This window comes from Vicia villosa, unplaced genomic scaffold (assembly GCF_029867415.1).
Source record: "Vicia villosa cultivar HV-30 ecotype Madison, WI unplaced genomic scaffold, Vvil1.0 ctg.002532F_1_1, whole genome shotgun sequence".
In the NCBI taxonomy this organism is placed as follows: Eukaryota; Viridiplantae; Streptophyta; class Magnoliopsida; order Fabales; family Fabaceae; genus Vicia; species Vicia villosa.
Genome location: NW_026705960.1, coordinates 148,041 through 292,219, shown reverse-complemented (window position 1 = coordinate 292,219; position 144,179 = coordinate 148,041). Strand labels below are relative to the sequence as shown.

Sequence of the window (144,179 nt, the reverse complement as noted above, 5' to 3'; positions counted from 1 at the left end):
GATGACCCTTTTGAAAATCTCTTTCATTTGTAAGTTCATCTTGCACTTCATCTATTAGAGTTTGATTGGGGTCTTCACCCATCAAATAATTATGTAAAATGCAACAAGCAATGATGATTTTATTTTGAGTTTTAATACCAAATTTAGGCTCTACTGAAGTTTGTAAAATTGGAAATCTTTTCTTCAACACTCCAAATGTACAGTCAATCGACATTCGTAATGAGGAATGTCGATGGTTAAATAACTCACGAGGGTTTCGAGGTGGATTTCTTGAATATTCTTGTAAGTGGTAACACTCTCCCCTATACGGTGTGATGAGACATGCTTTTAAAGGAAATCCCGCATCACCCAAATAATATTTTCCTAAACAAATATGAGTTTATTAGTTTAACTAATCTAAATGCTTATACAAATATTTTATATTAATTTTTTTATTACCTTATGGAACTTTAAGAGGGTGTCTACGTGTTAACACACTTTTAATTATTCTCGAGTCAGATGTTGTTCCTTCCCATCCAACAAAGACATATGTAAATTTCAAGTCAAATGAGCATACAACCAACATATTCTGTGTTGGATAATCTTTTCTATCATGATATATAGGTGCGAGTTCTATTGGAACTTTAACACGCACATGTGTACAATCAATTGCTCCAATACAGTCATGACACTCATTTTATATATTAAAAGTGTGTAACAAAACTAATTAATATTAGTATAAGACATAATTTTTGTTTACCTTAAAATACGAGTAGAATCTATCACTATTAAGTATATGCGGAGGCATTTGTGTTCCATTAGGTTGTTTAAAAAAAATTCCTCCACCTCTATCAAAGCATCTAAAACTCTATGAAAATGACGGCTAACAATTTCACCAAAGCGTCTAAAAAAGAAGGACATCACACGGTTTCTAACATTATGTCCTACAATGTGAAGAAATTTTGCTACTTGTTCCTCGATAGTCACTCTTCGTGTCTATGTTAGTCCACCTTGATCTTGCAATAAAGTGCAGAGATTTAAGAAAGCTTAGGGACCCATACGAATGATATCATAACATCTTTCACTTCCTACCATATGTTTCATCAACTCATTTCTAACTTTCTCTCTTTGCTCAGTAATTCTAGAAGCTATTTGAGATCTTCTACCCTTATTTTTTAACGAACATATTAGAACAATGATGATAGATAATTGAATAATCATTATTTGAACTAATTTCATATACTTGATTTGTATGTCTTCATTAGTCATCTATAACAAATTAAATAATAAAATTAACTTTAATTATCATACATAATAATAAAGCAAAATGAGTTTTTGAGCAATTTTGACAAGTGTCATGCTCATATCAATTCTCATGTTTTACAAAATTTCTAAAAAAGGAAATCTTTTATTTAAAAAACAATTATTGTTTTATTAATTATTTACATTAAATTTTTTATTTATTTATTAATTGAAGGATATGAATGGATTCTTGTGACCACACGGTTTTCATTGCAATTAGTTTTGATCTATGCCAAAATTTTAAATTATGGAAATATAACATTGAGAAATGGAAAGTTATTTGTATTTTTCATGTGAACCATTCATTTCTCTCTTGATACAATGCATTGAACTCAAGAGGCAAGAGACATACTCCTTAAATCACCAATTTCTTAAATTCCCATCTCCCCTCTTTGCTTCCTCTCTCACCATTAAAACCAAACAACCCACACAATCCACCCGCAACTGCAATAAACCTTCTTCTTTGCTCACCATCCGTATGAAAAACCTTGATACCACCTTGGATCCATAACCTTTTCACGATCTAATCCCTCCATATTCTTTCTTCCTACCACTCTATCTCACACCAACAAATGGCAAAAAACCTAACACACCCATCACAAACCGCATAAAAACACCTTAACACTACCTCCAAAAAAATCGTAAACTCACTGCAATATAAACCTCATCCTACAACCACGTACTCCCTCCGATGTTCACTCTCCACAACTTCAACAAGCGGAGCCAACACCTGCCACCATCACGTTCCGACGCAAAAGGCTAATCTCTCGCTGCATCGGACAAATCTCCATGGAAAGCCACTCAATAGCAACCAAAGTAAACCCAATCCACCATCACCCGTTTCGCCGTCGGTAACTTATTTAATCTATTTTCTGATGGAATGTTTTACAAATGCAGAACACCTCCACCCTTGGATCTTTCAATGAGGAGGTTAGATATAAAAGCTTGACTCTCTTCTTTCCCCTCTACTGAATCGATTCAAGGTTACAAAAGATGATTTCATCTCAGTAGCTTAAAAGGGTTAGTATTTTGTGTTGCAATTTGTTTGGCTATCTGTTAAATTAGTTAAAGGTTGTGTGTTTTGGACTGCAATATTTTTGTAATATTTTCCTGTTAAAAATAATAATTGATAATTGATGAGTGGTTATTTTTTATAATGATGCAGATTTTATGTCCGTTCATCTCCATTCTACACCCAACCTCAATATTTTCCTCTCTCTAGGATGCTTGATGTTGATATCACTAACAATGTTACTGGTCAAGGATGTGTAATTAAGTCAAGCATTTTTCAGAACATTCATATTTTTTCTAATGCAATTTTTTTATCAAAGTTATATGAAACTTAAAATAAAGTTGCAGGCAGAGAACTATTTTTCGTGTAACATCGCATGTATCTTTATACTTATTATCTTTATACTTTTAATATATTTATTTATGATATGGTAGAAGTTTTTTTTTTTTTTTTTGCAAAATATAAATTTATTGGAATTGGGTTTTTTTATAGTGGTCATGGTCAATTGGCTAGACAGGTGACATTGTTGATGGTGTTTTGCGATTATATAGGGAACTGCATAAATGGCATGTAATTGTGTATTCATGTTTATGTTCATTGAAATCTAAATTTGTTTCAGTTTAATCCTTTGTTTAGTTATATGTTGTGTTTGATTTTTGTGGACTCAAGGTGTTTGTTGTTTTGTCAAATGGTGTGTAGGATGCGATTTCAGCGCCGAGACCTACTAACTTCTACAAAAGATTGAATTCTATTCCTGGTCTGATTGAATTTTATTCAATATTTATTTTATTATCGTAAATTTGTGAATAATTTGTATTTCTGATTCGCTTGATAAAAAAATTGCCTGAAAGTCTTATTAAAACTTAACACATATCACCTCATCTCACATCATAAGTACTATAAATATATATTTTTACTATAATTTATATCATGTTATAATGTAGCAATTAATTAACAAGTTTAAATAAAAAATCAGAAAAATCAATTTAAAAATAGTTGAATATTGAATAAAAATCAATTTTAAATAATTGAACATCGAATGAAAATACAAAATAAGTAAAAAAATTTAAAAGAAACAAAAAGTATTTAGTGTCATTTAAAACATAGAATCATTATTACAATATTCATAAAATATATTATTCTTTATGACATTAATTATTTTTTTAATACCATTTATTATTTATAATTTAATCACATTCATTTCATTCTCTCCAATAAATAATTTAATTATTGTTGTATTAAAATCAAAGATTGATAATTATAAAAAAAAATTGTTTGTCTAAAAAATATTTATAAATAAATGGAAAAAATATATATTTCAATAACTTACAAATTTTATATAAAATATATCGACTTTTATATAAAATATATTGGATATATTTCACTTTTTATTTTTAAAATTATGACACATATTACTTATATTGATATTAAAACATAATTAATGAAATTTAAATTTAAATTTATAATAAGTTTAAGAAGTTATTTCATACTTTTTATTTATTTATAGTAGTTTGAATTAAATTATTATCTCATTATAGCTTTTAAAAAATTTAATTTGTTTACTTATGACCACTATTACAATTTATTTTTAATAAAAACAAAAATTTTATGATAATAATTGAAAATTATTGTTCATATTTACTTAAAACAATATATAAATCAAAGAGGGGAAATAAAGTACTTTATTTTTTTAATTATGTATGTTACAAATAATTAGTTTTAAAATTACAACTAAATTAATAATAAATAATTATTAAATGGTTTTTGATTTAAAAACTATTAAATTAGTAAATTATTTTTATTAAAAAAACAATTTTCTACCATTAACAACTAAAAAACAAACGTTTTATAATATATAAAATATATTTCATTGATTTATTTTTAACATTGTGACATATATTAGTTATATTGATATTAAAACATAATTAACCAAATTTAAATTTAAATTTATAATAAATTTAAGAATTTATTTCGTACTTTTTATTTATTTATTGTAGTTTTAATTAATTTATCATCTCATTTATTACTTTTGAAAATTTTAATTTGTTTACTTATGATCACAATTACAATTTATTTTTAATAAAAAGAAAAACTTTATTATATATTTATGATTTGAGAGAATTTCTATTAATCTGTCTATTTTTCATTTGTAAAACACTATTTGTTTGTTTTTTTACTCAATTTGATTTTAAATTTTGGTAGTTTGTCAAATTTTTTTAGTGATCTTTTCTCACATTCCACTAAAAAGTCTATGGTTTTATTAGACATGCTGTTATTCATCCCACTACTACAATTTCATAAGATTAGAAACCAATGTTATGACAAAGACTAACTTGATACAGATTAGAAAAATCCCTGCACCTCTGAATACTAAAATAATCTATTTTCCAATCAAATTCTACTATAAAGAACTTCCCTTTATCTTTCTCAATTAATTTTAAACAAACCCTAAATAATATACTATACTTTAATTATCACTAATATGCTAATAATATAATAATAATTGCCACTTAAATAAACATAACTGCTATAAAATTAAATTAAGAAGGAGAAAATTGAAGAGGACCATTAATTAAAAAATAACCAAGTTTATAACTTACTTTAAACTTCGTTAAATTTGTGAGTTTCAACCATGTAATTTTTATTAAAAAAATATAAAAACATATTTACGCCTAATTTTAAGAGTGAGAATATGTTGAATTTCAAAAATATCTCTAAGAAGTTATTATAAAAATTAATTTAATTTTTAATTATTATCATTATATTTTATTATCAATCATACTAAATACTAAATTTTATATAAATTAAAAATTATTATTATTATTTACATTTTTTAAAAATTTGTAATATTTTTATTTAAAATTATTCAATAAAATATCAAAAAAATTATTTTTTTTAAAATTTATTAAATTTTGTAGAGTTAAACTTATATTATGAAATCCTCCTAAAAAAATAGAGAAAATATTCATTTAGAACTGAAATTTCAAAATACAACTGTAAATATTCATTTAGAACTGAAATTTGATGGGGAGCTGTTTAGGTTTGTTAAAATTGTAAATATGATATAATACAAGGATTTAAAACTTATATTTTTAATAATGTTGATTATGATTTTGTCTAAATATTTTTATATACTAAAAATTGTATTTATGATCCAAACGACGCGCGACCCGTCGTCCTCCAATATGTGTAATAATGTTTCGTGATCCACCTTTTTCCAAATAGATTTGATGTTTCTTTATCTTTTGATTTGCTTCTTAGGCAACTTTCTGAATACATATTTATTAAACCTTTTTATGTAATTTAAAGACTTATACTATAGTTATAATTATTATTTAATTGATAATACTCATATTTAATTTTATGGAAGACATTTAAAATTTTAATTGATTAATTCAATTATATGAACTGAAATATGTTACAAATATTTTTATAAATATGAAAAAGTTTACTATTGATACAATTAATATTATAAACTGTAATAAGTTATAAATATTTTTATAAACGGGAAAAAAATTAATTGTTGATGCAATTATTCTTATAAACGGGAATAAGTTACAAATATTTTTATAAACGGAAAAAAGTCAATTGTTGATACAATTATTTAACGAGTTATTTTTTTATAAAAAACTTACACAAAATATTAAAAAATTAGAAATGCTCAAATTATTTTATAATTTACAAATAAATTTAGTTAAATAAATTTTTTATGTATATTATTAATAACGATGACATTTTATCTGTACAATAGAAATCTATAAGTAGAATTTGTAAATTATAAATATTTTTAAAATAAAATTTTTTCTTAGAAAATATTTACCCGTGCCTCGCACGGGTTTAAGTACTAGTATATTCATATACAAATAAATCATTTTTTTATAACAAATCAAACACATTATACCAGAATCGAAACAAATCAATTAAGAATTTGTATAGAAAATCAAACACATAATTTCAAATCCAAACCAATTAAAATTCTGTATAGTAAATCAATCACATAATTTCAAATCCAAATCAATAAAGAATTTTTTTATAGAAAATTAACAATTTACATTACTATTAATTTACATACCACAAATGGATTATAAGAAACACAATTTTCCAACTAATAGCTCCTAGAATATTGTGAATATTAATACTAATGATAGTGAAGATTAAGAAGAAAATAACGATATTTTTATTCGAATAAATTTCATTCCATTTGTATAATAGCTCCTAGAACACTGTGAATATATACTAATACTAATGGTAGTGAAGATCAAGAAGAAAATAACAATATTTTTATTCGAATAAATTTCATTCCATTGGGTATAATTCTATACAATTATAATAAGATTAATTTTAATTAATAGAAATTAGAATTACTCATAAGATTAGTTTTAAATATTTCATTCAACAAGAATAATTTGTATACATACACAATTCAAGCCACTGAAACTATGTCTCACACAAAGCCTAAGCAACCAAATCAAGTACCTACTATGTCTCATTCAAATAGGTAACAGTATATACATAAAGTAGTTGATTTTTGTTTCGAAAAAAATTAAATTTAACATAAAACAACATTATACCTAATTTATAAAAATTGAAAGAATATAATATGTCATGAACATGAAAATAAAACAACACGCGTAAAAAGAAGATAAGATATATGATGTACCTTGTTAGGGTAGAAGACAAATAGACACTTTGCAAGAAGAAAATCTCTGTTGAAGGAGAAGGGCTACAGTGGGAGAATAGAAAAATATCACGTGAATTGAAATAGGGAATAGAAATGGTTAATAAGAATGAAAAAATAGAGGATAAAATTATAATTGTATTTTTAATTAATTTCATTCCATTGAATACACTCCAATTTATGAGAAATGAAAAATTGACTGAAAGAGTGATATTAGATGGAATGAGTTCCATCGCACTCCCTTCCATTCTATTCATTTTTTATAAAACCAAACAATGGAACATGACTCCACTTTCCATTCTATTCATTTTTTATAAAACCAAACAATGGACCATGACTCCACTCTATTCCATTCCTTCTCTTCCCATCAATCCAAACATACTCATAGACAGAGACGGAACGGAAAAGTGTGTGTGTGTGTGTGTGTGAGAGAGAGAGAGAGAGAGAGAGAGAGAGAGAGAGGGAAAAAAGAGGAAATGAAAAAACTAAAGAATTTATATGAACGCTTACCAGGTACCCGTTGGATAGATGGTCCGATTCTTTGTTCTAAATACGGATTAAAATTATATCCATTACTAGACCAACATATGTTTCAGCCAATGATCCGGTTTCAATGGACCGGTTCCTGGGTGAATTTCGGTTCTTCAGCTCCAATAGCGGTCCTAGCATACCAATCAATATTGTATTGAATCGTAAAGTGAACTTAACTCAATAAAAAATAATATTTATGTTTTTTTCGGTTGAACAGGTGGCCAGCAACGGTAGACTTGATCTTCGGTGATGGTTGAGAGAAAAAATGGGTTGTACTGCAAGGCACTCTGATGCCAAAGTAAGTGAAGGAACAAGGAGGTACAACTGAAAGTATAAGATTTTGGGTGAGAGAAATGAATTAACCTGCCCTCTAGAGATAGAGGGCTATTTATAATGGTCTCTTAGGAATGGATCCCCTATTTTCGTAGGCTTGGACGCTATTCGCGGCCCAAAATGTAAGAGATCGTTAGATTAGGTCTTGGAAAGTCTGCCTAGAGGAACTAGCCGTTGCCGAGCACAGGATACTCGTATGCTCGGTTGGTAGTCAATTTTGCCCGATAGAGAAGGGGAGTGCCCTTGCCTGTGGGCAGCACGCGTTGGGCCAATGTCTATTGGACCAATTAGAACAAATGGGCCGGTCCAGAACAATTTATATAAAAAAAATATTATCGTGTGTTCTAGAAATACTCTTTAAAGACTTAAAAAATTTAATATACGAGTATTTAATATATTAATAATTAAGATATTTTATTTTTAAAAAAAATATTTTGAATCCTTATAAGATATATAAACGATCAATTTTATCATCTTTATCTTCTATCATCCACTTTTTATTTCAATTAATTTTTCAAAATAAACAATCAATTTTATTAATATTTAAACGTTTTTTTTAATATTTATGTTTCACATCTTCCATTATCTTCGTTTTCATCATTTTGATCTTCTATCATTTTTTCATCTTTATCATCTTCATCAACCAAAGATGAAGGTAATTTTTTTAACAAGACTGAGCTAGTGAATTTCCAAAATTATTTTTATGTTTAAACTTAAAAATAATTCTACTTTACATCAATTAGTTTGGACATCGTGCTCGTGTTGCATGAAAAGAAACTACTAGCACCGTATTGAGGGTATTGATTTAGGGCCAGTTTGTTTTTTCTTTTTTTTAATGATTTTTATATTATTATATAATTTTGTGTAAAAAACATTTATGAAGAAATATTTCATAAAAGTTTCAAATAAAAATTTGATTTGAATAGATATTTTTAAAATATAATTTTAGGTATTTAATCTTTTTATTTAAACTTTTGGAATATCAAAATTTTAAAAAAAATCACTTAATTTTTAAGTTATTTTAAATAAGTTTTTATAAAAATCATTTTTAAAATATAACTTTTTGAAAAAAAAAATTGACTAAATTTTGGTCTTCAATAATGTATGTTTATGTTATTGGAAGTCAAAATTAGTGTTTTCTTTTAGAAAAAAAATATAAAAAACTTATAATATTTTAAAAAATAGTTTTGTAAAATCTATTTTCAAAAGTAAAAATCTATTTTTTTATGGTGAAACAAACAGGCCCTTAGTGGGTTGGGTTAAATTGTTGTTGAGTGAAATATGAGAAATTAATCAAATTGTTGATTCAACCATTTTAAATGAGTGTCTAGATACCAATGTAATGAAAAATGTTGCAAATGTGCTTATGGTGGCTTTGAATCTGTTGAGAATGATCCACACAAGAGGCCTAAAATGAGAGATGTTACTAAGCAATTATCATATTCTAATCCACAGAAAATAAGAAAATAAGTAAGAAGGGCTAGTTTTTTTTATAAATAAGTTGTATCTGGAACAACAAAAAACAAAGTTGGTGGTAATAATTCAGGTCATTCTAGAAGCACAAAATATGTGATAACAACAGCATTCAAATTCTAGTTTGTATTTGATGTCCACCTTCAACATACGTATTTTTAGGAGGATCCCAGGGGCGGCCCAATTCATTTAGAGGCCTAGAGCAAAATTTAAAGTGAGGTCTTTAAAATATATTTTAAAATATTAATTTTGTCGGTTGTTAAGGGTCTGCTTGGAATGAATGAAATATAGACGAGAGAAATAGCTGAGAGAGAAAGCAAAGAAAGTCTAAAGTTCATTTGTTTGGCACTGCAAAGAAATTAAGAAGAGAGACTAAATTTATGTAGAGTGCACATAATTTCTCTTCTCTCCAATAATGCGAAGAAAGAGGAGAGAATGCCTCAAAAAATTTCTCTTTCCTACTTTGTCCTTGCATCACTTGTTATTCACTTAATTGAGATATATATTTGTAGCATTGCTCTTTTGTAATAATAAAATTAATAATATTATATATTAATTGAATAATTTATTTGTACTTGTTTAAAAAATTATAAAGTTAAAATTAATGTATTTATTAAATTAAACTAACTTAATTAATTATTGATGTGAATAAATTTTATATATAATAGTATCTTTTTTTATCTAAGGATATTTGTGTCTTTTCAAAAATTATATACATCTCTTTCTCTTCTATTTCTCTTTTCTTTCTTTTATACCAAACAATACATCAAATCTACTCTATTTCTCTCCTTTTTCTCTCTTTTCACATTCTTTCTCACATATTTCTCTCTTTTCAACTTCTTCTCTCTACCAAACACACCCTAAGAGTTAAACTCAAGACCGAAAAGAAAAAGACCTATATTTTACCAACTCAACTACAATAATATATGTAACTCAAATGTTATTATATATTTTTATAACTAAATAAAAAAAATTGAGGCATTTTTTAAGTCCAAACTTTTGGGGCCTAAAATCATAGTTTGGATAGCTTGGCCCTTGGGCCGGCCTGAAGATCTTGGGCCGGCCTGAAGATCTGCACCACTTTATTTTCAATCTTGAGATGTGATGTATCATCAACATATAAAAAACAATTACAGTGAAAATTGAAAGTGGAATTTGTTTTCTTTCTCAAACAAATTATCAACTTCAAAAATTGGGAAATTTCTTTAGGTACTGTTAAATTACTAAGATAAATATTTTATATTTTATGCATGATCAACGTGGGGCTTTGACCCTTGCCATTCACAAGATAAAATTATATGACCAACGTCACGCTTGGATAATGAAAATTTATCTTCTTATTTTATACATGCTACCCTTCAACTAGACATTTTTATAAAATTATTTTTTTAAATTTTTATAATTGAAAATTTCATATAAATATTAAAAAAAATTGGATTTACTAATTTACCGTGCCTGATGTTACATATCAAAAATTTAAAATTTCCGATATTTTAAATTTTCGTTATGTAGCAACAGTTAAAATTAATACCGGAAATTTAAAATATCTGGTATATGAAAAAATACCGGATATTTCAAATTTGTGATGTGACTTCAGTTCATAAAAATGTCTGTTCAACACCGCAAAGATATAAAACTTCATCTGCTATACTGGAAATTTCAGGTTTTAAAAAAAATTCCGGTACACTGCGGGAATTTGGAATTTCAGGTATTGATTTTCTACCGGAAGTTCTTGAAATTTCCGGGACGGGATAATGAATTTTGTAAAATTACCGGAATTTTTAAGATTACCGGAAAATCCCACCGGAAATTTTGAAATTTCCGGTAAATGGATATCATAATTTTACATAAAACAAAGAATTTCCAGTATCGGCCAAAAAGACGTACCGAAAATTTTACAAAAACGGTACTGGAAATTTATTTTTTTTATGATTTTGGCAACAGTAAGTTTTTTTATTCATAAAAAATAAAAGTTTTGAATAAATAGTGTCAAAAATATTTTAGGAATAATGTAAAATAAGGGTGTTATGTATAACTTGGAGTCTTGAAAAACTAAATTCTCTTGGACAGTGATACTGAACAATACATTTTCCTTACGGGCCCTGAGTCATGGGCATGAAATTTTGTAGTCTAACACACTTTTGACAAGTAGTATTAAAATGAATGAGTTAGAAGTATTTGAATTTTAATCAATAGATTAACTTAATCTATTAATTTATTTTAAAAATCAAATTCTTGTAATCTGTTAAAAAAATTACAATAATTGACTTCTTTTTTTTTTAAATTTAACCAAAAAATTATTTTAAAAAAATCTATCTCTAAAAATATTACTAGTAATATATCTTAAAATGAGAAAAGTTTTTTTTTTTTTTTTTTTAAACAAAAGGGCAAAGCCCCCACTGATTCAATTAACCAAAAAGAAGGAGATACAAGGAAGAAGAAGGGGGGGACCAAACCAAAACCCCTTAAAGATTAACTCTATAGTTTGGTAAACCTATAAAATTCCTAGCAAAATCCATGAGGATCTCCCTATGAACCAAATCCCACCAAATAAAATCATTAACCGACAAACCAATATTAGCGAGTTTATCCGCACAAGTGTTTCCTTCCCTAAATATATGAGTAACCAAAAAATTAATCGATTTTGTGTGGTGAAGCACATTCTCCCACCTATTACGGAGTTCCCAAGGAACAATGCGAGGATTGGAGAAAGCAAGAACCACAAACGTAGAATCCGACTCTAGCCAAATATTGGTCCAATTGTGATACTTAGCAAGTTCAACCGCATAAATTGCTCCATACAGCTCTGCCACCAAAGAATTTCCAGCCCCAATGAACTTAGAGAAGCTTCCCATATGGTTTCCAACATGATCTCGGAAAATGCCACCGCAAGCCGCACGCAAAGGACTACCCGAAGCCGCACCATCCGTATTGCATTTGATCCAATGGAGAATAGGAGGGTGCCACAAAAATTCTTTAACTCTAAACTCTTTAGGCGGGTGAACTTTAATGTTGAAAAAATTAAGAAGATTGAAGTCCAGAATCGCGTTCGACCCAACCTTAGAGGTGATATTTCCAGCTACAGCAACTTCAGACTTGAGCTCATTAAACAGGGAAGAAAAAATGGAATTCTTGTCATCAAACCTTCTAACGTTTCTCGCCTTCCAAATCTTGTTGATAATGCAAATGCAAGCAGCCAGCAGAACCACTTTACCTTGAGCCGAATATAACCTATTGTAAGCCAGCCAAACGTCATCGACCGAGTGGAAATTATGCGACATAGCTACCGAAAGGGAACGCCAGAATTTGGTCGCAAAAGCGCAATCGAAAAAGAGATGAGCAGTAGATTCTTCATGAGAGCCACAAAGAGAGCATTGAGAAGGAAGATACAAACCCCTGCTAGCTAAAGTGATATCTGTCGGAATCTTGTTATGAAGCAGCCTCCAAAATAGAGTCGAGTAGGAGGCGGGAACATGCACTTTCCAAATAATCTTACCCCAATCTAGATCATTGTGCTTTTGATAGAGAAACTCATAAGCAGCTTTAAGAGAAAGCATGCCATCCATAGCAGGGGACCAGGCCAGAAAGTCTTCCTTATCTTCTACGGACAAGTAAGTTTGAGACAAAATGTTAGCAAGACAAGGAAACAAAACCTGTACATCCATGGGCAGCCTCCAATTCCGATGCAAAATGTATGCAGCCACTTTATCCTTGCTGTACGAAAAAGAAGAGGCAGAAGCATTGCAAGAAGCAAGCTTCTCCGAGCCAAACCAATTATCGGTCCAGAAATTAACTCTCTCACCATCACCAATAATCCAGCAGGTGTTACTAATGACGACCTCAAAAGATAACTTCATGCTGCTCCAAAGAGAGGAAAAAATATGGTACGATATTTTCCGATTATTGCGTAAAACTCTGGCTCTAAGCAAATCAGCCCACTGCTCCTTAGAATTGAACAGATCCCAACATTGTTTTAAGTTTGCAGCCTCGTTTAGAGTCACCAAGGATCTCATTCCGAGCCCTCCCTGTGCGTAAGGCCTACAGCAAGTGTCCCACGCCACTGTAACACATTTTCTCTTGTCAATGTCTCCGCTCCAGATGAAATTTCGAGCCCATCTCTGAATGCTTTTCAAAACCGAAGCCGGCCAAGAGTAAACCAAGAGAGTATGAATCAGCATGCTTTGAATAACAGACTTGACAAGGACAATCCTGCCCGCAACAGAGAGAAGACTAGCTTTCCAAGTCGCAAGTTTGGTGCGGATGTGATCAGCAATACTATGGAAATGGATGGGTTTGGGCTTTCCACGGAAAATAGGCGCTCCTAAATAAGAGAACGGGACCTGACCCGTATTGAATCCCAGACGAGAAGCAATGGAAGAGAGCCTTCGATTGGAAATAGAACCAGCATAGATAGTGGACTTCGAGAGATTTACCTTCTGACCTGAAGCTTCCGCGTATCTGCGAAACAACCTAGACAAGGCTCTGATGGATTTATCATCCCCTTTACAGAAAATCATTATATCGTCGGCGTATAAAGCATGAGAGGGAACAAAGACATTACGAGAGGCTTTTATAGGTTTCACCAAACCTTTCTCAACAAGAGAAGCGACCCCTCGGCTAAGCACTTCCTCGGCCAAGCAAAAAAGGAGGGGCGAAAGGGGGTCTCCCTGACGCACACCATTCTTGCATTTGAAAAACCCCTCTTGCGAACCATTAAGCGATACCGAGAGCACAGCAGAGTTGAGAATTAAGCTTATCCACTTGCAGAATTTACTACTAAATCCAAAAGCCTGAAGAACTTTAAGCAAGAACTCCCAATTAAGAGTGTCGAATGCCTTTGAAATGTCCACTTTGATGGCGAGGTTTCCGTGCTTACTACGGGTAGGGAGCAGGTTTATTGCCTCTGAGGTGACGCTAATGCAGTCCTTAATACTTCTACCTTTAATGAAGGCCCTTTGTTCCTTAGAAATCAGAGCCGGCATGTACAAAGAGAGCCTATCCGCGAGGATTTTTGTAATGATTTTGTATTTGAAATTTGCAAGGGCAATCGGTCTGAATTGGTCGATGGAATCAGCATTTGGGACTTTGGGAATAAGCACAAGCGTGTTGGAGTTGAAATTGGGCAGAATCCAATCATCTCTGAAAAATTGCTGAACAGCACCGAAAACATCTTCCTTAATGATATTCCAGAACTGTTGGTAGAAGAAACCATTGAACCCGTCAGGACCCGGGGCACTGTCTTTATCCAAACTCTTGACCGCGAAATGAACCTCCTCCATGTCAGGCAGCCTAGAAAGCTCAAGATTATAAGCATCAGTCATGAGTTTAGGAATAACCTCATTGATGATGCTCTCATCCTGCAAAACAGAAGAACAGTTAAAAATGTTAGTGTAAAAAGACACCACATGCCCAGCCATTAGATTCCTATCAGTGACCATGTTTCCATTCACTTTAAGGCAAGAGATCCTCTTTGTAGCTTGTTTAATGGTAGCCAGTCTATGGAAGTAGCGGGTGTTCCTATCACCATCCGCTTGCCACTTGACACGCGCCTTTTCTTTCCAAAAAGTTTCCTCTCTTTGGAGAGCTATATTAAGATGCATCTGAGCCTGTTTTTCAGAAGTATCCAAGTGATCCGAATGTCCCTCCTGGACAATCTTCTCTTGAATATACAACAGACTTTCTTCCGCAGACTTGACATTATCTTGCACGTTCCCAAAAGTAACTTTATTCCAATCTTTGAGCCTTACTTTAAGAATTTGAAGTTTCCTATGCAGAATGTACATTGGGCACCCTGCAACACTGGTATTCCAAGTTTCAGCAATAATGTCCTCACAACTCTCGTGGGAAGCCCAAGTCTGTAAAAATTTGAAACTAGAAGCAGTTTTGAAATCCTTTGGAAGGAACTCAAACAGAATAGGATAGTGGTCAGAATTGTTTCGAGCAAGCGTTCTACAAGAGTTATTAACCCAGAGGTCAAACCAATCTTGGTTGCAAATCGTTCTATCTAGACGCCTCTCAATGTGGAGCGAGCCCGATCTACCGTTTTTCCAAGTGAAGAAAGCACCAGCCGTGGGCAAGTGCACAAGAGAGTTGTTGTTCGTCCAATTGTTAAAATCTTCTATAGGGGGCCTAGCAGGAGTTCTTGATCCGAGGTGTTCATGAGCTCCCAAAATGCAATTAAAGTCTCCAATGTATGCCCAAGGGAGGTTCCACTGAGACTGAATATGAGAAAGGCTAAGCCAAAGGGATCTCCTGGCCGTAAGATTGGTAGAAGCATACACAGCAGATATTCCAAAAGTTTTATCCTGCGTCTGAAGAAGAAAAGAAACCTGTTGATTATCAACGGCAATCACTTGAGGGTCCAGGTGACTGAGGCAACAACACCAAAGATTAGGATCTAAGCCGTCCCTATCGTTCACAGCAAACAGCTTAAGACCTAATCTATGCAGCCATCTAAAAGGAAATTTCCTAACATCCATCCAAGGTTCAGAAATAAAAACAAGATCCGGTTTATTAACAATAATGAATCTTTTGAGAGCTAATTTTGTAGGAGAATTAGCCAGACCTCTCGCATTCCAATATAAACACTTCATGGGACAGATCGAGCAGGTCCTGCTTGAGACCTAGAGGCACCCTTCGCCTTGTTTCGAGCTGCTTGTTTCTTCTTTATTATTGATACTGCATTAGTAAAAGCCCCCTCCGTATCCCCTGGAACTTCCTCCAAGTCTGCAAGATCCGCCCAGGAGTTGTGAAGATCAACTTGAGTCTCCAACACTTGAGAAGCATCTACAAACTCAGTGACAGGCGATTCAGATTCTGGTTGAGAAATGAAATTCAAGGGGTTGGGAATGATGATAGGGTCAGCATTAGCATTGATTTCCGATATAGGTTGAATCACTTCTTCCAAAACAGTGGTAGGCGCCTCCACAGTGTCAATATTTCTTGTGTTATTTTTCTGGACGTAGATGGGTTTTGTTCGCTGGGCAGAGGTGTTCATGTGTTTCATCATGGCTTTACAGTCCTGTCTAAGATGTCCAAGCTTCTTGCAGTGCTCGCAGAAAGAAGGGATGTTTTCGTACTCTATGTCTGCAAAGAACGCGAAACCTTTTCTTTCAACCAGGACGTTATGATTCAGATCCTTAGTTAGGTCCATGTCCACTAGGACTCTCACATATTGACCGAAGGTACGATCAATTCTTGACTTGGAAGATGCAGCATCTATGCAAATCGGCGTTCCCACACAACTGGCAATCGCAAACACAATTCTAGGTCTCCAATATTCCTGAGACAGCCCAAACAGACGAATCCATACCTGCGCCGAAGTGTTACTTTGGAGAGCAGGATTGAAGTCCTTTGTCCACGCAAAAAGTTTCAAAGATCCTGGGTTTAGGTTGATAGTACCAAAAGCTCTTACTCTTCTCATATCATCTGGGCTTGCGAAGTTAAATTCATAGTATCCCTTACCTAAAGACAGCATTCCCCAGTTCCTGACCTCAGACCAAGAAATTGCCAACTTTTCTTTTAGCGCAGCTACCGTGAGTGGTGTTGATCCCTTTTGCCATAAAACTCTACCGTGTAGATTGTTTTTGCATTCTGCAATGCCTGCTTCATATTCTTCTTCAGGTATGGTGATGGAGGGTTTATCCCCTTTGATGACTGGATTTGGAAGCTGTGATAAAGGGATATCGCAAACCCCTGTGAGGACTTGTGCAAACGATTTTGTACTCTGTGAGGTTGTCGGCTTTTTGGGAGGAGTGGGTTGGTTTGCTTGTTCTGGATTGCTGGGTGATTTGGAGGTTTCATCTCTAGTTTCTGGAAATAGGTCGTGGATCTCCATGGAGCACAACAGAGGGGGGCGAACCGCGGCGGCGCAGGGCGGTGCTGGAGAAATTAGGTCATGTCCCATTCATATCAAAAGCTTGAACAGAAGGAGCTGAAGGGTTTGCATAGTTCACATTGAATATGAGTTGATAAGTTATTTTTTTCAATTGTTGCCGATAGTGATGATGAACTCTAGTACGATGGTCTTCGAATGTGTCCAATGGTAGGACGTGTACTTATAAATATTTCGATATTTCGACAATCAAGTCAGTAACGATGGTATTTATGAAGTTTAAGATTTTAAAATAGTATATACACGAGTCTTAGTCATTTGTTTAGACTTGATAATATGATTTAGGGTTTAGAGATCCTAGGTTTTTTTTTGGGATAGTTGTCTCAAGAGAACGAATGACTTGAAATCCTATGAACTTTTTTATCCAACGGATAATAGAAGGCCACCCAAGTAGGATACTCTAAGGCATATGTCCATCTCTTGGTCCACCTTAACTCCTGAAACTTGAGTGACCCAAACTTCTATGTATTAGATCATGGTCGTGAAAGGAGCGGTGTACCCAAGTATATGTTGGCAGAGTCATTACTAAATAAATGCAATTTAGTGAAGGAAATTAGTGACGGAAGTAAATCCCTCACTAATTCCGAGGGATTTTGTGAGGGAAAGTGGTACACATAGGTGAAACCCTGTGAACAAAAATAAGCGAAAATATTTGTGATAAATTTATTCCGTCATAAAAAATTCCTCATAAATTCCCTCACAAAATCGGTAAGAGTAAATTTAGGGAGGGATTTTGAGATGAATTTTATTCTTCTCTAATTATTCCGTCACAAATTCCCTCATAAATATGTAACATGTTATTAGTGACAAATTTTGTGAGGGAATTATTTTAAATTTGGTTATTGTTATATTAAATATTAAATTCATTATGATAACTCTTAAGGTGTTTTTTAAAATAAGTAAATAATTATTTTTTATTAAAAATAATTTGGTATCTATATTTCAAATTTAAATATTAAATAAATAAAATAAATATTGATTAAGTTATAGTTATATTTATAAAATATTTCTTATTTAATAAACATATAGATATTAATTTAAATAAAATATTTAATAGATATAAATATGAGTTTATTCAATAATAAAAATATTGATAATAATACATATAGTTTTATTATTTTATATATATATATATATATATATATATATATATATATATATATATATATATATATATATATATATATATATAAATAGTTAAAAAAGAAAGATAAAAAATTGATAGATCAAAATTTTATATAATTAAAATAAGAATTAACCAAAAATGACAACAAACTTCAATGATATGAAATATAAATCTAAAATGATTATTTTGTTTACATATTCACTCAGTTAGAAATATATTTCATTTGAGGAAAGAAAAAGTTAATTTTATTTGTTTTTCAATTTCCCTCTAAACTAAGTTTCATTTCCCTCTAAACTAAGTTTCATTTCCCTCTCATATCTCTCTTTCATTTATAGACTAATTTTAATTTTAATTTATTAATATTTTAAAATACCAAAACTCAAAAATGTTAAACCCTATTTCACTTAGAAGCGAGTAAGCAAAACGGCAGAGCAACAAGTAGATAACTAATCCCCAATCGAGAAACGCAAAAGCCCTAATCGAAAAACGCAAAAGCCCTAATCGAAAAATGGCAGAGCAACAACAAGTAGATATCTCTCTTTCATGGTTTCTCTCTCAAGCTATCAACAAAGAAGGTTTGTTAGGGAAAGAAGTCAAAAGCAAAAAACCCAGAAACTCTAAAGATTCACCTTTTCAAGGTATGCGATCCAATCTCATTTTTTCTCATTTTTATAGACCGTGAAAGTGGAAGAAATTAATGTTGTGTGTGTTGAATTTGGTTGAAATGAGGTTTATTAGTTTTGGTTTTGGTTTAGTTTTTGTTTTTCTTTATTTGATAGGTATTGGTGTTGTTCTACTCTAGTATTTTTTTTTCATTCTTTATTTGATAGAGGTGTTGGTGTTGTTTCACTCTGGATCCATGTCTTGCTTGTTTGTAGTGCTTGACTGCATCTTTTCATGTGATTCTGTATTGTTATTTTTCTTTCTGTCCCAGAATGAAATTTGTCTTTTTTTTAATAATGATTAAATTTAAAGCAAAGCAATAATTAGTGTGTTTGATAAGAGCATATATTGTTAATGGAATTTCATTAAGTTTATGTATGTGTTTTGAGGTTAATTTATTGATAGTCCATATTATGATAAGGATACTTAGTCACTTTCTTCTTGTCTTAGATTCAATTCTGAGATTGAGGTTATCGGGAGTGGTAGTTCCACATTTGGTGGTCCTTTATGCTTCTGACAGAGTTATTTAGTCGGATGCAGGATTTTTAACTTTGAATGAGCTATAGTGTGTTAAATATTATGTTTGGGTAGAAGCAGTGGCTAGCTTTTAGCTTTGTGGTGGTAAGAGAAGTTAAGTGAGAAAAGAGAGAGAGGTGTTAACATGAATGAAGAGAGAGAGAGAGAGAGAAATATAAGAAAAATTAATCAAGTCTACTTATTTGATCTATTATTCACTCCTCTTGTCTCTTCACAAAGTAAATATTTTTATCAGTATCATTCTTAACAGGAACCATGTTTCAATTAACTTAATTTATAATCATATTCATAAGAATATTGGTTACACAACCTTTCTCCAATATTGAGACATGGAACCATGTTCCAATTAACTTATAGAAGCTTCTCAATTAAGATAAAATAACATTTTCAATCAATATCCAATTTAATTTGACTATTTTTTTAAACTTATTTCTCTGTAAGGATTCATGTTTTTGCAACATTTTGATTCTATTATTTGAGTATTTTTTATAGAAGTTTATCTAAATGTCATTTCTAGGAAGTGAGTTTCCTTGCATAGCATTGAGATGAAGAAATTACAGCATTTTATTTCCAAGTTAAGAGTGATAGTGGATGCTAATCTGATCCTTAATATTTCTGGTGTTTGTATAGCCTCTTCATATTTAAAAGTGGATGATGATCATGTATATTCTTGTAATTTTTGAAATTGATATGTAAGAAACTGTTGTAGTAATTTGATATGCCTCTCATGTCTCTTGATAATATGGCTCACATTTCATTATTCACACGTGAATTAATGTGAATGGCAGGGGAAACTATTAATATATATTCATTTGCCTGGTATAATAGCTAAAAGTATTTCCTTAAACTATAGTGAAGCAATTATGCATACACAGGGCCGGCCCAAACAATTGAGAGGCCCTGTTCTAAATTTTTATCCAAAAAAAATAGACATAAATAATAAAAATAAATATAAATAAATTTACAAATTTGTAAATAACAAAATATTTTTTTAATTAAATGGTAAAAACTTGTACTAGCTTAATAACATATTGCTTTTCATTTATAAGATAACTTTTCAATTTTAAAAAAATCATCATTCACTTTAATAATTTTTTATTTTGACATATAGATATATAGCATGCTATTTTAATTATTATTCTCTTATGTATTTTATTTAAAATAACTAAATATCTAAAGACAAATACATTAATATTGGGTATGAGTTAAACCATTTTAATACAAAAAGTACATAAAATGAGAAAAAAAATTATGGTAACTAAAATTTGAAAAAAATAGTTTCAATACTCACTACAAAACAATATTTATTAAAATTCAAGCATGTTTCTTATAAATTTCTAGATTCATTAGCAAGTAATTTATTCAGCCTTATGAAGTATAGTTGCTGCATTTGAGAAAGAACTAGTTTGTTTATTAGTAACATAACCCAAATTATTATTATTATTATTATTATTATTATTATTATTATTATTATTATTATTATTATTATTATTATTATTATTATTACCAGAAATTGAGTGAAGATTTTGTTGATGATTATGCAAATATTGCATTTGTTATTATCTTTAAGTGCAGTCAAACCTTAATATTGCTGTATCATAACTTCTTTATAGAGTGTTAAAATTTTATTAGAGATATTTGAAGTATCACATCAGGATGTTGTTGTTAAACTGATATAAATGTAAAGACCATTTGTAGTGGTGGGCCCAGTAACAAATATTTTTATATTAAATTAAATAAACATACAACTACAAGTAGTGTGTTACTCTATGCGTGATGTATCAATTCCAATTACAATTTTGAGGCCCTTTACTTCTTTGAGGCCCTGTGCTGTTGCACAGTTTGCACAGGCACAGGGCCGGCCTTGTGCATACAAACAGCTCGTGAAATGAGATGGCATCGTGAGCATCCAAGGGATAATAGTTCTTTGTCTCATCCGTCAGATGCAGAAGCTTGGAAACACTTTGATGAAACATGGCCCGACTTTGCTCGAGATCCTCGAAACATTAGATTAGGATTATGTTCTGATGGCTTTGCTCCATTTGAAAAAATAGGCAAGCTTTATTCTTGTTGGCCTGTAATTATTACTCCATATAATTTGCCACCATGGATGTGCATGAGAAGGGAGTTTATGTTCTTGACTAGTATAATCCCTGGCCCATCAAACCCAAAAAGGAACATTGACGTGTATTTGCGCCCCTTGATTGATGAATTGAAAATGTTATGGGATGATGGAGTTATGACTTATGATGTTTCCTTGAAGCAAAACTTTTTGATGAAGGTCGCAGTAATGTGGACTATTAACGACTTTCCAGCCTATGGGATGTTAAGTGGTTGGATGACAATGGGAAAACTAGCTTGCCCAATTTGCATGGATAAATGTAAGGCATTCACCCTCCCATCTAGTAAAAAAACCTCATGGTTTGATTGTCATCGAAAATTCTTACCACAAAATCACCCATATAGAAGGAATAAGACTGCATTTACAAAAGGTAGAGTTGAGACGTCAATTCCTCCGCCAAGGTTGAGTGGTCAAGAGATGTGGGAAAAAGTTAGAAACTTACCTAGTGCGGAAGAATCCAAAGAATGTAAACCACCAGGTTATGGGGTAGATCATCATTGGACAAAACGAAGTATATTTTGGGAACTTCCATATTGGAAAACTCATCTACTCCCACACAATCTTGATGTAATGCACATTGAGAGAAATGTGTTTCTTAATATTTTATTCACAGTAATGGACACCAAAGGTAAGACAAAAGATACTTTCAAATCTAGGATGGACTTGGAAACAGTTTGCAAGCGTAGGGGACTTGAGCTTCAACCTGGTAGGAATGGTAACTTTGTTAAACCAAAGGCACAATATACTTTAACCAAACAACAACGAGTAGTTGTATGTGAATGGGTTAAAAACCTTAAGCTTCCAGATGGTTATGTTTCTAATTTAAGTAGGTGTGTTGACTTGAAGGAAGCAAAGTTGTTTGGCATAAAGAGTCATGATTGTCATGTATTCATGCAACGTTTGCTACCATTAGCCTTCAAAGCCTTACCCAAACCTATTTTGAGTACACTAACTGAATTCAGCCAATTCTTTAGAGAAATTACGTCATCTTTGTTGAGAGAGGATAAATTGCGTAATTTGGAGGAAAACATTCCAATTATAATGTGCAAATTGGAACAAATATTTCCTCCAAGCTTTTTTGACTCAATGGAACATCTTCCTATTCATTTGGCTTATGAAGCAAGGGTTGGCGGTCTTGTGTAATATAGATGGATGTATCCATTTGAAAGGTTAATTATTCAACATTTTTATAATTTCTTGGTTAATTTCCTTATTTTTCTTCAGTTCTCTAAGTATAATCTTGATTTGGTGCATAGGTTCATCCGAACCTTAAAACAAAAGGTAACAAATCAGGCTCATGTGGAAGGTTCGATTTGTAAAGCATATTTATTAGAGGAGATGTCCACATTTGCTTCCTATTATTATCCACCTGATGTTCCATCAAGGAGAACAAGAGTGCCACAAAATGATGATGGGGGAGAGGATTTTCCAATGAGTCCTCCATTGTCAATCTTTAATTACCCAGGTCGTCCTTTTGGAAAATGCATCACGTCTACCTTGGATGATAGGGAAATGAAAGCTGCACACTTGTATATTCTTTTAAATTGTCCTGAAGTGGTACCTTACCTAAAGTAAGTATCTCCAAGTATAAAGTTTCACAAATGTATTTTTATGAAGTCAAGTTTAACGGGTATCATATTTGTGTAGTATGCATTCTGATTTGTTACGAGAGTTAGATCCTGAGTTGAATGAACCAGATTTGGACAAGCAAGTTTCTGCATCATTTCCATCATGGTTCAAAAAATATGTACGTGAACATTTATAGTTTAAGATTAGAGTATCCAATTTTCTGGGTTGAATTTAAAATATTTTGTCTACTGTAGGTGCTTGAATCAAGTAACAAGGTAGATGACATACTTTTAAGGAGTTTGGCATGGGGCCCTATTAGAGATGTTGTTAAGTGGTCTAGTTATGTTATTAATGGCTACAAGTTTGTGAAGAAATCTCGAAATGAAGGGATGAGTACAACTAATCACAATATATGCGTTCGAGGAGGGCAATTTGATTCATTGGAAAATGATTATTATGGAGTTTTGATTGACATTATCGAATTAGAGTACACCGGTCATCCGACAAAGAAGGTGGTTTTATTTCAATGTGATTGGTTTGATCCTAGCTCTCAAGGGACAAAGATGGATAACTATGGAAATGTTGAGATAAAAAAATCTAGGAGATATCAAAACTATGATCCTTTTATATTGGCCCAACAAGCTGACCAAGTTTACTTTACACCCTTTCCCGAAGGGCAACAAGGTTGGCTAGGTGTAATAAGAACCAAGGCACGAAGTACCATTCAATCTATGGAAACAAATAAACATGAAACAACTTATGCATATCAAGATGATAATGTACATCAAATACCTATTGTTGTTTCAAATGATGATTTTCACGAGTGCCATGTTGATATTAATGGTATAGGAGAAGAAGTGCCAATCTCTTTATTGAAACAATTAGAAAGGAAGGATGAGGATACGGAAGAGGAAGAGGAAGAGGAAGAGGAGGAGGAGGAGGAGGAGGAGGAGGAGGAGGAGAAGGAGGAGGAAGAGGATGAGGAAGAGGAGGTGGATGAGGAGGAGGATGAAAATTTTGATTATGATGGTATTATGTGTTATTTATTCATGGAAAATATTGTTTTTTTTGTCTTGTTTAAGAATAAATTTAATATTTGTTATTCTTATGCATATTTATGGAAAGTATTATTTGTTTGCTTGCATGTTTTTTAAATTTTTTTTTATGTACATTAATCAATTTGATGTTTTTATATTTGTTTATAGATGGAGGACAATGATAAAACTAAGGGTGGAGGAAGAGGTATTGGTAGAGGTATCAACAGAGGTAAGAGATCTAGGACTATTGCTAATTTGTCACAATCTATTATTGGGGAATCTAGAAATCCTCCTGCATCTCATATAGCTACAAATACTCAAATTCCAAATTCCACTCTTACCCCCCATATTTTACCTGAGAGAGTTAGAGGTACCACTACTTTGTCACAAACTACTATTAAGCAACCTACAAATCATTCCACATCTCATAAAATTATAAATACCCAAATTCTCACCTCTAATCCTATCCCTCATGTTTCATCTGGAAGAGGTAGGGGTACCACTACTTTGTCACCATCTACTATTGGCCAGCCTACAAATTCCTCCACATCTCATAGAGCCACGCCTTCCCAATTTCATCAATCCACTCCTAGCCCTCATGTTTCATCTGACAGAGGTAGGGGTACCACTACTTTTTCACCATCTAATATTGGTCAGCCTGCAAATTCTTTCATATCTCATAGAGCCACACATTCTCAATTTCAACACTCCATTCCTAGCCCTCATATTTCCCCATCGGTTAGTCCACATATTTCTTCTACGCCTAGCTTGTCACATGACCCATCAACTGCTGCATCTGGTGATGATCCACATGTATCATCATCCCATGTCGATTCACCTCCACAAATTGGAAGTAAGGACCCCACTGATGGAAGAATTTGGATTCGTCCAGGTCCACAAAAAACGTAAGTTTTAATAATTTCCTTTAACTTATAAATCAATCATGATTTTATCTTACAATTTCTTTAATAAATTTGTAGATTTGACCCGGCAATTCAGCCTACGCGTTAGATTGCAAAAATTATCAAACGTAAGTTTGTAGTGTCTTGGGCAAACTATGGAGAGATGAAGGGCAAGGAAGAATATAATGATGTGATCCGATTGTGGTTTGGAGAATTTGAGGTATCAAAGGATATAGATGAGTTATTAATTTCATTTTCATTAATTATTTTGTAAGATTTTGATTTTCTTTATATATGTGAATTTCTTACCACTTTGTCTATGCTAAATTGCATAAGTGAAATGATGTTTTTGTATGGTTTTGGATACTTTCAAGAAAATATGTCACACATTCTGTGTAAATATTATTTATCATATCTTAACTTACAGCTTGTGTGTTTGGAAATCATAAATTGTTTTAGTTTAGTTAGCATAAGATATTTACTGTAAGTATTATCTTAAATTGCATAAGATATTTACACCTTGTGTGTTTGGAAAGCATAAGATATTTACAGCTCGTACGTGTTTTTGTATCATAGTTACTGTAACTTGTTCTATGGTATTCAATTACTATAGTTACTAATAAATATGTATTAACTCTAAATTGCATCATAGTTACTTTAACTTATTTGAGTTTTAATTTGTAGAATTACTCCAAGGGATGATTTGTAAGAACTTAATTAGTTATTGAATATAGAATCATCTGGATTATGGTATTCAAATTTTTTTTTCTACTAACTTATATTGTCTATATTGTAGAGAAAGTACAAGTGGCTACCTGAACATGAGGAAGAAATTAAGAAGATATTTGATCATAAAGCCTCTGATGCATACTCAAACGCAATGTATAGAGTGAGAAAGAAGACTGATTCAGGTGATTGGATTCTTATTGAGATGAGAAAGATATTAGAAGAAAAATGGAATGATGATAAGTGGAAAAGAAAGTCAGAAATTAACACTCACAATAGAAGATCTTCAGATGACCCACTACACACTAGAGGATCAATTCCGACAACTGAGCACTATAAGAGTTTAGTAAGAAATTTAATTACTTTTGTTATAACAATATTATAGATCGTAGCTAATAGAATAAATTTTACAAAATTGTATGCCCATGCTGAATATGAAAGTAGACAATAACATATGACAAAAACATGGACAAAAAGATTATGAAAATTGGGTATTTTAAAAAGAATAAAATATAGAAGGTTTGTATTAAGTGTAATTAGGGATGAGAGGTGAGATTTAGTAAGTTTATAAGAAACCTATATATTATTGATCTTTTATGCTGCCACTCTCTACCAATCCTTATTCTTTTTTTGGCAATTGAATCAATTAGTTACATTTTATTATTCTATCAGTTGCATTAGTCTTCATGATATCCTTCATTCACTTATAAATTGCATTTTTTTAGTAGTGATGTTAAATATTTTAATTCTAATTAACATTGATTTTTTTTCTTTTTAGAAAAAATCCTCAGATACGAGTCCAACTTGTTGGGATTTATTTCAAAAGACACATAGAGTTAAAGGTAACCCAGAAAAGTGGGTTTCTTCAAAATCAGAGATGGTTGCTGTAAGTGTCAATTTCATGAACTCGCTGAACATGTTATATTAATGTTTGTATGAATGATATACTATTTCTTTTATCTAAAATGCATGTACTATATGTGATTGTTCTGTGTTGTACACATGTATGAATTAATGTTCGTATCGATGATGTTCTAATGATATATTAATATCTTATATGCTAAAATGTTTGTACTAGAATGGGTTATACTATGTTGTATCAATGCATGAAGTAGTGTTTGTAATAATGATGTTATAATGGTGCGTTAATGCTTTTATCTACTAAATTTATTGGACTAGATGTAGTTGTATTAATGATGTGCTAATGCATCAACTTATGTTTGTATTGATGTTGTTTTAATGTTTTTATCTACTAAAATGCATGTACTATATATGGATGCGTTAATGCATGTGCTATGCATGGTTCTTATGAACTAGTGCAAATTCAGGAATGTGCAAGTTCTTATGAATTATTAATATTATGTTATTTTGTGTTTTGGCTGATTATATTCTGCTTCTTTACTAAATTATTATTTCAGAATGAGTATGAAAAAAGGATTATTGAGAGGGATTCACAAGAGGCACCCAGAGATGATGTTTCTAGTCATCAATCTGACAACCTCATCTTCTTAGATGTTGTTGGAGGTGTGGATAAGAAGGGTCGTATATATGGTTTGGGACCAGAAGCAGCAAAGTACAAGCCGTCTAAATCTTTCACATCTGACGGTATCTCTTCATCTGAGTATGAACAAATGAGGACTGTTATTTCTGATTTGTCTGTTGAAAACAAAACTCTTAAAGATAAACTTAAGACTCATGAGGATTTGATTCGTGCATCACAGGAAGACTCACGTTTGCTTAGAGAACAATTATTCCGATTTATGGAAACTTTTTCTGCAGGTCATCTACCTCCACGTCCGGATCAAACTCCATCTTCACCCACTTCTTGAAAAACATTACTAAATTGTAGTGAATACATTTTTGTTTGTCATCTCCTAATTTTCAAGGACAATGATAGTAGTATTTTTGTTGTAATTTCTTAATTTTAAGAGCTTTGCTTGGACTATTTTAGTTGTAATATCTACTGTCAACAAGAAAAAAACTATGGTTTTAATATTTAGTTTTGCGAACAAGTTTTTAGCACTATTAGTTTTTATTTGGAGAGTATTTATGATATTCACAAAAACAGCTTCTAGTGTTTTATATTATGACTGATTTATTTTAATTATGATGATAAAGTAAATTTTCAGTTACAATATTAATTAAATTTGTCAGGAAATTTAGATTTTCAGCATCATCATGCAGGTCACTAAATAATGTTTATCTAATTTAGTGATGAAATATAAATGTCACTAAATTTATTTATTTAATTTAGTGACGGAAAATATTCCTCATAAAACGAATATCCATTCATTAATCTTCAGTATTTAGTGACGGATTAGAAACATCACTACCATAATTACTGAGGTATTTAATAATCCCTCACTAATTATTGACGAATTTTCTTTTAATTTTCAGTGACGGAAGTTTAATTTAGTGACGGATTGTTCCGTATCTATTTGTGAGGGAATTTGAATTCCCTCACAAACAATTTGCGACATTGAAATTCAGTACGGATATTCGCTCGTCACTAAATCCGTCATTAAAAGTGTTTGTGACGGAATTTTCGTGCATTAGTGATGGAATATTACCCTCTCTAAATTTAATTTTTTTAGTAGTGAGTCAAAGCATGCCTTTGTCTTAGAACGTCTTCAAAAAAGGATGAATTTCGTGGATGATGGTCACAATTATGGCCTTCAATGGGATCCGACAAAGTGATTCTAATAAAGGGGCCTGGAGTACGCACCCTAGACATCGCGTGTTCATATTTGAGCCTTTTTTGCGAACTCTTAGCGTCCGATTAAGATCTCTAGTTATTGTTGACCCATACCATTTTCAATACACGATGAGACATGTTCTAATCTTTGGCATCCTTTTCTATTGCCTTGTGGACCCTAGTTTTAGGGGATGATAGTTTAGGTTGACACGTGATTTAATTAATTATATGAGAACCATAACTAAAATGACAATTCTTATAAAGAATGAGACCTTCCCAATTAATGTGGTGTTTATGCATTATACTAGTCTGTTTGTGGCCTTATGGATCCTTTTCGCCAGCCATTTGATTTACAAACTTTTCATTTTATTAGATCATTTGAGTGCATATTTAAGGGGGTGGAACTGTTTTTATACTCTTATCACTTCTCATTCCTTAGATCATGGTTCCTTCCTTGCTTGTTATCTCCCATTATTCCTCTCGAACTGAGGCGCCATTCTAACTATTATTCATCTCGAACTGAGAAGCCATTCTCACTGCTTCTTTAAATTCTATCTCATACTAGTTTCTTATCTTAATCCATTGGCCAATTTTAGCTTCATTTATGTATTTTGCTACAATTTATTGTTTTACGAACATATTTGTGTTTGTGTGCATACCTCTTCCTTTAGTGGAGACGCCTCCTTCATACACGAGAATATCCCAAGTGTTGCCTTAATTTTTTCCATACCCAATGCATTCTTAAATTGCTTCCATGAATTGTGGTTTTTAAATTACCCCTCGAATTGATCATCTAGCATGAAAAATAGGGGGAATGTTGTGTTGTTCAACCCTTTCACATAGAGTGAGTGGGTGGGTAGACATGGTCTTTTCCTCAGACCCGTTGTTTACCTTTGAGCGGACAACAAATGATGGTCCAAATTAGGGCTGGACAAAAAAAAAACCGACCCTACCCATCCGATCCATGCTAACTGAATGCCGTCAGTCGGGTCAAGTTCGGGTTGTCGGGTGGTTAATTTGGTTATTGTTGGATGCAGTCGGTTCGGTTTATTTAATTCAATACAAAGAAAACCGTAACCGACCGAATCTATTACATACACCTACTTTATTTTGAATACTATGGTGGGTCAATCCAAACTCAACCCTAAAGAAGTCCTCCCAATCTCTTATATAAGGAAAAGAAACCCTAATCCTTTGTCTCACTCACATTTCTCTTCTCTTCTGCGCCGCTCACTTGCTCAAACAATACATGCCCTTCTTCAACATTCTCACACTACAACCCTCACCATCAATCAACCACCATCTTCTTCAAACCTCACCACAAACCACCACAACAAACCATTCCCTCTCTTCGAACTTCACCACAGACCACCACCACCACCACCACCTCTTTGTGTATATTTGTTCTCCCAATCCACCACCATGATTTATTTTTCTTCAACTTTTAGCCGAAAATGTTCATCATTGTAAAGTTTATGATTTTATGGATTTCTAATAAAACATTTTTCTTTTATTTTTGTTTAATAGGTTTTATTTTGGACTTCTGTTGCTTAGTGTTGTTTAGGGGGTTTAGACTTCTATTTTCAAATTTTTTATGTCTATATTTTTTCCCTAACTGGTGTTTCTAAATTTTTTGATGTTCTAAGTTTTTAAAATATTTTGGCAGGTTCAACCTATGAGCCAAATGAAAGAGGCAGCAGTAAAAATCAGATACAGGTTCAACTCTATAGAAAACAGAAGGTTGTATCAACATTATAAAAAAAACAGTGACTATCTTGTAAAGGACTTGATGTTAATAACTTGTTGGACTTGAACTTGTATGATTGTAACTGTGTTTTTTTGGTTGATTTATAAATTATTCAACCTTAACTTAATTTTCAAGAGATTAAATGTGTTGAAATAACTCAATTTTAACAAATAAGAAATATATCATCATCAAGTAAAAGTGGATCAATTGATTAATTAATAAATAAAAGAGTTGAAAACAACTCAAATTTTTTGAAATAAAAATAATCACATGATTTTTGGAAGGCCCAGTGGTCTATTTTGTAAAAAAATTGGTATATAAAATAAAATTCTATTCCATTTTTAATTTGGCCCATTTATAAAAAAACCGAAAAAAATCGATGCTTAAACCCGAAACCGAAAAAAACCGAATCCGAATGAACCGATGGTCAAACCAGTCGGAAGTGGGCCATGATTTCTCATCCGACGGTTCGGCAGGTTTTGGGTTTTGGGCCCGAACCGATGTCCACCCCTAGTCCAAATGATCAAGTACCCTCTTGACGATATGATCATGGATACTTAGGCGACTATCTAACATAATTATGTGAACTTGGAATATATTGGGATAACTTCCATTTAATTTGAGTCGTTTGATTCAACCTTTGTACATTTTATTCACTAGTATGGGGACTCTTTGAGATTGGGCATGAGAGACCTCATCCACCTCTGACAATATTCGGAGCACATACTTGGAATACTCCTCCCCTATGTATGACATAATATTCAAGGAGATGGGAGTATCCCTTCACTTCAAATTGTTTGAGAAGTCTTTAATATTTTCTCCATAGTTTAGGAGGTCTTTAATGCTAGCGACCCTCAAGGGCTTATATAATTCAAATAATCCTCAAGAGTTTTTTTTAGGTATTCACTAATTCTCTTAAAAAATTCAATTTCACATATGTCATAATTCGATACCTGGTCAATGAGGTCCATAGAGGGGTTTGTGGTCGTGTTTCTAAGGAGAATCATGACAGAATCGTATATTCATGCCAACAATGATTTCCGCGATTTTGGTCCCAATATCATTTTCGGATAATCCAAAAGCAAATGGTGTGAGATAATCTAGCCAAGGATGGACCGAGAAGGCATGTGTGACTTGGATATGGGGATTTTTTTTGTAGCTGCGATAGAACCACTTATCTGGATAAGAAAACCGATGAAGTTGAGACAAAGTATCACTATATTTATATTTGGGCCTTGGTTTTGGCCTTTAATTTTGATGAAGTGGACAACATTCTTGGTTTGTCCCATGTCTTTAGGGGTGTTCACGGTGCGGTTTGGGCGGTTTTAACGAAAAAATCATCTGAACCGCAAGAGAAAAAATAGTACGGTTTGGTTTGATTCGGTTGGCTTTTAAAAAAATCCGAGTCAAACCAAACCAAACTAATGCGGTTTGGTTTGGTTCGGTTGGTTCGGTTTTTTACAAATATTTTATCGAGCCATACATACACATATAGATGACAACATAATTTTGTATTTAGACATTCATACACTATCAAATAACAACAAAACTCGTCATATTTTGACAACAATTTTCCATTTAATATGTAAAAATTAAATTAGACAAAATTGGAATATTAAACATAAAATAATATAAAAATTATTATAATGAAACAAAAAATAAAAGAGACGAAAGACTAGTGAAGGTGAAAAAAAATGTTGAGAGATTAGAGAAGAAGATGTGTGATAAAAACGAAACTGAAATACGGAACATTTACAAAAAAATGAGAAGGTGAAAAAGAAAGAATATAATAGAGTAGAGATTATAGAAGAAGAGGGAAGATGTATGTGGCAAAGAAGGTAAAATAATGTTATTAGAGATTTGAGAAGATCGGGACTTAAATTATATGTGTAAGGATGAGAAAATTGTTCGTAATTATAAGGCTAATGTATAGTAGGTTTAAGTTTGAGTTGAATGTGAGATAAGTAAAATTTAGGTTGTTACATAATGCAGTTTGATTCGGTTTGGTTCGGTTTACAAAATACAAACCGCAAACCGAACCGAACCATGCGGTTTTGTTAAAAAATGACCCAAACTAATCCGAACCAAATGCGTTTTTTTGCGGTTTCAGTTTGGTTTGGTTTGCGATTTTCTATTGGGTTGGTTTTGAACACCCCTACATGTCTTTACCCTTTTGTTTTGAATTCAATTCCTTTACTAATGTTTTTATTTAATGCTCAAACCATATTCCTATATAAAATGTGTACATGAAGTTCAAAAAAGGGAGGTAAACGCCTTTATGGGTGTTTCTTCCAACAAATCTGTTCCTCAAGATCTCCATGTAAATGTTGATGTTAGACTCATTCCACCCCTTATTTTTTGCTTTCTCAACATGTTTTCTCTTCCAATTATTGATCTCTCTATTGGTCAACCCCCAAGGAGAAAATGTTGCTCTTCTTAACTCCTCCAAGAATTGTTTCATGAAGTTGACATAGTCAACATCATCTAATTGTCAAAAGATTATGGCAGAATGCCTTATCGACTTGGTATGGGTCATCTCTTTGAGTTATTCTATCTTCATGGAATATGGAGAATTTTCAACAGAATAAAAGAGGATGAGGTCAAATCATGTATGGTCGGAATAAGTTTAGTTCATTGATATTATGGTAGAACCTTGAAGGAATGAGAGTGTCTTGATAGTAGAAAGTCCACAAGCTAGGATCATTTTTTTTCCTTTAGGACGTATTCATCTCCTAATTTGTCTCAACTCCTGATATATGGATGATCTGATTTCTTATGGATTGGGTCTTGATCCATATAGGAACATAACATATTGGTATATAAAGAGTGTTTTTTACTCCAACACAAAATAATTTAATAACGATTATATACAAAATGTACACATTAATTACACTATCATTTATATAAAAAAGTTAAATATGAAATAGGTGCATTTAAAAAGTGTTGTAGGAAGAATTTTTTACTGGTCAAAAAGTACATGTGTGCGTGTTTCCCCTAAAATACAGAAAGACTTATAGGCCTTAGTAGGTGTATAACACGTTTTGGTGATGAGGGATTGCCCACGACGACAAGAAGCTTTGCACTATGGTATTTTGTGATAGTTTGAAGGACCAACTCATTTGAGGTGAGAGGCCCTGTTAATGGCCGGTGATACTTGGTGGCAGGCGGGCCATTGTGTCAGCTGTGTGTTCATACTATGATGAGCGCGATGCTCTTTAGGTTGTGGAAAATGTGTATAACTTAGAGTCAGTCATTCCCCCTTAAGAATAAAGATATTTATAAAGGACCTTTGGGGCTAAGATTTTCTTGGAAAGGGTCACTGCCCACCCATTCAATGGTGGATCACTGAGCGCCTATTTCCAAATGAGATGTAGGTCAGTAATGATATTGATTTCCCTCTATTCGAGAAATGCTTATCATACATTTTACATGACGGGGTGATAGCGTCATGCCCCAAATTTTCCCGTTTGTTTCATATTGATTTCAAAGCTCATTGCATTGTCCATAATCAAAAGTTTCTCTGATGCATGCCAAGTCATTTGGCCCCTAAAAGTCAAAGGGACTCGTTTTGACTTTTTTTTTCTTAAATTAGGTTTTTATATAGTGATAATATAAAAAAATTGTTATACTAAATAGCAAATTTATCTATTATCATTATTATTATTATTATTATTATTATTATTATTATTATTATTATTGCTTAATATCTTCACTTTTCATGTAAGTTAATTCTCTTCTGAAAACATAAGGAGTAAACACCATAAGAGGTGTTCAAAATACCAATACAACCAAAATCCTCATTCTTAAAAAGGATGGCCAAAATGAGTTTAGGTGACAAAAAAATGCCACCAAAGCACGACCCAAACTAACATAATTATACATCAAATAAAAGAACTAACAAGTCATAAGTGAACATAAGAAAAAAACACCGGACTACTAAACATAACCAACTATCAATCATCATCCTGCTCCTAATCAGCATTATCTTGCTCTACATCATTATCACCGTCTTGATCCATCGGAGCTGCCCCCTCCCTAAAAATTGGTTTGTCCTCAGACCAGTTGCAATAGGCATCATACTCTTGACGGTTCGGAAAAGTAGGGACCTCCTTTAGATTACACTGATGGCGGTAAAGCATATGCAAAGAATCATGGATAAAATATTGGGATCTCCGATTAGCATCGAAGTATGCCTAGTTATACATGCACGCCATTTGCTCATTATATAGAAGGATTAGTCGGAGGAGCCATGGCCTCATGTTGAGGCACTCTTGCACCCGCAAGCCTCGGAGCATAATACCTACCCATATACTCATCATCAACTTTGCTCTTAATGGTCAAGTGAATCATATGAGGGATCTCTACACCAGCTCTATGACAAAGGCTCATGATCAATCCCGAATAAATCAATTGGGTTGGGGATTTGGTACCAAGAGCATGGCCACTAGAGGCAACTAATTTTATCTCTTGGGAGGTAATTTGTGCAATATCCACTTGCCCCTTTGTCATGATAAAATAAAGCAAACATGCCGTCTCCACAGGAAGGGAAGAGGTGAGACTTCTAGACTTAAGGTTGTACAGCAAAAAGGTCAAGATAAGTTGTGCCTCGATATTCATATTGTGTCTTTCCATTTTAGTTTGAAAACCGGCAGGGTTAAGCTTAAAACCTTTGTTTTGAAAAGAAAAAATGATTCCTACCTCTTATAAATTCCAATCCTTCCTTCGCATCTTCTTAGGAAAATCACATTTCTCATCCGGGCGAAGGTCAAGTGGGTTTCCAAGATAGTTGTTAATGGAGTCCCGAGAGAATGAAACTACTTCCCCTCTCACAAAGGTGGAAAAAGAATACCTCAACTCCTCCACTGACAAAGCATTGGCGTGGAATTCACGCACAATGTCAAGGTTGATATGAGGTTGAGGTTCTAACAATCTTCCCCAACCACGATTGTCCATCATCTCAACAAAATCCCTATACGATCCTTGAGGTTTCAGCCTGAAGATCTTCTCCCCGACAACAACGCCATTTTGTTGAAAACACTTTATAGGACAGGTATTTGCTTTATCGTTTCCACATTGATGTGATATTACCGTTGTTCTATAGTTAAAGTGTCTTGAGTAAGGGTTTTGGAAAAGTAAGTAACGAGAAGTTTCAATTGCATGAAATTAAAGTAAGGACGGTAAAATATATTTTTGAATGACTTGAGAAAATGTATCAATATTAGGCTTCGTTAACTTGCTTCATATATATTTGATTAATCAAGCGTATGAACTTGTTAATGATTAATATAATCACATATCCTCTCGATACCGTTTATCTCTAAAGTGGTATCATCAGTATCATCGTATTAATCACTAGATGATCTCTCTACCTAACAATCAACATGATAATCTTTAAAGTTTGATACAAGTGATTATCAACTTACAAATGTATCTCTAGAATTTGCTTATTGATAAATGACTATCTTTTAGGTCAAGGTTTGAAACATATTTCTCAAGAATGGTTCAAATCAACAAATAAAACATAAACAACAAGATAATCATCATATATTAATCATCAGCCAAGTTCATACACAATGGATCAAAATAAAAACATACTATAAAAGTTAACTACCTCTAATCTTGACACAAGAGAGGTTTAGCTATTCATAGCCATGGTAGCTTCAACAATAAGCAACAAAAGAAGATTCACTAGCATCAATGATCAAAGATGAAGATGGATGATGCTTGAAAATATTGACGAAAAACTCTAAAGATATTTTTATCTACTTTTTATTTTTGCTCTAGAAAAACTTATGATGAAAGTTGGTGGAAAATATCAACATAAGATCACAAAAAATATCTCCAAGTGCCTAAACTCAAGCGCCAAAAAGTGATTTCTCGCTTAGCCAGCTAGGATCGCTAAGCGAGCTTGCGAAAATATCTTGGTCTTCAAAAAGGACCTCACTAAGCGAGGTGGCCGCACTAAGTGAACCCAAAAACACGACTCCTATTTGTTTCTCCCTCTCTAAGCGCGTTGTAGTTGTGCTAACGAGCTTGAAGAAATTTTCTTTGTTGTTTTAGACTTCTCGACTCTTCTAAGCATTCCTCTTACAATCTTGAAGTCCCAAAACTTGTTATCTTATAAAAAACCTACAAAATGCAAAGGAAAAGTAAATAAACCAACATATATACAAACATAAACTTTATTTATTTACATGAATTGAAAACTTAAACACTAGAAAACCGTACTATAACTTGCAAAAGACCTCAAGAGTATGAACAAATATATCAACAAACTGGCCTCTAACAAGAATAGACAAAAGATGAAGTTGATCTATGAGTTTCCCATGGATCAAGGGTTGCTTCTTTAGTCGTATGAACTTATGTATTGACTTTATTTAGTGGTTTAGTAATTAATTATGTTTGAAAATTGTTATTATGTACATACCTTCAATTAGCATGAAGATGATTTGCAATTTCTTGTTTGGATAAATTTGTTTTTTCATTACGAATAACAACGAATTTTTATATTAGTTATTTGAGTATTCTATGCTACTGCGCAAATGAAATATTGACTATATGTCCTTGATATTGAAATGAATATTTATAACATTAATACTAAAATAATGAATTCTAATGGGTTAAATCCAACTTATACTTAAGTAATGCCACTTAGGCTATATCAATGAGAAATGCATATCCAAACTCTATAAAGATGAACTCTTTGACTCTTTTGATTATGAATCATGTGAGACATGCATATCTTATTTACTTGAAAAGATGAAAAAGTCTCAATACACAAGAAAAGGTGAAAGGACAAGTGATCATTTCTTCCTCATACATACTCATGTATGTGGACCATTGAACACATCAGCCATAAGAGGTTTCTAGTACTTCATCAAATTTACTGATGATTACGGTAAATATAGTTGTGTGTATTTGATGAAACATAAATCATAATTTTTAAAAAAATTTAAGAAGTTCAAAAATGAAGTACAAAATCAACTAAGCAAGAATATTAAAACCCTTCGATCAGATCAAGGTGGTGAATATTTAAATTTAGAGTTTGAAGACCATCTAAAAGAGTGTGAGATTTTATCCCAAATAACTCCTCCTGGAACACCATAATTGAATGGTCTATTCGAGAGAAGACATTGAACCTCGTTAGACATGGTTCGATCTATGATGAGTCACACTGATCTTCCAAACTCCTGTTTTTGACATCCTCTATTGACACCAACTTACACACCTAACCATGTTTCATCCAAAATAACTGATAAGGCACCATATGAGATATGGAGTGTTAAGAGACCACATATATCTTAAATGAAGATTTGGGGTTACAAAGTTTTTGTTAAACAAAAAATTTCGACTAAGCTTGAGCCCAAATTTAAAAAATGTTATTTGTGGGGTATCCTAAAGAAATAATAGGGTATTAATTTTTCAGTCCATTTGAGGGAAAAGTGTTTGTAGCTTGAACTAGAGTATTCTTAGAAAAGGACTTTATTTCCAAAGGAATTAATAAGGGGAAGGTATAGCTAGAAGATATTCAAGAATCGTAAAGCATTGATACACCTATGGTGGAACTAGAACAAGAAACACGAGTAGTTATGGAAGAGCAACTGACTCAAGTAGAATAAGACCAAGATAGGTCTAGCAGGATACGTCACCAATCTGAGAGATATGTTCATCTTATAACTAATCAAGGTGATGTATAACTCATGGATCAAGATGAGCCTGTGACCTACCAAGAGGCGATTAATTATCCTAATCTTTAGAACTAGATAGAAGCCATGTGTCATACCCCAAAATTTTCCCATACTATTTCTCTTGTTCAAATTCAAATCAAGGTACAAAGCTCAAAGACACCCTCTCCTAAACAAGGCTCAAAGAATTAGGGTTTTGTTGTTATGAGGAAAAGTCAATGAACCAAAGGCTCCAAAGCATCCCAAATGGTCTATGATACCCCACACTACTTCCTTGACAAATTTCAGGTCTCAATTCAAAAGATTGATCACTCAATTGCCCAGAAAGTCAACAATCGACTGAGTTGACCTAAAAGTCAACTATGGTCAAAGTACAGTTAAAACTCCTGATTTTTTGTCAACATCCTCATATTGAAGTATCATCCACCATTTGATCAAGAATTGATCATGGTTCATCAAGGAAAGATCAGAAATCAACAATTCCAAAAGTTTCTAAATTAGGGTTTTCATTGGAGAAAGTCAACTGAACTTTGACCAGCCATAACTCCTACATAGAACATCAGAAATTTTCCATCCAAAGCTCATTTTGAAGTAAATTTGATTCTCTACAATATTGTCTCTCACATGCCAAGACTAAAAATGCTTCATTTGAGAGATATGGACCAAAACATTATAGGTCCTTTTCAAAAGTCAACCAAAAGTCATTTTTTTCAAAAGAACACACAAGGAGCATGGAACATTATTTTGATGTGAGACAAAAAACACTGGTTAGAGGACTCTTCAAGGCTTCTAAAAAGTCCTAGAACTCCTCCATACCTTAAAAATTGAGAGAGATAGGCCTTGTCAAAGTTGGACTATTTTGGAAGGAAAAATGTGAAAGAATTGGATTATTTTTGCAAGTAGGCCCAAGTGCTTTTAATCCAATCTTGATCCTCAAGTATCCAAGAGTCCAAAGTCTCTTTGCCACGAAAATATATAATTTATTTGATTTATTTTGATTTTTATTTCAATTAAAAAAAGAATTAAATCATGTAAATTAAAAGAAAATCAAATAGTTAGTAAAAGATGTGATTTGGATCCAATGCAATCATCAATAATGTCTCAATATCATTTAAATTTCGTGCATAGGTGATTGGAAGGAGATTGAATCATTTAAGGCCAAAATTAGAAAGAACATGAATCAAATTTCAATCAAATTTTCTCTAATGGCAATCAAAGATTCAATTGGATTTTGCTCAGATATATTGACCTAATCTCTTCTCTATAAGTACATGAACAAAGCCAGATGCTAGGGTTACAAAATCTGCAATGCAAGAATCCTAAAACCGAGTCCAAGAAAACCAAGAAAATTTCAAAATCGAATTTGAGATACAGGCCAATTCAAGGTGTGTGATTGCTTCCAACACGTTCCCTGAAGATCACTGAGAGATTCCCCATTGATCTCCAAAGCCAGAGCACTCAGATTCATCACCAACAAGCCTCGGTTTGTATCAAAACAAATTTCCTCGATCCCATTCATTCATGCATCCTTAGTATAGTTTGACATTGGATTTGTGTTCATGATAATATTCTAATGATTTCTGGATTGTTTGCTTTAAGTTTTGATGTGTATACGGCATTATACCATTGTTAGGGTTTTGTGTTCGAATTAGGGGTTTTGGCTACAGGTAAAATTAAGGCTTAAGATTGCCATGGTTGGATTCGTGAGGTCTGGACGATCTTAACCATGACCTCGCGAAAAGTTTCTGTGCGTTCTAGCATGCATTCGCTATTTGCAGGGTCAAAAGGCTACGAGCCAGAATCGTAGCTAAATCGAAGCAAAAAGTTGCAGAGTTTTGGAGAAGACGACTGCGTGTCGTTTGCTTATTGGTCCATTCAAAACGCTTTTGGCGTGCGCGCGTTTAGCTACCCCTGAGATCCGGTGCTTTATGACGCACCATCATATCATGCGCCCTCGCTCCTACAGCTGCCAGATCCTTTTCTCATTAAATTCAACGCACAACAACCTGCCAGTCCACCATACTCTCGCGCGCGTGCCATACTGGATCTCAGCTAAATTTTTTTTCAATTTTTTTTCAATTTAATTACATAATTTCTTTTATATATTTATATATTTATATATATATGTTTTTATTATTTGTTTTTTCCTTTTACTTATAAAAATTATATTTATTTTCTAAAAACCTTTTTATATAATAATAACATTTTATTTTATTTCATTTCATTCTTTAATATTTATTTATTTATAATAATTAATATATTTATATTATTTAAATTATTTTATTTTCTTAATATTATATATTTATTTATTTTAATTAGATATTTTATTTATATATCCTTGTAAAATTCATATTTACTTGATTTTAATTCCTAAAAAATCATAAAAAATGTTTTTGTGCTTGATTTTATTTTCTGTCTTCGATTTAATTAATTAGGTTGCGAAACCAATAATTAATTAAATCGATTGCGTCACTTTATTCAATTTACGCCCGAATCAAGGTTTACGAGAATTAGCCCTACACTAAAAAATGTTATTTTTCTGTGTCCTTTTCAGGGTTGACTTTTCCGATGCCTTCCGATTACGCGCCACGCCTTTCACGAAGCTAAGTCCCGATTAAACTTCCTTTATTAGTTCCTTTTCTTTTCTTTTATATTTAATATAATATTATCATTTATTTTGCCTTCCCAATTTAAAAGAATTTCCATACACTCACGCTTTTTTCTGTCTGCCTTGGTTTTGCCCATTTTTCAGGGTTAACCCCGAGGCCACCTCCGACTGCCAACCATATCAGATCAAATCAAAAGCTAAGTGTTATTTTTATCTTAAATATTTGTTTTATTTTATTTTATTTGTCAAATTAGGGTTAACCTTAATTGTCGTTTGAATTGATAATGCACTCACTGCCCTTTGGTTTCTATTTTTTCCACCTTTTCAGGATTTGCCAATCGCCAAAGCTCAGATAGTCGATAACCCTAAAACTCTAAACTCTTCTATATTTCTTATTATTATTACTTATGTCAAACCCGCTGGTTTCATCTTCCCTTTCCCCCGCTGGTTTCCTTTTCCCCTTTCCCGTATTGTTTTAATTATGTTGTTTATACTATTGCGTGGTTAGTAATCTTAGGGAGTGCAAGCCTTGAATCAATTTAGAATAACTAATTATAAGATAATATTTTGAATTAATCACGTGATTGTTGCACCCACGCACACTTTTTGGTAACCCTTCTTGTTGCCTTGTTGCCTTGTTGCCTGTTGCCTGTTGCCTTGTGTTTTTTGCAGAATAGCCATGTCCCTCGAATACGAGGATACCTCAACCATGTTGCCTCGATTATGCAAAGGTCATAAGTCCCTAATGATGCTGCCTTCGATTCGCCAAATATGACCTCGTCCCTCGGAAGCTGCCTACGAAAGGGCTGAGGTATCCTCTGGTTGCCTACGAAAGATTATTCTGATCCTTCCCTTAGACTACCCGCCTCTCTATGGCATGGGACAGTCTTATGGAGAACGATATTGCGACGACCCTTCAATCTCCAAATGAAAGGCTTCCTGCCCTCTTATGGCATGGATAGACCCTTCACCTTGAAAGGCTAAAAGAACTATTTTCTACATTATTAAGGTAATTGCTCTTAATTGCCTTGCTCTGGCTAAAATCCTTTTCTTATTCTTTCTCATAAACCTTCAAAATGGCTACGCTCATTTACGAGCTATTCACTTCTTCTACATTTCTGAACGAAAAAGAGCAAAGCAATTAAGAGCCCATGGAAAACCATGGATGCAAAGGGTGCCTTACACCTTCCCTTTGCATAATTACCCCCCGAACTCAGTTTTTATTTAAAAGGTCTTCCTGATTATTTGGATAAAATAAAAGTCGGTGGCGACTCTTGCTTACCGCGACATTTCGATTAAAAAGTCAGTTCACCGTATTACACCATGAAATCTAAAATTGATTCCATGTACACAAACCAGGTTTAGACCTCGGTATAGCCTCCTGTAGGAATTAATATTACCATATGCAAGTGGGTTAAAAACTGACATGGATGGTAAGGTACACCTATAAGGCAAGACTTGTTGCTAAGGGCTATAAGCAAATTCATGGTGTAGACTAAGATGAAATCTTTTCACCAGTTACAATGCTAAAATCTGTTCGAATTTTACTTGTTATTGTTGTATAATATGATTATGAAATTTGGCAGATATATGTCAAAATTGTTTTCCTTACTGGGAATCTTCTCGAGGATGTGTACATGGCATAACCTGTACGACATGGCATACCAAAATAAGCCCAAAAGATATGCAAGTTATAGCGGCCATGTCACACCCTAAAATTTTGCCCAAACTTTTTATCTTACATCGAGGTTTGGTAATATCATCATCGTATAACAACTCTCTAATTTTAGATGTTTGATTTGAGGATTTATTTCTTCGAGGGCCCAATTCCTTTGAAACTGGATTATGTAGGGTTGAATTTAGCATGACATAAATTTCATTTTAACTTAAGTTCGTTGTTGATTCATTTGGTAACCATCCATTACTCGTGACATTGTTTCAACTAATTTCGACGTGACAAACGAATCATTTTCACTTGAATCTTGTTTGTGCATTATTTTAATTAGGGTTTTAGCCTAGTGGAAACTTTATTGAGTTCAGTTTGTAGTGAGTCAATTTATTCAAATGTACGTAGGTAAAAGGTGGGGATATTTTAAGGAAATCATAAGGCTTTCCCTTCTAATATTTGGATTAGGATACTTTTGGGGAAATTTGATCTTTAGCAGTAAGCCAACATACAAAATTTTATCTAGCACTAAAGCCATAATTTCAAATGAACTCAAGTTGTGACATGAACATTTCATGGTCATAAATTAAAGACTAATAAAAAGAGTTCCTAAGATCCTATTTGAATTTACAAGCTGAATTAAAATGGTAGCAGGATCGGATCCCTATCCCATTTGAGAAGCCTGTTTGCCTCGGTATTTCGTCCTCCCCTGCCACCTCTTTATTGTGATGTTCAATTTCCTTAAAGACCTACACAAAACCTCATGTACCAGTCATCATCATATATGTTCAATGAAGAAAAAGCCATTGGAAATAATACATACATCGAACATAAAAGGAGTGAATTTGGATGTTCATCACAAACTCATTAAATCCTTTTGCTACATAAGCTTCAAAACATGGAGTTCTTGTTACCATATGAACTCAACTTACATCATTTACCATTAGAAAATTCTAATTAAAAGTGCCACGGCTTGGAGTGCTATTGTGGCCTGCATACCTCATTCACTCAACACACCTACTCTGGCTATTGGATTTAGATTTTTTTTTGGGCTTCATTAGCCAAGCCCAACTCCTATGAGTCCTTTCATTTGTTACGGTTTGTTTTTAGTTTCCTTATTTTATTTTAACTAGAAAAATCAAGGGTAGCATTAGTAGTCTTAAGGAAAAATAATATTGATTGATTCTCTTCACAAAGAAAAATAAAAAACAAAAAGTTTATAATTGTTATTTTCATAAATAAAAAGTACGATATTGATTGTTAAGCAAGATAAAAAAACGAATGTGCCGTAAAAAAAATCGATATTACAAGATAAGTTTCAAAAACAAACTCGATCCAATATCGAGCCATCTTTAAACCCTCGTAAGTTAATTGCTTTTAGCATCACCATCAACCACACATAACTTACTCTCAGGATTTCTTACAATGAGTCTCTTTGTCACACACACTCAGATAGCTTACCCTCGGGCTTTCTTGCAATGAAACATTTCATTCCATTGGTTATGTGTTCGAATATTTGGCTAATGGTTGATTATTTGAATGTGTGTGCGATTTGCTTTATCTTTCCGCATCAAACAAAATGTATCCCCCACTTTAGACGTGGAATAACTCTATAGCTTTCTTTAACTTATTTTTGTGGTAGCTTGTCACTATTACACATTTAATTGAAATGAAATCGAAACCCTAACGCATTCTTGGTCCATATACCAAGTCATACCCCAACTTGTAAATCGATCGCTCTTGTGTCGCCATCAACCTTGTCTCATTAAAACACTTTCATAATCAATTCTCAAACCTCGATCGAATGTCGAGTGGTATTTTCAAAAGTGTTTTTATAATAAACTTGGATGATGGTTGTTTAGACCAATTGTTTAAGGATACAACCCCGAGTATTTAGATAGTTGGTTGTCTAGAGACTTGTCCTCATGCATAAGAAACCCTAATAAGTGGGTGAACCCTATTTCAGCTCACCATTTTCATAAGAAAGCTTTTAGGATGAAAACGATTGGTTTAGCACACTTTGTTCCTCCGATTTCTAAGCGTGTGCTGCTTGTGATTTAAGTTATTGTTCTTGGAGGAAGCTTGTAAGCAACTCAAAGTATGTGTTGGTTAAATGAGTCTTAATCGTGTATCGTTTGTAATTGACAATTATGGTCAAGGGCCGTCAACATCAATAACGTGGGTCGTTAGCGTGAGAAATCATTACGGTGATTGGAAGTGAGAGGGTTCTATTATCTAGGAGGTTCTTAGGTAGAAGTTGCACTAGATAGTGATTAAGTGAGAAGCTATAAATTGATATGTTTAGCTTTGAATTGATACTACTACTAATAATGGATTTCCTTCGTGGTTTGGTAGCCGCCAAATTAGGTGTTGTTGTACACTGAATTGGGTTAACAATTCTGTGTGTTCAATTACGTTCCAACATTGTTTGATTGATGAATACCTGTCTGTTAAATGTTGTGTCAGATCAGATATCCCAACAAAACATATGACATCTTGAGTCTGTAGGCCATAATTTCATTCTCTATAAAGGAAACCATTGGAAGAATTTGAAATCAACGATTCAGCTCTACAAAACTACACCAAAGCGCTGCACAAACTTTGTTAGAGAAATATTTATATAATTTTGTATTTTTAGCAAGGAGCTTTTGTTCGTATCGTGCTTAGAAACACTTTCATGTTGTTGTACTTAAACATTATGTAATTTGCTTACTAGAAACATATTTGTAATACACAGTTGTAATCAACTTGGTTGATTGTTTCCTTGTGGGACTAGGTGCTAGTTTGAAGCCCTGAGAAGACTGTGGTTGCAGTCATAGTGGTTTCACGATAAGGATCAACTGAACTTGTTGGGGGTTGTCAGCAAGGTTGATCATAAGCTTATTGTGGTTGTTTCCCTGAGAGATCAGGTGCTAGCCAGGAGTCTCAAGAAGACATTCATTGCAGTCAATGTGGTTATCTGTAATCAGTTTGGTTATAGTGAATTAAGTCCTTATTGAGAAGGCGAAATCGGTGGACTGAATTAACTTCATTACTAGTGAACCAGGATAAAAATAATTTTGTTAATCTTTTTTATTCACGTGTTAACCTTGTCTTTTGAGCTGAAAAAAGATTATATTTAGTGCAACCCAATTCAAACCCCTTTCTTGTGTTTCTCGCACCTTCAAGATCTTTTGTGAGTGAGGTGTCGTTGTAATTTTGTATGGATAGCATTGTATAAGTTCTTCAAGAATATTGCTTATGCATCTTGGATGAACACAATACATTTAGGGATAAAAATAAGGAGTTTGAAGCTAAACTCGTTAAAATATTTGGTTGGGGATTGTGTGATCAGTTCCTGATATTTAGTTAGGTTGAAGACCGTTAATATTGTTGAACTTCCCTTAAGGTTATTATAAAGCCTTGTTCATTTGAAGAATGAAGTTCTTCAATATTGATGAACTTACCATCAGGTTCATGGTTAGCCCATTTAAAACCATAGGTTAGAAGATCAACCTGTTAAAATTTCAAGAGTTATTGATTTTCCTCTTAAACCAAATAAAGCTAAAATATTTTATGGAGAGAGGTCTTACAGCTTCAATATATAGTTGGGAAGGAAGCTTGACCACTTCACTCCCAACGTTTAAATGGAGAAGACACAAACAATCATATCTTCCATCTTGTATTATCATGGTTGTATGACAACCACCATATTCTTGTATAAGTGGGTTCACGAGGTTCACCTACTAAAAGCTCTCAAGTATTTAATGGAAACTCTCAAGATCAGTTTTTAGGGAGAGAAATGTTAGAACAAGATTTGTTCTGATCAATTATCTTAGTTTTGATGATAACAATAATATGAATTTTGCTTAAGATAATATGGTACTCTAATCCAATGCAATTTCCTTTTCAGGAAATATATAAAGAGTATGCATAATTCAGCGCTCAGAAGCTTTGTCTCAAAGGGTTCAGCATGCAACATCAGAACATGGTCTGGCAAGACATCAGAAGATGGTCGAAGCAGAATCAGAACATGGGTCTATGGAAGCATCAGAAGAACATGAGATCAGAAGCACTGAAGTTCTGATGGTATCACGCTCAGAAGCACTTCAAGGTCAGAAGATCAGAAGATGCTTTGCACCAAGCTGTTTGACTCTGATGATATTCAAACGTTGTATTCACAAACATCAGATCAGAAGGAAGTACAAGTGGCAAGCTACGCTGACTGACAAAAGGAACGTTAAAAGCTACTAAAGGCAACGTCAGTAGACACAGCGTGAACAAGGCTCGAGGTAGTTGACAAAAGCGTATAACATTAAATGCGATGTTGTACGGAACACGCAAAGCATTAAATGCACTCAACGGTCATCTTCTCCAACGCCTATAAATATGAAGTTCTGATGAGAAGCAAGGTTAACGATCCTGAACAAAACAACTCACATTAACTTGCTGAAACTCTGTTCTACTCAAAGCTCAGAATCTTCATCTTCATCAAAGCTCACTACATTGCTGTTGTAATATATTAGTGAGATTAAGCTCAAACGTTAAGAGAAATATCACAGTTTGTGATTATAGCTTTTAAGAAGCAATTGTAATACTCTTAGAATTGATTACATTAAGTTGTAAGGAACTAGAGTGATCGTGTGGATCAGAATACTCTAGGAAGTCTTAGAGGTTATCTAAGCAGGTTGTAACTAGAGTGATCGTGTGGATCAGAATACTCTAGAAAGTCTTAGAGGGTATCTAAGCAGTTGTTCCTGGAGTGATCAGTGTGTGATCAGAAGACTCTGGAAGACTTAGTTGCTGACTAAGTGGAGAACCATTGTAATCCATGCGATTAGTGGATTAAATCCTCAGTTGAGGTAAATCATCTCTGCGGGGGTGGACTGGAGTAGTTTAGTTAACAACGAACCAGGATAAAAATAACTGTGCAATTTATTTTTATCTGTCAAGTTTTTAAAGCTACACTTATTCAAACCCCCCCCCCCTTTCTAAGTGTTTTTCTATCCTTCAATTGGCATCAGAGCGCCGGTTCTAAGGTGCAAGCACTTAACCGTGTTTAGAAAAGATTCAGGAAGAGAAAAACGCTTCAGTAAAAGATGGCTGATGAAACTGCAAAGTTTACACCTGCATCTACATCTGGCTCTGCTGAGCAACACAACGGTAACAATGGTTATACTAGACCGCCGGTATTTGATGGTGAAAACTTTGAATACTGGAAAGATAAACTGGAAAGTTACTTTCTTGGTCTAGATGGTGATCTATGGGATCTTCTGATGGATGGTTACAAACATCCAGTAAATGCCAGTGGCGTAAAGCTGACAAGGCAAGAAATGAACGATGATCACAAGAAGCTTTTCAGGAATCATCATAAATGCAGAACTGTTTTGCTGAATGCTATCTCTCATGCTGAGTATGAGAAGATATCTAACAGGGAAACGGCCTATGACATATATGAGTCTTTGAAAATGACTCATGAAGGAAATGCTCAAGTCAAGGAGACTAAAGCTCTCGCTTTAATCCAGAAGTATGAAGCCTTCAAGATGGAGGATGATGAAGACATTGAAAAGATGTTTTCAAGATTTCAAACTCTTACTGCTGGATTGAGAGTTCTTGACAAGGGATACACCAAGGCTGATCACGTAAAGAAGACCATCAGAAGCTTACCCAGAAGATGGGGTCCTATGGTGACTGCATTCAAGATTGCAAAGAATCTGAATGAAGTTTCTCTGGAAGAGCTTATCAGTGCCTTGAGGAGTCATGAAATAGAGCTGGACGCAAATGAGCCTCAAAAGAAAGGTAAGTCTATTGCATTAAAATCCAATATCAAGAAATGCACTAACGCTTTTCAGGCTAGAGAAGAAGATCCTGAAGAATCAGAATCTGAAGAAGAAGATGAACTGTCCTTGATCTCCAGAAGGCTGAATCAACTCTGGAAGAACAAGCAAAGGAAGTTCAGAGGCGTCAGAAGTTCAAAGAAATTTGAACGTGGAGAATCTTCTGATGACAGAAGATTTGACAAGAAGAAGGTCATGTGCTATGAATGCAATGAGCCTGGACACTTCAAGAATGAATGTCCAAAACTTCAGAAGGAAAATCCCAAGAAGAAGTTTCATAAGAAGAAAGGTCTTATGGCAACCTGGGATGAGTCAGAAGATGATTCAGACTCTGAAGATGAGCAGGCTAACTGTGCGCTGATGGCGACAGAAGATGACGGATCAGAATCTACATCAGAATCAGATTCTGAAGAGGTATTTTCTGAACTTACTAGAGATGAGTTAGTTTCCGGTCTAACTGAACTTCTGGAATTCAAGTCTCAGATTAGTCTCAAATACAAAGAGCTGAAAAAGCTATTTGAATTTGAAACAAAGAAGCTTGAGTTGGAAAATTCTGAATTAAAAGAAAAACTTTTAAAATTATCCAATAATGTTGGACCTCCTTCTGATTCAGAAAAATCCACTCCTAGTCTAAACCATATTCTGAAAGAATATGATTTAAGTTTCAGGAAGTTCTTATCTAGAAGTATTGGCAGAAGTCAGCTAGCTTCTATGATATATGCTGTGTCTGGAAACAAAAGAGTCGGCATTGGTTTTGAGGGTGAAACCCCATACAAACTTGAACCTGTTGATGAAATGAAATTCACATAAAAGCCATTGTATGATCAGTTCAAGTATGGCCACTCCCATGATATTAGGCACACTTCACATGCTCAAAGTTTTCACATAACACACACCAAAAAGCATGTGACACAACCTAGGAAATATCATGAAACTCACATTAAAAATTATCATGCTGTTCCTCCTATTGCTTACAATGTTAAACCCAAGTTCAATCAGAACTTGAGAAAATCTAACAAGAAAGGACCCAAGAAGATGTGGGTACCAAAGAAAAAGACTATTTCTTTTGCAGATTCTCTTGGCGACATAGAAGATAAAAGTCAACATGTCATGTCACCTGGACTCAAGTTGGTCTCAACACTTGAAGGGAAGAAGGACTGTCTTCCAAGTTCTGGTACTTAAATATGTTGAAGAAACTATGTTCGTAGGAGATCAGAAAAGAAAGTTTATTAGTCTTGGAACCATCTGTTTTGTTTGTTCTAAAGCAATAATGTTTCGTTCTTAATTATTCTGAATGCTCTAAATGCTACAGAATATACAATATTGAAACATTGATTGTGGACGAATCAATAAATATCTGGTTTGATGATAAACTTGTTTCTGATGAAACAAAGCAGCTTAAGAATTTCTGCAGATACAGTTTTGTCTTATCAGAAGCTGCAGAACAAAGAAGTGAATCCCCAAAAGCTGTGTATATCAGAAGTAATGGATCAGAAGATCATTCAGAATTATATCAGCACACTTCAGAAGGAGTGTTTCCAGAAGAGAAACTTGATCAATTCAGAAGCAGTGATCGGAATCAGAAGGCGTAAAGCCTATTGAATATTTTACAGCTGTCATCCATTATCTGATAGTGAACACGTGTCTCTACGGTCAGTACGAAGCGTGCAGTTGAAAAGACGCCGACCTAGGTAACTGTTTTAAATCATTTCTTTTACCACGATCTCTCTCCTCACGTCACTCGTCATTTAATGAAAATGATTTCTTTTGATTCTGAAACTATTCATTTTGTTTATTTATTCTGTTTCATTTTCTATTTTATATTCGTCTCCTTATATTCTTTTCAAATCATATCATACATCTTTTTCGCTCCCCTGTCTCTCTTTCTTCTTGCATTCTCTCGTTTGAAAAGTTCTTAGCCGTTTTCTAAAACCCTAATCAAAAACCCAGTTCTCTTCTCCTGTTCGTTTTTGTTCATTCTGCATCCATGGCTGCCTTCTCATCCCAAAATGTTGGTACATCTGCTCCTCACCATCTCCAAGAAGAAATTTTGCAACTTACTCCTGTTGTTGCATGCTCTATTCCCAAGGACAAATTAGAAGTTATATGTGAACTTATTGTTGATTTTGACAACCTTGAAGAACATGGATTTCATCTTAAAGAAGACATCATCTTTCAAGGATGGACCTCGTTGTTCGCTGAGTTCGTTGGCCCAGTTTATCCGGATCTTGTCAAGGAATTCTGGGCACATGCTGTGGTTGCTCCAAAATCAATACTTTCTTTCGTCCATGGAAAGTTTGTTGTTATTACTGAAAACATCCTAAGAGTGATGTTTGATCTGAAAAACCCTGAAGGGGCTTTTGAGATTGATCAAAGGGCAGTTTGGGAAGATGTTCTATCCACTCTCTATCCAAATGTCAAGAAAACAAAACACGTCAAGGATTTGAGAGATATCTCCAAAATCTGGACAAGGATCATTCTTGGGTGTTTCTACCATAGGAAAGGAACACATGCCTCGGATTTCATCAGTAATGAGCAAAAGTATATTCTTTATTGCATTGCCACTAGGAAGAAGGTTGATGCGATCTACATCATCTTCAACCACTTGTGGAAAGCAGTAAAGGATTCCAGAAACGCTTTCTGAGAAAAAGGTGGAACAATCATTCCTTTTGGAAGGATTATTTCAAATCTTTTGGTGCATTCAAAGATTGTTGAAAGCTTGGAATCTGAAGGTATTGTGAAAGACCTTGCTGTCACATCTGGGGCTTGTCTGAATGCATTCACTTTGAAGAAGATGAAAGTAATTAAGACTATCAGTAAGACTCCTCAACCTCTTACTGATACAAGAATCAGAAGAGCACCTGTTCTTGCTGAGTTTGAAACTTTCTTCAACTGTGAGGTACCTGTAGTCAAAACTAGGTATCTGTTATCACAAGAAGAAAATAAATATCTCAAAAATCAAGAGAAGGGTGCTCCAATGAAAATAAATAAGAAGAAGGAAGAAAGGACTAAAAGAAAGCACGATTATCCTTCTGCTGTCTCTAAGAAACAAGATGTTTCTAAAGAGGTCATTGCAAAGGTTGCTAAGTCTGTCTCTGATGAGTTTGAGAAGAAAGGGAAAGAAGCTGTTGAGAAGAAGAAAACAAGAAAAAGGAAGATGATTCTTCAAGAGTCTGATGAAGAAAATGTCTCTCAAGAGGCTGAGAATCAACCAGAAGTTCTGGCATATGTCAGAAGGAAAGAAATCGCTAGCGGCAAAGCAAAGATTATTGAAGAGCCGAAGAGTAAGAAGCAGAAAAAGACTAAGGATGTGGCCAAAGCTTTTCTGAGAGGTTCCAAAGGTATATGCATTTCTGAACCTGATTCTGTTCCTGCTGTTCGTTCGGAAGTTGCACCAATAGAGGTTGTCCCTACACCTGAACCAGAAAAAGCCACATCAGAATCACCTGTCTTTGTCCATGTTCTTACACCTCCATCTTCTCCTATACCCATTCCTTCCTCTCCACCTACCATAAATCCTGTTCTGGATATACCACCCCTTCAAACTCTCTTTCCATCTCAACCTTCTCTCAATGCCACCCTTGAATATACTCCCTCCACCTCTCAAAACAATCTTTGTGATTCTCCTCTTCCAACCTCTGCATCACATGAGCAGCTGCTCCGTGATTGCAACTACACTCCCAAGCCTCGTCCTGAAGCTGAAGTGGTAGTGTTAGATTCTGATACTGAAGCAGAATCTTCTTATAGGTTGGATAGAGAACCTCATCCGTACTTCACTTCCAACCCTGCCTTTTCAAAAACCCAAATAAAATTCCGCCCTGTATATCCTATTGGTGTAGTTTTTGAAAACATAAAGAGGAATCTCAGAAGTACCTTTGATACTCTCAGAATTGCTGAAAGTTCTGGATTGAATGATGTTGCTATGCGGAACTTCTGGAGGATCTTTCGCAGAGAATCAGATGCTCTGTTTTTAGAACTTCAGGAAGCCTGTGTAGCTGCTGCCCCACGGCCTCGTGGAATTCTGAGGAATTATGAAGACTTCTGGTTTGCTAGTCTCAAAGGAAGACATCTGTAGGAAGAGAAGGCCTTCTTGGATGAGATGGAACAATTAAGACTGGCTGCTGAAATGGAAGCAAATCCATGCAGGGATATCGTTATCTTTATTCCTGATTATCCTGTTCTGCTCGGAGACTTCAAGACTCTCTTTGACTATCTGAGGGAAAACCCTTCTGAGAAAGATCCAAGCTTGGTCATTCCAGAAGTTGTTGACCCACCAGAAGTTGAAGGTCCTTCTGCTCCCAGGAATCTAGCTGCCATTCTTCAGGCACTTGAGAATGGAGACTCGGAAATTCCTGCTGCAGAATATGGAGATGCTTGCATGCAAGAAGCAGATGCTGAAGATCATGTTGCTGAATCAGATCCTGTTGAGGAAATCCCTGCAAATGATCTCTCCATGGAAGCTATAGATCAAGTTGCTATTCCTGTGGTTGAAAGCGTTGAAGCTTCTTCTGATGAATCTTCTCGTCTTGCAAGGACTCTGGAAGAAATTTAGAGGAGACAGGATGAGCAAAGCTCACTCAATGCTGAGTATAGAGCTTTCATGGTGAGGCAAGATGGACACAACAATGAGGTTCAAGAGATGCTGGCCAAGATCTTGTCAAGGCTAGGGCCATCTTAGATTGAGTCTGTGTTGTTTCTTTCTTTTCGTTGCATCTGTCTTTGTGCATCTGATCTTACTTATCTTCATGTACTTCTGTACCTGCTGTTTGAACTTCAATGAAATCATCTTCTTCCTCCGTGTGTTTCGTTTTGTTTGTCTCTGAATCTTTTTTGTTTTTTGATGATATGACAAAAAGGGGGAGAAATATGAGATAAATGATTTGATTTAATCAGTTGTTTTTACTAACAAGAACTGCAAGTTCTATATGGTTTAATAGTTTTGCAGGTATAAAGAAGTGAAGAGAATCTTCAAAGCAAACACAAGAAGCAAAACCATAAGAAGTGTTATTCTGTAAAAAGAATAAGCTCATGGAAACTGAAGCAAGCTGAGTGCTGTCAAGCTTCAGAAATCAGAAGCAAGAAAGAAGAATGAATCAGAAGCGCTGATAATAGAATTTGATCCATATTTGTCTATTTGCTCTGACAAAATTCTATTTGCTCTGATACATTATTTTAGCCTATATGGCTCTGATACATATCATGTGTTCTAATATACATTCTATGTTCTGACTCGTTCATGCTGACTTTTGTCGTTTAGTTTTTGTTCTGTAACATTTCAGGATGTAGAGATGCTCTGATGATGCTCTGGTACATTCAACAATGTTCTGATACAAATCTAGCATGAAGTGATGTTGGTAGAAATTCAAAGCTCTGAAGCTATCCGAGGGAAGCAGAAATCAGAAGCTGTGAATGTTCTAAAGATCCAGAAAACTCAAGTTCTGAAGCTGTCCTAAATGGAAGCAGAAATCAGAAGCTGTGAATGTTCAGAAGATCAAAGAAATTCAAGTTCTGAAGCTGTCCTAGATGGAAGCAGAAGTCAGAAGCTGTGAATGTTCAGAAGATCAAAGAAATTCAAGTTCTGAAGCTGTCCTAGATGGAAGCAGGAATCAGAAGCTGTGAGTGTTCTAGGGATCTAAAGAAATTCTAGTTCTGAAGCTGTCCAATGGAAGCAGAAGTCAGAAGCTATGAATTCTCTAAAGACAGAAGCTTATGTGATCGTCTCTACCGAAATAATCAGGGAAGTCTTTTATTAAAGTTCTTCGAGTATTTATTTCAGGGGGAGATTATTTATCTCAGGGGGAGATTGTTAATCTCAGGGGGAGACATATTCATATGCTTATGCTATAGCTGTGTAATTTGTCTTTTGCCGTCTGCTCTTTCTGATCGCAAATTCATATCATTTATATATGTTTTTGTCATCATCAAAAAGGGGGAGATTGTTAGAACAAGATTTGTTCTGATCAATTATCTTAGTTTTGATGATAACAATAATATGAATTTTGCTTAAGATAATATGGTACTCTAATCCAATGCAATTTCCTTTTCAGGAAATATATAAAGAGTATGCATAATTCAGCGCTCAGAAACTTTGTCTCAAAGGGTTCAGCATGCAACATCAGAACATGGTCTGGCAAGACATCAGAAGATGGTCGAAGCAGAATCAGAACATGGGTCTATGGAAGCATCAGAAGAACATGAGATCAGAAGCACTGAAGTTCTGATGGTATCACGCTCAGAAGCACTTCAAGGTCAGAAGATCAGAAGATGCTTTGCACCAAGCTGTTTGACTCTGATGATATTCAAACGTTGTATTCACAAACATCAGATCAGAAGGAAGTACAAGTGGCAAGCTACGCTGACTGACAAAAGGAACGTTAAAAGCTACTAAAGGCAACGTCAGTAGACACAGCGTGAACAAGGCTCGAGGTAGTTGACAAAAGCGTATAACATTAAATGCGATGCTGTACGGAACACGCAAAGCATTAAATGCACTCAACGGTCATCTTCTCCAACGCCTATAAATATGAAGTTCTGATGAGAAGCAAGGTTAACGATCCTGAACAAAACAACTCACATTAACTTGCTGAAACTCTGTTCTACTCAAAGCTCAGAATCTTCATCTTCATCAAAGCTCACTACATTGCTGTTGTAATATATTAGTGAGATTAAGCTCAAACGTTAAGAGAAATATCACAGTTTGTGATTATAGCTTTTAAGAAGCAATTGTAATACTCTTAGAATTGATTACATTAAGTTGTAAGGAACTAGAGTGATCGTGTGGATCAGAATACTCTAGGAAGTCTTAGAGGTTATCTAAGCAGGTTGTAACTAGAGTGATCGTGTGGATCAGAATACTCTAGAAAGTCTTAGAGGGTATCTAAGCAGTTGTTCCTGGAGTGATCAGTGTGTGATCAGAAGACTCTGGAAGACTTAGTTGCTGACTAAGTGGAGAACCATTGTAATCCGTGCGATTAGTGGATTAAATCCTCAGTTGAGGTAAATCATCTCTGCGGGGGTGGACTGGAGTAGTTTAGTTAACAACGAACCAGAATAAAAATAACTGTGCAATTTATTTTTATCTGTCAAGTTTTTAAAGCTACACTTATTCAAACCCCCCCTTTCTAAGTGTTTTTCTATCCTTCAAGAAATAGGTCCTTTTTTATGTGACAGAACCTCTATAATTCTCAGTGTTTTTATTTTTTCCTTAAAATCTTTAAATTCTAAATTTTATTTCAATATTTATTTTTTGCTGCTTAGATATAAATTTTTTTCAAACTCTAATTTTAATCTCGAAAAGTTTTCAAACTTTTCAAAACCATGTTTTTTCAAACCACACAATTCACCATTCTCCTGTGTGTGAAATCTCAAGTCCAAGATCTAGTTATGCCTATACTTATGTATTGACAATATAGAAAGAAAGGTGTCTTGTCGACAATCACGTTTCTAGCATGTAACACTCAAGTGTTTTAGTTCCCAAGAATGATTATAATTACGCCTCTAAATAGACGTTTGACGTTCCAGACATCAAAAGCATGAAGAAGGGTGGTCGGCAGCCGGAGATGAAATTCTCCAAACCCCCTCACCTTGATATTCAAGTGCGAGAGCTTGGGGGACAACTGTTTTGGGTCGATCATACCTCCCCCTATCCGACCAGCCTGAGATGAATTACTCCGGCCCAAAAACATATTAACTGTCAACTCAATCGCACTTCTTAAATCTTCTACTGACTACTAGAGTATCACGTGCCTCGTCGCAAGAGATTTGTGTCTCAAGTACATATAACGGTCATCCACATCCCACACCTGAAAGATAGCTAGGCCGTTATTCCTCTTTCATATATATAGAGAATGACGTCATTTCAGCTAACAAGTTTCAAACTCAATTTGAATATTTTTTACTCTTTCACATACTGACTAGAGCGTCGGAGTGATAATCTTATAGGTACACCCCTCGCCACCGCATCAGAAGCTCTATTTCGTCGCAGCTTCCACATCTCACTCTATTTCTAATTCTCGAATAGAATAATTTCCAATTTTTTTAACTTATATTTTAATTTATATAAAAATATTGAATAAAAAATTAATTGTTTTAATAAAAGTTAATAGTAATAATCTTATAATCAGGTTAAAACACAACATCCTCAAAGATTGTTCAAATTAAATATTTACGGATCGTGTTAATAATTATAGTATCTTTAAGTGAACAATTATTATTATTATTATTATTATTATTATTATTATTATTATTATTATTTATAATTATTTTATTTATGAATGTCTGGTTTACAAATAAGAGTTTACATTTGAGAAGATTGTGATTGAATGCAACCAAGAACATGAGCTCGAGTGGTAAACGAGCTCATGTTAAGGACGAATGTTTGGAGAATACCGAGTTTGATTTCTGGTGGGAACAATAATTGGCTAGTGCCATGACTTATAATAAAAAACGAAGGGAATATATTATTAATAATTAGAAATAAGAATTTTAAGTATAAAACTCAAGTCACCATTCTTCCATCCTGATCACCCAATATTCAAATGAATAAATCAATGATAAAAATGCAATTCAACAGATTAATAATTTGTCTAGACTGACTAAATGCTAGGTTGTTCAAAAGAACCATCAACTGAATCAAATTACCAAATTGGATTTAAAATAATTGAACTGTTATGTCTGATTGACGAACCAAATCATACTGCACAAATAATTTTAGAATTAAATCGAAATTGAAATCGAGTTAAACTGAAACAATAACCGTATCCAACTAAAATTGAAAATGAAAAATACTAAAAATAAATTTTAAAAATAGTTTAACGTTTCGGTTTTATAATAAATGATTCAATTTAAGAAAAAGTAATTTTTAATAGTGTGTTTGGTTTAAGGATTTGAAAGAGATTTCCAGGAATAAGTTATCCAAAAATAAAAATAAAGAAGTTTGATTCCCAAATATTTTTAAGAAAATGTGTTTGACATATTATTTGATATTCCTAAAAAAATTAATAGTTATTTTTTTTAATAAAAAACTCATGTGGGGAATGAACATTTCCACATTCTTATATGAGAATACAATTATTGAAATTTATTTTATTCCTTGAAACCTTTATACTTATAAATAATTTTTCTTCAAATTCTTAACAAACACGAGTATAACCCTTCTCTAAAGATTATTATTGAGAACTTAATTCTTAAACTTGAAAGAAACATCTCTTAAAAATTCGATACAATTCAAAATTTTGAAACAATATACTATCCTAATAATTATGATTCAATTTAAATTTAAATAAATTAAAACTGTTCGGTTAAATTCCAATAAATTTTTAGTATAATTTAGTTTGATTCAACTTCATTTTCTCACTTAACCATACCATCAATAGAACAACGGTCCTAAATGCCACCAACTAAAATGCGTGTTACATGAAAAGACACCAACTATACAAAACAATCCATTGAAAAGGCTCATTTATTCTAAGAATTCACAAAATGAAATACAAACAATGACTCGGGTGAAGTTTTCCTTACCACACCCATGTGCAAACTTAGGTAGTGGATGCAACCGTTTCATTCTCCCTCAACAAAAAATAACAACCAAAATCCCAATTCTATCCACGTGGTCACAACCACCTAAACCCCTCCACAAAAAGTCAACAAGGGCAATCTCGTCATCCCCCACCAAAACCCTCTCCCAAAACCCAGCCACTCTTACACAATCACAAAAGCCACAAACACAAATTAATTTCCATTTCATTTCTCTATTTTTTTCCTTTCCAACACACAATTTCCGTCTCATGCAATCGCAAACAAACTCAAATACAAAACCCAAATTTCCACACTCACTCTCTTCACTCTCTCCACTCTCTCCACTCTCACTCTTCACTCTCTACTCTCTCTCTCTCATTTCGTTTTCTCTCTCATGCGCTTTCTCTTCAACACGATCAAAACCTACCACTCGGTAACCAATTTTCTCCTCTCTCAATTCTTCTGCATTTCCGTTTCATGCAAAAACGCGACGATCGCTGTCGTTTTCAGTACCGATTTTCTGTTCACAGTTCTCATTTCCGTTCTTTGGTTTTCATTTTCTAGGGTTTTTCAAACTCGCACTCTGTAGTGTACTAGGTGCTCGTTTTCGTTTTTGATTGTTCTGCATTTCTGTTTCATGCAAAGATGATAGGATTTGATTCGTGTTTTTGAACTGATTACGCGTTTTTTTGCTCTTATTTTCTGTTGTGTTTTTGTTTTGTTGTTTTAGGGTTTTATGTTCAGCTCGCTTTGACGGTCTAACTTAACACGGATTTACCTTTGAGGTGAGAAATGTTGCATTGCATGGTTGTTATTGTTTTTTTTTTTGGTTTATGTGTGTTTTAATTTTGACTTGATTTTAGCTTGACTTGCTCTTTTTTCTATGATCATTTTGGATATTTTCTCGAAAACTTCACCTGTCATAAGCTTTTGTTTATTTATTTCTTCTATTTTGTTTTTGAGTTCTTCTAACCGGTTTGAAATGCAGGAGTGATTTTTTTCTTTTTCATTTTAGTGAAAAATGATTCAATGTAGTTGGGAGTTTGTAGCACTGACACCTACGAAAAAGATGTGTCTGAAACCAACACATACACTTGTTAATATGTTTAATTAATTAATTTTTTAAAATTATTACTGGTGTCAACGTGAAAGTGTCCGATGTGTGTTTTCGGTGTCCGTGCTTCATAGGTTGGGAGTTTTTCCTTGGGAGTTTCTTAATCTACTCCCTAGAATGTGGGGAGTTTAGCAGAAGGATCCTTCCTGTCGAAATACACTACATGAAGGATCCTTGTATTTTGTCAAAATGTATTATGGTTGTGGGTTGATGTGTGACTTATGAACTGATTGTTTCACTCTAGTGCTCTTAGGGTTACTGTATTTCGGTTTATGAACGGTGGTATCATATATGCTTTGCAATATATGATATCTAGTCTTCCTTTCAAACATCTGAGGTGGTCAATTATTATGGATTATGGACATGTTAGTCAGATGTGATTGTTTTTATGCGGTCTTTGGAGATTTGCTTGATTCTTTGACGTGAAAGTATGCAAATAAAGGTGCTTGATCTGAAATCAAAATATAAGCTTTGCAATATACGATGTCTAGCCTTCCTTTCAAACATTTGTGGTGGTCAATTATTATGTTAGTCAGATGTATTTGTTTTTATGCGGTCTTTGAAGATTTATTAATTATGTGTAAGTGAAATTATGCAAATAAAAGTTAGAATCACTCTTCCATTAATTTTCTGTTCCAGTTTTTTTTCCTCCTGCTTTAGTTCTGTTGAAACTGTTGAGGTTTACAAACAATACATCATGATTATATGTTATCTGTTGGCAGGTGCTGTAGTTTACCAAGGTAGTGATGGAAGATAATCCTGCTTCAAGTCTCATGGAAGGGAAGGTTGTTGGGATCCGATTCAGTATGGCTACACGTCAGGAAATTGTAAGAACATAATGTATTTCTTTTCTTTTTCCTGTTGGATTGTATGACTTTCAGATTGATGCATATTCAGTGGGCTATAAACTTTTGTAGCACTAAGTTGATGGAAATCATCTTCTCTTTGAGAAATGGCTCCAATGAGACAAGCTTGTATAAATTTGGACCAAGTTTTTGTGATCTTCTCCAAGGATGGAGGATTGCATACTGGGGTTTTAGGCAATCCTTGCTAAAATTTTTGATTCTTTTTTTGCTAGGTTCCTTTAAGAATCATATTTTAGGTGTTTTTCTTTTGATATTCTTTGAAATTTATTGATGCCGTTGTGAAATTTTGGGTTTTGTATTAACTTTTACGAACTCAAAACAGAAAAAAAGTTGTAATATGTGGGTGTTTATGCATGCATATATTGCTGCTTACTAGTCAGGCTTTTGGTTTTTATTCTTATCGGAAGAAGTTTCTGATTACAGTATATGTTACTGATAGGCTTTGTTATGGTGTTTTGGTCTTTTCAATATTCTATTAGATTTGATAAATGCATTGGAAATTTCCTGTTTTTTTGTTGACAGAGTACTGCCTCAATTAGTGATTCCCAAATTAGCCATGCGAGCCAGCTGGGAAATCCATTCCTTGGGCTTCCACTTGAATTTGGACGATGTGAATCTTGTGGCACTTCTGAAGCAGGGAAGTGTGAAGGTATTTTATTTGATCATTTTTTCTATTGTCATTTTGATGGAAAAATGTTGCAGTACATTTCAAAAGAAATGGGACTGACTCAATATTACTTTTCAGGCCACTTTGGATATATTGAACTTCCAGTTCCAATATACCATCCTAGTCATGTTACTGAGTTGAAGCGAATACTGAGCCTGGTTTGCTTAAACTGCTTAAAACTGAAGAAAACCAAGGTATCACTGAAAAGGAATTTGAACACACAGCTCTTTAGCTTTTTAATAGTTTGTGAATGATATTAAGTGGTAGATTTTTGGTTTTCACTTCTTCCTATTTGCTTGGTTATTTAAATTAGAAGGGCTATTTGCCCTTGAGATATTTATCCCTTTCCCAGTTCCTTCTTTGTCATAATTTTAAACCACATATATGACTTTTGTGCCATCACACCAGATTTTTTTTGTTGTTGTGGATTTGAGTGGGAGTAATGGGGGATAAACCCATTTTATCATGATTTTGAACCACATACATGACTTTTCTCCCATCACACCAGATTTTTTTTTTGTGGATTTGGGTGGGAGTAACGGAGGATAAACCCATTTTTTGTTTGTTCAAAGTTTTTTTCTTCTTAATGTCATGTAAATCCCAGTCCCAAAACCACAACTAAGGGGTCTCGTTTTTTAACTGTCAAACTCATTTACGTACTCCACTCATTAGCCTTCTCTCCCTATTAGCTTTTACTTTTTTAATAACTTCTATTAAATATAAAACTTATTTTAATAGCATATGATGTTATTCCAACCTATATTATTTTAAAATTTGATATACACCATGTATTAGATTTATGTATTTATCATGTTGTTTGAGTTTGAAGTGAGTTCAAGAGAGAGGGAGGGCTACCCCATTCCAAAGCAAATGTACGCCACAGGCCTTGTAGAGGGCAATGATACATACAGATTGTTTACTATAGAAAATCGCTGCCACCTAAAATCAACCCAACCCTTTGGGATTACAATTGTAGTATCTCTTAATGAAAGCATTACCTTACTTCTTTGTTGTTCATTTAGCTCCATTTATAAAAGTTTATGAATTAAATTCAGAACTCTAGTTGCAAAAATTTTAGCTCAGTTTATTTTTATGCATAGGTACTGTAACCTAATTTAGTAGCTAATTAATAATTACAATGTCTGTTGTTTTCAACAGGCATTCTTTATGCCTAAATAGTTTTGATAACTATGAATATTTTATGTAATTTGAGTGCTCTGTTTCATTTTTCAGCAGTTATATGTTTATTAGTATTAACTATGTTGTAATTCCTAAACATATCTTAGTGGCCATCAGTGTAGTCAAGATTGAGTGTTGAATCTTAAGGTCTTACGTGCTGAGGTTGCCTTTTAGTGCTACGATCAGAGAAGATCTTTTTCCGCGCACGGCGTGGCCAAGATCGAGTTTTGTAGAGCAAGATCGTAAAAAAATAGTACTGGACCTGTTTTTTGGGCTGCCTAACCAACCAGGTTGGGGTTTTTAAGTGAAAATCCGGGTATTATTTCAATTAGGTTCTCCCTCCTAACCCTAAAACAGAAATGGCTGCATCTTTCACGATAACTCTCCTCCTTTCGCGACAACTCTCGGCAACTTCAAGCTTCAACTTCCCATCCCCATTCTGTTTTCCCCTCTTGCCCCTCTGTTATCGACTTATCGTCATCGTTAATCTTTTAGATGATTAGAGTTGTTTGTTAGAATTATGTTTTTTGAACTACTTATTTTGAACTATGACTTTTGAAGATAATGATTATGTCTTTTGAACTTATTAAATTATGGAATGATGGCTATGAGTTATTAAGTAAATTGGTTGTTGTGATTTATAGGTTAATTTGTTCATGTATTACCATTTTGCCCTTTCGGTAGGATCTTACGTGCCATGCTACAATCCTAGTTTTACGATCTTTCACAGGACGTCCGATCCTACTTAAGATCTCGTGCTTGGACTACCATGGTGGCCATCCCACACACTGCTAGTTTTGCCGTTAATTTGTATTGCAATATAAAGTCGAGACTTCATTAAACTTAAATCAATAGATTTATAAATTATAATTAACTTCAGCGTTTTTTTTTTCTTTTTCTTGTTCTCATCACAGAGACATGACTTGTTAAATGAGGGTTGGTTTGTTAATTATCTTGTCCTGAATTGTATATAAATCCTGCTATCATGCACTTTGTGTGTTAGACTCGGATACAAGAAGGATACAACCTTTGTTTTATTCCATATTGTATGTTTGATCTTACTGGCTGTAAAAATACATTTTCTTTGTAATAGTTGCACTAGTTTTATTTCACTGCAATGGTCTAATTTCTGCAACTAGTTAATACCAACCGGCATTGTGGATGCTGCCAACTATTATACATTTGTCAGATAACTGTATCTCTTAGACAGTTGAAACTGCCTATTTTTTTTAATCTAGACTCTGCATCTAGAAATAAATTCCTGTGGCAGAGGTAGATCATTGTTATCATTTTCATTATCAGTGAATATTCAGTTTTCTCTCAAACTCTAATACTGGCTCACAACCTTTCAGATTCCTTCTTCAGGCAGTGGTTTTGCACAGAGAGTAGTGGCTCCTTGTTGCGAGGTTAGTATGAACAAATCATATGATATCCTTTTTGGCAACCAATTCTTGTCTCCTGATATTTTATTTTATTAAATTTTATGTTTATTTTTTTTTGAATTAAAATTCAAGTATGAGAAGTGTGAATTTTTTAAAATATTGTTATAATTTGTTGGCATGCACATGCATGTCATATGCCAAGTTTGTCGTGTATACAGCTGACCTGGGAACCATTGGTCACAACTTCAACCACTTTTTATTAGAGCTATGATTTATGAAATTGTCAAGAGACACCAGTGGTGTTCATTATAAGTGTAGAAGAAGTGCTGAAAAGTATGGACTATTTTTAAAAATAGATTGGAGCCAGAACTTTGGCAAACAATCACCAGAACTGTTGCCAACACATTTGAAATTGCCAAGATAGGACTTTATTTTTCTTTATCTGGTTTGCTTATATATGGTTTATTCTGTAGTTTTCTTCTTTTGTCTTTTCATTTATTGGCTAAAACCCTTTTTTTTTTGTCATGCTTTGTGACATACGTGAATTTGTTATGTATAATAAATATTATTGTCCAAGGTTCATGAGAGTTATATTTTTCTGTTAGGATATAAGTGCCCCACAAGTTTCTATTCAGGAGATCAAAACAGCTGACGGGGCTTGTTACTTGGCACTAAAGGTGGCAAAGTCAAAAATGAGTGATGGTTTTTGGAGTTTTCTAGAAAAATATGGCTATCGCTATGAGGGTGATCATACTCGAGCTTTGCTTCCGTGTGAGGTGTGGTTTCTACTGGTTTTTCCGTTCTGTTTTTGCTTAAAATAGCTAGTATCTATTACTTTTAGGTTGTTTTGAATATGTTACTCAAGTTACTTTATCTATGCAGTTATCTTTTTTTGCACATCAATTTTCAGGCTTTTAATTTCTTATTTTTGTATTTTTTTTTGCTTCATTGCCTGCTTATGTTCTTTTTAATTGAAGCAATCCACATGTAGGCTTCGTTCATTGTTTTAAGATAATTTCATTTTGGTTTATCATTTGGTTGGGGTTGGATATCTTTCTCTCTCTTTGAATTTCACGGATATCTGTAGTAGGAAAGTAGTAGTGGCAGGTAATGTTTTAGTCTTGAAAGATTGGGAGGTACATCACATCCTGGAGCTGTGGGAGACTCTTGTTATGTATTCTAATGTTCTTCATCTGTCCTTTGGATCCTGAGACCATATTAATTCAGTTTCAGGGAGAAGAGTGATAGGTGCAACAAACTGGAAGGGCGAACCTGAATTATACCGATAATGAATTGTGGCTATCTAAGAGATATAAGCATCTGTTACAGTATTACATTCTCAGAAAATTAAGCTAGAAATTGATAATGAAAAAATGAAAAGGAAATTTGTGTTAAGTCTTTCAATCTCAAGGATTAATTCCTCTAGATTTGCAGTTGTATACTCTTTTGATATTCAATAAAGTTATCTCTTTTCCCTCTGCTAATTTTTTCTAGACAAGTTTCTTTCTATGTCCCATAGAGGAACTGTATTTCTTATTGTTGATTATTCTCTATTTATTAGTGTTGAAATATTTTGAGTTCATGACAAGATTGGAATTGTTATTTTCTTTTTCCATATGATTGACATTTCTACTTAAAAAGCTTGTGATTGACTGTCACATAGGTTTATAATTGTTACTTTCAGACCAATTGTTATATGCTTATTTATATTTATGTTATAGTTGAATCTTGTCATTAGATTTATAGGTTATTTGTCATATATCTACCAGGTAATGGAAATTATCAAGAGAATGCCTCAAGAAACCAAAAAGAAACTTGCTGGAAAAGGATATTTTCCTCAAGATGGATATGTTGTGAAATACCTTCCGGTACCACCAAATTGCTTGTCTGTGCCAGTAGTATCTGATGGTGTCAGTATCATGTCTTCGGTGAGGATATGATTATGTAGTTTTTTGCTTGATTATAAAATTATTTTGTAGTCCTTGAGAAGGTTATGTATATCCCTCTTTCTCACATTGCAGGATCCTTCCATGACAGTTCTTAGAAAATTGCTTAGGAAGGTTGAGGTCATCAGAAGTTCTAGATCCGGTGAACCAAACTTTGAATCTCATCTAGTGGAAGCTAACGACTTGCAATCTGTGGTCGATCAGTATCTTCAAATCAGGGGTACTTCTAAGGCAGCACGTGATATAGAAACACATTATGCTGTCAATAAAGAGCTGAACGAGTCCTCAACAAAAGCATGGTTAGAAAAAATGAGGACTTTATTTATAAAAAAGGGTTCAGGGTTTTCTTCTCGGAATGTGATAACTGGAGATGGCTATAAGAAAATAAATGAAGTAGGAATTCCCCTCGAGGTTGCCCAAAGGATAACATTTGAGGAGAGAGTAAGCATCCATAACATCCACTATTTACAAAAGTTGGTTGATGAAAATTTGTGCTTGACATATAAGGAAGGTTTGTCAACTTACTCACTACGGGAGGGCTCAAAGGGGCACACTTATCTTAAACCTGGTCAGATAGTGCATCGGAGGATTATGGATGGGGATGTTGTCTTCATCAACAGACCACCTACGACTCACAAACACTCATTGCAAGCGCTTGTAGTGTACATTCATGATGATCACACTGTCAAGATAAATCCTCTAATATGTGGGCCCCTTGGAGCTGATTTTGATGGTGACTGTGTCCATCTCTTTTATCCCCAGTCACTTGCTGCTAAAGCTGAGGTTTTGGAGCTTTTCTCTGTAGAGAAACAACTTCTCAGCTCTCATAGTGGTAATCTGAACCTTCAGTTATCCGCAGATTCATTATTGTCGCTCAAGATGCTTGTCAAGAGCTGTTTTTTGGATAAAGCCACAGCAAATCAAATGGCAATGCTTCTCTCACTGCCTTTGCCAATGCCTGCTTTGCTTAATGCCGGTTCTGGTGATTCTTATTGGACATCTATTCAAATGTTGCAGTGTGCTTTGCCATTCTCGTTTGATTGTACCGGAGGGCGATACTTGATTAGGCAGAGGGAAATCTTAGAATTTGATTTTACTAGAGATGTTTTGCCTTCAATTATAAATGAAATAGCAGCCTCAATTTTTTTTAGCAAGGGTCCTCCGGAGGCACTGAATTTCTTTGATGTGATCCAGCCCTTTCTGATGGAAAACATATTTGCCTACGGATTTAGTGTTGGGTTACAAGACTTGTCGATATCCAGGGCAGTGAAAAGGGTTATAAATAGAAGCATTGGGAAAGTTTCTCCTTTGTTGAATCAGCTGAGGGTCATATACAAAGAGCCAGTGGCTCAACAATTGGAGAAACACATTCAAGATATTGAACTTCCCGTCATAAATTTTGCTTTGAAGTCCACCAAACTAGGAGATTTGATTGACTCAAAGAGTAAGTCGGCTGTTGACAAGGTGGTTCAACAGATTGGCTTTTTAGGCCAACAGCTCTTTGAAAGAGGAAAGTTTTATTCCAAGGGATTGGTTGCGGATGTAGCTTCTCTTTTTCACGTGAAGTGTTTTTATGACGGAGATGGTTATCCCTCTGCAGAGTTTGGGCTGCTCAAAGGATGCTTCTTTCATGGCTTAGATCCATATGAAGAGTTTGTGCATTCAATTGCAACGAGAGAAATAACTGACCGCTCTTCTAGAGGATTGTCTGAACCAGGAACACTATTTAAGAATTTGATGGCCATTCTCCGAGATGTGGTAATTTGCTATGATGGAACTGTGAGAAATGTATGCAGTAATTCCATCATCCAGTTTGAATATGGCAATCAATCTGGAGAGGCAGCCCAGCACTTGTTCCCTGCCGGGGAGCCAGTAGGCGTTTTAGCTGCAACTTCCATGTCAAACCCTGCTTATAAAGCAGTCCTTGATGCTAGTCCTAACAGCAACTCTTCGTGGGAGTTTATGAAGGTGATAATTTCATAGTGAATAATGGGCATCTGTTTCTCATATTTCAGTACTATATTTTTGTTATTTATGCATTTTATCTTCAGGAAATACTTGTTTGCAAGGTGAACTTTAGGAATGAACCAAATGACCGTCGCCTAATTTTATACTTGAACGATTGTGATTGTGGGAGGAGTTATTGTCGTGAAAATGCTGCATATCTGGTTAAAAATCAATTGAGAAAAGTAAGCCTCAAGGATGCTGCCCTGGATTTCATTGTTGAGTAAGTTTTCTGTTTTGGTTTATTTATATATTGCTATATTCAGCTTATATCTTTTCTGTTAAAAAAGCTTATATCTTTTAGTTGGTAAAAATTGTGTTGCTAACCAGTGTTAGAACCAGTAACCAGTACATCACCACCACCACCACCAACCAAGCCGGGTTCAAACGGGTCATAATATTCTATCAAAAAACCATACTTCTATTTAGCCCAGTAAAGTAATATTTTATAGTGAATAATATTGGTGATGTTTTATTGAGTTGAAATGAAACAGAAAAGTTACATATGATCACAGGTTGTTTAAGAGCCTGCCCTCTCCCTAATAACCACCAAACTGAAACAAATAACTGAATAGCCAAGCGCCCATTTCAATTTCCCTACTCTATTTAAGTAGACACAGATGGACGGTTACAACAAAAGGCAAACCGACAAACAGTGGTAGACATTAATGTTTTTTATGCCTCACATAAGTTTGCTTAATTAGAGGCCTGTTGTAACATAAATCTTGATTTATCTTAACCAATGTTGTCAATTGCACTTATGCCTGCTAACATTTGTTTTTGGGGTTAAGTTCTGCGCTACATGTAATGTCTTCTCTGTAGTTTTGTATGATTACAATTTGTGTCGACCGGCTAGAAAAATGTTTATGATGGCCGCTTTATTTGGTCCAGGATTAATTTTTAATGGCCAAGCTTTTAGACAGGTTTCAGGAATGGTTGTCTCTCTAATATGTTCCTTTGGACAAATAGCTATTTAGTCTAGAAGCATGCATGGCTTATCCTTAGTTTATGGTGATATCCATTCCTCATATGTAGTTTTCTGATGTACTTGCTTATGTACTCCGTATATTGTTGGGGGTAAAAAATGTTTTGCGTTAATCAAACTATATCTATTTTATTTTTTACTTGAAAAGTTGTATTTATATTCAATTTTATTCATGTCGGACATATGTCTCACCTGCAGATACCAGCAGCAGCGAAGACGCAATAATGCTCCTGAAGATGCAGGCCTTGTTGGTCATATTCATCTGGACGAGGTGATTGAGTTTAAGTGCATTTTTAGACTTTGATGCAGTGCAAATAGTATGATTTTAAAATTTTATAATCAGACTCTAGAACATTTTTCATGCCTCTGCATTTTATGTTTTGTTTTCTTAACCAGATATGCAGTGGGGGTCGGAAAGTGCTTTTAGAAACTATTCCTAATCATTTTTGTCTTTCTTTGATCTAAAGAGATTTTTATAATTTCCTTCATATTTTTTATAAAATGGCAGTGAGCTGAAGTATGCTTAATTGGTGACTCTTGTTTTCTAGTTAGATTAAATTATCATTTTGTTGATACATAACTATAAAAGCATGCAATAACTTGTTTGAAAATGTTAATTTTTGTTTAAAAAATTAATACTTGAAAATATTGAAATATTTATTTTTTAATATTTGATTTTGAATGTATTTACCAATCCTATTATTTTTCTCTACAGTTAAGTATGCGTGCATAAATTCTATAATTTTGCACAGCTAATTTACATGATTTTCCTACTGTAATATGATATTGAAAATATTAGAGCCTCTATATGTTTTTCATATAAACTTGGAGTAACTTTTTGATCTTTAGCTTAAGGCATTGTTCCCAGCTTTTTAAGTTTGACCACAATTTGATATCCTGTTAATTTGATACTAGGGTCTAGACCTACTCTAACCTCTGTTTTACTGAATTTTGAGATAACTTGCCTGTATGAGATAACCTTTGGAAGTACAAAACAAACATAAGATTAGGAATAATTCATGTAAGATGGTTCTTTCTTATTAGAAGTAGAATAACACAGGCCCCATTACCTGAACTGGTCAATTTGGAACTAGCTTTGTTTTGTTAAAAGGGTTTGTGGTTAGCAGAAGAAAAACTTCGGTAACGCAAGTGGTGAACAACACTTGGAGTAACTTTTTGATCTTTAACTTAGTGCATTGTTCCCAGCTTTTTAAGTTTGACCCCAATTTGATATCCTGTTAATTTAATACTAGGGTCTAGACGTACTGTAACCTCTGTTTTACTGGGTTTTGAGATAACTTGCCTGTATGAGATAACCTTTGGAAGTACAAAACAAACATAAGATTAAGAATAATTCATGTAAGATGGTTCTTTCTTATTAGAAGTAGAACAATACAGGCTACGTTACCTAAACTGGTATATTCGGAACTAGCTTTGTTAAAAGGAGTTTATGGTTAGCAGAAGAAAACCTTCGGTGACGCAAGTGGTGAAGATGTTACTCTATTGGATTTACTAAAAGTATGTTTTTGTATAGAGTCTTATAGTTATTTTGACCGTGTTTTTCGGGAAACTGTCGAGTTGTATGGTTTGTGCCAAGCTTGATTGTTAGTCTTGTAAAATAAGCTGGTCATGCCGCTCACATATGCAGTAACTGATCTGACCTGAGTTTAATAACATAGGTTCATAGTGGAGGTTCAGAACTATATGTTAATGATACTGAGAAATAAATAAAACAATAATGTATAAGATGCTTGATTGTATTAAATTTAAATATATTAAATTATAATACATGTAATTTTCTATTCTTTCATTTGGGGTAACTATTTTTCATTTTAATATAATTGTCATTTAGTGTGTTAGTATGCTCTTGCTTACTGATTTATCATTTTGTGCAGGCGATGTTAGAGAAGCTGAAGATCAGTATGATTGATGTTTACCAAAAATGCCAAGAGAGACTTAATTCCTTTAGTCGGAAGAAGAAACTTTTCTCATTTTTTAAGAGAACTGAATTATTTTTCAGGTCAATTTTTGGTTCTGCCATATACATTTGATATACTGCTATAAATTCTTAATTTTCTTACTTGAATTAATTAATTGCTTTAGATATGATACATAATTGTAGTTATATGAGCTCATTGATGTTCCTTTTAGTCTCAAACCAATGAGGCATAATTATAGTCTGGGAAGATTTTTTATATGACAAGATGTTCTGTGTTTCTTGTATGGCTTTCAAGTTTGTTCTCCTGTTTGTTTTTTATAATTTTCTTTAATTTTTGTGTGTACTTGTATTTATAATTGTGTTACAATATACATTGCATGCATAATGAATAAGCACGAACCTAAAATATTTTATGCTCCAAGGATACTGACAATCAATCTAGGAGGTTTAACAATTAAAGAAATATCTACAGGTTTCCTGAACTTTAATACTCCTTCTCAAGCCAAGCACAAATAGACTCTCCCCGAGGTCCTCTAGTAAATAAGCTAATTGATCATTTGAACCAACAAAATCAGTTATGATTTCTCTTGAAAGAACCTTATCTTTTACATAGTGACAATTGCTCACTATGTGCTTAGCCCTTTCATAAAAAATTGGGTTGGAGGCGATATGTAGTGCAGCTTGGTTGTCTGTCCCAAATTAGTTTCATAGCCTTGGCATCTCCGAATTTAAGTTGTCTGAGTAATTTCTTAGTCATGTGAGTTCACAAGCTTTGAGGATCGCATCTCCCCAAAAAACAATCACATGCTTTTCTCTTAACATTATTATCACGTGCTTTTCGCTTAGCATTATAATCACTTACTTGTCTTCTGACCATTGCAAGCTACATTAGTCTTTATTTTTGTTTCTGTTAACATGTAATTTGTTTGCAGCTTAAACCTAACCTTGTATATTTTCTTTATTTGCAGCGAGTCTTGCTCTTCTCCCAATTATTCTGCACCTTGTGTAACGTTTGTTTGGCTGGATGGCAATGATTTAGACCAAACCACTAAAGTCCTTGCTGACTTGATCTGCCCGGCTTTGTTAGATACAATAATCCAAGGTATTTTCTTTTGAACTCATTTTTTCAACTAAGAAATATAAATCTGCTGTTAAATTGATATATAGGGTTTAGACAAGGAAGAATAAAAAAGATGTTTTTCCTTTCAAAAAATAAAAAGGATGTTACTAATTACTGGATGTCATTAATACCTCCTTGTTATATTTGATAGAAACTGCAAATGGAATGGAGAATTGAAAAGGAAAAAGATGAAAAAACTGTGATGCACTTGTATTGTATCTACTATTTACTGAAAAAAATGTTAAAAAATGTTAGCAATTGGGAAATTCTTACTGCCAAGAGCTAGGCTCTTTCAAAAGCGCACACACACTCCGCAATAACAAACACAATGATACCGCTTCTCTCCTACCTCATCATTCCTTATAACCAAATTCCTCTCACACCGTTCATCCCTCATACTTTCACGCTCTCTCCTACCTAATCGTTCGTTATAATCAGATTCCCCTCACACGGTTCATCCCTCGTACTCCCACCTCTCTCTCTCTCTCTCTCTCTCACACACACACACACACACACACACGTGTACTCTCCCTGTCTAACACCATTCTATTCTTCCTCACATATACTCTCCACACCCTGGGCCTGGACTGCTTTTGATTTAATAACTCATTTGGACCTCACTCGGCTTTGTCAGCATCAACGGTCCTATCATATACTATGAATTAATGCACCTCTGTATTCCAATAATGAGTAATCCCGCCCAATAGAAACTCACTGGTAGCAATAAGACTCGAAACCGTAATATGCGTGCACTTCCTATTAAGCTGAATCTTACTTGACCTTGTTTCAATTAATGAAACCCTTGAACACAGAGACTAAGTAAGAACACTAAGGGTCTGTTTGGGAGTTGGTTTTTGGAGGGGAAGACTTTGGAGGGCTGTGTCTATGTTTTAAAATTTGTTTGATATTTTTAAAAAGTTTAAAAACAATATATTACATTAGCATATAAAATCATATTGTTTTTTAAACTTTTTTAAAATATCAAACAAATTTTAAGATATAGACCCTAAATAAATAGTTTAAGCAACTAGTATTCTCTCTGAATAATAAAACCTTGCCTTCATCCTTGGCAAATTGCTCCTACAAGTAACCATTCTCCTCAATCACTAAAATGACCACTGGGCATCACTCTTGAAACTCTAATGGCCTTCACAGAAATTGCAAACAGGCTCTAGGATCTGTTCCATGCTTGTGCACATGCCCATATCACGCTTGAAAATCCATTGGCCTTCACAGAAATTGCAAACAGGCTCTAGGACCTGTCCCATGCTTGTTGCACTTGCCTATGTGTGTCCTATACTCAGGTGTAACCGTTTTCCTAAGGAATAAAAAATTTCCTCTATTTTCTCTAATCTTACAGATCCTACCTATTCAAAAAATTCAAGGCCTGTGTTTGGGCTCTTATGTTATCAGTCAGGCTCTTTTTAGGCATGACCAAATTTTGAATATTTTATCCGACATGTTAGTCTATTTAAAGGTCTTTCATCAGACTCAATTCTAAGTAGGTTAAAGAACTAATAGACTGGCGAGGATAAAATTTATGCAGGACAGTTAGGTGTGGAAATAAACTAGGCTAGACTAGATTTCTTGGACCAAGACTGTCATGTTTAATAGATGTCACTTTTAATGTCTAATTAATCTTCTTAAAAGGGATTTATAAGTCTCTTAAAAGTATATTTTTCAATAAGGCCTTTAAGTAGGTTATAAGTTTACCACCAAATAAACTTAAATGTTCAAGTCGCAGTTATAAAAATCTTAATATAATATTATTAGCATTAAAAACTATTCTTATATTATGTGTATTTAATTAAATTGATTGGACTATTAGGCCTTGTAGACTTTTTAGATGGCATAAAGCCTTACCCTGTTTAGCTAAACAGTCTACAAGCCTTGATCCCTTGACCTATTTCCACCCTTAATCCGACAAGGCTGAGTTTCATTCATGGGAAATTGTAGATCTGCACCTACTCCCCCTCTTTCTTTTGTGCTCCTTTTGTACATGTTTTGTATTCTGGATAGTTTCCCTTCAATGATTGTGAAACCAGCCCTTGTTGATCTAGAGGCCCTTTTGCTGTCGCAGTTTGAGTGCTTGCCCTTGTTGTCCTCCTAAAACCCATAGCTGACCCATTAATAAATTATCCCTGGTCTAGTTGCATATTACACTCTTGTTCCCTATCAGCTGTGCCAAATCTGTGAACTAGCGAGGATTACACATGATGCATCGTGAATTTTGTTTTTACTTCTGCTTTGAAGCTACTCTCGGACGCACCCTTCAGGCATTCTTCTTCCGAAATCGTGAGGGGTCCCACAAGAGCGTCAAATTGTTCCCTATATTTCATAGGGATTCTGAATAAGGGATGGCCGAACCTTCTTATAACAATGTTCTAATCCATCTGTCAGGCGGGGTTTGGGTGACAAAACCACTAAATTCATGTCCAAAGCTACAAGAACAATCTCCGTCTCCTTAACCCATTCTGATATAAGATAATAGTGCCCCTTCTTGACTATTGTTAGCCATTCAAATGGATTCTTAGAATTTGGGTTGAACCTAACTCGTCCCTACAAAATCGGAGGCTTATAAGGTGATGATGACCCCCACTTATAAACACAACACATGACATATCTCTAAGCAATGTGGAACTAAATCCACCCCTTCAAACCCAACACAATGAAGGTGTTGGAGGCTGTATTCAAGGCAAGCCAAATGTCCCAATTAGGCTATTAGGGATGGACCACAATGAAGGCGGAAATTCTAACATTTTGATCATACCTCCAAACAATAGTAAATCCCTTCACTTCCATTGTTTTTAATCTCCCTCAATTTGTCAGACTATCTTTTTGATGCTCAACCCACTGTCTCCTCGTCAGAGTTGGTCGTGATGCTCCACTGTATCTTGTCAATGCAATACAAGTATTTGAGTATAGTAGCAAGTCTGCAACTGTTTGCATATAATTAGCAAAACATAATTAGAATAAGAAAGGAATTAGTTAGAAAGCTTTATAAAGCTCTAGAAGGGTTGTTACATCAACCATGTGCTGAGCTGTAACTAAGTGTAACTAACTCATTTCAGACTCAACCTATTATAAATAGCAGTTGGCTATTTCATCGTAAAACCAACATTCATTTTCTGTTAACATCCACCATTTGCACTGTCAATTTTTTATTCATATTCTTTTTAAGATGTAAATTGCTTTCAACTTTCTTTCCAAATCTTCTAATCGAGTATATATCTTTCATATATTTGTAAATAATCTTTCTATTTTTGGCATAAGCAGGAGACCCTCGTATCAGCTCTGCAAATATAATTTGGGTTAATCCTGGCTCAAACACATGGGTCCGAAACCCGTCCAAAACTTCTAATGGTGAATTAGCACTGGACGTCATTCTTGAGAAGGAAGCTGTTAAACAAAGTGGTGATGCTTGGAGGATTGTACTTGATTCCTGCCTTCCTGTTCTTCATTTGATTGATACCAGGCGTTCTGTTACTTATGCTATTAAGCAAATTCAAGAATTACTGGGAATATCATGTACTTTTGATCAAGTGATTCAGGTAAACTTCTTAATATATTTTGTATTTGTGTTGAACTATGATGCATAGGTACAGGTACGGTGGTACCCTGTGCGGGTACTGGTACCGGTACAGAATACAGTATTTTAAAAAAAATTCAAGGTACCGGTACGTTAATAAAACTTACGAGTTTTTTTTTTTTATATATAAAATGAGTAGAGAACTAAATTGTTAGGTTCACAACAAAACATCGGTATAAAAGTTTTAAAAAATAAAAAATAATGTTAATATACAATAACAAAGAAATTAAAATACACAAATATACTATATTGATTTTTGAGAAAACCACAAATTTCACTCAAAATCGATTAATGAGAAAAAATGACGTACCACAAGTACGGTACGTGTACCCGGTACGAGTGCGTATTCGGTACCATTTAGAAGTATTCAGGCTTTAGAGGTGTTGCAGTTTGAGCTGTCTGCTTTTCTTGTGAACAAGCATCTTTATTTAGTAAATCAGCTACATGTAGTTTCCGGTCTTTTCTTTATAGTTGAAGCTGCTTAGTTTCTTTTCAATTACTTTGTGAAAGTGCATTTCCTTTCCTTTACCGTGTGACTATGAACCAGAATCTTCGGTGACGTATAGTTGGCCTGTGTTTTCATTTTATAATTTAAAAGCTTAGGCAATCCTCATTTTATGAACTAGGAGGACAAGATTTATGGCAATATGCAATGTTTGTTATAAATCTACATTTATTCTCTCTCTGCTTTTTGCCTCTTGCTGCATCATGAATCTTGTCAACATGTATTTTCTGAGAGACGGGGGTTTTAGAAAGACTTGTTGCATGCCTAGTTCAATAGCCCAAACATTAAGGATTTATGTTATCGTATTTATCCTTTTGTGCTGTGTGCAGCGTCTTGCAGCATCCGTAAGAATGGTGGCAAAAGGTGTTCTCAGAGAGCATCTAATTCTCTTGGCTAGTAGTATGACTTGTGGGGGAAATTTGGTTGGTTTTAATATAGGTGGTTATAAAACACTGGCTCGTCAATTAAATATTCAAGTACCGTTCACCGATGCCACACTCTTTGTAAGTGCCTTGGGAATTTTTAATCTACATGATGTATCTTGTGATTACTTTTCTTACTTTGTTAATGTGATCATGCAGACTCCCAAAAAATGCTTTGAAAGAGCTGCTGAGAAACACCATGCAGACTCTTTGTCAAGCATTGTTGCCTCCTGTTCATGGGGTAAACACGTGGCAGTTGGTACAGGATCAAGATTTGATATTGTATGGGACCCCAAAGAGGTATTTGATTATACTCGGCTTTTATACTGGTCTTGGTTATGTCTAGAGTTCGAGTGCTGTGATTATTGTTGTAAATTTTAATGTTGGATTTTTCTTTCGTAGACAAATACTAACGAGATTGAAGGGATGGATGTCTACAAATTCCTTCACATGGTCAAAGGCCTTGCCAATGGGGAGGAAGAAAACAATGCTTGTTTGGGTGAGGACATTGATGATTTGCCAGATGATGAAAATGTCGACGGGGATATGTCCCCACCGCATACCTCTGGATTTGATGCTGTCTTTGATGAGACTTTTGAACTAGTGAATGGCTCAGCATCAAATGGTTGGGATTCCAGTAAAGACCAGACTGATCAGATCAAAACAAACACAAATGATTGGTCTGATTGGGGACAAAATAAATCTGAAATACAAGTTGACGGGGCTGAAAATAACCAATGGAACTCTGGAACTCATCAAGAAGACGCTTCAAAGTCTAGTGCTTGGGGGGTCGGCACAAATCAAGAAGACGCTTCAAAGTCTAATGCTTGGGGAGCCGGCACAAATATAAAAGACTCTTCAAAGTCCAGTGCTTGGGGGGCTGGCACAAATCAGGAAGACTCTTCAAAGTCCAGTGCTTGGGGGGCCGGCACAAATCAGGAAGACGCTTCAAAGTCCAGTGCTTGGGAGGCCGGCACAACTATAAAAGACTCTTCAAAGTCCAGTGCTTGGGGGGCTGGCACAAATCAGGAAGACTCTTCAAAGTCCAGTGCTTGGGGGACCGGCACAAATCAAGAAGACGCTTCAAAGTCTAATGCTTGGGGGGCTGGCACAATTATAAAAGACTCTTCAAAGTCCAGTGCTTGGGGGGGCGGCACAAATCAAGAAGACTTTTCAAAGTCTAGTGCTTGGGGTGCCGGCACAAATCAAAAGAGTGATCAGTCTTCTTGGGGTAAAAGTAAATCTGATGGACCACAAAATGCTGAATGGGAGTCTGGGAGCTCTCAAAAGTGGAAATCAGATGTTATCCAAGAAGACTCTACAAAATCTGGTGCTTGGGGGGCCAACACAAATAAAAATCAAAATAGTGATCAGTCTTCTTGGGGTAAGAAGAAATCTGGAATACAATATGATGGAGCAGAAAAGGCCAAATGGGAGTCTGGGAGCTCTCAAAAGTGGAAAGCTGATGTTATCCAAGAAGACTCTACAAAATCTGGTGCTTGGGGGGCCAACACGAATCAAAATAGTGATCAGTCTTCTTGGGGTAAAAAGAAATCGGGAATACAAGGTGATGACGAAGCAGAAAAGGCCAAATGGGAATCTGGGAGTTCTCAAAAGTGGAAAGCTAGTGTTGCCCAAGATGATTCTTCAAAGTCTGGTGCTTGGGGGGCCAACACAAATCAAATCAATGATCAGTCCTCTTGGGGGAGAAATAAATCTGGAGTGCAAGATGGTGGAGAGGGATGGGCCCAAGGAGAAGCTGGGGGCATACAAAAAGACTCGTCAAACTCAGGTGATTGGAAAACTTGGGGGAAAAGTAAACCTGAAGACTCTCCAAAGTCTAGTGCTTGGGGTGCAAACAAAGATGCAACAAAACCCAAATCAAATGACATGTCCTCATGGGGAATGAAAAAAGATGAAGTGCATGTTATGGCAGAAGACTCTTCTAATGCTTGGGACAACCAACCTTGGGATTCGAAAAATGGGTCGAATAGCTCTTGGGGAAAATCCAAAGCACAAGAAAACCCACCTTGGAATTCCAAGAATGAGTCAAATCAAGCTGCAAGCTCACGTGGATGGGACTCGCAAGCTGCTAATGCTAACTCTGAAAATGACAAAAGTTTTCAGTGGGGTAAACAAGGAAGAGAGTCATTTAAGAAAAATCGCTTTGAAGGTTCACAAGGTTGGGGTCCAAATACTGGGGACTGGAAAAATAAGAGTCGTGCCAGACCACCTGGACAAAGGTTTGAATTATACTCGTCTGAGGAGCAGGATGTTCTCAAGGATATTGAACCTATTTTTCAATCAATCAGAAGAATCATGCAACAGCAAGGGTAAGTGTTCCAAGGCAGTTAGTTGTCAGTGGGTGCAATTATGGGTTATGGTTGATTATTGTTTTTAATTTTTAGACATATTATCTTTGCAACTTTTGTTTTTTTTACCCTTTGTCCACTAAAAAGCTGCTGCATTTTTATATTATTTTTCTGATTATAAATTCCTGTGTGAAGGTACAATGATGGGGATCCGCTACCTGCTGATGACCAGAAATATGTGCTTGAGAATGTCTTTGAACATCATCCAGATAAAGAAACGAAAATGGGTGGTGGAATCGATCATGTTATGGTATCCTCTAATTCTATATCCTGGCCGTTTAGCTTCACTCCATTGTTATAATATACTTCATATAAATTAGTTTCTTTTCAAAACTTGAAGGTGCAATGATGGTATATTTTGGGTTTTTTTACTCAAAAGTTGTTTATGTTTCAGTTTATGCTGTACATCTTGTCTTCATTTGTCCGTTTCTATATTTTACTATTTAATGTCGGGAGGACCTTTGGTGCTTGTGGTGACAGGTTAGCAAACACAGCGAATTTCAGGACACCAGATGCTTGTATTTGGTTTTAAAAGATGGTAAAAAAGAAGACTTTTCATACCGCAAGTGCCTGGAAAACTTAGTAAGGAAGAAATATCCAGACACTGCTGAATCATTCTGCGGCAAATATTTCAAAAAACCCCAACCCTTTGAATTATACACTTCTGAGGAGCAGGATGTTCTCAAGGATATTGGACCTATTGTGCAATCAATCAGAAGAATCATGCAACAGCAAGGGTAAGTTTTCCAAGGCAGTTAGTTGTCAGTGGGTGCAATACTGCAATTATGGGTTATGCTTGAATGCTTGATTATTGTTTTTAATTGTTAGACATATTGTCTTTGCAACTTTCATTCTTTACCCTTTGTCCACTAAAAAGCTGCTGCATTTTTATCTTATTTTTCTGATTATAAATTCCTGTGTGAAGGTACAATGACGGGGATCCGCTACCTTCTGATGACCAAAAATATGTGCTTGAGAATGTCTTTGAACATCATCCAGATAAAGAAACGAAAATGGGTGGTGGAATCGATCATGTTATGGTATACTCTAATTCTATATCCTGGCCTTTTAGCTTCTCTCCATTGTTATAATATACTTCATCATATAAATTATTTTCTTTTCAAAACTTGAAAGTGGAATGATGGTATATTTTGGTTTCTTTTGACTCAAAATCTGTTTATGTTTCAGTTTATGCTGTACATCTTGTCTACATTTGTCTGTTTCTATATTTTACTATTTAATGTCGGGAGGACCTTTGGTGCTTGTGGTGGCAGGTTAGCAAACACAGTGAATTTCAGGACAGCAGATGCTTGTATGTGGTTTTAAAAGATGGTAAAAAAGAAGACTTTTCATACCGCAAGTGCCTGGAAAACTTTGTAAGGAAGAAATATCCAGACATTGCTGAATCTTTCTGCGGCAAATATTTCAAAAAACCCCAACCCCGTGTAAAGAGGGACTTGACTCCAAACCCAGTCGGGGAGCAGACCTCAAATCCGACTCCAGCAGGGGAACAGCCTGCAACCTTAAACCCTGCAGAGGAGCAGACTTCAATTCCTAATTCAGCAGGGGAGCAGACTGCTACTCCAGCCGGTGACCAGACCTCAACTCCAATGCCTATAGAGACCAATGAGTAGAAGTTGAGAGTTGTATCCTTAATTTTGTACAGAAACAACTCAGTTTAGGCAAAGTTTCACCACCGACCAGTATTCCTGTAGGAAAGGTTTCCTATTTTGTTTACCGTCTCAGCATCAGTTATTTTGTTTTATCCTGTGATTGATGATGATAAAACAAATGGAAATGTTTATATTTCAAAATTTTGAGATGATAGCTTGTGATATGCCTGCCAAGCACATGTCCTTCATTTTATCTAACCCCACTACACCAGAATGGAAACCTGATTTCTTTCATGAACCAGCTTATCTGTTATTCTGTGAATAGGTTATCCAGCATTTTAAATTCATCTGTACAGTGGTAAATTATTTGGTTATATTTTTCTCCTTTGTCTCATCTGTGCAATACAAAGGTGTATGTCGATTGCCATTTTATTGCTTGTTTGTAACTATTGTTATGTGGTATGCTTAGGCTTATGCAATTGTGTATTCTTATGTTAAGAACCTTTGATGGATCATGATACATGTTAAAATTCACGAAGATTATTGTTGCTTACAAGCTAGATGCAATTGCATTTCATTCACCTAGTTTCAGTTACAAGAGAGACCTTGCGTTATATATTAGGGTTCTAATGAGAAGAGTCTTGTAACTAACTTTGCCAAAATGCTTAGTTATCAATGTGCCAAATGATATCTTTCAGATTTTATCTTGAGTTTGAATGGTCATTAGATAAAAGCAGACTTACACATTCTTTTCAGATGATAAATTACTTATATTTTCAATAGATTTCTATTCATGTAAACATACGCTAGATAATAAAATTGTTCTATTAAATCTCGTTATCATCAAAACAAATTAATAAGCATTATTCTTCAAACAAATTTTGGTTCGACATGGATTGGTATGAGGTGTGTAAACCAGTTTGGCCTAGGTATTAAGAATTTGTCAAAGTTAAATGAAGCTAATAACCTGAAGATTTGTTAAGACATGCTTCATTCTTAAGATCCACATGCCTTTATCATTAAGAGTAGAGTCCCAACGAATAACATAACAATCTTATATAATATTTCTTCATCAATATGGAGTGTTATTAAAATAAAATACATTGAAATTTAAGATGGCACGAGCTGGTTACTCGGAGATAGGGAATCCATTAATTTATGAATATACGCTTGGACTGGTGAACCATTAATAAACAAGTTACAAATATCTCAAACACAAAGTTAATGACTTCATTTTAAATGATCAATGTAATATACCTTGGAATCTGATATATGCATATGTCATGCTTATGATAAGTGTCAAATTGTAGTTATTTTTGAATATAGTTTTGCGGCACTTATCGACTTTTTTCCTCAACTTGTGCATGAATTCACACGTTTTAGTTAGATTTGTATATATTGTGTATAATTTGTGTTTTTGATTTATTTGTCTATCGTTTGATAGTTTTCTATTCATTTTGTAGCTATTGATGCGTATTTGGAGCATGAGCAATTAAGTGTCGAAGACACCGCTTCAAACACGCGATTTTGAGCAATTCATCAACGAATAAGGCTAAAACAAATTTGATATTTAGTCATTTTTAGATAGAAAATTGAATAATATTTCCAATGCTTCGAACCGGATGCAAATTGGAGTTACGGTTCTCAAGTTATGACAAAAACACTAGGCTGATATTTTCATGACAACAATTTTTTAGTAGAAAAAGATTGAAAACAACAATGGAACTTTCATTTTGATGATTCAGAGTCGAATTGCTCATCAATCGAAGTTGAAAAACCAGGAGATTTGTGATTCTTCTTCTCTTATCTCTATGTATTCTCTATTGTTGTTTTTTTTTGTAAGTTTACTCTAAACCTATATTTGTTACTCTATTGTTGTATTAAGTTTTCTTTACAGATATTTTTCGGTGTTTCCTTGATCTTTTTGTGTAACTACTTTGGATTTGTGATATTATATACATATAGCTCATGAATCTTGATTAGGGGAATATCTGCTAGCTTTAGATTTTAGAGATAGGTTTGGGGTTAACATCCACATAATATCAGAGTTTAATGCCTCTGTGTTGTTCGACCGATTTAGACATCGTCAAACGAGCAATATGGTTAAACTCTCGTCGGTGTTGCAGAAATGGACATTTATGTGAGGGATATGTGGTAATTCTGAAGAATATTGTAAGTGGAGTGCAACAGAGTGATATGTTTAAGTTTGTGACGAGAAGTTTACATTCGTGCCGGATTAGTTTCTCCTCTCAAAAATGCATTTATTTTCTGTTTATAATTTACTTTTCCACACTTTACTTTAAAACCCATTTAACCTGAACTCAAGAACTAATAATCCGTCGAACGACAATTATTTCCAACCAGTCCCTGTGGAGACGATAATTTCTCGGATAAATATTTCCAAATCTTTAGTTGCTTTCCGCTTTATCGCTTCAACGACTTCCCAAAACTATCAACAAAGTCACAATCCTTTTAGAAAGTAAACCTAACCAACTTATTTCGAAGCATTCCAACTCTGTTGAGCTAGTTTTCAAGGAAGCATACTTTTCCAATCACCATCTGGTCAAAACATATCTTGATCTAAGTTCATTTGAACATTTCCATTCATCGTTCAAAGTCCCTTCTTGTTTGGAGAATCCTACAAAACATGTTGCTTACTAATGATAACTTAAATAGTAGATGTTGTATCACTCCATTCTTATTCTACCTCTTCCTTGAACAAGTTGAAGATATCGAAAACCAGTTCACTCCCTATAAATTTGCACCTCATATTTTGAACTAGTTTACTCACGTTGTCATTTCTTTCGATTTCACTCTTGTACTAGACTTTTTTGAAGCCTACGACAAAGGATGAACTCCTCAATGTAAGATGATCATACTTGCATCCTTAAGATGGTCATACTTGCATCCTTAATCGACATTTTTAATAGAGTAAGTTGGAGAACATTAATCTCAATGATAATTTTAAACACCAATTTGTCCCGTGATCTCACAAATATGGTAACATCTTATTCCATAATAGGATTTATCATTCTCAAGGATTTCAATCAATTAAAGTCCATATCATCAAAGAAGTTCTATGGAAACACTGTGAATTATACTTAATGTAAGTTAGATGGGGGAAACTATTAATAGCCCTAGCAGAGGCATTTTAAGGAACCATCACTTAAGCTTTAAAAGACAACACTTAAAATATCTTGGAATATAAAGCACTAAGTGTTTTTTCTTGTTGTTCTTGAAGATCTTCTTAACACTTGCTCTCTTCTTGTTGAATCTTGTTTTAGCTTCTATTTGCAACGTGTTAGTTTGTTTCTTTAGCTTCGTGTATTTTTTTGTTGAAAGTCTTATTTGATCTTTTTGAATATTCTTTCATACTTTCATGAAGTTTTACACATAATTTCTTATTGTTGTGCGTGTCTTCTTCTTGAGCAACTTCATTCTCCACTTTATGTGTCTTTCATTCTCTTGTGTATACTATTTTCTTGCTTCAATCTTCCAATTTCTCTTTAAATAGATAAAGAAAAATAGATCTTTTGGAGAAATAGAGATTGATTATCCACATAACAAGTATCTGTGGGAGACGTTAGCTAGTAATCGAGTAGAGTGGCGCTTGCAGCACTAGGATGGATAATGGAACATGTGAGAGCAGTAATAGTATAATGTACAATCCTTTATCTCGATTTGTAGGGTAGCGGATAGAATGTTATACTATAGTCACGTGGTCTTGTACTTTTATAATATTTTCATACAAACTCTCTGCATAGATAACTTCATGACTCAGACGCTTCTGATAGAATTGGATAAAGCTTGATCAAAGGTTAGAGTCACTATCTTTTTATTCACACTTAACATCTTGATTCAAAGGCTTTTGATAGGTTATGATGAAGCTTGATCAGAATAAGTCTTCGGAGCTTTGAGATATCAAAGTCGTAAAGAGTTAGAGTATCTCAGATATCTTCTGAATAGATTCTTGTAGAGCATTGGCTTGATAACCCATATGTTTGATTTGATTTGCTGTTTCTTCAAGATTTTCTTTCAAACATTTTCCCTTTGAATCAGAGGCTTCAGATAAATAGTGATGAAGCTTGTTCAGAGTTCAAAGTCATTCTTTATATCATAGTCTGTTTGCTTTAGATAACGCCAATCTTCATTCTTCGCCAGTCTTCAGATTCTGCTGATCTTCAGATTTAGTGTGTGCTTAGCTCAACATCTGATGCATTTAAACTTGTCTTATTCAGAGTCAGAGGCACTTTCTTTAAATATGCAAACTTAACAATAGCTAGAGTACAAAATTGTTCTCCATACTAGTGTACTTGTTATCATCAAAACTTTAAGGATTAGTTGACGAATCAAACTTGTTCCAATAGGGTATAGACTAGAGGTTTTATTGTGGGAACATCTCTCAAAGCCGCTTCAAGTAAAGTGGACAAACATGAAAAAACATATTCCGACAATCAAGATGCTTTTATACCTTTTCCTTTGTCACTTTTGATTTTCTAGCACCAGAAGCGGTAGATCTTTTACAAAGAGTCCGAAGGTTAATGCATAGCAATGTTGTGTTACATAAGACAATGAATGTAGCTTTTAAGAGGTTTGATTTTGTCATTCAAAAAAATATAACGACGCAGCTTGTTGCCCGTTTACCTACTATTTCTATATGATCTTGATTTTAAAATGGGTCAAAATGAATTAAAAATGTCAAATTAAATAATCTTGATTTTAAAATGGGTCAAAATGAATTAAAAATGTCAAATTAAATAATCTTGATTTTAAAATGGGTCAAAATGAATTAAAAATGTCAAATTAAATAATCTTGATTTTAAAATGGGTCAAAATGAATTAAAAATGTCTAATTAATTTACATTTCGTGTATAAATGCTAATCTGCATATTGATGAATTATATACTGAAATTTTCAGCACAATCAAAAACTTCCATTTTCCAAAACGACGAGTCGTACGATGTTCAAAATAAATAAATGAATCCACTTAGCAAAAAACCATAATCTCCACCATTACTACAAACCATTAAACGACAACAAATGTAACACTTCCATTGGCTCTGATCACCCACATGAAATTCCACTACAACACAACAACCTATGACTGATCCTTAAATCAAAAAACCAAACATCATCTTCTAAATCTTCCCTTTTTGTTCCAAACACATTACTTCACAAATCATGGTTTCTCCTTCTTCTTCCACTTCTTTGGTTGGTCCACTCCTTCTTGCTCCACACAATGGTTATAAAGTGTGGGAAGACCCATCTTTCATCAAATGGAGAAAAAGAGACCCTCATGTTCATTTACATTGCCATGAATCTGTTGAAGGTCACACATCTTTTTTGCATATAAAAGTTTTTTTTTTTATCATGTTTTGGTTTGATTTGATATAGGTTAGGCATTGGTTTCATCCTAAATTCAATTTTGTTCTTCTTTTCAAAAGGGTATATCTAGTTTGATAGAAAGTTAACTTTTTTTTAATTCATCTCAAACCCTATTCTCAGAATTATGTTTTTCATATATTTTAAACTGTCTGCAACATTGCCAATTGAATGAAACCATTTGAACCACTGCATAGGAAATAAGGCTAAACTATTGACTGTGGTTTTGGAGATAAATGATCACTTAGTGAAATTTGTATAATGTCTGTGGATTAGTTTTTATGGCTTTCCTTAAGCTTTGTTTGGATGGACGGTATTGGATGGAGTGGAGCGGTGTGAGATGGAATGGAATGATATTCCATTTGTTTGGATCATTTAAAATCGATGGAGTGGTAAAGATTCCATTGCATTCCATCATTTACCATTATATTTCTCCTTTTCGATTTGGGCAGAATGAAAAATTTGCTTTGTTCCGTCCTAAAATTTCTAAATAAAGCCGCTCCGCTCCATTCCCCTACATCCACTCCACTTTGCTCCGTTCATTTTATGATATCCAAACATAGTCTTAGGTTTTGTTTGGATGGATGGAATCAAATGGAGCGGTATGGGATGGAATGAGATGGTATTCCGTTGTTTGCATCGTTTATAATCAGATGTATTGAAGTGAAATAGAGTGGTATGAGCTACATTCCATTCCATCACTTACCACCATATTTCTTCCCCTCCGATTAGGTTGGAATGAAGAACTTGCTTTCTTCCATCCTAAAATTTCCAAACAATGGAATGAAATCTTCATACCGCTCCGCTTCAGTCTATTCCGCTATGTTCCACTCCACTCCGTTCAGTTTATGATATCCAAACATAGCTTAGTTCTTTTTAAATAAAGTTTAGTGTTATTGGTTTTTTTTGGTTATATGTTCCATAATTTTTGTTTCTTTTTAACTAATATGGTGTTTTGTGATATGGGTAGGATCTCTGAAATATTGGTATCAACGCAGCAAAGTGGATTATTTGGCTTCTCAATCTGCTGTTTGGAAAGATGATGCTGTTAATGGAGCTCTTGAGAGTGCTGCTTTTTGGGTCAAAGACTTGCCTTTTGTTAAATCTTTGTCTGGATATTGGAAATTTTTCTTGGCTTCTAATCCCACCAATGTTCCTACTAAGTTTCATGAAAATGAGTTCCAGGATTCAGAATGGAACACTTTACCTGGTAAGTTCATGTGTTTTGCAGATACAGGCCTTAGCCGCGCTATAGCGTAGCCGAATTTAAATCGCCGTTGTTTCCTGATACCCTATTTTGTGTATTTGAATTGATTTTTGTCATATATGTATAATCGCTGTCCTAAAATTGGACAGTTCCTTCGAATTGGCAACTTCATGGTTTCGACCGTCCTATATATACGAATGTAACGTATCCGTTTCCGCTTGACCCTCCTTTTGTTCCCACGGAGAATCCTACTGGCTGCTATAGAATGGACTTCCAACTTCCTAAAGAATGGGAAGGTACGATTCAATTCTCGTAACATTGTTAGTTTTGTTCTCCTTTTGTTTATCGATATTCTCCTATGTTTGATTTAAGTTGCTTGTTAATAACATTGGTTGGATTGCAATAGGTAGAAGAATTTTGTTACATTTTGAAGCAGTTGATTCGGCATTTTGTGCATGGATAAACGGGCATCCTATAGGATATAGGTATAACTCTTTCGTTCTCTTTGGTATGTAGTACAATGTGCATTCACAAACCCGATGATTTAATTAATCGTTAATAGCTTGCTTCTGTATTTTCAACTCGATTAATTGAGTATGAGTAAGGCATATCTTAGAAGAACGAATATACTCTGAATGAAGCTTCTAAATCAATCAACTTGTTGGTTTTATAACAAAAAAATATTATTATTTTGCAAGGACAGTCAAGACAGCCGACTACCTGCCGAGTTTGAAGTCACCGATTTTTGTCATCCATGTGGTTCAGACCAGAAGAATGTTCTGGCTGTTCAAGTATTTAGATGGAGTGATGGGTGTTACCTCGAGGATCAGGATCACTGGCGTTTATCTGGCATCCACCGTGATGTTCTTCTTCTAGCAAAGCCAGAGGTTTGTTTTCTCAAAATTTCTACTCATCATAGTAAGTTAAATTCATATTCTCAAACATTAATTTGGCATGTAGGTATTTATCACCGACTATTTCTTCAAATCAAACCTCGCTGAAGATTTTTCTTATGCGGAGATGCTGGTAAGCGTAAATATTTTACGAAAACGCTCTTGTTATTGTAATTGTTGTTTGGGAAATCTGATATGATCAAACTCATGTATACATTATACAGGTTGAAGTTAAAATCGATAGATTACAAGATACATCAAAGGACAATGTTCTTACAAACTACACCATAGAAGCTACATTGTTCGATTCTGGGAGTTGGGAATCCTCCGACGGGAATCCTGATCTACTTTCAACGAATGTAGCAGACATAACATTCCAACCAACAACCGCACCATTAGGGTTTTATGGTTATACGCTCGTGGGAAAACTGCAATCACCAAAGCTGTGGTCAGCAGAACAGGTATTTTTCGTCTGATGCTTATACTATCTTGCTGATTTTGTGTCGTATCACATATGATATTTTCTCTTGTTTGGATTTGTCACAGCCGTACCTCTATACATTAGTTGTGGTCCTCAAAGATAAATCCGGCCGTGTGCTCGACTGCGAATCATCTCAAGTAGGCTTTAAAACTGTATCTAAAGCCCACAAACAACTACTCGTTAATGGACATCCCGTTGTAATACGAGGCGTGAACAGGCACGAACATCATCCAGAAGTAGGAAAGGCAAACATAGAAGCCTGCATGATCAAGGACTTGGTCTTAATGAAGCAAAACAATATTAATGCCGTGCGGAACAGCCATTATCCTCAACATCCGCGTTGGTACGAGCTATGTGATTTGTTCGGCATGTACATGATAGACGAAGCCAATATTGAGACACATGGTTTTGATTATTCTAAACATCTCAAGCATCCTACTTTGGAACCAGTATGGGCAACTGCGATGTTGGACCGTGTGATTGGCATGGTCGAGAGGGATAAAAACCACACCTGCATTATTTCCTGGTCATTAGGAAACGAATCTGGATTTGGAACAAATCATTTCGCTATGGCTGGTAGATAGATAGATACTTTCATTTAACTTCTTTTTTATTTTTTTTAAAAATTGCTAACAAGTCTTATTTATTGATATTTTTCCCTTCTGCCGGTTAATGAATCAGGTTGGATTCGAGGAAGAGATTCTTCGCGGGTGATACATTATGAAGGAGGTGGATCAAGAACTCCATGCACTGATATTGTGTGCCCTATGTATATGCGTGTTTGGGACATGTTGAAAATCGCCAATGACCCTACCGAAACACGTCCTCTGATACTCTGCGAGTATGATTTTGAATTTCACACCAATGCTATAATGACTTGAAATCTACTCTTCCATAGATAATTATAGCTTTTTTGTTTATGACAGGTATTCACATGCAATGGGAAACAGTAATGGGAACTTGCATATATATTGGGAAGCAATCGACAACACATTCGGACTCCAAGGAGGATTTATATGGGATTGGGTTGATCAGGTGAGTAGTCATTGAATACTATAACAACCGGTTGATGAATAATCAAATTGCTTTAAAAATGAATTATCTCCATTTTTGGTTGCATATAGGCTCTGCGGAAAGTTCATGCAGACGGTACAAAGCGTTGGGCGTATGGAGGTGAATTTGGAGATACTCCCAATGATTTGAATTTTTGTTTGAATGGTCTTGTATTCCCTGATCGAACTGCTCATCCTGTTTTACATGGTAAGTTAACAGATTGTATCGTTTTGTAGCACACGCCGTCGCATAAAGTTCAACGTGTTTTTCATCGATTTGCATCGTTTGTCATGGCTTTGTTTTTCTTTTGTTTTTCAGAAGTCAAATACTTATACCAACCAATCAAAGTGAAATTAATTGAAGGGAAATTAGAGGTACTCAACTCATAGTTCGTTCTAATGTCGTGTTTCCTAAGCCAAATATGTAATCGATGATTCATTTTAGCCTTTTATTTTGCAGATAAAAAATACTCATTTTTTTCAAACAACAGAAGGATTGGAGTTCAGTTGGTATATTTCTGCAGATGGACACAACCTTGGATCTGGTAAGTTGAGTCTTCCCTCGATAAAGCCCCAGGGTAGTTACGCTGTCGATTGGCAATCGGGTCCATGGTATTCTATATGGAATTCATCGACATCAGAAGAAGTGTTCTTGACAATAACTGCTAAGCTTTTGAACTCGACGCGCTGGGTTGAAGCCGGTCATATTGTTTCCACTGCTCAAGTTCAACTGCCATCTAGGAGAGACACTGTCCCTCATGTAAGGGCCCGTTTACTTTCGATGTTCCTGTTTTCTTATATATGCACATGTTGCGTCGTTTTAAAATTTCTATTTCATGAATGATTCCAGGCTATCGATATTCATGGTGGTGCTCTAGTTGTTGAAACTGTTGGAGATATAATTAAAGTAAGCCAGCAAGATGTTTCGGACGTAACATTGAACACTAAAACAGGTTTAATCGAAAGCTGGAAGGTAAAAGGAGTACAAGTTATGAATAAGGGTGTACATCCATGTTTCTGGCGAGCTTCTATCGATAATGATAAAGGAGGAGGAGCTGATAGTTATTTGTCCAAATGGAAAGCTGCTGGAATCGATAGTGTCCACTTTATCGCTGAGAGTTGTTCTGTGCAAAATACGACAGGAAACTCGGTTAAAGTGTTAGCAGTTTTCCATGGTGTTACCAAGGGCGAGGAGGGTTTGAAGGTTCTATTTACAACAGAAACGATATACACTATTTACGCTTCTGGAGATGTCATTTTGGACTTCAATGTGAAACCAGATTCCGGTCTTCCTCCTTTGCCACGAGTGGGAATCGAGATGAACTTGGAAAAATCATTGGATCAAGTAAGTTGGTACGGAAGAGGGCCGTTCGAGTGTTATCCCGACAGAAAGGCTGCTGCAAACGTTGCAGTTTACGAGAAGAATGTCGACGAGTTGCATGTTCCTTATATTGTTCCTGGCGAATGCGGTGGTAGAGCAGATGTTAGATGGGCAACATTTGTAAACAAAAATGGTTTCGGAATATATGCTTCAAAATACGGTAGCTCTCCACCCATGCAAATGAGTGCAAGCTACTATAGCACTTCGGAACTTGACCGGGCCGCTCACGATTACGAGCTCGTTAAAGGAGATAGCATTGAGGTTCATCTGGATCACAAACACATGGGGTTGGGTGGTGATGACAGTTGGTCTCCGTGTGTCCATGATCAATATTTGGTTCCTGCTGTGCCGTACTCGTTCTCTGCCAGGTTGTCTCCAGTAACTCCGGCTACTTCTGGTCACGACATCTACAGATCCCAGCTTCAAATCTCTTGAATCCTTGAGTCGCACGACGTGATACAACAAGATGCTTCATCAAGAAAAGGACCAAAGACTAGTATGTTCATAAAGAATTGTCAATGAAAATCAAAGGAAAAGACATTCTCATGCAATGTAGAGGACAAAGATCTTGTACTCATTTGTTCAATTTCACATATTGGTTAATAAATGTGATGTAACTATGATATGAGTAATTTATTTTTCTTACTTAAAGAATAGTGATTGGATGAAAATAATGATAAAGGTATTGTATTTATTGGAATGAGCTTGCTTGTGCAACTTTGGTTAGGTTCCTCTGTGTTTGTTTGCATGACATGGCAGTTTACACATGAATAATGAATCTATGTTTATTGACAGGACGGTCACCATGGACAGATTTGAGGTCACTGATAATCGAAATGTGTCTGCAGAGCCAATACCTGTCTCTCATGTTTCGATTTGATTGTATCAATCTTTGAATAAAAATTATACTGATGGAAAAAAAACATTAGTGCAGCAGTTCATGTCTCTAATGTTACCATTCAGTTAGGAGAATATTAACTAGAAGCTTCATATGCTCTAGTTAGGAGTTAGACAACTCTTGACTATTGTAGAGCCTTGAGCTCAATCCAATAAAATTCATTTTCTATAATGAATCGACCGATATTAGAGGCACAAAATTCACCTCAAAGTTACGAAACTATGTCAGAATTCAAGATCGATCTGAAACAAAAGAATTTGTCATATTCCTTACTTTGAAATGATGGAACGCATGGTCGATGGTCTTTGTTTTCGCTGCGGTGAGCTTAATAATTTTGGGATGTGACAAAAGAATCAACAAAGAACAAGAGGTGCATACAATCGAAGCAAAGGAAGACAAAAGACACTCGAATACAATTCCATTAGCTTGAATCAGTGGCAAAAGAACAAGTTTCTTTTCTCTCATATTGAAAGGAGACATTTGGAGATCCAATTGTAGTGCTTGGGACATAACAAGTGCATCAACCATTGTGCCAAAATTCCTTAATTGAACTTCTACATTAGTGCATTTCCCTTTGTTAGGACCTAGAAACAGAAGTTGGGAGGACCTAGAAACCCTTCTAGCATCAGATAACAGATGTGGTGGTGGGAGGAGTAGTTCAATTGGCTTGAAATAGAAGTTGAGTGAAGGGTTTAAAAAAGTTGGAGGTTCAGGGATTGGATCAAGTCCTCGCAAGGGTATAAATATATACCAACAGAGAATGTACTATTTAGAATTGTCTGCATAAGAATTCCCTCACATGTAATACATAAAACATGACAATATATTATTCTATGAATTACAACCACCCCTACAAAGAAAACATTTCCTGAAGGATTGAAAAGCATCATCCATGAAAGCACCAAGTAGGCAGTAGAAGTCCTCAGAGTTTCACATATCCTAAAATTTTCTATTCACTCAAGTTCACTAGAAATTCCGCCAATGCCGATCAACATCAATTAATGAAAATTTTACATTACACATTCATTGACATAATTTGACGAGCAAGACCAGGATCTTGTTGTAACAGCTCTCTCAAATTGTTTTCCACCTCTGCAATCTGCTTCTCCAAGTATTCCTTTGAGCTCTGTCCAAAGCCATATTATTTTTTCATTCAGATATCAAGAAAACTTATATTTACTATTCCAGAAATTTAGCTAAAACAGTTATTTTTTCTCATTTTTAAAATTTGGTTTTTCTTCCTTTCAAATTTAGAAATTCAAGAACACTTAAAAAAATGATGAAAGGGTATAAGTTTCTAGGCAACCGAAGGAACGACACTTACCTGTAATGCAGTAATTGAAGTTTCACTATCCTTGAACTTGTTCTCCTGTTCGTTCATTAATGTTGCCTTCGTCTCCAATACAAACCTGGCCATGGTGTTAAGAGTGTATTAGAGTATGTCATTTATATTTTCAAAACAGACCATAACTGAAGCTTTTGTTTTCTATTTCATAGTATATTTCAATAAGCAACCACAACTCACGTTTTCCCTGCAAAAACAAAAAACAAAAAATAATAATCAATCTTTCTGAAGAAAAATAGGGAATCCAGAAGCAATTCTAAAGATTTCTAGGATTATTTCTAAGGTATTTCTTACATACCAATAGATTTGTAAACATTAGTATCATCAGGAACCTGCTTCAGCTCCTCCATTGTCAAGAAAGAACGCTTTTTATCTGTTTCTTTGGAACGTATCTGGTTTTGCACCTGCATGCCATGGGATAATATAAACTTTACGTTTACGAGTCTCAAACAACCTCTAATAAGCACATAACTCCCAGAAGCAAAACAAAAATGCCAAGGTTTTCTTTCTAGATTTTATAACTCTTCTAAATAAACAAAATTACAAATTCCCCTCTCCTCCAGAACTCGGATATGTGTATTCACTATCAGATGTGTGTAACACATGCACATCCTAGCACACACAAGGCGTAATACTTAAAACACAACAGCTTCGAAATCCTAGAGTCAGCAATAATATGTAGGAATTGAGTCACTCTTCTACAACACAACATCGTCTTCAACTTCATTTCAAGTTCATTTGACCGTTTGAAACTGAAGATCAATTCTAGTATGAGCAATTCTTATATTAATGTATTTTAAATTATTAATTGACCGTGTCTACATTGAGATAATGCAAAAATTAGAAATGAGCCAGGAATCGCACTGTCATTAATTAATGGAATCACCCTAAACTCAGCCTTGTAAAAAAAACGCAAATTAAAAGGAATCCCTCCAATACCTCTTATATTTTATGAAAGTACTTTAACTTTACTTATAAGTATTCAATAAACAAAACAACTACCAAAATATAAATATAAAACATAAATTAACTTGAGTTCAACATTGTAGCACTGAAACTTCAGATCGAAGATGTCTAACATGTGACGATGCCAACACATCATCAACACATGTGGTTAATCTAAACAATTTCTATCTACTTTTCATTGTCAGTGTTGTATCCATTGCTTACTCTCTCCGGTCCTATTTATAAAAACAAAGTTTATTTTTTAGATTCATTGAATAACAATTGTATCTCTGATCTATATATAGTGCAGATACATTGTTTATTCAATGAATCTAAAAAATAAACTTTTTCTTATAAATAGAACCACAGGGAGTATATATGTGCCGGTGCTTTATAGTCAATACCTATACATTGCCAATACATTCACATACTTCTAACTGTATTTCGCATTTTCACTATCTTCTCATGTTAATATGTCATAATGTCACTTCACTTCTCAAAACTTGTTTCAACTGCGACATGATAGTTCAAAATTGAAGGTTTCACATTAACTCTTTTACTTTTATATTTCAAGTTAACAGATGACTAAATAGTAACCACTAGACACTGGAATCACGGACACCGATAATAATTTAGAAAAATGAATAAATTAAACGTAATCACAAGTGTCGGTGTCTGTCAAACCAACATTGGTACACCTTTTTTTCCACAGGTGTCAGTTATACAAAGATAATTACTATCACTACCCTCACAAAAAAAGTACCCAAGATAATTCCCAGAATAAAGTTCAATTTTTCAGCTAGGTTCAATGAAATTCAAATCCAGAGTCAATAACAATGTTGACAAATAAAAGTAAAGTAACTGAAAATTAAAAGAAATTTGAACAAACCTGCTTCAATTTCCTTGTAGTTTCTATCATGCGCCCTTGAATTTCAAGGAAAGCCTGCATTTTTATATACCAAAACATGGAGAAAAAAATGGTTAAACCAATAAAAAGGATCGTAGATAAAAACTTCAATTTGAAACAAGAACATAAAGGGAATTGCGTTGTTACGGTTTTGATGGATTCGTCAGCCATATCAACCAACAGAATCGATTGAATCAACTTTGATCGGAAAATGGAGTGCAGATTTCAATTCAACTTTGAAAACCCTAACGTGAGTGATTGAATCAAGAAGAAGGAAAAGAAAAAGACTAATAATGTATAAACGCACCGTTTTGCCACCTACTTGTTTATTTATTTATTTCTTGATAAAATTAGTTTTTTTTTTTTGTGTTTTTTTTTAATTATAAAATGGTTATTTTAATTTTACTTTCCAAATATGAGTTTAAAGGTAGTGCACTGGCATTATGTTTTAATTGGATACATGGTTGTGATTGGTTGACAGTGTAAAAATATTTTACACTGTCAGTGCATATATTTCTCTTCAAATATTAATATATGAAATAGTCGAAATGACTTTAATTTTCATTATTTAGATGATGAAATTATCTTTCAAGAGATTTAAGTTAACAATTATATTTATATGGTTGGGTTGGAACTTGGAACTCATTTGTTCTTAAACCGAAAAAAGATGTTTGTTATGTTATTTTAATATTTTTCAACTATCTACTTAAGATTAATTGAGGCATATATTTAAAATGAAAAGGATATTTGTGCGTTTGTACGAATTTGTATTCAAAATTAAATTATTAAGTATAAAAAAAATTAGTTAGCATAGTATTTAAAAATTTAGTCATGTAATAATCATAAAAAAATACTGAAATCTCAAAATGCATAGATGAAATGTATAGAATTTTGAAATAATTGAAATTAAAGAAATTGTTATCATATGAAATAATAAAAAAAATTAGAATAAATTCTGAAAAAAAACGAGAATCAGAATTGAATTAAGTTTACTTTAATTTAAAAGAAAAAAATTGTTGATATAAGTAACGGAAGAAACATGCTAAAATAGTTCTTCGAAAATATAATTTATAAAAATTACATTCAATATTGATATTTGAAATTGATAATGAATATAAAAAAGCTTATATTTATAGATAGTAAAAGTATTTTAAAAGAAAATTCTATTAAAAATATGAATAGAAAATTGTTTGTTGATTGAATAATAAGTTTTTCTTTTATGTATACACATAATAAAATAGTATATAAAAATATGTAAAAAACACTTTAAAGAAAAAATGTTATAAATAATTAACTATATAAATATAAATCCAAATAATTAAAAATTAGATAGTATCACATAGAAAAAGAGGTATCACCAAACCTCTTAATTAGATTAATGATATTAGAAAGATTAATTATAAATAATGAAAGTAAATAAAGTGAAACACAAAAAATTATTAGTTTAGTTGGTTAGGTTACATTAAGTAGTAAATGGGCAAATTATTGGAATGTAAATGTTTGTTCGGTTAACAGGTTCCAAAGCAGGGTCAAATAGTTAGGATAAGTAGTTTAAAAGTGTGACAACAAAAGGTGTTAAAGAAGTGTTGAATTGTGTGTGGAAAAATATCTTGAACCATGTGGATTGCTCTAATTATCCTTCTGATTTTGAAGGATGTCACCCGAGAAGATGTTTTCTTCAATTAGGATTGGGAGGTTTATGGTGCATTTTCTGACTCGTTATTTTGCATGTTTATCATGAATCGACTGTATCGTTTTCTTCATGGTGTCTGTGTATTTCTTTTTTGCAAATCTATATCTGATGTGGAAAATGAAACTGCTTGGAGAATATTGAGGTTGGACCAGGCTTATTTGAAGTATGAGGCCATGCTTAACAGTCCTAGCAGGAAGGAGACGAAATTTGTAATAGGTAAAGGTGGGTCTTCATCAACTTCGGTATATGTAGGTGCATCTGAAAAAGTTGAAGATACAAAGGGAAAAGGAGTTGTTCAACTTGGAGTAGTAGGAGATAGTGAACCATTTACTCCGAAGGTTAACATGACTGGAGGTAACGAAGCTGGAGGAGTTAAGGCCGGGGGAAAAGGGTTAGAATGGTGTAATTACTAGAAATAAAGCGAGACAAGTGGAGAAAGGGTATAGTTAAGCAGGAGAATAGAAAACGAGGAGACTAATTCTCTTGTAGCTTGTCTAGAAGCTATTCGACTCCTTTTTCCATTCACTTGTTGCCTAGATTTTAAGCTTTATCAAATGAATGTTAAATATGCTTTTCTTAACGGCTATATAAACAAAGAAGTCTATGTCTCTTAACCTCCTGATTTTGGGGATCACAAAAATTCTTATTATGCTTTTAAACTCAAGAGAGTCCTCTATGGTCTTAAACAAGCTCCAAGAGCTTGCTATGAGCGCCTTAGTGGATATTATATCAAATAAGGATTTAATCATGGTAAAGTAAGCATCACTTTGTTTATTATACTTAAAACAAAGCATATTCTTTTATATATATGGGATGTACCAAATGAGAACTTTGATTTTTTTTTTTTAAATAACCATGGATTAAAAAAAATTACGCAAATAACCACGTTTCGAAAAAAATTACACAAATAATCAAGTTTCTGAAACCCTTAACACCAAGGCGCCATCTCACATGGCTTATTCCCTTTTTTTTAGTCCTAGGCGCCATCTGACATGGCACAATCAGTCCCAATAAGCCATGTCAAATGGCGCCTCCCTTCAACTTTTAGGAGGAGGAGCCATCTCATATGGCGTCTCCTTGTATATTTTTGTTCAATTTTCCATTTGAAAATGCACCAAGGCGCCATCTGAGATGGCTTATTGCAGAAAAGTTGTACATAGGAGCCATCCCAAATGGCGCCTCCCTTCATCTGATACAATGGTGGCGCCATCTCACATGGCGCCTTGGTGTCAATGTTTTCTGAAACTTGGTTATTTGCGTAATTTTTTCCGAAGTATGGTTATTTACGTAATTTTTTTCTAATACATGGTTATTTAAAAAAAAAATTCGAGAACTTTAGTTATAATGAGAATTGAGAACTTTTAATAATAGTCGCACGATTTAAAATCAATGTCTTAGATTTTACTTAAATTTTAAGAGACAGTAATTAATAGATAGATTCTGATTTAAATACATATCACATTAAAGCAAATTTGAGCATTAATTTTAAATCGTACGGTTATTATTAAAAGTTCTCAGTTCTCATAATAACTAAAGTTCTCATTTGATACGTCCATATATATATATATATATATATATATATATATATATATATATATATATATATATATATATATATATATATATATATCCTGTGCAATAAACAGATTCTAAAAAATAACTATATCATATCCAATTTTGAACATACAAACAAACAAAAATGAGGGACAGACGAGAGAACTAACGTCTAGATCGGCCACAAATTAAGACTTGAAAGAAAACGGTGGTGGAGTTCATGTACGGAAATGAGGGTGACGCGTAAGGCCACGTGCGGTGGTCTTATAGAGTGATACTCAATTGGTTCTGGACGAACTAGACGCAACAATCACAATGGTGATTTCATCCGTGGAGAAAATAGTCTATAAGCAGATCAAACACTGATAAACGTTAAACAACCTCTAAATATGAAACAACTAATGCCAAATTGTGACGCTCTGAATAAAAAATTACTACAAGAATTGAGACTTTTTTTTCTGCATGGTTTTAAATTATGTTCCCCAAAAAAATGAATCAAACTAACCATTATACCTCTACATAATTTAAAATGAATAGCAACGAAATTTGTGATGCAAAATGGCTTATTCTTTCCATCCTCTCCTTTGCCATCAAAACACACTTCAAAGTTCAAACACTAATTTTAGTAATCTCAACCGTTGAATCAAGATTACATAGACAATACAACTCCACAAAATCAAATTTCAAATACATAACAAGAATATGAAACGTCTAATCTTCACCCAAACATAATCCTAACAGAACCAAAGATCAACAACACATGAAACAAATTGCATGTTACATTAAAGAAACCTCAACAAGCAGAAGCAGGGTAAGCACTAGTTGCTGGAACATGAATTGCAGAAGAACACTCCCTACTCTTTCCACTTCCATTACTTCCAAGCTGCAACTCCGAAACACAACCCATTGTTTCATCTTTTCCATCCACAACAACACCTTGATCATAAACAAACCCTTTGAACACATGCCCATTAATACTCACAGTAGCCAAGTAAGCAATCTCATCTTCATCACTCCCAATTCCAGAAACTCTATGACACTTGAATACAGCTGGTGCAGTCACATATCTTGGCAATGATTGCTTGAATCCAACATCTGCAAAACATTTCAAATTATTACCAGTGTCACCGTCTCAGTCTCATGTCAATACAAAACATTTCATATTATTACTGGTGTCGCTGTGTCAGTGTCGTGATTACGTGAAACATAAAAGTACCTTGGTGACAAGAGCTAGTTATATCCAAGCTTAAGCTTCTTCTAGAAGCAGCATTAGAGCTTGAACTATGAGAGGTAGCAGCAGCAACATTATCATGTGATGATGATGCCATCAAAATCCTCTGCCTCTTACTTCCGGAAGAGCCATCACTGTCACCACCACCTTCAACCACCACCGCTCCATTCCGGTCTCGCCGCATGGAAGCCGGAGTCCACGTGCTCTTCACGTGAGTACTACAATCAAACCCACGACTCTTACAACAAGTCCTGCATCTCTTAAAGCTGCAATCTTTCTTAGCTCTGTTTCCGCAATCTTGACACACCCTAAACTCACCGTTTTCATCGCAACCCATCATCAGATTCTGAATCTTTTGATCATCTTCTTCAACCCTTTTGGGGATTGAATTCATCATCATCACTTGTTGTGGTTGACACATCTTGAGATTCCAAAAGTTTGAGTCTTGATTATTATTATTATTGTTATTGTTATTATCAATGTGAGTGGTGGTTAGGAGTGGGAAAATTCCAAGACCAACGCTTAGAGCTGAGGATGAAGGTAAGGGAAGGTTGGGAGGATGAGGAGGATGATCTGATGAAATGGGTTGGTTTTGTTGTTGGTGGTGGTGGTGAAGTGATGAAGGGGTTTGAGCTATGAAAACTAAGTCTCTTAAACCGAACATGTTTTTGTTTTAGACTGAGATTGTTGTTGTTTGAGGTGATGAGTTTTTTGTTGTGTTTAGAAAATGGAGATTTTGGAACAGAAGTGGATTGCTGCTATAGGTTTGAATTCTGACACTGAAATCTTCACTTACATATTCTCTGTTTTTTTCTTTATAATTAAGGCACCAAGGAGGAGTTATTTATTATGGGAATTTGTTCTTGTGATTTTAATTACTATTGTAACAAGTCTCTTTATGATGTAATGTAGTACTATTTAGATTTAGAATAGAATTAGACTTAAATTACAATTTTAATCATCATATTTTATCTCATTTATAAAATTAATTTTGCTATTTTAAATTCAAATAAAAATTAATGAAGTGTTAATATTTGAATTATTTTTATTTATAATATTCTACAAAATGTTACCATAGTTTTGATTGGAATTCAATTTTAAACCTGTAATATTGTTAAATCTTTTAAAAGAGAATTTTGTTATCTATTATAATCCTTTCAAATTAGAGAGATAAGAATTTACATTAGTCAGGTGATTTTTTAATTTTTTTTTTCACGATATTTTTACTATCTACGGTAATCTTTGCAAACTAAAAAGATTAAAGTATACAGTTATCCGGAAGATATTTAAATTATAAAAAAAATTAAATATCAAATAAAACTAAAACTATAACTAAATCTAGTAATTAAAATATTTATACAATTTATAATTTTTAAAAGTTAAATTTTTTAAATAAATTTTTCATTTAAATAAAATATGTAAAAAATTTAATTAAATGATAGCCTTTAAAATAAGGTGTTTATTTCTACTATGATCTAAAATATTAAAATCAAAATGTACTCTTAATTTATTTGAGAGGATCATATTCTCTCTCCCACATTAAACCTAACTACATAAATAAAAGAAGTTAAATATATTTAATTTTTTATTTCAAAATTATTCCTATTTTAATTGTTTAATATTATTAATAGGTGATAATTTAATTAAAGATAAATTAATAATCATATTAATTTGTTAACCAAATTAATTAATTATTATATTTAATAATAATAAAAATTGTCTTTTTTAATTATAATTGAGAAATTTTTGTTATTAAATATTTAATTGTAATTTAGATGACCCAATCAATGAGTTTTTATAATTGTATTTGGTTTTAAACCAAAAGTAAAGATTTTTGACCTCTCTAAATATAATTCGTCATTAATATTAAATTTTATTATGTTTTATAATACTACTATTAATTCTAATTTAATTGTAATTTAGATGACCCTATCAATGAGTTTTCATATCGGATACCATAAAGTTTGGCATGCATCATCTCTATCTATGACGAAAATAAAAACAAAAACAAAAATGAAAAGGAGATAGAATAAAAAGAGGACCATACTGTAATCTAGATTAGATATTATAGACTTTAGATTCTACATGTAGAGCATGATGACAACCTACCCTAACTCTAATAGCCTCATAGATAATAGGTTCATAGATTTGCCTTATTGGAAACAAAATAGCCATAGCCATAGCCCCTAACACCTATAACCCTAGGACCAAAAAAACTATGGCTAATAAGATGAAAGTTGGCCCCTACTTTCATGTTTTACACTTCACCTAAATGGATCAATAGCAACGTGTCATAGTCAGAACTTCTTTATCAAGCTATGCATTAATTTATTTTTACGGCCATATTATCATTTTGTATAAACTAGTCTTCCTATGTATGTACTAACAAATATTTATAAATTAAATAAATAAATAGAATAATTATTTACACAATGTTTAAGATAATTTTATTTATATAAAACTAGTTATAAAAATGAATTTAAAGGAATAGTAGATAGACATGTAAAACAATATTACAAAGATGATCAATCAAAATTTTTATATTTTTCATGTCATTAATATTTTAAAAATAAAAATATAATTTTGTGAAATAAACGTTTTTTATTGATCAATTGATACACGTAGGGAATGAATCTCAATCCCGATTTATTTTGTCTGCATTATGGTAAGGAAAAGGAGTCGCTAGACCATCTTTTGGATTTCTGTTTTGTGGCGAAGTTTGTTTGGAGACAAATCGCTAATTGGTGTGGACTAGATATTTGCAATGAGAATCATGGTTGGCACAACTTCTTATGCTAGTTCAATTATTTTAAAGGGAAGAATGTCAAATGCTGAAATGAAGGTATTATTTGGATGGTGGTGTGTTGGAGTATGTGGAGATCGAAAAATAGAATTTTGTTTGACTACGTATTTGTGATGTCTTCGATATCGTGTGGAACATCAAATTGTGGGCTTGGAAATGATCTTTCATAGGCGATAAAATGCAGTTTTCACGAGTTTTGCAAAGCTCGTTTGAATTATTTAATTTAGGTTTCATTTGGATGATAATTTTGCCTATCTCCGAGTCCTTTCTCGGCTTTGTATTGGGGTTAAGTACCTCTAGTGTTCTTTTTTATATATAATCATTGCTTACAAAAAAAATTGATTGATAGTGTAAAATTATTTATATTATCAGTGTATATTAATTTTTTTATATAAAATTTATTAATTAATTTTTTTATCTTAAATAAAAAAAATTTACAAGTAATATATACTATTATAGTCAAATAATATGTTTTAAATTAAAAAATTTAAATTACAATCACAACTAAAAATAATAATATATAACATTTTTTAATAAATGTGTTTATTATTATGGAGGTATTTTACAAAAATTGAAATGTATTTTTTTTAAATAGATTACTTTTACTAAAAAAAACACTAATCCTCCACATAAACAAAAATTTATTATTTAAATTTAAGTAAATTATTTAAAATAAAGAGTGAAGACTCATTTTCGTCTTCACATAAATTATAAAATTAAAATTAATTTCTCACAAAAAAATTATTTAATTCTTATAAAATATAAAAATAAATAAAAAATTAAATATATCTTTATAAGGAATTGAATCCAAGACATTTAAACCACACCCTCTAGCTTTACCACAATGTCAATGTACATTATTAACCACATCCTCTAGTTAATATATGTTATTAATATTTGTATTGATGAATATTTAACTTAATCTCTTTGTCCCAAATTATAAGACACTTTGTAAAAAAAAATAGTCCCAAATTATAAATGCAATATTAATGATATTTTTTCCAATATACCCTTAATCAATTATTACTATTTCTTCTTTTAATTCTTTAATTTTTTCTTTCAGGTGTAATTAAGAAGGACAAAATTGTAAAGTCATACAAAATTTATCTTTCTCATCCAACAGTAATTACTTCAAATAATCATTTCCTTATTTATTTATTTCAAATAACACACAAATAAGTATTTATTAATTTTAAATAGAAAAAAATACTTTTTTACTCCCTTAAGTTTACCTCGGAGTCCAATCTAATCCCTTATCTTTAATTTTTTTTTAAAGTGGTTCTTTAATTATTCAAAAAGGTCGCCTTAATCATTTCCGTCCAATTTTTACTAACGATCCTTCCACCGCATTCATGGCTATAATCCTGATCCCTTGTACATTGACGCCATGCCTAGGGCTGCAGGATACGTCCTCCAAAGGGGAAATCAGAAAGTGGCTGCATATCGGGTATACCTCGACCGCACAGCTCACGATGACATCAAATGGATGCCCTTCAGTGATTATTGTGATGTTGTCTCATTCGACCGCATCGCATTATATTCCGAATGGTTGACATGTGGGACTAACATCATGGTAAAATATCTGTCGGAGCGGTGCAAGCGACAGTTTGAACGTGTGCAGATGATATCAATATCGCCATTTGAGGTTGCTCTCGACACCGTTATCCGTCGAGAGCACACTGCTATCTTTGAGGATTGAGCGCGTAATTTAGTCCTAGAGGATTATCGGCGTAAGCGGACCACCCAAAGCTGGCGCTATGTAGATAAGTACGTGACATAGTTTTTCGAAGTGTCACATTCTATCATGACACCCGATGCTCCTGGGCGTCCACCTAGGCCAGCGCATGAAGAGCTCTTGGAGAACCAACAGGCCGAGGATGACCAAGTCACTGATCTCCCGCCGATATGCCAGCGGATACAATTGATTGAACATGAGCCGTTGGACAACGGGATCATGCAGCAGGGCAATCTAGAGGCGGTTGCCATCATGGAAAGGATTATCAGTGAGGCATCTAGTGCGGCGGCGTATAGGAGGCAGAGGAGGATGCAAGGAGTTAGGAAAAATTATGCATACTCAGTAGTAGTAGTCTATGTTTTATTTATTACTTTTTTGGTGTTGTAATATTTCTATATTTCGCACTTATCCCAAACAACTATTTTAATATTTTATTTTAGTCTACGTTTTTTATTTGCATTACATTTTATTGGTTCAAGGTATTACGTTGTTCCAATTATAACAATGTAAAATTTTAGTTTTTTTTCAAAAAATAAAGACTCAGAGCACATTTCCCGTGTGCATATTTGAAACTGGTTTAGGGTGTTTTTTGAATATGCATATGCGAAACAACCTCTTATATTTTAATTCTCACGTTTAAATAATAAAACTTGGAAAAAACATCATTTCAGATATGCATATCCGAAACATCTTTAAATGTGAAAAGAGTGTCTTCAGATATGCATATCTGAAGGGTATTTTGGAGTTTTTAGGGGTGTTTTCACCCTATATGGATGCAATGAAAAATTCTCCAAAAAATTATTGAAGCTTATTTATTGGCCCAGAAAGCCATCCACCAACAATATTCCATCAGACTAATAGGATAATTTAACTTGCCACCCCAAAAATTATACTTGACACCCCACCATATGTATGAAATGACCTAAATGTCTAAAACAAATTTATTACCACATTTTAGGAAATTTACGTGAAACACCAGATTTTTCAAATCTTTAGGCGATACCGGAAATTTGGCGAAAACAAGTAAGTTTTCGGTAGATTTTCCGAAATTTCTGGTAGCTTGTACCGAAAATTGTGAAATTTCTGGTATTTTCTACTAGAAATTTTGAAATATTTCTACCGGAAATTTCAAAATTTTCGGTATCTTTATAAAATTATAAAAATACAAAAAAATTTGAAATTTGCGGTACAATGTCCCATACCGAAAATTTTGAAATTTCCAGTATTTCTATTTAAATAAAATGCTATTTTGCTTATATTTTTAATTTTTTTAGTGCAGACTAGAGGCAGAGATGGTACTGTTGCGGGTCGGGCCATTGATAGAACCGATGCTCGTGCTCGGGCAGCTGCTGATGAGGCCGGTACCTCAGTGTTATGTGCTGGACGAGTTCCTCCGACCGGTTCTAACCGAAAATGTTGGGCTGAGCAGGCGGGTAGGGGGTTCTGCGCACCTTACCGCCGGGGTGGTAGAGAATCAACTACTGTGGACGAGAAGGTGGTTTAGGATGATGTTGCTGAGGTTGAGGCTGTTGTTGAGGTTGAGGCGGTGCCTGTTGTTGAGGAGCAGATGCCTGTTGCTGAGGAGGAGATTGTTGTTGTTGACGAGTAGGTGCCTAGAATTGAGGAGCGAGTGGTTGTGGTTAAGGAAGGGGTTGCTGAGGAGCGGGTGGTGCATGATACGGATACCACCATTGTGCATCTACGGAGCCATCAGTACACACTGATGGAGCTTTTCTAGGAGGACCTTCTGACAGGTCCATTTTGATAGGATATGCTGACCATGCCACTTATAGGATATGGCAGGGCAAGGTATGTAACATTGCCTAAGTGCTTAATTTTTATTATGCAATTTTTATTACACATTGTGTTTTAATTGTATTTTTTTGTTAGATGAGCGTCCAGTGTTGAAGCTCACTTCTCACAGGTCGAAGTTGAGGAACTTCCCCGATAGACCGATGCCTGAGCAGGTGGCGAGGATAGTTCGGGACTTCCATTTGATGGACTTTGCTGGATGCTCCCTGACGATGTTGGATGCCCCTCTATTATCATCTTTTGTTGAGAGATGGCACCCGAATACATCATCCTTCCATCTTCCATTTAGGGAGATGAAGGTGACTCTGGATGATGTGCATTCTCTATTTCACCTTCCGATAGCTGGTACATTTTTCACATCAGTTCATAGGGACCAAGTGACGGCGGTGCACATGGTGGTGGATGCTTTATAGGTTGATGAGCTGGTTGTGCTTAAAGATTTTGGTGACACTCGGGGCTTTCACCTCAAGATGTCTTGGTTGAGGAGGGTTTATCAAGAGCTTGTCAATGTAGGGAGGTACTAGACTTCCGCTAGGGCGTACATGCTACATCTAGTGACATGTACTCTCTATGAGGACAAGTCTAAAGTTTATATAGATGTCCGCTATCTATCTCTATTCAGCGATCTTGAGACCCCATGTTGGGCTTGGGGAGTGGCAGCATTGACGATGTTGTACATGGCGCTTGATGCCGCATCTCGTCCTGACACCAGATAGTTTGCTGGTTATCTGGGCTTGTTACAGGTATATATTCTTACATGGTTTTTTGTGTTTTATTATAATTTACTTGGACTTGATTATTTTTATTTATGCAGTGTTGAATCTACAAGCACTTCCCTCACATCTGTGAGCGGAATACCCAGCATTGTGCGACTGCTGACCCTTGTGTGAGGAGGTGGAAGGCCAAACAGACCCATCCAGGAGGGGTGATTGAGTACAGCTGGAGGCTGGATGCTCTAACGCGGGATGATGTCATTTGGACACCGTATACAGGTCACCGCAGTCATCTTCCTTTTGATGTATCTTCTTTATATTCAGGGTATGTCAGATGGGAGAGCCATGTCTACAGCAGTATGGTTATATACAGGGTATCCCACGGCCGGTCCTAGAGACTCCAACTGATGGCATTAATCGTTGGTTTCATAGTCACATCCTTAGCTCCCCCGTGAGATCGTTGATACATCCGTTGTGGTTCAACCGCCTAGATAGTGTCAGGATGGTTACTTGGAGTGGTTCCTCAGTGTGTCACACTCTAGGGTCATACCACTTGCCGGATTAGTACTCTGAGCCCTGGAAATTTGAGGGCCCTTCCTCATAGCCACCAAGTCAATACCTTGCAACTCATCATCCCCTTTGCTCATAAGAGTCTCATAGAAGGCTAAGACTTCATTCTCAATCTCATCTTGAGAATTAATCATTTCCCCATCATCTTTTAAGAGCATAGTCAAAGATTTAGAAGTGTGCTTTGCTCTAATAGCAGCATGGAAAAATGCTGTATTACCATCCCCATCTTTCAACCAATTAGTCTCAGCCTTTACTTTAGAATAGAGTCATCCACCTCTTGCCAATAAACAAGTTTATCATAACAGATTTTAACTTCCTCAATAAGCTGCTTGTTCATTCTATCATTTGTCAACTCAATCTGAGCCCTCTCTAAATTCTTCCTAGCCTGCAGGATATTATCTTTAGACACATTGAGAGATTTATTCATTTTATAGCGAATCGGATGGAGCCTCTTCAACTTGGACCAGAGAACATACATAGGTCTACCTGCAAGAGGAATATTCCAATTAGCTTGAACTATCTCCATAAAGCCATCAACCTCAGTGACACAATTTATAAAGCTGAATATCTTTTTATAGCGAATTTGATGTTGATTAGTGAGAAGCAATAATGCATGATCAGAAACATGGGGAGGGAGAATCTTCAGGGTATAATCAAGGTGATTTTGAAACCAATCAGCATTAGCAATGACTCCATCGATCGTGGAATAGATGGCCCCAACAAGATGCTTATTGGACCAATTATAGTAATCACCACTACTGTTCATTTCTGAAAGGCCCTTATTATCCATGAAACCCTAAAGATCAATGAATTCGTTCTCAGTAACCTTCTGGCCCCCGATCCTATCTTGAGTCTTCAAGACATTATTGAAATCCCCCAGAATTACCCAAGGGCCTTGAAGCTGAATGTTGCTCAGATCATTCCACAAATGTTTCCTCTGATTCAGCTTATTCATCACATATATAGCTGTTAGCCAGAAATGGGACTTCCTTTGCACATCAACAACTCTGCAATGAATCATTTGACTGGTTCTGGACACCACCTGTACCTCCACATTATCAGGATTCCAATGCATCCAAATCCTACCATTATCATGCTAACTATAGTTATCAGGAAAGAGGCCCCCTATGTGGAGCTTATTCCTTATGTTAATAGCTTGGTCAACTTTGACTCTAGTTTCCAACAAAATATTGATATCAGACCTTAACTCTAAGAGACGGGAGCTTATCTCTTTGAGCTTTCCAATTTTATTCAGCCCCCTCACATTCCATGAACTAATCATTAAACAAGATTTTGTAGCACTAGGAGATCATTCAAAATCCATAGAGCATCAAAACCATTAGCACTTAGCACTGAAGATTCAGGTTCCTCTACTTCTATTCTTTTACTATGATCCCTGCCACTTTTATTAACAACAGTCCAATTCTCATTTGTTTGCTCAACTGTGGCAGTTTCATCTACTTTACCAGATAGGTCCTGATCTTTATTCTCAACTAGGTCATCAAGGGGTGGTGGCGTGTTATTCTTAACAGGGGAAGATTGAGACTTGTTCTCATCTGGAGGCTTTGATTTTGGTTGCCAAATCTTAACTTTAGGCTTTGGTTTATCACAGTTGTGGCCAAACTTCTGACATCTACCACAAAAGATAGGGCGCCATTCATATTCAATAGATTGTTGCATCTTTTCTCCCACATTTTCCCTAATGGTTATCTCAGTAGGTAAGTCCTTTGTAATGTCCATTTCAACTAAAATCCGAGCATATGAAATGCGTAAACGATTTGCAGTGCATTCATCCGTCACTAGCTATGGGAACACCAAGAGCACTCCCAATTTTGTTGAGACTCGTTTCTCCCTACAAATAAAGGGAAAGATTTGGAAATTTTACCCAGGTGGGAAGAGTGCGAAGAAGATCAGTTTGAAGATTAAAGTCAGGTCTTCATTCACGGATAAGCAGAGGCATATTCCTGATAGAATAGGGACCCTTCATCAGAACATCGTCCATATCCCTATATGACTTAAACCTAAGGATGAAATAACCCTCTTCGTGATAGTATATATATATCTGGTAATTGGACAAAGTTCCAGCTCTTAATCATAAAATTTTTAACAGCGTACATACTTAATTCACGACCCAGGGCATAAAGAACAAGAGAAGGTTGCCAGAATAGAATTTCATCCACTATGTCTGCCTCCTCAATCGATACTTCAATCCCTCCCTCAACGAGTTTGGGAGCTATGAATTTCATACTACGACCTTTAGCATGATTCCGGTTATCCTTGAGAACATCAACCCACAACTTTCGATCTTCATTCAGTATTAGGGCTTCACCTGATTTGGGATCTTCATTACCTTTTTCGTCAACCTTCACAACTAGCTTGCTAGCACTAGCTTTACCGCTAGCATAAGGCAAAGAACTAGGCGGCAGAGAATGGCTACTGGGATGCATATTGTATACATTCTCCATACCAGTATTTGACAAAAGCATGCTCCCAATAATTATTAAAACCTTGCTGCCCTTGTTCTAAACATGTAATTTGAGTTCCCTAGAATTATATATTGGAACCTTGGAAGTCAGAATATCAATACTGATATGGATTAACAGAGCATATATATTAATGAATAGTAAATTCTGAATCACAATAATTCTCCATTTACGAATCGAAAAAGGAGAAGAAAACTTATCGAATCAATGGCGTTTCCAAGTGACAGGACTGAGTGTGAACAGTTTGAATTGATCGGGAACAAACATCGAACTCAGCTAATGCTGCTCCAGGAGAGTCCTCCCGACCTGGGTCAACTCGCCTCAAATCCTCTGCTGAATACTTCCAAATATCATACCACGTTGTTTTACTTGACCGATTTACCATTCAGAGGAACCCCAATCTCTTAATAGCCTTGTGATGTCTACATGAGAAAGATCAGGTTTCACCAAAAGAATATTCAACCCTTCAAATTCATCTTCCCTCACCCTCATTTGTCTCACACGCTGGATTCATATGATAGCACCACAAGCGAGTCATTAATCATGGCGAGTTGATTCAGCGAGGCTATTCAATATGAACATTTGTACTGAGTTAATTTGGTGAAGCCATTTCATAATGAAATTCAGACCAGTTGAAAGTTAGACTAGCCGCTATTATAAAGCTTAACATAAACAAAAAGTTAATTTGGAGGTTCTATTATGGAAGTCGATGCCGACTTCCAACTTGCAAGTGACATGGACACTCACCATATTTCAAACTTCCTGTGTACAAAAATAGTTAGACTCTGCAAGCATAAATCATAAAATGTATACAAGGCATGAAATGGAACCATATATTATAAGATGAGTAAAATAAAATAGTTGCGGGTTATCTATATAAAAAAATAGGAAGAGTGTACAACATAAGCTACAGTTCAAGCCAATAGTTATGTGATGAAATTGGAAACCTCACATAAATGAAATAACCGAGAGAGGCTGAACTATAATGGATAAGCTTAACACAAATCTCTCAATCAAAGATTGTGAGGTTACGTTTGAAGTCAAAGATTCTTGAGATTCTCTCACCCGCAATCTTCAAGTCAAAGATTCTCTCATTTGCTACATTAAAAAATTACATATTCCATCAGTCAAAAATCATAGAACAAAAATCAAATCTATCAATATAACAAATAAAAACAGACTTGGAAATGTATAAATTTGAGATTTCACACCTTCCACCTTTATTGGCAAAATTGCTTCACTTGCTATCATGGAGATAGGCTCAGAAACAGGAGCACTAAAAGATATGTCGCCCATGGATTTTGAACTTCCATATTTTCAGCTAGTCCGCATCATTAAAAGATATGGCATGCTTTGGATTGATGGATGAAGCAAATAAACTCACTACAAATATAAGAGAAACAAGCAAAGCACATCTGTTACAATTAAAGTAGAAATTCCACTCTCCAATTCATACTATCATACAAATAGAAAATCATATAATAGCAGAATATTTAAATCAGAATAGTTTCCATCCAATATAACCAAAACTGTTTATTTAACCTGAAAACACAGGTTTTACCTGAGGAATATTGTACTTAATGAAGTAGTAACCAAATGTCTTTTCAGTCAAAGGATCAACAAGCATCCAGAAGCCATCATCCTTAATAACACCCATCTGATTAAATTTTTTCTAATAACACCTTCAATGTTGCCATCTGATTAAATTTTTTCTAACAATAGGGGGATTATCCACTACTATAATGTTGCCAAAACCAATACCAAACTCATTCTCCTCTTGAAAAACTTCTTCATCATCACTACACCATAAATAATGGAATCAGAAATTTAACATTGCTTCCTAGAATATAATTTACATGACCACAAAGTATAAAAAAGCAAAAATAGAGAAGTATATATACATCTCAATATGCCATGTGGGAGGTGAATGGAATTGAGATCAACAATAGATAAATCAATTTCGAGAAACGATGCTTTGTCTTCAATCTCTAGCTACCAAAACATCGCCATGTTTGCGGCAGAAAGTATATTATCATGTAGCTAACTGTTCTCACATTAGAATTATAACCGCAAACACAAAAGAGATACAAGAATGGGAATTTAATAGAAATAAACATGGAAATAGAATTTGTAACAACATATACACATACGTCGGAATAGATCTGTACAAGATCCTATAAGGATTGGTTGAAACTATACTAAATCAATGCCGCAAATCGCGATGTGCAATACCGGGAGGTGGAAGGAAAATGATGATAAAAGAAAACAGGGTTATTGAGATACTCACTGTTTGCGGAATTTTCCTTCATACGATGATGGATTCTTTGCGTACAATTTGCGAGCAGCTTTTGGTTTTCACGGCAAAAGGAGTAGAACGGCTGGTTGCAGAATTATGGACTACAGAGCAACACAACAGAGCAGCAGAAAATTTGATTGCGGAACTGCGGATTTACGATTGAACAAAGAGAAAATGAAGGTTCAAATGATTGCTAGGGTTGGTTATTAGGTTTCATATCGATACCGACATTGAAGAGGTGTGATTCTAATTTTAAATCATTGTTAGGGTTTGAATATGAATGAATGGAAAAAATTAAAAATGAAAAGGTTTACGAAAAACTGAACGGAAGGAAAAAATCAGAGAAATTTAAAATCAAAGCTGAGGAGACTACAATTTGGAGAGAAAAGGTTGAATACGAGAGAGTTAAGGTCACTTAGGGTTTCTTTACGAAGGAGGAGATGAATATGATTTTTTTTAATTCATACGGTAAGTTAATATTATTATTACTATAATTATTCTTGTTATAACAGATTTTTAAAAATAATAGTACTATCATTTAACGTTAATAAAATTTTGTTTATATTTATATATATAAGAGATAAACGCGTGCCGCACAATTTTGGAAAGTATTGGTAAATAGTGGCGGTTGAAACCGCCATTTCCGCCGTAATTATCCATAAATTGCGGCGTTTTAAACTAACCGCCACAATTTACACGATTTTTGTAGTGTGTGATGGAATCTGGCAGCAGTGACACCGCCTTTTTCTTTTTCGGACGTCCCCGTCCCATCTTTCGTTCTTAATTTTTTTAGTATAGTTATCGTATTAAATTAAATTATTATTATTTAATTTAAATTAGTTAAATACTTTTAAAAATTAATTGATTATTTAATTTAAATTAACTATATATTTTAATAATTAACTGAATTACTATTAAATTAATTAATTATTATATAATTTGAAATAATTTGAAATGAGTAAATATTTGTTTGGTGGTTATTTAATTTCAATTAAATATTATTCTATTTATTTATATTTGATTTATTTAGTTTATTATATTTAGAATTTATATATTTTTTTTAAATTCGTGTATTATTTGAAATAAGTAAATATTTATTTGTGTGTTATTTATTTGTGTGTTATTTAAAATAAGTAAATATTTATTTGGAATCATTAAGTTAAATATTCATCATTAGAAATATTAACATCAATTGGTATAGTTGGGAAGTGACTATCATTTAATTTGCATGACTTAAATTTGTGACTCCATATATACAAATTATGTATTGTTTTTTTTTTAAAATTTGGTTAATATTATTATAAATCATGAGAAATATCTATCACCCGTGTATATTGACATAGTGATAAAGATATATGATGTATCTTAAAAGTCCTAGATTATATTCCTTCTAAGAACCAATTTTAGCTTTAAAATCCGTTTAAAAAAAGACAAATACAACCCGCTTAAATTTCATCTTTTTTATGAAAAATTAATTATAAATAATTTTTGTGAGGGAGCAAAATAAATCTTAAATAAATTTTGATTGGATAATTTATAACTTAATAAAAACTTGATTGACCACATCTTTTAAAAAACGAAATAATTTGATTATATTTCACAGAACAATCTGATTCTATTAAATTGGGACATGAAGTAGTTAGTAAAATGGAGGAATAATTTAATTGTATTAGTAATCTAATTTTATTTCATACATGGAATAATCTTATTGTATTTAATACAATCATATTATTCCATGTCATTAATATTTGACCACAATGATACATTTTTTTAAACAAAAATAAAAAAGAGATCAAAATTGTTTAAAAGAAAATTATGAGAACTAATTTTGTGAATCGAGTAAAATTGAAGGACAAAAATTGTAATTTAACTTAATTATTATGTTAATATTAATTTTTTTTTACTAAAAGCAATTTTATTAATTAATGAAAAATGTTTAGAAAAGCTTCCTAAGTGTTGTTGTCCGACTCTTTTAGGCTCATGGAATTTTTTTTGGTGATGGCTTTTTGGACCAATAAATGGGCTTCAATAAACTTTTTTTTTGGAGAATGTCTCATTGCACCTATACAGAGTGAAAAATACTCTTAAAAACTTTAAAATATTCTTCGGACATGCATATTCGAATGTACCCTTTTCACATTTTAAGATGTTTCAGATATGCATATTCGAAAAGATATTTTTTCCAAGTTTTATTATTTAAACGTGGGGATTAAAATATAAGAGGTTGTTTCGCATATGCATATCCGAAAACACCCTAAACCAGTTTCGGATATGCACATGCAAAATGTGCTCTGAGTCTTTATTTTTTGAAAAAAACTAAAAATTTACATTGTTATAATCGGAGCAACGTAATACCTTGAACCGATAAAATATAATGCAAATAAAAAAACGTAAACTAAATTAAAATATTAAAATAGTTGTTCGGATAAGTGCGAAATGTAGAAATATTACAACACCAAAAAAAGTCATAAATAAAACATAGGCTACTACTATTGAGTATGCATAATCCTAACTCCCAGTGCACTCCTCAGCCTCCTATACGCCGCTGCACTAGACGCCTCACTAACAACCCTCTCCATAATGGCAACCGCCCCACTGCATGATCCCCCTATCCAACACCTCCTGCCCAATCAACTGTATCCGTTGGCATATCGACAGGAGATCAGTGGTATGATCATCCCCGGTCTGGTGATTCTCCAAGAGCTCCTCATGCGCTGCCCTAGGTGAACGCCCAAAAGCATCGGGTGTCATGAAAGGATGTGACACTTGGAAAAACCATGTCACATACCCATCTACCCAGTGCCATCTATGGGTGTCTCGCATATGCCGATACTCCTCTAGGACTAAATGATGCGCCCAATCCTCAAAGATAGCAGTGAGCTCTCGGCGGGTAACGGTGTTGGGAGCAGCCTCAAATGGTGATCTCGATATCATCTACACACATCCAAACTGTCGCTTGCACCACTCTGACATATATTTGACCATGGTGTTAGTCCCACATGCTAACCATCCGCAATATAATGCAATGCAATGCAATTGAATGGGACAACATCACATAATCATTGAAGGGCGTCCACTTGATGTCATCGTGAGTAGTGCGGTCGAGGTATACCCGATATGCCGCCACTTTCTAATTCCCCCTTTGGAGGACGTATCATGTAGCCCTAGTCATGGCGTTGGTGTACAAGGGATCAAGATCGTAGCCATGAATGAGTCCAAAAATATCTCGGACCGTAACTCCATCGTCGCAAGTTCTGCACCGTGACACGTATTTGTTATCATCCAACAATTTCAACAGTTGTTGCATCTCACTTCTATCTCCCCTAATCGCCTTATTATTGCGGGGTACCAGATGTTATACACTTGCCTTATATTTGATACGTTGTCGGGTTCCTTTCGTTTCAATGTGGAAAGTATATTTTTCGGTTGGACAAGATTCAAGGACATGTCACTAATACATGTCTTCTCTTTCATTTTGAATCGACATACACTAGGATGACCTTGTAACTTTGAGCACAATCATTGTTATGCAAACCACAAATAACATTAAATCTCCACTTCTTGATAGCCAACATATAACAACGGATTTTAAATGGACACTCACATTTTCTACTGCCCGTGTCGTCTCTTTTAAACTTCCTTAGAGGAAGATGATATTTCCCGCTTCTTTTGCACAACATTTTTACGAAAGTGTTTCTTCTTGCCGTACCATTATCCGATCTTCCTATTACCACACCAAAACCAATGTTAGTTGCATTCCTACGAATCTATGTGAGCATGCTTTCACGATCATCAAACTCTTGCTTGTTATTAAAGTCACTGCCGACATCTAGCGCCTTTACGACTACCCCTTCAACATTCAGAGAAACATCGACTAAAGGAACTAATTCTCTTGAGATATTATTTGGATGCACTACACCTATTTGTAAACAATAACACAAATAATACAAAATCACAAGACTGCTGAAAAACAACACGGACATATTCCATAGATGTACCTCTGGAACGTGTTCATCTTCACTCCCTTGATATATAGGAAACTAGTGACATCAGGGTGCATGGTCAAGAATCGAGGAAATATCTAAAGACACAATCGACAACCCAAAATCTGACCTTGGTTCCATAATGACGCTCAAACACACTCAAGCACTCTAAAGTCTTCGCCTCCCTTCCCTAGGTGTGTAGGTCCACGTGGAAGTTATCTCCAAAGTAACATCCTCATGACGGGACAAGCATTTAATATGTGTGTTCCCTAGGCCACCAACTCTCATTCAACTTATCAACGATCTCTTCCCTTTTGTGGAGAACTAATCCAAAGGTTACGACATATCAGAACAAAACTCCATTAAGGTTGGTTTCGACAACTCTATAACAATAATCCTAACTTCGTATCCGTTAGCATGGACTTAATGGGTAGTTGTTCCGGATAGATTAAACAACTCAATAAGACCGGTCCAATACTAAGGCCCAATCAAAAGCTCCGTTCACCCAAATTTAGGAACATGTGTACTATTGTTATGGATCCTTGCACTGAAGTAGGACACCCCTCTCATCTCCACCGTTGGAACTCATCCAACGGTCCTCCATAAAAGGCGCCACCGCATTCACTAAGGGAGGTTCTAATTGTCGTTCTTACATAAGTGTAACTTCGCATCACAACAAGGTATAACTCATTATTACACACTTGTAAGTTTCTCCTCTCTGACTTCACTAACTTGAAAATGGAGTGCTAAACTTGTAGGTACATCTCGTCTCCGTCCATCGAAGAACTCCACAACCGAGTTGGAGATATTTCAATGTAGACTTCACCAATCTACTGTAAAAAATTTATTCCACGTCGAAATTTATTTCACACTATTAGCTGAGATCCAACTCCAAAATTATAATAAAAAACTCTAATTTTCCTACTTTATATTAAACCCAATTCAATATATCATCTTGAGTACTATTGTTTATCGAATAAAGTTTTTTCTAAGATGAAGAGACTCCTAAATAGATTCAACAATGTCATATTTCAAAAAAAAAAAAAAACTCTTTATACTTGAAATGATATAAGGATTATAAAAAAAAATGACCATATAACATAATGCCAGTCGAGATTAGTGAATTCACCAATTCATATAGTTTTTCACATGTATGGATTACCATATCCTAAAGTTCCTTACATGTTCAGAACGAATAATCTAAACGCTGACCATTAATATGAAGAAGGAAAAACAACAAATCGAAATGAGCAAACTAAACATTGACCATTAATATAAAGAAAAAAAACAAGGAAGGACCGTTAATATGAAGAAGAAAAAACAACAAATTAAAACGAGCAATCTAAACATTGACCATTAATATAAAGAAGAAAAAAAACAAAGGGAGTGAAATTTAAAGACATATTACTTAAGTAATCACTAGATAATATGTCAGTTGACTTTACGAATAATAGAATAAAGTTACAATGGATTTGAGTGAGAAAGAGGAAGAAGATAAGATTAGGTCAAAATTGACAAAATTAATATATTTGAGGCTTTAAGAGCAATAGAGAGGGGTAAAAGCAGCACTCAATTCTTAATTGCACAACTGGTTTTACACTCTTTGGTGATTTTGTGTAATAGAATATGAGGTTCATGTTTAACCATGTCATTTCCTAAAAGTATCAAGTTTCAATTTCATCCACAAGCTACATTTAGCCAGCCCCCACCTAAATGATGAATAAATTAGGCGGGCAAGTTGGTTAGTAGGTCATTTGTTTTAAATTTTTCTGCAACTTTTTTATGCTTTACTATATAACTTTGATACTTGTTAGTAGTATCAGTATGTGTCTGTCAACGTCGTGTTTCAGGTGTCTGTGTTTTATAGTAACAGCGAACATACAACTTCATAAAACTTCATAAGAATGTATAATTTCCAATGCTTTTTTACTCTTTTTGTTGATTTCATGTACAATTGTAAAAAGCTTTAGTAACTCTCAAACTCTACACTACAACATACATCAACTATGACTAAAATTAAAACAAACAAAAAAATTGACAAACTATAAGGAGGGAAAATGAACAAATTTCAGAAATATGTAACATAAATTACAAAATACCCTCCACAACTAATGTTCATTGAACAGTTTCCAAAACTAAGCCTCTCAAGAAGTGTCTTCTACAAAAACTCTGAAGATGAATTCGCGAAACCGTCTCGAGTATAATCTCGGATCAACGGCCGAGATCGTGGTTGCATCATATTGGAATGATTTGTAAGCATGCTCAAGCTTTTTACTAATATCATAGTCTTGTAATATGTCTATTATACCAAAAAAGATTATGATTTCATATGTGTCCCCTGTTGGTTCTCCGACCAACTGAGGCGTGTCGCAACTTTTTCGCGTCGTCATTTCGGCTCGCGCTGGCATGTTTATACCTAACTGAATCCACCTGAAATATTGAAACAATGTGCAAATGTTTTCAGAAAATGTTACCATTATTTAGTTACAACTTTTGATATTATGAGGCTATAGACTATACCGGCTAGGATCGATTACGATACGCTCCATGTCTACACCAGAAAGACGAGGAGCTCCATCGTCGAAGTTACCTGTCATATACGATAACTGGTTCAGAAAAAACTCGCGTAAAGAGTATAAAAACTAAGAAAATCAATGTAAGACAGGACATAACCGGTTGGAGTGTGAGCGCCAGAATTGCGAGAAGGTGTACCGGCTTCACTACACGATAATCCTCGAAAATGAAGACCTACCAACATACTGTAATCCATGATTCTTTCTTGTTCAAGAAAGTCACAGTCCCTATCCACTTGCCTGAATGAAGAAATGTTAGAATATGAAATGAACTATCTGATCTTAATCCAACGGTTAAGACAATGTCTGCATGAGTTATCGCTTGATCGACATGCACACGCCGAGTGAGAAAAAAATATGATTAATAAGTACCTGTGAAATTCTTGAAACCAAGACTTTCGCAGCCGGAATATATAATTTAGGTCCAGGTCCTTGAGCGTCGTTGTAGGCTCTATTTCATCCTCGGATTTATCAGTTGTACGACCAAACGTTGAACCTTTCAAGTCAAAACGCCGATGGATAGCGTATTGCGAACAAAATAGGTTTCCCATGATGACAAAACGAACCTGAAATATATTAAATATAGTTGATTTTATTATAAGTTCTTTTGTCAAAGTAGAAGTTTGTACAAAAATACAACATTACCTTCTTCTGTGAAGCTCCTGGTAGTTTAACACAATGTAGACCGAAGAACTTGGTGACTAGAGTATTCTCGAACGCGCGGACGTGTTTGTAGTAACCGGGAAGCATTCGTAGAAAAACCTGCAATCATTTTAGGCAGTTCGAACTGAAATATCATTCAGTAGTACATAAATACAATGACAAATGTAATGATACTACAAACATAGCACAGTTTCATTCGAATAAGTTAAGAAAACTTGGAACTAATGGCTTATAATATTTATGGCCTAATAAGAGGGAACTCACTTTTACTTCTGATTTCTTCATGGTTTTTATCATGTATCGGTCATCGTTGGTCAAATAAAAAAAGCTTCCACTTTTTCCAGGGGATGAGAGCTCTCGAAGTGCGTCATTCCCACATAACGATATCATGTAGTCAGCTGGATCTACTTTGAACAATTTTCTTAGAGCCCTGCAAATATAAACGCAATGAATCCTTATGATCAGTAAATTTCGATAAGCATTTACAACATTTTAAACTAAATAGCTTATCGCAGAACAATATCAATTTGCTCATATTCTTCCGCGCCAACGCTATTTAACAAAGGCTTACCTGAACACTACTGGACAATAGTCTTTCCATCGAAACTCGCAAGACGGGTGAGGTGGTGTGTGCTTGGATCCTTCTGGTGGAAATTTTGTCCATACTTTTTCTTTCGGATCAAACGCAGAAGACTTCAAATCAAGAGAAGTACTTGGAGCAGGTCTTCCAACAGCATGTCTGTGCTATGGCACAAGAAATTAATAAAGGTGCAATTAAAATTAGAATCAAGGATCAAAGGAAATTTAACTTTTCCACATTTACATATTAATCATTGCACCATAACATGGTAAAATAAGCCAGATCTTCATCCTAGAAGATACAATTGCTTAAAATGAAAAGCAAAAGCAAAAAGAAAAGCTACATATTTTGATCGGCCGAGTATTGCGTTTAAGTAAGCCAGACGTTATTCGACCATGTTAAACCAAAACCAGTTAAATCAGTTTTCGGTACGGTAGAACCAAAGACTACTATACTTAAAAGTAACCTAAACATCAAAAAATGAGAGCAAATTGCATCAAAAGTAAGAAACTATGATAAGTACCTGATACCTAGCTGCAAATTAAGCATAAGCTCATAGTTCTTATGACCTTTGGAAATCGTCTCTCCTTGTCTCTTCGGAGCCTTTAATCTCAAATTCGGAACTCGTGGAATCGAATGATCAATCATAGGACTCCTTGATCCATCATAACTACTATAAGAACCATCTTCAGAACTAAAATTACTCATCCTTTCATCTCCTAAATTCCACTTAGGCTTTCCATTAGCATCAAAACCTTTCTTGGATAACAACTTTTTATTACTATCTTCCTCGAAACCAAACATGTTCAAATTCTTCTGCGAAGGAAAAATCGAAACTTTCTCTATTCCACAAACGCAACAATCAACCAAATCAACCGAAAACACGTCATTAGGATCCCAATCCGGAGGATTATCATCGGACGGATCATCCTCAGAAGGATAATAAGTCCCACTTTGTTCCGTCGAATCTTTACTCCAAATACCCGCGTAAAAACTACCATCACTCCATCGAAACGTCCCGTTACCTTTCGGAAAACCATCTTCCCAACAACCATCATACCTATTCCCATTTTGCCACATCATAGTCCCATTTCCATTACACAAACCATTCATCCATTGACCAATGTAATTATTCCCATTCTTCCATTGATACCTCCCATGTCCATTTTGCAAACCCTTCTTCCATTCACCATCATAGAAATCACCATTACAATAACTTTGTGTCCCTTGTCCATTCCTCATATCCATAACCCAAAAACCTTTATAAGTATCACCATTAGAACCTATATAAGTACCTTTCCCATCCATAAAACCATTCTTGAAATCACCTTCATAGGTAGCACCACTAGGCCAACTAAACCTACCTTTACCTGTGATATTACCCTTTTGCCATTCACCTACATACATACAACCATCTGTCCATAGATACTTACCTTGACCATTAGGAAAACTGTTCATCCATTGACCTGTGTAGAAATCACCATTGCTGAGAATCTTCTCAACCTGGTAAACATCATCATCAACATGGGCAACAGACATTGGTGTTGTGAAGATTCTGTTGGCCCTTTTCTTTGGTCCAGCTGATTTTCTAACTGCTGCTTCCCAAACCTTCACAATGCTGTTAAGCTCTTTGTTCATTGATTCTTACCTAAAAAGCTTACAACTTTCCACACACACCATTCAACCCTTTAATGGCTTTCAATGCATGAGAGTAAAGTTGCAGAAACCATTTTCTGCAGGAAGAAAATCTGAATGAAAATAACCAAACCCAAAAGCAAAGTTTGAAACTTTTCCTCAGATTTTGGTTCCTTATTTGGTTATGAAAAATGGGTCGTGTTTAGATTTTGATGATAGAAACAGAAACAGAAACTTGTGCTGTTAAGATTGACAGGGAAAGCAGGAAAAGGTTGGTTGGAACCAGTAACTGGCTTTTGTTTTTTCTTTTAATTTTTTTTTTGGGTAATATATTTTAATGTTTTAATTTTAATTTTATTCTCTTTTTGTTCTTTTTTTTTTCTTTGCTTTTTGTTTGTTTTCTTTCTTTAGGTGATTTCGACCAAAGAGATTCAACTCATCATTCTATTGAGTCCGAATTTGGCTCCTAAAATTAATACAAACAAGACAATTTGAAGATTGAGATTGTGGTGAAGAGGTTGTCAATGCCATTTTTAGCAAATTTAATATAATCCTCTTAATTTTACTAGTTTATATAATAAATATATAATAATTTTAATTTTTTTTTATATAATTTAGTTTTTTTATATATTTATTCAACTAAATTATGTCTTGTTTGTAATAACTTTAGGAATATATTTATTCAACTAAATTATGTCTTGTTTGTAATAACTTTAGGAATATATTTATTCAACTAAATTATGTCTTGTTTGTATTATTCAACTAAAACTAATTTTAAAAAGTGGGATGATGATATAATTTAATTGAATAAATATATAAAAAGTATACTTATATGTAAATTAAATCATGTCTATTGCCTTAATCTTGAGATTATTTGTAGGAGTGTCAAACGGACATGCCCGTCCAGTTTAGATCCGCTCCGCAAAAGTTCCGTTTAGGTCCGCCCTGCAAAAGCTCATGAAAAACGAGGCGGGACGGACATATTTAATTGTGTGGGTCTAAAACCTTATCCCCGCCCGGCAAAAAAGTAAAGGCGGAGCGGGGCGGGGAAAACCCGCAAAAGCTCGCAAAAAAACGGGGCGGGACGGGGCTGGCACATTAAAGGGAGCAGGCTTAAAACATTGTCCCGCCCCTCATAAAAGTGCGGGTAAAACGGACATTCTCCGCGGGCCGGGCCCGTTTTGATACCCCTAATTATTTGTAACAAATTTCTTGATATATTAAATGATTATTTTTCTTTTTGGTTTGCGTTTCTAAGAAACCCATTTTATATTACTAGATAGTATCAATTGACTTTGGCATTTTCATAGAGCCAAAACACTTATTTATCTTTTTTTTTAGAAAGTGTGTATTTATGTCATGCAAGTCATTACTCATAAGCCTATAACACAATCTTGTTAATATCTTAAACTTTTAAAGATGGAATGAGATTTGTCAAGGAAACTGTCCAATCTATTGTAAAGCAAGTTAGGCTAATAGAGTTTTCAAAAATAATAGTTTATAATACTTTTTTCATATAAAATTTACTAAATTTTAAAGTTACAAAAGTATATATAGTTTGGCACTTAATTATGTTTTCTGCATATTGTAATTAATGAAGGCAGCTCAAATGCATGATAACATGTAGAGAAAAGGGCCCCGGATTAAATGTAATACCGGGAATATGTTTGTGTTGGTCGAGTAATTATTGTACTTTTTATATATATATATATATATATATATATATATATATATATATATATATATATATATATATATATATATATATATATATATATATATATATATATATATATATATATATATATATATATATATATATATATATATATATATATATATATATATATATATATATATATATATATTAAAAGTAATAATTATATACATTATAGGTTTAAGTCTGTTTTTGGTCTCTATAAAACTATCAATATTTGTTTTTAGTCCTTATTAAAAAAATGATATGTTTTGGTTCCCATAAAATTATTATGCATTTAGTTTTAGTTTTGTTGTTAAATCGATATGTTTTGTTATAAAAAGTTTCTCGAAAAAAAAAGAAACTCAAAATTTGATTTCTAAGTCTAGATTTGTATTACTTTTATCATTATCTTTTGAAATTTAAAAAACTCATATTTAATTCTTCTCATTTTAAAAAATTATATAATTTGGTAAAAAATATTTTATAGTATTTTAAACACGTCGGAAAAAAATTATTCAAAAATTAAAAAATTTAAAGATAATTATACAGTTTTAAAATTTTTTAAAATAAATAGGAACTAAAATTGAGTACATAAAATTTTTGTAGAGACTTTTTTTTTTTTAAATGAAGCTATATTAAAATATAGCATTTTTTTAGAGACTAAAATATGTCATTTTTTTATAGGGACTAAAAATGAAAATTTGAGATATTTATAGAAACCAAAAATATATTTAACCCTATATTATATAATATAATAAAAGAGATTAAAAAAAAATCTTATTAGTACTTTTTAAAAATGGTTTTCATTTAATTTTGAAACAATATGGTATTATTTTGGCAAAGTTAGATTAAATAAGAAGTTGGAATGTTATTTTGTTAAGTGGAGAAACATGTGAGCCACTATGTGTTGGTAAACTACCTAGCATCAACTTACAGATTTTTGGATGTTTGGGCGGTGGTGTTCAATATGTTATCAAATTTCTCTGAATACATAACATAGTAAACAACAAATATCTAATTTTAGTGGTTCTAAATATAAACAATATAAACTACTTTATATTATTTTTAAAAATTAAAATCTTAAGTGTAACAAAAAAAAGGCGTCGTCAAAAATTTTAATTAAATTTATTACTTACACAAAGTAAACTAATTAAAATTGGTGGCAATTGGAGAATTTTTTTTTTAATAAGATGATGATAAATAAAAAGAGAAATAGCTACACAAAAGTGGAGGATTAGCCAAAATCCATTAGAAAATTAGTGAATCTATAGAACAACAAAGTTATGTGGTTTTTTTACAAAGTCTTTTTTAATTGTCATAGGTATGGTGGGTTACTTTCTTTACTTGAAGTGAAGTCCCTGAGTGAAAGTTAACTAAAATAATTGAAGGGAGTCGGATGTGAGATCTATATTAGCAAAATAATTTGCACACGAGTTTCATTCTCTATAAATATGCGTAAAAAGAAAGTTCATGTTAGTGATGTATGTCAAACACCTATTCTAAATATTCCTTATCTGCTAAGGAATTTAAGAAGTTTTAGAGAGGACTTGAACAACAAGTAAAGATTCGGTTTATATCCACAAATTGGACCCTGACTTCTCATAGGCAATGCAAAAAGCTCTGATTATCTCCTTGAATTCCGCATGGATGGAAGACAGAGAGTTGAGGTTCTTTGAAAAAGCAAGAACAAAGTTGGCTTCGAGATTTCTAAAAATGTCGCCACATCCAGATTTGTGGGAATCGTGATCAAAAGCTCCATCACAGTTGCACTTAAGTCAACATTACGAGGAGATTGCCAATTAACGTTTTTGATGGAGGGATTTGGGATAATTGGTGTTTATGTTGAATTTCTTGAGTAAGGATAAGTCTTTCAACGAGGAGTTAGCCATAACAACAATTTTATTTCCAAAAATGGAAACTTGAGCCTTGATGTTAGCAATCATAATGTTTGCGTTGATGAAGTTAGACATATGCCTTGCTTTATTTCTAGCAAACCAAATGCCATGCAACAAATTAATGATTGTTGCTCTTAGAACAAGGGAAGTTTAATCCTATTCTGAAGAGCCAACATGCTAAAGGTCCTCCAAAATTGAGTGTCAACAACTAATGTTAGAGAATTGAAGAAACCAATTCCATAAAGCATTAGCATGCCGGCAGGTGAAGAACAAATGATGAGTAGTTTCAGAATTGTTCTTGCATAAAGGGCGAGACACCATATCGAAACCTTTTGTCCTTGGAGCCTCATTAATGGGAAGTTGTTGGCACATTATTCTCCAAACCAAGATTGATTTTGAAGAAGGAATGTCCTTACTCTAAATGTTTCTTGTCCAAGGGACTGCAACATGATTGTTGAACTTAAATAAGTATGTTTCTTTAAGAGTCATCGTGCCAGAAGCTGAGTGAGGCCAGATTCTTTGGTCCTCAAAATCTCTGTCATGAAGCATAACATTAGAGAGTCTAACTTAAAGGAATGGGAAGAGGTTGTTCCAAGTGTCGAGACAAGCCCAATGGCCATCAGAGTGAAATTCAGGTACTTAGAAGTTACTGTGATATAATGTTCAACCAGGAAATCCAAGGTGTTTTCCATGTGGAGGGGGTGGCCACACTAAGAATCCATCTAAAAGTTAATATCATTATCATTGCTTAAGAGCCATGAAGGTTGAGATATGATGGTAGAGATTTCAAATTTGATTCCATGCCACATTGAAGAGAAAATATGAGGTTTGATCACACCAAATGATCTCACGGTCCTAGCTCTGATCAAGTTTGCCTACAGATCTTTACATTTTAGCAAATCTCGAGCCAATTTCATGTTAGTTGCCTGATTCAGAGTTTTGAAGGACCTGAGTTTTAATCCTCCATCGATGTTTGGAGAGCAAACCTTATACTCTTGTTTATTGTTATTCACTCTACTTAAATATTTTAATAACTATATTAATAAATGGATTTTAGTAAATAATATTTACCATGTCTTAAATTATATGATATTTTTAGTCATTTCACATTATTTAAGAAGTGTAATTAATTGTGTATAAAAAAGAGTAATTATATGTTATTAACAACTCAACCATGGCTTTGGATCTGGAAACTCATCTTACTAGAAAAGATCAAGTTATTCTTTTGGCTTATTATTCACAACTTTGTTCCTACACTTTTTTCACCACTGCAACATGGCCCACATGACTATGTAGATGTGGTTTTGAAGAAAAACCATTCCTTCATTTTGTTCGTGATTGTGGTTGGTGTGGATTATTATAAGTGCAAATATACACGGTCCAATATAGCAAATGATAAAAAGTAAGAATATCCTTTCCACAGGGAGTGTAATAACTTATATTGATTTGCAAAACTATATTTTTTTAATGAGCATGAGCAAAAATAACAATAGTTGGTGGTTGTCACATGTTCAGGTTTGAAGTAAACAATGATAGAACCAAGTTTGGTTTGAATAAATGAAATCACTAATGGATAATATGTTGACAATGATCCATTAATATAACTTATCTATTATGTGTATATAATGTGATATGTTGTGTCAGATGAGGCGGAATGTAGTCTCATGGTGTATTCCTACAACATCATAAGAATATACAAGAAAGTAAGGAGACAAATTCATAAGCCTCATATTTAACGTTAATGCATGTTTGGTTTCATTTCGAATGTCCCCTATAATTGTAGCTCTGTATGCCTAAAGTAGCTAATCTAGTGAATATATCTATCCTACTATTTTCAATCATGTTTATCATAAGTTTCACTTGTTGACGGATTCCTCACATCAACAAGCTTTTTATTTTCCTAAGATAATTAACCAGAGAATCAAATTTATAACAATAAAATGCATGATAAAATCAACCAATAATATCACATCAAATAACACCAAATATTTTGTTATATTAACTTCGCATTGCTCAACATAAAAGAGTTTATCTCATGATGAGCTTAATACATACGTCAACATTGGTTCCTAAGCTAAACATTCTTAAACACATGATGAAAAAGAAAGAAAAACCTAAGAGTAACTTCTTTGTCTTCTTGCAATCTTCAATAAATAAGAGACGAGTTCTCTCACGCTAGATACCGGTGCCTTATAATTGAGAAGAAGAGAAGAGAAATTCTCCAACTTGATTTAGCTTCCTTTCACACAAAATTCTACCAAATGCTTCTTTGAGTCCAAAGCTTTTTCATTTCTTCCAAGGGATCCTTTTTAAAGACAGCTTCCTCCAGGGTTTCGTGAGGTATTGAATCATGGGATTCTTGATTATCCATCACTTTTGCCCCATGAGAATTAAAATATTCCCTTTATTCTTTGTATTTAGTAACACTATCATATGAGGTACACAGCGCATGCGGAGGACAAAGCGTCTGATGGCAGAATTTTTGTGCAAAGGGGACAAGTCGCGTGTTGTAGTGGTTGTATTATTTTGCAGTCTTTGGTCTTATAGAGCTTTGATCTTTTCTACCTCTTTGTAACCTCCATTGCATTTTACAATTAGCTGAAAAATTGGGGTTAAAATAATGCTCCCGTTATGTTGTGCCAGAACTTATTAGAAATTAGTCCTACACATATAACAAACACATAAAAGCTCGTAAATGAAAACATATATTGTGCTTTTTACGAACTTACTTAAAACAACAAAAACGAACTTAAATTACTCTAACGCATTAATTACTAACAAGATTAAATCAAGTATTAAAGGCTAGAATAACTCACACGTATTGAGTTACTATTAATGAATTTAGAAACCTTTAGTTGTACCTTAAGTTTAATCATCCATATTTTTTCTTGATTAATGTTTGGATAAAAATGAGATGTGTGGTACCCGTAATAACTTCTTTGCTGCGAAAATATCTTGGGTTTGAAGAAATAGCATTTCTACTTGAATATCATGTGAAACCATCCCCATGTATGGTCTCTCATTAGTTGTCCAATTTTTGACAAGCTCCTTTTCCATTTGCTTCTGTAAATCTCAAGCAAGGCACATAAAAAAAAACGTTTCATCAAGTGGAATTCCTGTAACTTCTCCTACACTATTATTAGTATTGATGGAACAAGTAATGCCACTCCAAATCGTATTAGTTTTAGTGGTACCTTCCATGCCTCAGTAGGGAATGACAATGCGGTTCCTTTATATTCATCCCAAACTCTTTTGAACAATCTAAGGTTACAATTATTTAGTATAATCAGCAAAAAGAGTTATTTGAAAGATCCGTTCTAATACAAACCTATCCTTAAATAATAAATTGATATGAAAAAAATAATCTAACATGCAAACTAAGAAAGAAGAATAAACATAAAGCATGAAATACATAAAGTAAAAAGATTGAGTTAGAGAAATTGTACGACGATATTCATACCGGTTCGGTGTGTCGTCCTCGTTTTCATTTAATCTAGTCTCTGATGGTACAATCATAAATTATTGTTGTCTTCCATTTATAATAATTAATTCAATATTCTTTTTACATATGATAATCAGAGATCGAAGATGAAATACTTAGAATTTACTACTAAACCATACAATTCTAATTGTTTTTTTTAACTACACGTAACTCACATCTTTCAGGATCTTGAGCCGATACATTTTCACAATCTTCAAGCACTCCATCATCTTGTTCCGATATAATTTTCACTTGATTCTACCATGATTGCGTTGTCTGAATCTTGAACTGTTGATAGATGCTAGAAACTCCAAAACCTCTTGGAAATGACTTCTTTTTTTTCCTTCAATGAAGTTTAATTTCTAGAAATCCACAAACCTAGTTTTTTTATCGGAAAAATCTTCACAAAAACATTAGAACAACTAATGAATCACCTCTCACCAAAAATCTCTTTCCTAGAGTTGAGTAACACTGATACTCTTCAATGGTGTTTAGTGTTTGAGGTAGAAGATAAAGTTTCAGAAAATCTCGGTAAACAAATTTTCTCAATTAAGAGATTGACACTAAAAAAAAATTTCTTCAAGTTTTATCTGAGAGAGATTTTTGTGTGAATAGTGAACACCAAAAATTTATCAAAGTTTATGAAAAATAAAGAGAAAAGGTTGATATATATGCTGAGATAGTGCACAAATATAGTATAAAAATTGTCAATTGATTCTAGTGAAAAGCCATAGTGCATGATTTAAATATAAGGAAAGAGTGATATGATTCAATTAAAGAAAATCTAAGAATTTCGTTTCGGTGATTCGAATCATGACTCGGGTCATTTTTAGATCATCAAATTAGGGGGGGGGGGGAACATGAGGGAGCATTTTTATATTGGATTTTTTCTTTATGAGCAACACACCTTGTGAGAGACACACATATTCATTCAAAATTTTAAGGTATTAGGTGTGTGGATTCTCTCACTTATAAATGCTTAAGTGTCCACTTTTCTAATCAGTGTGAGACTTCCCCCACACTTTGTTTCTTAACACTTTTAACTCACACTTGCTTTTTCTCAACACGCCCCTTCAAGTGTGAGTCAATCCAAATGTCATCCCTCAAGTGGAAACTTTTTCATCCGCATACACTTGTACGCTCGTTGACATTGCCTCCTACCCACCACCATGTGGGAGGAATTTTGATACAAGTGAGTCAGTCCTTCACTCGAACTAACGACTTAAGATACCATTGTTAAGTCATCAATTTGGGGCGTCACCATGAGAGAGCATTTTTTTAACAGGGCCTTTTATTATGAGCAACACACCTTGTGAGAGACACACCACATACTCACCTAAAATCTTAAGGTGATAGGTGTGTGAGTTCTCTCACTTATAAAGTGCTCATTCTCCATTTTTTAATCAATGCGGGACTTCCCCACACTTTTTTCTCAACACTTCCAACTCACATTTGTTTTTCTCAACACTCTTACTCAAGTGTGACTCTATCCACAATACTCTTTCCCAAACAGAAACTCTTTAATCCACACACACACTTGTACCGCCGTTGACACTCTTTCAATAAGACATACCTTTTACCCACTACCATGTGGGAAGAACTTTCGATACAAGTGAGATGGTTCTTCAATCGAACCAAAGGCTCCTAATACTACCACTGTTAGGTCATCAATTTAGGGGTTAACATGAGGTAGCATTTTTCAATGGGATCTTTTTTTATGAGCAACACACTTTGTGAGAAACACACCACATACTCATCAAAAACCTTAAGGTGATAGGCGTACGGGTTCTCTCACTTTTAAAATGTTCATTCTCCACTTTTCTAATCAATGTGAGACTTTCCCACACTTGTTTCTCAACACTTCCAACTCGCTTATTTTTCTTAATAGTCATGTGATCCGAATCACACTCAATCATGATATTGATCACTTTTTTCTAACTCGTTTTAAAAACCAAAGATACGTTCATGATTCAAATCAAACAACTCTTGATCGGAATCAAAACACACTTTTGATTCAAATCAATTGTGGGCGTGATCTGAACCACGTTTCTAGAACGAAATTCCATATTCTCAAATTTGCTCATGATTTGAATCAAGACTTATCATGATTGAATCATGTTTCTTGAAACCAACTATAGAAAAATGAAAAACTTCATTATTCGAATCAAATATTTGCATGGTTTGAATCATGATGAAGTTCAAAACATTTACTAATGTTGATCTCCTAATTCACATCTCTTTTCCTTCGAAATTGACTAACATTCTTAAAACTGACATTGCAAATAATTATTTTTAAAATTATTGTTTTATTTCTCTCTCTTTTTTAATCTTAGCATTGTAAACAAAACAAAAATATATTGATGAAATTAAACCCTTTACATGAATACGAGATGCTAATTTGGTAAATTGTTTATTAAGTAACTTATGTTCACATTACATAAACAAAGTTAAGCAAGATAAGTGGTGAAGTAGTACAAGAAAATATCATAATACGTGCATGCACCTTGTCTTTTTCATCATCAAATCTTGAACCATCTCCAGCTAAGGACAATGAAACCGTGCAATAAGCTTGACATATGGTCCCAAAACATTACGTGCAATTTAGCCAGCTCTGAATTTTAGACGAGGTCAAAACCATTCTATTCATGGCCCCACAAAAGCTTCACTTTAAATTTGTTGGTTGCAAATAAATATGACACTTGCTATTCGTTATCATGACTACGGATCAGGATCACCGACTCTGAAAAAAACACAGCAACATGTTGGATTATATAAGGAGTTCGAGACTTAGAGCATCATCATAATGAGCTTTTAAGACCACACAACTACATTAGGCAATGTTTGAGATATAAAGTGGTATGATAATAAAGGATTTGTTTGATATAACAGTTTTATATTTTAAATAGCGTTTTATTTTATATTTTATTATTTTTCTTTCATTATTATTCTGATAAATTTTAATTATTTTAAATATATATATATATATATATTTAATTATTAATTAAGAAATATTTTTTATGTCATTTTACATTTATTAGCTAATTTTCATATAACATTTATTAGCTAATTAAGAAATATTTAATTATTAATTTTAATTGTTTGATATAACATTTTTTTGTACATATCAAAAACCTAATTTTCATTGGCAACTTTTTAGATATCATACCTCATGCATCAGTCATCGCACTTCATGCATAAAAACAAATCTCATTCAATTATCATGCATAGCGAATCATGTGTGGCGCTCACCTTCAGCTTCCATCGGCACTATAATTTTTAAATCCAAAACGACTAACACCGTTTGGCACCCGTAAATACAAGTACTTGTCTAGAGATGTTCAAAACGTTTTTCTTTTTCAGAATCTGATGCTCACTTGGAACTCATTCAATTTCAAATCCATTTCTTGTCGGGTAATCAATTTAGTTCAGTTCTCGTATGAAAGTAAAATCCAATTCTCGTCTGATAATTAATTTAAGTTCAGTTCTCATCTAGCAATCAAATCATTTTAAAGACTAGTACTCGCCTGGAAATTAAACTATTTTTAAGTCCAGTTTTCGCTTGACAATTAAGTCATTTTTCAAGACCAATTCTCGCGTGGAAATCACATCCATTAACCAAATACATGATTAATCAACCATTACATTTCATGCATATATCCATAGATGTGGTATACTACGCCATATAACCAAAGGCATATCATGCATCATCAAATACATCTACACAAAGCATGCATACATAGCATAAGCCAGGATTTTATGACCGCTTGTGGTAATTTAGAGTAATTCCCCAGTTAAACCGGTTACGATTTCCCAAAAGGGTTTTTATCTTAGCAGGAATGCTTAGTGGTTTCACCAATAGGTAATTTCCCCACAGGGTCTCCTTTCTGGGATTTTTTCCCTGTCGATAGTCTTCTTAAATGATCTAAACCAATCACTAGAGGGGCTTCCCCAATGGACCTTGGTGATAGGTCTCTCCGTTGGAACTTCTTGTGGCATTTTTCCAGTTAATACTTTGTGAATCTCTTGTTCAATCCTTTGTTGATCAACTTGCTAGTTTTAGTGGCTGAAGTAACTAAATATCTCGTTTTGTCATTTAAAAGTAACATACTAACCCGAGAGTGGGTGTTGACCTCTCATATCCCTAGCGAGTTTCCTTCTTAATCTAAGCACCGACCTTCGGATTGATGATGATCAATTGGACTTGATCTAAGCATTCACCTTTGGATTGGAGATGATTATTTTGTCACGATCTAAGCATTAACCTTGGGGTTGACGATGATCTCATTTATCCTTGATCTAAGCATCAACTCTCAAGTTGTCGACGATCACCTCTTGTAGGTCTAAGCACCGACTCTTGAGTTGGAAACAACATATCTTTTAGATCTGAGCATCAACCTTTGGGTTTATGGTGATAAGTTTGTCTTGATCTAAGCATCAACCTTCGGGTTGATGAAGATCTCCTTTATCCTTGATCAAAGCATCTACTCTTGAGTTGACGAAGATCACCTTTTGTAGGTCTTAGCACCGATCCTTTAGTTGGCGATGACATGTCTTTTAGATATAAGCATCAACCTTTAGGTTCACCAAGATCAGTTTATCTGGATCTAAGCATTAACCTCTAGGTTGAAGACGATCTCCTTTATCCTCGATTTAAGTATCAACTCTCGAGTTAACGACGATCACCCCTTGTAGATCTAAGAACTGACCCTTGGGTTGATGAAGACCTGTCTTTTAGATCTAAGCATCAACTTACGAGTTGACGACGATCCTTTCCTGTTTGATATAAGCATCAACTTATGAGTTGATGATGATCATTACTAGTCCTTTAGATCTAAGCATCAACTTACGAGTTGACGATGGTCCTTTCCTGTTTGATCTAAGTATAAACTCTCGAGTTGACTACAATCCTTTCTTGTTTTATCTAAGCATCAACTCTCGATTTGAGGAAGATCCTTTCCTATTTGATATAAGCATCAACTTTTGGGTTGACGATTAATTTGTCTTGATCCAAGCATCGACCTTCGGGTTGATGACGATCAATTTGTCTTAATCTAAGCAACTACTTACGAGTTGAAGATGATATTTTCCCGCTTTGGTCTAAGCATCAACCATTGAGCTGACAAAAATCAATTTGTCTTGATCTAAGCATCAACCTTCAAGTTGATGATGATCTCCTTATCCTCGATCTAAGCATTAAACCTTTTGGGTTGACGATGATCTCCTTATCCTAGGTCTAAGCACCGACCCTTGAGCTCACGACGATCGGTCTTGTGGGTCTAAGCACCAACCCTTAAGTTAGTGGCGATCTTGCATCCTATCTTATCTAGATGTCTTCTTATTATTCCATATTTCTTTTCATACCTTGGTGGTTAAAATTTTGTGTCCTAATATTAAAAAAATCAGAATGTACATAATTTTTTTCGATTTGTCATCCATGTTTCTAATTGGTCTAAATTTATCATACTTGTTTTTTAATTGGTCGTAATGTGTCATACTTATTTTTAATTGGTCACAATTTGTCATACTTGTTTTTAATTGGTCACGATTTGCCACTGACTTGTTTTCCTTTTATGTTAACCTAAAAAATTATTATAAATAAGAGTCCAATTACACAGTAGAAAAACACAGAAAAAAATCAAAAATCTCAAATCTCTCCATTTCTATCTCTCACGTATTTTTAGAGAAAATTCACAAAATAAAACTTAATAATCACCATCTTCTTCCATAACTATTTTCAATACCAATTACAACAACAAAAAAAACTTCATATCCCATTCATCATAAACCACATTCACCCCCTTCAATTACCTTCAATTTCATAACCCCTGCGCCAAGGTCGTCTCAAGTTTTAGGAGGCCCTGTGTAGATTTGTCACAGTTTAACCATACAAAACCAATAGAGGCCCTATGTACTCATGATTTAACCTATCAAATATTTTATGAGACCCTATTTAACTATAATTTAATCCTAACAAATTCGAGGCCATTTGCGGTATCCCGCTTTGCACACCCTTAAAGACGGCCCAGCAGCCCGCGCACTCCCATTGACGATGACGCAAAGGCTCCACGCCACTCGTCTTCCAACCACCGCGAGCCCTCCATCACGGATTTGAAAAATCAATTAAAATGGAGAGATGGATATGAGAATGTTGCAAATTGTTGTTGTTGAACGAGGAGAAGAAGTTCGAAAGAGAGAGGTTAGTTGTATTTTTTGATTTGCTTTTTCCCTCTCTTTGTTTTATGTTATTTCTTTTTTTGATATTAAAATAATTAAATACCATGTGTCGTAATATGGTTGGCTCTGCTGTTTTGTTGAATTTTTGAAAAAAAAATGGAGAAGAATGATTAGGGGGCGCATCCCCATAGATTCTTTTTTATTATTTCATTTTTTATTATTATGTTATTTGTTAAAATTAAATTTTTAAAATTTTGCACTCTTAATTAAAAATATATTTATATTAATTTCTTAACTCTTCAAAACGTTTATATTAGTCTTTTTCGTCTTATTAACAATAAAAAATTTAAAATTAATTATTAAATTTATTGTTAATTAAAAAGAAAAAAAAAACTAATACAAAAAACTAATATGTTTTTTTTTTTTTTTTGAGTAAGCAAGTTGTATTAAAAAGAGAACTAAGGGTTCTCAACACCTGTTTACATCAAAAGAGCGGAAGAAACCCCTCACAAAAAAATCAACAAGAGATTACAAACCGATTTGACACTACGAAATAAAGAACAAAGGATCTTTGTTGAATTCGTAGAAGCCACAAATAGGATGAGTAATATCTCCTATAAAAGCCCACTTCCACACCAAAACCTTGATGCTCCAAATAGTATTATCCACATTCCACACCTCATTCCGAAAACACACACCATTTCTATACAACCAAAGAGACCATAAAGTTGCTAACCAAACTACTCCTAATTTACCTTCTTTAACTTTCTTCATTTTACAAAAAGGACAACCAATCCAAAAAACCACCCAAACAATTCTCCTCCATCCCACCATAAGGTTTGCCTATCCACCTAGCCATTGAAGACCAAACCAAAGCAACCGAAGGACACAAAAAGAAAGAGTGCATCATACTTTCCGGATGAAAACCACAAAAAACACACTTGGAAAAATCTCCCGAAAAAGTAATACCTTTCCGAAGCAATAAATCCTTTGTAGGTAGTCTATTAACCAAGACCCTCCACCCAAAAGCCTTAATTTTAAAAGGAACTTCCATTTTCCATATCAAGCTCAATGCCCCATCAAATTTATTTGAAGGACCAAACGGAATACGGAACCCGGCAAAAAACTTATAACAAGAAGCAACGGAAAAGACACCATCCGCTTCGGCCATCCACTCCACGGTATCGGACTCTCCACTACCCGGACCGCGGCCTTCCAACAAAACCCCCAAAGAAGCCAAATCCGAAACCAAATTATGAGCGCTCAAATCCAACGGATTGATCCCTAAATTCCCCCACGACCACACTCCATCAACCCATCCTCCCATGCCCGCCACCGCCACTCTCTTCAACCCCGACACCTCAAACAAACAAGGAAAAACCTTCTTTAAACAACAAGAATCCAACCATGAGGCTTCCCAAAACGGAGTAGAAAACCCATTCCTAACTCTAAACCGACAAAAAGACTCCATAGGATCTCTCTCCCCATAAACCCCCCTCCCTCCAATAGACACCAAATCCCTCCACCAAACGGAACCAAATGAAGGAGAAGAAAAAGAAGAAAAAGAAGGAAGAGAGGAAGAAGGAAAAGTACCTCCACATAAGATCTTCATGTTTAGATCACCATATTTTGCTTTTAACAAATTGAGCCAAAGCACATCCTCACCTCTTAAGATTCTCCATCTCCATTTATTCAAAAGAGCCAAATTAAAATCCGAAATATTTTTAATGCCAAGACCCCCTTTATCCACCGGAAGACAAACATTCTTCCAACTAACCCAACTAATCCTCCTTTTTTCCTCCATACCTCCTCCCCACAAGAAGTTACCTTGTATACTAGAAATTTCCTTAGCCACCGTTGCCGGCATCTTATAAAATGACATAGTAAAGATGGATAAAGAACAAATAACCGATTTCAAAAGAGTAATTCTACCGCCCAAACTAAGATACCGATTCTTCCAACCCATAAGACGCTTCTTTAATTTTGATACAAGCGGTTTCCACGTGTTAACCTTTCTCGGATTACACCCCACCATAATTCCAAGAAAAGAGAACATCCCCTCTTCCAACTTACACGAAAGAACATAAGATGCCGCATCCAAAAAATTCTTGCTAACATTGTAACCGATCAATTTACTCTTATGATAGTTTATGCCCAACCCCGAAACAAGTTCAAACGCCCTTAGCACCGCCTTGAAAGCCCACACTTGTCTCCAAGAACCCTCCCCCACCAAAAGAGTATCATCCGCAAATTGAAGGATATCCACCCCACACTCCCCATTGATATTAATGCCATTAAACTCACCAATCTCCATCGACTTCCTCACTAAGCCCGCTAACCCCTCAACCACCAAAACAAAAAGGAAAGGCGACAATGGGTCACCTTGCCTCAAGCCTTTCTCTACCTCAAACTCCTTTGTAGGACTTCCATTCACCAAAACCGACATCTTGCTATGAAACACCAGAACATCCATCCATCTCATCCACTTAATGCCAAATCCCATCTTTAACATCATAAATCTAAGGAAATTCCAAGAGACTTTATCATAGGCCTTCTCAAAATCTACCTTAAACAATAAACTCCTCCTACCATCTCTCTTGACTAAATCCACAACCTCATTAGCCACAACCACACCATCAAGAAGTTGTCTACCCGGCACAAAAGCATTTTGAGACGGAGATACTATTTCATGAAGAACCCTTTTCAACCTTCCCGCCAACAACTTGGAAATAGCCTTATACATGCAACCCACCAAACATATTGGCCTATAATCATCCAAAGAAACCGGGTTCGAGATCTTCGGAACCAAAGACAAAAAAGAGGAAGAAATAGCTTTACTAACCTCACCCCCCGAGAAAACATAATTGAAGAAACGAACAAAATCCCTCTTGATAAAGAACCAACACTTCTTGATGAATAAGAACGAATATCCATCCGGCCCCGGACTTTTAGAACTACCACAACTCCATATAGCTTCCTTAATTTCATCTTCAAGAAAAGGAGTTTCAAGAGAACAAGAAGCACCGGATGAAAGTCTCTCAAAATTTATGCCCTCTAGCAAATATCTTTCGGTATCTTCCTCCACATATTTACTAGAAAAATGCCTCCACACCTCACTTTTAACATCCTCCACCTTCTCAATTAACCCACCGGGGGAAGAAATCGGGCCAATATGATTTATTCTTCTCCTCTCCTTTACCACCCTATGAAAAAAGTTACTATTCGAATCACCTTCATTAAGCCATTTAAGCCTAGACTTTTGAACGAGCATGTTCTCCTTTATTCTTAAATTTAACCAAAATCTCTTGTTTGCCCCTTTCCTTTTCAAATTCGCCTCTCCAAAGAGTTCTTCCGAAGCAAACTCCAACACCTCATCACCCAAATTTAACTCTCTCACACTATCTTCAACTTCCAAATCAAATCTACCGAACACATATTTATTCCACCAAACCAACCTTTCTTTCAATCTTCTCAATTTTTCTTTAAGGACAAAATCACCCCTACCCTCCACAACCATACCATTCCACTCTTTCTCAACAAAAGGAAGGAAAGAAGACAAAGAAAACCATTCGTTATTAAACTTGAACGGTTTTGGTCCCCAATTAACAACATCCGCCACTAACCACACCGGGCTATGGTCCGAAATATCTCTCTTACCAATAAGTTGCCCCACCACACCCCACTTATTTACAATGTTGTTAGATATCAAGAAGCGATCAATTCTACTCATAGATCTCCCATCACCACTAACCCACGAAAATCTCTTTCCTTTACAAGGAACATCCACCAAACCACTCTCCCCGATAAAGCCTCCAAACAAATCGGAGCCAATGTCTCCTTCGTAATTCCTCCTACCCTTTCTTTCACTAGGACTTTTAGTAGCATTGAAATCCCCTCCAATAATCCAATCCCCGTCACACAACCTACGTTTCAAGTCTAACAAATTTCTCCACAAAGCTTTTTTCTTCTCCAAGTTACAAGACGAATAAACGTTTACAACATAATACACACCTTCCTTCCACACAACTTTGTTCCCCAAAAAGCCTTCACCTCTAAAACTAGATATAACCTCCACCCTATCCGTCCTCCAAAGAGAAATAATTCCTCCCGACAAACCTTCCGAATTAGAAAAAGAAAAGCCTATTTCCGAATTACTCCATAAGCTTTTGACAACAAACTCCTCCGTATTTGATAACTTTGATTCTTGAATAAAAAACATATCCGCCTTCCCCTTTTTTATTATGTCGGTAATCCTCCTTCTTTTAAGCGCATTACCACACCCACGAACATTTAAGGAGCCAATAATCATTTGAAACCGTTTGTGAACGCCGACTCCGACTCCCTTCTCTCAAGAGCCACCGAAGATTCCCCAACCACACACTTTTTATAACACCGGTTTTTAATTTTAGAGACACCCAGTGCTTCAACCGCACCTTTTAGTCTAGCCTCATCACCAATATCCACTTGTTTCCACTGGGAAGCATTATTTCTATTAATAATGACATTTTCAGAAGAAGAAACACTATGGGACAGCTCCACACAATTAGAAGCTACACCATCCACCGCTCCTGGAATTGAATTTAAACCCTCCAAACAAAGGACACCCTTCTTCCTAGTACCCACAGACTTCCTCTTCCTTCCATACGTCTTTAAATTCATAAACTGCTTCCTGCCCAGACCACCCCCCAACACCAACATCTTTTTAGATTTAATATTCCTGTTAACAGCCCCCCTAACAGGACCCGAATCACCCACCCCCACCTTTAAATCCTTGCCCACAGAAGAAGAAAATTCCACTGAATCGGAATCTACAGCAGCTGCCACCACATAGGAGTCAACCTTCGCCGCAATTATCGCATTGTCAAAAGCCCCTTCCAACCCAACACCAGCATCACGCTCTGCCTCTCCCAATCCCTTGACCAGACCACCAACACCACTGAAGCTGCCGCAACCTCCTACATCCTGAACCGCCTCAACTAATTCCCTCCCCACGTCACCAGCTTTCCCTTCCACCACCGCTTCAACACACTGACTCCTTACAACCGGCGCCTTACCAAAATCAAGATCCTGCCTCGCCGAAGAATCCAAACTCCTCTCCGAACCTAACGACAAATCATCAGACCCAAACTCCTCTGACCCAACCGATTCAGACGAATCTGAATCCACACACCGATTAGATGAAACTCCTTCGTGATGCCCGTGCCACACACGATGTTCCTGAAAGATAGCCAGACCAAACCTTTTGCCACCTATATCAGCAACAACATTAACAGGGATCACCTTAGACAAGCAAACTTTCACCTGGATTCTCGCCATGTCAAAACGACTCCCATTCGCTGTACTGTCATCGACTGAAATGAAATCGCCGAACAGCATAGCCAAAGCCACGAAGAATTCAGAGTTCCATGCGGTCAATGGAATTCCAAACACATTCAACCACACCACACGGAACGGATCAAGTTCCTCTTCCTTCCACTTATGCACCACTGAAAACCAGTCACACCACCATTTCTCTCCATCCGCCAAAAACTCCTTCAGAACGCCCTCCTCCTCTTCCTCCAACAAGCACTTGGTTGCTCCCATCGGCGAGACGCGAATAGCAAAGAAACCCGCCCTCTCAATCTGCATCTGTATTTTGTGAGCAGACCCAGGGCATCTGAGAACACCTACTAATGCTTTAGAAAACCTCATTCTCGTCTCCTTCTTCGGAATGAAATTGATAGACACAGCATCCTGTTGAAACTCTCGCACCGGATTGTTTGCCACAACATCAGAATAAGACCTGTTACCTCTGCTACCACCAAAATTATTCCACGCACCACGCCCCCCAAACACTTGCCTACGCTCCTCCATCCCCTCGAGAACCTTCGACTTCCCCACTTCTCTCTTCCCCAAATCCATCGGTTTTCTCTCAAACCTCGGCACATTGGCATGGATTTTCCTCCCCTCGATAGTCACATTGTCGAGCTTCACCGCTAACAGACGCGCATCTTGAACCTCCACAAACCTTGCAAAGCCAAACCTCTTACCTACCTTGTTCCTTCTAGGAGAAACGACAACCTCCACGACCTCACCTATACATCCGAACAAGCCACAAAGATCCTGCGCTTTGCAACCATCGGGAAACTCTGACACAAAAATCGAACACAGCTTTTCCCCTTCTTGAATCTTCCGCGCCCTAAAAATGTCCCATTGAGGAACCCACCTCCTAAACCCCCGTTTATGAACAAGTTGCCACTCCCCACTGTTTGAAAATCGACCACCACTCATGGTGGCTACGACCGGAAACCCCACACCCAAAAACCCTGAAAGCTCTCTCCCCCTCTCTCTACTTTCTCTCTCTATGGTTACTTGTTGCTTTTTATTATTTAGCACTTTGTTATTAACATTGAAAGTTAATGAGATATTTGTTTCTCTAACTTATTGCTGTGGTTTTATGCAGTTGAGCTGTATCTCCATCCTAGTTTCTGAGAGCATCTGTAATTGGGCTGGTTATAGTGGTGGGAATATGCTTACTATGGGAACGTTTTACTTGTTCAAAGAATTTATGGTCTAAGTTGGCCTATAACATGTTGTAGCAAAAAAAAAAAAAAACTAATATGTTATTTTTTAAAACCTTTCTAATGATAAAGACCATGATGAATTAAATTGCACATAGCCACCATGTTAGATAATGGTAAGAAATCAAGTGGGGGACAATTTCCTTAGGTCGGGGGTTAGTTTGTGGGGCTTAAAATCAAGCTTAGAATTCGACAAAAGGCTATTTTGCATCTGACATTAGGTACCTTAATGGGAGACACCATCCCTACCATTGTTGACATCAAAATGAAATATTAGAGCATTGGTGGGCTATGTTTGATCCCATTCAAGACCAAGTTGCCTGCATTTTCGTTGACATTAAGTACGATGTGTCTCTTTAAATTACATAAACCACACTTGTCTTTGGGACAACACAATTGTTTAATTAGAGAGACCTAATAAAACATAGGGGACATTGATAGATATTTTTTTAATGAGGTCTTTGAATTTAATATTGCATTACTTTATAAGGTTGTGATTTTCATGTGGACACGTAGTTTAGTTAAACATACGGGCATCCTCTCACGATGATCAGTGTTTTGCAAAGTGAAGTGGGAATTTAATTTGTATGGAGAAATAAATGAACTTGAAAGCCGGCCATGACATGAAGGTATGGTGTGTCTCGAGAAATATATGAATTTGAAGGTATATTAATTACATATTTTAATTGTTACTATACTATAAATTTCTCATGAAATGTACTTATGTTATGTGAACACAAAATTTAAACGAATACGTTAGATCCATTGTATTTTAACAACTATATGTCAATTGGTTGGTTAAAACATTCGAGTCGTATCGTAAGGACTTTCGAATATTTTAGCCAATCGATTGAAAACAAGAGGAATTTAACGTTCAAAACTTAAATTGAAGATGATTAAGATAAAAGTAAGATTGATAAATAAATTAATCTACTGTATTGATTTTCAAGTTATCATCGATTCTTATAATTCCAATTCCCTAAGCAGATTCGATCCTATTCGATTACAATACTGACAAACACAATTGATATCATATAATATATGTTCTTAATTTCCGAATTAAACAAAGAGTTTTAAGGAGTCGTGAATTAAGCACACACGACTTAATCAAACGCGATAACGAAAAAAGCTACGCTAACATGATTATAGTTAAGGATCATACAAATGATCAAATTTACTCAACTCTATCCTATAAGCAACAATCGAATTAAACAAACGAAACTAATCGAATTAAGCAAACAAGTTTATAGACACAATTGAAAAGAAATCGAAATTAAATTGAAATTTATAAAAACTTCAAAGAGGAATCCGAATCCAGCAACCAGGTCGGAAAACATAAAAAAAACTTGCTCAAAATTTTACTAAGTCTAGTAATATAACGAATTATTCGATCCTCTTGTACTCCGAACCAATTTTTGACTTCAACACGAAACGTGTATCTCTTTCTCTTAACTTTCTGACGTATATCAGAACACCTCAATCCAATTCTCATAGCTCAAATTATGATATACAAAATGAGAAGATGTCAATTAACTGTTTAAGCTAAAATTAAAATACGAAAAATTATAGGTAAGAATAAACTTAAATATAAAAGAGGTTTGCTAAGTTTACACAAAATGTTGACACTACACCGTATTTTATACGGTTTTTTAGTTTTTTTAAATATTTTATTATCACCTAAAAATATGTGCATGTATATAATTGAATCTAACCTTCACATAAATTCATACGGTGTAGAAAAATGATGTAAGCACTATAGCATTTCTCAATATAAAAACACACTAAAAAAAGTAAAAATAATAAAATAAACAATAAAAATACTTAAATACTGTACAATAGTAAAAGAATGCACTCATCGATTGATACATCTAAAAAAAATATTTTGACACACTTGATACATCTAAAATTAAAATTACTAATATATGAGTAAAATACAAACTGCAACCACAATATGATACAATCTTTTATAGCAATTATTGTGTATTTCATCGTTATCTAATAAAATAGTTGATTAAAAACGCAATACAATATAAAATATAAGTAAGGTATAAACTGTTATAATTAATAATAATAATAATAATTAATAATTATATAAGTATTTTAAAATGATAAGCAAGAAATAAGGTATAAATATAATATAACCCAAAGTTTAAAATTCTCAATAAATTCATTTTTGAAGTTTGAAAATTAATGCTTAAATCTTAAAACCTATTATTTAAAATTCCCCCTTCAATTTCAAATTTCAAAAAATAGATTATACCCAACAAAGTTTTAAAAAAAAGTCATTGTAAAGAAAATTTACATTTTGTTCAAATATTTTCAAATAAAACCCAACTATAAAATTTCCATTCAAATTATTTTGATATAGAAAAAATAGAGCAAGAAAGAACAAACCCACAAATCAAAAAACTATTTATGGAAAAAAATGATTTGGCTTTTTTTTAAAATGTTTTTTTTATAGCGTTACATGATATTGTGGAAAAAAATTTATAAAGTAATTTTTTATAAAAACTCCAAATGAAAATTTTGCTTAAATAGTTATTCTTAAAATGTGATTTTAGGTATTTAATCTATTTATAAAAAAAAATTGGATATCAAAATTTTAAAAACTCACTTAATTTTGAAACTATTTCAAATAGATTTTCATAAAAATTATTTTTGAAATACAACTTTTTGAAAAAATTACAATTTTGAGTAAGTTTTGGTCTTCAATAATGTATGTTTATGTTATAGGATGTCAAAATTAGTTTTTCATTTTAGAAAAAAAGAATATAAAAAAACTTGTAATATTTTGAAAAACAGTTTGGGAAAATCTATTTTCCAAAATACAAAGAAAAAATCCATTTTTTTTAAAGGGTACTCACTAGATAGAGTAAGACAAAAGCTAGATGTGAAGAGGGTACTCACCGGCTAAAACTGAAAAGACCTGAAACATGAAATGCATAAGGGTTAACTTCTTATTCTTATTGTGTTTGAATCCTAACCTTTTCATCTTCTACTATTTATTTTTCTTCTTTCTTTTGATAGCTTCACACCAAATAGATTGTGTTTAAAATAAGGTTGTTGCTTTGATATTCATGCACTACTATAAATAAGTGATATTTCATTGGTTGGTGAAGCATGTCATAGAAAGTGTGCCATTTTTTCCTCAATTGAATATCTAATTGAGGAAAAAATTTAATTGGTCATTGGGTCGATCCTCAGCAACAACATTTTGTATTTTCTTGAAAAACACACTACTTTTCTTTATTGTTGTTAAAATACCCGATGTTCCATACTGGAACTAGAAATGAAGTGAGGATTAGAGATAATAGTGTTGAGATATAAAATATAATCCAAGTTGAGTAATCTAAGCTCAGGCCCTAGGATTTGTTAGCCTACTTAGTGTACAAGTTAGTTTATATAAATAGATATAGTTTCCAATTCCGTTTGTACAATACAATTTAATATAGAAATACTTATTTCCTTATTCACTCTATCTTTCTCTCCTCACAAAAGTGCCTTACACACTAACAAATTGGTATCTAGAGCCCTGGTTAGATATTTGATCGAGTTTTCAAGAATCGCACGTCAGTGATTGTGTTTCTGGGATCGAGGTTTTTTAATCGTGTTGCGGGAAAGATGAATGGTAATAATGGTGTTCCAAATTCTCTTCCAAATCTTGACGAAAAAATTGGATCTGATGGAGAAAACAAATGCACTCTCTGTTTGGATTTTATGAAACCCTAAAAGTGGTTACTAACGACGTCCCTGAGCTTGTGAAGAATGCAATCAACGCTTAGAGAGTCACAAATAAGGAGACAAAGAAGAAAGATTACAAGGTTGCATATTGCATTCAATCACCGATAGACTCGGCAAATTTCAACAAGATCTCTCATGCTGAATCGATGAATGAGGCATGTGATATTCTTGTCAAGTACGATGAAGGAGGTGAGAAAGTCAGAGTCGTTAAATTGCAGACTTTGTGAAGGTAATATGAATTGCTCTAGATGGGAGAAGATGAAAAGATTACAGGCTATGCGTCGAAGGTGGAAAATCCCGTTCATGTCATGAAGGGTTGTGGTGAAACCCTAAGTTGAAAAGGTTATGAATAGAGTGCAGCTCATTTTGAGTGGTCGATCAGGGAACAATATGGTAGGCTTGAAACAGTTCCCCCTAAACCCTTGTTTTCTCGTAACAAGAAAGTGTTTGTCTTAAGAACTTCGCCCACCAATTGCTTTACCATTTATCTCAAA

The 144,179-nt window shown here is 34.4% G+C and overlaps 6 protein-coding genes and 2 long non-coding RNA genes across 12 annotated transcripts; 2 read left to right on the top strand and 6 right to left on the bottom strand.

The window, feature by feature from the left end:
- Positions 1 to 15,897: 15,897 nt before the first annotated feature.
- Positions 15,898 to 17,145, bottom strand: LOC131639102 (uncharacterized). The gene has a single exon (XM_058909607.1). The coding sequence runs from the start codon at positions 17,143 to 17,145 to the stop codon at positions 15,898 to 15,900; it is 1,248 nt and encodes a 415-aa protein (XP_058765590.1).
- Positions 17,146 to 57,658: 40,513 nt separating this feature from the next.
- Positions 57,659 to 79,694, top strand: LOC131639111 (DNA-directed RNA polymerase V subunit 1). 4 transcript variants are annotated; one of them, XM_058909615.1, is made up of 22 exons: positions 57,659 to 58,050; positions 58,182 to 58,214; positions 58,348 to 58,402; positions 59,454 to 59,558; positions 60,120 to 60,246; positions 60,343 to 60,458; positions 62,796 to 62,849; positions 63,431 to 63,601; positions 64,595 to 64,753; positions 64,847 to 66,739; positions 66,823 to 66,998; positions 67,959 to 68,031; positions 69,656 to 69,780; positions 70,668 to 70,801; positions 74,096 to 74,370; positions 75,243 to 75,416; positions 75,495 to 75,635; positions 75,738 to 77,668; positions 77,843 to 77,957; positions 78,188 to 78,444; positions 78,633 to 78,747; positions 78,982 to 79,694. In XM_058909615.1, the coding sequence occupies exons 4-22, from the start codon at positions 59,478 to 59,480 to the stop codon at positions 79,339 to 79,341; spliced, it is 6,477 nt and encodes a 2,158-aa protein (XP_058765598.1). In that variant the 5' UTR covers positions 57,659 to 58,050; positions 58,182 to 58,214; positions 58,348 to 58,402; positions 59,454 to 59,477; the 3' UTR covers positions 79,342 to 79,694. The 4 variants fall into 4 exon arrangements, with proteins under 4 accessions (XP_058765598.1, XP_058765599.1, XP_058765597.1 ...); XM_058909614.1 differs by lacking the exon at positions 58,182 to 58,214 and having other exon boundaries at positions 57,660 to 58,050; XM_058909616.1 differs by lacking the exons at positions 58,182 to 58,214; positions 58,348 to 58,402.
- A 4,584-nt stretch (positions 79,695 to 84,278) lies between these two features.
- On the top strand, positions 84,279 to 90,409 carry LOC131639107 (uncharacterized). Its single transcript, XM_058909611.1, has 14 exons — positions 84,279 to 84,649; positions 85,673 to 85,912; positions 86,059 to 86,205; positions 86,316 to 86,394; positions 86,613 to 86,796; positions 86,870 to 86,935; positions 87,027 to 87,263; positions 87,349 to 87,859; positions 87,965 to 88,124; positions 88,210 to 88,318; positions 88,408 to 88,543; positions 88,655 to 88,710; positions 88,796 to 89,095; positions 89,186 to 90,409. Exons 1-14 carry the CDS (start codon positions 84,502 to 84,504, stop codon positions 90,149 to 90,151), a joined length of 3,339 nt encoding a protein of 1,112 aa, XP_058765594.1. The 5' UTR covers positions 84,279 to 84,501; the 3' UTR covers positions 90,152 to 90,409.
- Positions 90,410 to 90,586: 177 nt separating this feature from the next.
- Positions 90,587 to 94,101, bottom strand: LOC131639108 (prefoldin subunit 1). Its single transcript, XM_058909612.1, has 6 exons — positions 93,959 to 94,101; positions 93,794 to 93,847; positions 92,258 to 92,363; positions 92,140 to 92,146; positions 91,939 to 92,023; positions 90,587 to 91,740 (listed from the first exon to the last, which is right to left on the bottom strand). The coding sequence occupies exons 1-6, from the start codon at positions 93,980 to 93,982 to the stop codon at positions 91,630 to 91,632; spliced, it is 387 nt and encodes a 128-aa protein (XP_058765595.1). The 5' UTR covers positions 93,983 to 94,101; the 3' UTR covers positions 90,587 to 91,629.
- Positions 94,102 to 97,603: 3,502 nt separating this feature from the next.
- LOC131639113 (protein SHI RELATED SEQUENCE 6-like) lies at positions 97,604 to 99,127 on the bottom strand. Its single transcript, XM_058909618.1, has 2 exons — positions 98,275 to 99,127; positions 97,604 to 98,153 (listed from the first exon to the last, which is right to left on the bottom strand). Exons 1-2 carry the CDS (start codon positions 98,951 to 98,953, stop codon positions 97,852 to 97,854), a joined length of 981 nt encoding a protein of 326 aa, XP_058765601.1. The 5' UTR covers positions 98,954 to 99,127; the 3' UTR covers positions 97,604 to 97,851.
- A 4,901-nt stretch (positions 99,128 to 104,028) lies between these two features.
- On the bottom strand, positions 104,029 to 111,161 carry LOC131639106 (uncharacterized). Of its 2 annotated transcripts, none has more exons than XR_009294867.1 (4): positions 110,307 to 111,161; positions 109,967 to 110,204; positions 109,617 to 109,788; positions 104,029 to 109,503 (listed from the first exon to the last, which is right to left on the bottom strand). It is a non-coding gene; the product is annotated as an uncharacterized LOC131639106 (long non-coding RNA). The 2 variants fall into 2 exon arrangements; XR_009294868.1 differs by having other exon boundaries at positions 110,693 to 111,161.
- Positions 111,162 to 116,585: 5,424 nt separating this feature from the next.
- LOC131639105 (phosphatidylinositol 4-phosphate 5-kinase 6-like) lies at positions 116,586 to 120,525 on the bottom strand. The gene is made up of 8 exons (XM_058909609.1): positions 119,024 to 120,525; positions 118,492 to 118,659; positions 118,185 to 118,350; positions 117,903 to 118,019; positions 117,630 to 117,823; positions 117,358 to 117,497; positions 117,205 to 117,274; positions 116,586 to 117,114 (listed from the first exon to the last, which is right to left on the bottom strand). The coding sequence occupies exons 1-8, from the start codon at positions 120,136 to 120,138 to the stop codon at positions 116,829 to 116,831; spliced, it is 2,256 nt and encodes a 751-aa protein (XP_058765592.1). The 5' UTR covers positions 120,139 to 120,525; the 3' UTR covers positions 116,586 to 116,828.
- Positions 120,526 to 126,654: 6,129 nt separating this feature from the next.
- On the bottom strand, positions 126,655 to 127,824 carry LOC131639110 (uncharacterized). The gene is made up of 3 exons (XR_009294869.1): positions 127,387 to 127,824; positions 126,924 to 126,990; positions 126,655 to 126,792 (listed from the first exon to the last, which is right to left on the bottom strand). It is a non-coding gene; the product is annotated as an uncharacterized LOC131639110 (long non-coding RNA).
- Positions 127,825 to 144,179: the final 16,355 nt, after the last annotated feature.

Bases quoted from the DNA above. Each gene is read 5' to 3' on its own strand.
- LOC131639102 (XM_058909607.1), bottom strand. From the start codon at position 17,145: ATGGAGATCCACGACCTATTTCCAGAAACTAGAGATGAAACCTCCAAA.
- LOC131639111 (XM_058909617.1), top strand. From the start codon at position 59,478: ATGGAAGATAATCCTGCTTCAAGTCTCATGGAAGGGAAGGTTGTTGGG. The intron at 66,740-66,822 runs GTGATAATTTCA...TTTTATCTTCAG, and splicing joins CTTCGTGGGAGTTTATGAAG to GAAATACTTGTTTGCAAGGT. The intron at 78,445-78,632 runs GTAAGTTTTCCA...TCCTGTGTGAAG, and splicing joins AGAATCATGCAACAGCAAGG to GTACAATGACGGGGATCCGC.
- LOC131639107 (XM_058909611.1), top strand. From the start codon at position 84,502: ATGGTTTCTCCTTCTTCTTCCACTTCTTTGGTTGGTCCACTCCTTCTT. The intron at 84,650-85,672 runs GTCACACATCTT...TGATATGGGTAG, and splicing joins TTGCCATGAATCTGTTGAAG to GATCTCTGAAATATTGGTAT. The intron at 88,319-88,407 runs GTGAGTAGTCAT...GGTTGCATATAG, and splicing joins TATGGGATTGGGTTGATCAG to GCTCTGCGGAAAGTTCATGC.
- LOC131639108 (XM_058909612.1), bottom strand. From the start codon at position 93,982: ATGGCTGACGAATCCATCAAAACC. The intron at 92,364-93,793 runs GTTTGTTCAAAT...CATGGCATGCAG, and splicing joins CTACAAGGAAATTGAAGCAG to GTGCAAAACCAGATACGTTC. The intron at 91,741-91,938 runs GTAAGTGTCGTT...GGCTTTGGACAG, and splicing joins CTTCAATTACTGCATTACAG to AGCTCAAAGGAATACTTGGA.
- LOC131639113 (XM_058909618.1), bottom strand. From the start codon at position 98,953: ATGTTCGGTTTAAGAGACTTAGTTTTCATAGCTCAAACCCCTTCATCA. The intron at 98,154-98,274 runs GTACTTTTATGT...AATGTTTTGCAG, and splicing joins AACTAGCTCTTGTCACCAAG to ATGTTGGATTCAAGCAATCA.
- LOC131639105 (XM_058909609.1), bottom strand. From the start codon at position 120,138: ATGAACAAAGAGCTTAACAGCATTGTGAAGGTTTGGGAAGCAGCAGTT. The intron at 118,351-118,491 runs GTAAGCCTTTGT...TTATATTTGCAG, and splicing joins TATTGTCCAGTAGTGTTCAG to GGCTCTAAGAAAATTGTTCA. The intron at 117,498-117,629 runs GTACTTATTAAT...TTCTTCATTCAG, and splicing joins TGGTTTCAAGAATTTCACAG to GCAAGTGGATAGGGACTGTG.